Source organism: Notolepis coatsorum (assembly GCF_963971535.1).
Source record: "Notolepis coatsorum genome assembly, chromosome: 5".
Lineage (NCBI taxonomy): Eukaryota > Metazoa > Chordata > Actinopteri > Aulopiformes > Paralepididae > Notolepis > Notolepis coatsorum.
In genome coordinates this window covers 125,876,749-126,012,429 of record NC_140169.1, presented here as the reverse complement: position 1 = coordinate 126,012,429, position 135,681 = coordinate 125,876,749, and the positions used below count along the sequence as shown (strand labels likewise).

The window sequence follows — 135,681 nt, the reverse complement described above, 5'->3', positions numbered from 1 at the left end:
GATGCACCAGGCCGAGTCGGTATCACGACAGAAGAGTCACAACCCCCCCGCCAAGGGGAAATGGAAGATCGCATGTCAATACTGCGACAACGAACACTGGCTGTCACAGTGTGACGCATTCAAGAAACTGACCACCGTCGAAGTAAGTCAGTGGATTAAAGCTAACCGCCGCTGCTTCCGCTGCGCGCGCGGCCACATAAAGAAAATCGATGACCATGAGGCAGAAGGGACGACAGAGTCCTGGTACGTGCCCCACCACAAGGTCACCCACAATGGAAAGAACCGCATTGTGTTCAATTGCAGTTATCAGATTGGACAGCAGAATCTAAATAACCTACTACTGCCCGGCCCGACACTCGGAACCTCCCTCCTCGGCGTCCTGATACGCTTTCATCAGGACAAAGTGGCCATCAGCGGCGACATCAAGGGGATGTTCCTACAAGTTCGACTGATGGAGGAAGACAAGCCTTTACTGAGGTTTCTGTGGAGGGAGAGGCTCGACGACGAACAACCCTCGATATACCAATGGGAGGTACTCCCCTTCGGCACCACCTGCAGCCCGTGCTGCGCCACGTTCGCGTTACAGAAGCACGTGGCCGAAGACCCCGGAGCTGACGATGATGTCCGACACAGCGTTGAACGAAGTTTCTACGTGGACAACTGTCTACAGAGCGTATCAACGTCAGAAGAAGCAGAGAGCATCCTAATGAAGCTACGGGCTTCGTTAGCCAAAGGTGGATTCGACCTCCGACAGTGGGCCAGTAGCGACCCTCAAGTTCTCCAACACCTCCCTCCAGAGACTAAAGCCGCTAGCAGCGAGACCTGGATGGCGCACACCCCAGGCGAAGCGCAAGAGATGACCCTGGGCCTTGTCTGGCACTTCAAGACGGACTCGCTTCACTACCGACACACACCTCTGAGGACGGATCAAGAGACGTCCACGACTAGACTGACCACTCGGCGGAGTGTGTACCGAACACTCGCCAGCCAGTACGACCCCATGGGGTGTATTCTCCCCTACACCACACGGGCGAAGATGCTGGTAAGAGAACTGTGGGCCAAGGAGCAGGGCTGGGACGACCCCATACCCGAGCACCTAGCCACCACATGGAGAGAGTGGGAGGATGAACTTGTCTTACTCCGCGAGGTTGCCATCCTGCGGAGTTACTTCCCCCCTACCGTGTGACTGGAGACGTGTCAGATAGACCTGCACGTCTTCAGCGACGCCTCTGAAGTGGCGTACGGATCAGTGGCCTACCTGAGAGCTCGAGAAGAGGGAGGAGAAGTCCACGTAGCCTTCGTCCTGGCCCGCTCGAGGATAGCTCCCCGCAAGCAGCAGTCGATCCCGCGACTAGAGCTCTGCGCAGCTCTGGTAGGCGCGCAACTCGCCAAAATGGTGCAATGTGAACTCACCATACCGGTGCGTGAGATCATCCTATGGTCAGACTCCATGACCGTGATCACCTGGATCCAGTCCGCCTCCTGTCGGTACAAAGTTTTCGTCGGAGTCCGAGTAACCGAAATCCAAGACCTGGTAGGAGCGGAATGTTGGAGATATGTTGACACCAAGCAGAACCCGGCGGATGTCATCACACGGGGGATGTCCCTAGCCGACCTCACCCATCCTAACTCATACAGTGATGGCCCAGAATTCCTCAAGCTCCTGGAGGAGAAGTGGCCTATCTCCACACCGCGTGAGGCGAACCAAGACGAGTCAGAAATAAAAGGGTCCATGTTCTGCGGGCTGAGTCAAGCCCCGGCTCCAACGGGCCCGGACCTAGACGACTGTCAAACTCAGGAGAGTGCCCAGAAAGGGAAATTTCTATGGCACCACCCGGAGCTCCCCCCCACCACAGACCTCGATGCATCTGCCTACAAGGAAGCGGAACTTCTTGTGCTGCAGAGGGCGCAGAGAGACTCTTTCCCAGAGGAAATGGAGTGTTTGATAAGGGCAAAGCCAGTCCCCTCAGACAGTCGACTCCTCACATTAGCCCCAGAAATCGACGCCCAGGGCCTCATCAGGGTGGGTGGTCGGTTGAGACGGGCCCCGGACTTGGCCGAGGATGTTAAGCATCCCATCGTCCTAAGCAGCCGACACAGGATAACAGATCTGATCATTCAGAAATACGACGAGGTGGTGTGCCACGCAGGGACCGAGTCTTTGCGGAGATCCGACGGCGCTTCTGGATACTCCAAGGGAGAGAAGCTGTACGCCGATTCCAAAGAACTTGCCCGACCTGTCGCAAGTGGAGGGCACAGCCTATTATCCTCGCCTCCGACTCGGCGAGCGGGCCTTCCATTCCACGGGCGTGGACTGCTTCGGCCCATTCAACGTCAAGAGAGAAAGAGGAACAGAGAAGAGGTGGGGCATCGTGTATAAATGCATGACCACCAGCGCTGTTCACATTGAGCTCCTCCAGTCGATGAGTACGGACTCGTTCCTCATGTCATTCCGGAGGTTCCAAGCGAGGAGAGGGACCCCCTCAGTGCTATTGTCAGACCAAGGGACAAATTTCCGAGGAGACACGGAACTGAGAGCGAGCTTCCTGAACATGGGTGAAGAACTCAAGACTCACCTTCCAGTTCAATCCTCCGAATGCCCCCCATTTCGGGGGAACGTGGGAGAGAGAGGTCCGATCAATAAAGACTGCTATGTACACCGTACTTGGAGCCCAGCCAGTGGACGATGAAGTCCTGGCTACGGTCCTCACCGAGATTGAGGGAGTTCTGAACTCCAAGCCCCTCGGCTACGTTTCAAGTGACGTAGCTGACATCGACCCCATCACCCCAAACTACCTCTTGATGGGGCGGCTGGACCCTGCCCTTCCTCAGACTGTGTACAGACAGGAAGAGAGGAACGGACGGAGAATGTGGAGACACAGCCAAGTACTGGCCGACCAGTTTTGGGCCCGCTTCCCCCTACACTACTTACCCTCCCTTCAAGCCCGTCAGAAATGGGTGAAAGACAGGGACAACCTGACCGTGGGGACCGTCGTGATGATCATAGACCAGTCACTACCCCGAGCTACGTGGCCAGCCGGCCGTGTGAGCAGAGTGATCAATGGCTCGGATGGGAAGGTCAGAGCGGCAGAGGTCATCGTACAAGGGCGGACTTATACCAGACCAGTAGCTAAGTTGATAGAGCTTCCTGCGTTCCCTGACGACGACGATAACCCACCGACCTTATAGATTACTTCCAACTTCCCATAGCCCATTATTCAGACTAATTAGGGGGCGGCTGTTCTGAAGGTCCAGATTAAAACATAGTCTGCGTTTATTATTTTGTATAACTTATATATTGTTTATATATATAAGATATATATCTTCACGTCATCTGTTTTACGTGCCAGTATTTATCATTCGCCTTTTGTATATGTTCCATTCTTAACGCCGTAGGCTCCAGCGCGCGCCCCTCTAGACATGTTCAGAACATGCCCAGGCAAGACCAGATAGAGCGTATTGATCTGTGTGGGTGAACAGACTCAGTCCACGGAAAACTAACATAAAGTGTGTTGTGGAGAAGTAACGTTTGGCGCAGTTGTAAACGGACAGAAAGGCAACGTATCGTTATAGAGAGCCGAACGGCTAATTAGATAAAACTATAAGATTGTCGAGCCACTATTGGCACAGTATAGTGACTTGTGTGAGCGAAGTAGCGTTGAGAGACCTTTGAAGACTTTCTGCGGGTTAGCCTTAAGTACAAACGGGGCTAACTAGCTATCACCCTTGCCAACGGGCTTTTGGACTAATAGCTATTAATCCTGCCATCGGGCGCTAGGAATACAAGGACCGGTCCGTACGAGACCCTTTCCTCCCCAGTGACGACCGGATTATCCTAAGAGTGTCTGCAGCCCTCTGGAGTAGGAACTCCAGAGGACCACCGTCTCCATCCACCATCTTGCTTTTCCCTGTGCTGCGTGATTCTTCTCCATTCACTCCACGCTTCAATGGTTGAGTACTAGTAGTTAAAGACTATCGTTACCTCTGACGTTGTTGCACTGACATTCTATTATTAAAGGAGAGCTGTGTTGTATAATATGTATGTTCACTATTACTATTAAAATGCTTGTTCAACTTGTATCCCTGTCCCCGCGCCGTTAATAGAGTGTCCGCCATTTTGTGTACCTGTAATGTCTGGCTAATTTAATATTCTGCATTAGTGGTTTAATCTAACATATCAAATATCAATACAGTCCGGGTTGTGTAGCCCCTTAGCTACAGTGTAGGTTACTTTATTAGGACACGTGCATGACAGTAAGGTTAGTTATGGTTTTATCTTTTATTTTTAATTATTATTATATATTTTTTCAGATAATGGTTGAAGAAGTGCGTCTTTAGTCGACGGCGAAATATTGGACGGGTTTCGGCTGTCCTAACTGGGGTGGGTAGTTCATTCCACCATTCCACCACTACTACTGCTGCTGCTGCTGCTGCTACTACTACTACTACTACTACTACTACTACTACTACTACTACTACTACTACTACTACTACTACTACTACGACTGCTGTATTTATATAGCACCATTCAAAACAGTGTTACAATGTGCTTAACAAACTAAATACAATACTAAGGACAAAACGATGCAATATAATTCCAGACACTTATTAAAACCAGTTATACAAATAAAATAATGTTAAATTAAATAACCAGGAAAATAGGTAGAATAAAGCAAGACATTATATAGAAACCTTACTTGCATGTAGGCTACAGCAGTGGTTTTGAAAGTGGGGTCTGTGAATTAAGTGGAGACAACTATATGTTTGGTGAAAATAATGAGGAAAAGAAACATGCAAATGAGATATTCTTTCATGAGAACATTATCCACGCCTATTGGTCTATGACTGGAAACAGGTCAGTCAATGCAAACTGCATTATAATCTTGAACCAACAAATGTGCAAAATAAAAACGTGTTATCTTTACATCTCCAGATAATTTGGCAAAACAAAACAATGAAATGGTCAATGACTCTCGTCACTTCAAGTGCAATGTTGTTATTCTGCATGTGTGCTCACACATTTTCTGCTTGCAATCTATTTCTTCAGTCATATACAGACACAGGACATTTTTAGGCACATCACTTCAATGGCATACCCTAACAGGGAGCCTGTGCATTACATTTGGACCAGGGACCTTTGGCATATAACAGCATGACTGACCTTGTACTGCTTTCTCTGGTGACCACACTATAATACTGGGTGTGATGGTGACCACGCTGTAATACTGTGATGGTGACCACACTGTAATACTGTGATGGTGACCACGCTGTAATACTGTGATGGTGACCACGCTGTAATACTGTGATGGTGACCACACTGTAATACTGTGATGGTGACCACACTGTAATACTGTGATGGTGACCACGCTGTAATACTGTGATGGTGACCACGCTGTAATACTGTGATGGTGACCACACTGTAATACTGTGATGGTGACCACACTGTAATACTGTGATGGTGACCACACTGTAATACTGTGATGGAGACCACACTGTAATACTGTGATGGTGACCACACTGTAATACTGTGATGGTGACCACACTGTAATACTGTGATGGTGACCACACTGTAATACTGTGATGGAGACCACACTGTAATACTGTGATGGTGACCACACTGTATAATACTGTGATGGTGACCACGCTGTAATACTGTGATGGTGACCATGCTGTAATACTGTGATGGTGACCACGCTGTAATACTGTGATGGTGACCACACTGTAATACTGTGATGGTGACCACGCTGTAATACTGTGATGGTGACCATGCTGTAATACTGTGATGGTGACCACGCTGTAATACTGTGATGGTGATCACGCTGTAATAATGTGATGGTGATCACGCTGTAATACTGTAATAATGACCACACTGTACTGTACTGTGATGAACACTGTCACCTTTACTACATCCTCTCTGTTGCTATACCCATCCTACAAAGCATTCTCTACAAAAATGCATTTTGTCTCACTAACGCTACTAAACAAGTCTGCTTATTAAGAATATTACAGTTGATGCATCACATCATGAACAGGGGTCACGTGTTGGTCGCCCCAACCATGATCTATGTGGTGATGCATGATGCATGATAAACATTGGATGTACACTGTAAATGTATGTATTACACATTTCATGTATTTTATTTTTACTTATTTACTCTATTCATTGTTGAGATTGTAGATTGTAGTTCACACATGACTGTTAGGTCATAGCTGCTAATTAGCCTAGTCCGGGTATACAGCTGTTCCCACTCACCACACTGGGATGCTCCAGTAGTTTCTGCATCATCTTAAGCTGGTCCATATCCTGACACACATTAACACAGTATTGCTGAATGAAGGTTCCCAGTTTGATACTAGCTCCTCCTGACAGTATGTCGAAGTGTACTTGAGCAAGACACTTAACCCCTAACTCCTCCTGACGAGCAGGTTTGCCTCCGCAATCGGTGTGTGAATGTTGCGGCATAAGTTGCATCCATTTACCATTTAAAGAAACCTCTCACAAGACTCTGAGGCCCTACCTCGAAATCTCTGACCAGCACTTGCTGCTTGCTTCCAGGTTGTCCAATACACTCCTGTAATGTGTGTAAGTGTTCCTGACTCTTCCAGGTTGTCCAATACACTCCTGTAATGTGTGTAAGTGTTCCTGGCTCTGAAGGCCTCAGTCAGGGCTTTGTCTGTCTCTGCTATTTCCAGCCTGGGCTGTGACTGATGAAATGGGAAGCAGCAGTAAAGTGATGCTGGGTCACCAGAGTTCAGCAGATAGCCCATTGTGTTCTGTCCTCTTAAAATAGTTTGGGTGTTTTTAGTGTTCAGCAGACCCCAGGAAAAGTAGCTGTTGGATAAAAGTACAGCTAATGGGGATTGAATTCTAATAAACAAATAAAATGAAGCACCAAGCATTAGATACAAATATTTCAACTTTGAGCTGAAGAGTGCTGTGCCATAAATAGGCTTTCAACAGTCACATAACAACAGAAGTAGCCACACCAAGCACCTCAAGCATCTGTTTAGCGCTACAGGGTAAATGCGACTTACTGTAAAACCTACTGTACCTGGTGGACACGGGGCCTCCCCCCTTTTTATCCTCCAAACCCCCCACCCTCAACCCTAACCCCTCATGGTGGTACAGGTAACAGTGGGCCCTGTGCTGAGGGCTTCTCTTGACCCCAGTCTGGGCTGTGGTCCGGGCTCCGTACCGCTCAGCACTAAATCAAATCAAATCAAATGTATTTGTAAAGCCTGAAATCACAAGGTAATGCCCCCATGGGCTGTACAAGTCTTCTCTAAACAAGTCAAGAAGAAACATCACAATAAATCAACCACAAAATCCAAATATGCGACACTCCCAGACATTCCACAATGAAGAAACTCACTAAAAACCTAGCAATAGGAAAAAAAAGCACCACAGGCGATGTGGAGGAGAGAAACCATAGATGGGCCGTTCAAAGGGGGATCCCCCAACTTGGATGTCTGTGATAATAGTGTTGCTATGGATGATCGATGAGTGGAGAATAAAACAGGCGAATAGTTGGTATGTATATACATATACGTGTAATAAAACACATAATATATGTACATGCAATAGCAACTGAGGTACACAAGAAAACGTTTGAAACATTTAAATAGAATAGAGCTAAGAACAACAACAACAAAAGAAAAAGCATAGGGAAACGAGCGCTGGTATGAACATAAGATAAAGGCTAAAATATCAGAGTCATTCCATTTGGATGATTGCGTGTATGTATTCCGCTCTGATCCATTTGAAGTATGGGTTAGAGAAGATCGCACCACCACCACACTAGGAGTGACTCTGCCTCCATTGACCTCAATCTGAGCTATGAGTCATCCCACTAAAAAATCATGTCCTCTTAACCAACCCTAAGCTGGCCTATAGGATCTCATGTTAGCACATATCTTTGATAAAGTGAAGCAGCATGTATGACTCTGAGAACTATAACGATTGCGTATAGTTGTAACCTGTAGTTAATTACACCTACCCTGTGCATCTTATTCTAGAGAGACACAGAGGTTTGATATCTTGAAAGTTGTGTTAAACTAGTCAGAATACATAGGTTGCATCATGTCCATCACCAATCAATTGCAGACTAAGCATGCTGACATATTCTGTTATCTAATTAGCCATGTCCTATGTATGTCTAAACATAAACGTATAGTGTGACGTAGTTTACTAACAATAAATGTTCCTTGACACAGATTCGATTTGATTGATTGTTGATTGATCGCTAGATAGATCGATTTTATTTGATGTGTTAAAACAATATTTAGGTATCTGCTCCATAGGAATCAGAAATAAAAATATACATGTGAATATAAGCAAAAGATACAAAATACAAACAAAGGGTGGATGTCTGTTGAAAGAAATGTACTTGTGGGAAATCAATTTGAGGAGGATAGACCTCAGTTGAAATACCTCAGTTGAAAGGGAGAAGGAAGGATAGAAAATAGCTTCTATTACATGGTGCTTGCAGTCTCCATCCCTCAGCACATGTCAATATCTGTCACACAGAATCAGTAATGGGAAAATATACTGTCATTTCTCATCAAGCACCCAATCATTCACTATGGAGGAGATGTTCCAGCAATGGCCGTGTTCTGTGTGGAGGTAAAATGCGATGGTAAGGGAAAATGTCTCCGTGCATACAATGAACTCCTGTGACTATACGATGGAATGACCTACATAGGTGCCACGAAGTCAACAGGTAAACGTGCTTGGAGAGTAATTGATTACATGTCAGTCAAGTGATTACAGTAATGAAATTACTATATTACTGCATTACTAAAAATAATATGTGGGGAAAGTATGTTTTGTATATAATTGAGCAATTAATGTAAATATATATCGAAATCGCAATATGGCCTAGTATCCAAATCCCAGAAGGCTGCAATATTTTTGGTATTTTAATTCTAATGTAGCAAAAATCACATCATGATCATTTAAATACTTTTTTCCAATTTAAATAAACATCTGTCAAAAACTCAAAATAATTGCAATATGATATTTGTTCCATATTGTTCAGCTCTAGTACTTCATTTAAAATTCACATTTTGTGAATTTCTGAGGTTTATTAATCCAAAAGCAATTGATAATCACAAATCATCTCTAATGGATTACATTTTCAACATAACAGTACAAATACAGCTACATAGTTTATATGCTGTCCACTAGCGCCACTCCCTGGCCAATCTGAGTACTGGGCCATATGTGTCCAATGCTTATTACAGTACATGATTAGGATAAAATATGTGAATGTCTTTCTGCTAGATTTGAAGTGCTGATCAAATGTGTGCTAAAACCCAAATAATGGAGTCATTTAAAAGTCCCATTCATGTCAAGGTCCATCCATTTACCTGTAAGTATATCTCATAGTGACTTATTTTATGCTCTGAAATTAAATATTTGTGTGCACACACATGCATTACTTTAATGCACTTTGACTTTAGATTTCACCTTAAGAGATCAACCACATTTGCTAAATATGTCATATTTCTGGGACCTATATTGCTTTAATGAAAAGTGTATACTGTGTATAACTACCATGTTATACACACCTGAACACCTACAAATTCCATTGCTGTAATTAGCATCATGCAGTCATTGCATAATTACTTCCCAACATTACACTGTTCTAGCAACACTGTATGTTTAGGTGGTACCCAAATAACTTGATGAAATGATTACTCTGGCAATGATTTCCCCCACAATTTCTGTGCTTGTGAGGAACCTTGATGCAATATTTAAAGGAAGTTAAAGGTCGAATCTGTAATGCCGTCAAATTGCCTCTAGGCAAAAGAGTGTGTGTGTGTAAATGGTAAATGGTAAATGGCTGCTTTTTTATATAGTGCTTTTATCCAAAGCGCTTTACAATTTGTTACAAAAATGTTTACCCATTCACTCACACATTCACACACCGACGGCGGAGGCGACCATGCAAGGTGCCAACCTGCTCATCGGGAGCAATTAGGGGTTAAGTGTCTTGCTCAAGGACACATCGACACGCTGCCCGGGAGGAGCGGGAATCAAACTGCTCTACCTCCCGAGCCACCGTCGTGTGTGCATGTGTGTGTGTGCATGTGTGTGTGTTTGTGTGTGTGTGCGTGCGTGCGTGTCTGCCTGTAAACAAGATTACTTGCTAATTTTTTATCCAATTTTTAAAGTCTGTCAAGGACCTGCACAATTGAATGTCTTTTTTAAATGAATAGATTGACGATGCAGATTGAGGTTAAAGTGCGTTTGAAAAATACTTTTTTTTAATTTAATGATGTGTAAATATGAAATTAATGGCAAATGGACTGCATTTATATAGTGCCTTCATCCAAAGCGCTTTACAATTTATGCCTCACATTCACCCATTCACTCACACGTTCACACACTGACAGCGGAGGCAACCATGCAAGATGCCAACCTGGTCATCGGGAGCAGTTAGGGGTTAAGTGTCTTGCTCAAGGACACTTCGACACGCTGCCGGGAGAAGCCAGAACCAAACCGGGAACCTTCTGATTATGAGACGACCACTCTACCTCCTGAGCCACTGACACCCCATTGTTGCTCTACCTGCTGAGCCACTGATGTAAATATAATGGGTTTCTTTGTTGTTGAGCAAGTGAAGTGCACTTATTGCCAAAGCAATACTGCTAATTTACTCATGTGAGACTATGTGAGAATGCTGTTCATCGACTACAGCTCAGCATTCAATACCATAGTCCCCTCCAAACTCATAGCCAAGCTCAGGGACCTGGGCTTGAACTATGACCTCTGCCAGTGGGTCTTGGACTTCCTGACGGGCAGACCCCAGGTGGTGAGAGCAGGCAACTGCACTTCCTCATCCATCACTCTCAACATAGGGGCCCCCCAGGGCTGTGTTCTGAGTCCCCTCCTCTACTCCCTGTTGTACACACATGACTGTGTGGCACAGCGGAACAACAACACAATCATCAAATTTGCTGACGACACAGTAGGGCCTACCTGGAGGAGGTCAAGGTTCTTGCGGGATGGTGTCAAGAGAACAGCCTCTCCCTGAACGTCAGCAAAACAAAGGAGATGATTGTGGACTTTAGGAGGTCGGGGGTCAGGGACTACAGCCCCCTCAGCATTGACGGGGCACCGGTTGAGAGAGTGAACAGTTTTAAGTACCTCGGAGTCCACATATCCGAGGACTTGACATGGACCACACACATTGACAGTGTTGTGAAGAAGGCACGGCAACGCCTCTACTTCCTCAGGTACCTAAGGAAGTTCCAAGTCAGTCAGAAGATCCTTAAGAACTTCTACTCATGCACAATAGAGAGCATCCTGACTGGCAATATCACCTCCTGGTTTGGGAATAGCACCGCACAAGACCGTAGCACGTAGCAGACTACAGAGAGTGGCCCGCTCAGCCGAACGCACAATTGGAGGGGTGCTTCCCACTCTCCAGGGCATTTACAACAAGCGGTGCATGGGCAAGGCTAAGAGAATTATCAAAGACTCGAGCCACCCAAACAACTGCCTTTTTGAACTGCTGCGGTCAGGCAAGCGATACCGGAGTCTCATGGCAAGCACAGAGAGACTCAGAAGAAGCTTCTATCCCCAGGCCATCAGGATGCTCAACGAACAATAACACTATGTAACAACCATCAAATGCACTCACAGCACAGTGAGCACACACATCCACATGCACACACTCACTTTAAACATACAACTCACATGAGGTTCGGACTGAACGGGAGGGCGATGAAGATGATCAAGGCGCTATATCAAGAGCCGACAGCGAGGGTTAAGGTGAATGGCAGCTTGACGGATAGAATCAGATTAGAGAGGGCTACCAGACAGGGATGTTGTCTCTCACCGACGCTCTTCGCCGTTTTCATAGAACCACTGGCACAACTGATCAGGCAGACTGAGGACATCAAGGGAGTAAGGATAAAGGGAACGGAATATAAACTAGGCTTATTTGCAGACGACGTGATAGTATACATGAGGCAACCAGAAAAGAGCTTCCCGGCACTGATGGATCTACTGAAGGAATATGGTCACTACTCAGGATACAAACTAAACGTGACAAAGACACAGACCTTAGCATGGAACTACTCTCCAACGACGGAAATTAGAGAACAGTACGGGATAAGATGGGACATGGACAAGATTAAATACTTAGGGGTGAACATCACGAGAGGGGTGGAGAAACTGTTTGAGGCGAATTATACACAGATAAATCAGAACATCAAGAGAGACCTAGAGAGATGGACAGTAATGCCCTTGGACTTCAATTCAAGAATAGAGGTCATTAAAATGAACATACTATCAAGGTTACTGTACCTATTCCAGTCACTACCGATACAAATACCACAGAATCAATTCAGGGAGTGGGACAGACTGATATCGAGGTTCATATGGGCGGGGAGAAGACCACGGGTCAGATATAAAACACTACAACTACCAAAGGAAGAGGGAGGGATGGCAGTACCCAGCCTACAAGATTATTACTATGCAGCACAACTGAGAGCAGTGACGTGCTGGTGTAACGACAGATATGAGGCAAGATGGAAAGACATTGAAAAAGAAGGGGAGGGATACAAGGTACAAACTCTGGTGGGGGATAGGGAACTATTTAAAGAAAAAGAGGGACTATTAGATCCAATCACCAAATACACCTTGACCATATGGAACAGAGTAGTAAAAACACACAAATTGGAGAAGCAGTCAGGGGTCCTGAGATGGGTAGCACATGACAAGAGATTCAAACCAGGGAGGTTAGACCATGGATTCAGAAGGTGGGAGAGGGGGGGGGCAACAGCAATATGCAAAATGATAGAGAAGGGAGAAATGCAGACACTACAAAAATTAAAGGAGAAATTTGGACTAGAAAACAGGGACCACTTCAGATATCTACAGGTTAGAGACTACTACAACAAAGAAATAAGGGGGGCCAAAGACGAGGAACAGAATGGAATAATAAAGATGATAGTATGGGCATACGAAGGGGGGCAAGGAAGAGTAATATCAGCAATATACCGGGCTATAATGACCAGCAAGGGACACACGACCGATTACATAAGGGAGAAATGGGAGAGAGAGCTAGAGATAGAAATAACAGGGAAGGAATGGGGGAACATATGCGAGGTACAACATTCAACAACAGGATCGAGAATATGGAAAGAATTTGGATGGAAAAACATAATCAGATTCTTTATAACCCCAGAGCTGAAGGGAAAATATGCACCAACACAAAAAGCATGCTGGAGGATGTGTGGGAAGGAGGGGGCAAATCACACGCACATATTCTGGGGATGTCAGAAGCTGAAGGGGTATTGGGAGGAGATAGGGGAAGCAATGATCAGAATATTAGGATACGGGATACCACAAACAGGACTGGTGCTTTACTTAGGAGACCTGACACACGAGGGAATACAAGGGGGGGACAAATATTTAATAAAGATAATGTTGATAGCGGCCAGAAAAGCAATAACGAGACTGTGGTATAAGGAAGACCCACCGACAATAGCAAAATGGGTAGGAATAGTGGAAGAAATACAGGATATGGAAAGGATAACACACATGCTGAGGTTACAGGAAGAGAAATTTGGGGAAAGATGGGGAAAGTGGGAGGATTATAAAAGGAACGAGAACGACATCACAGAGGAAGAACCAAATGCAACACAAGAGAGCGAAGGGTAAAGGAGGAAAGATGTTCAAGCAGGGTCTATGAACCCATGTCACACACCTGTACTTTAGTTAATATTATCTATTTTGTTTTTGGGATATTACAAGTGCTGAATGCTTTTATACCTTATTATTTATGTCTGTTTAACGGTGTGTTATTAAATATTCAGGGATGATGTGGTTTGTGAATGGGTGAAACAAAAGGCAAAGTGAAAGTTAATAAACAAGAGAAGAAAAAAAAGAAAGGACGAAGGAGAAGGGAAGAAAGAAACTCAAGGAGGGTCTCTGGACCCAGATCACACATACAAACCTTAGTCAGCATTTATTGTCTTTGAGTAGGAATTACCTGTTTATGCCTGTTTAAGGGAGATACACAATCAGCCTTTGTATCAAATACCTAGAAAACAACAGTAGGGGAACCAGACAACTAACCATGTGATACCCATGTAAATATTTATGTGCACTGTTTTTTCTTTTTGTTTTTATTGTGATACTAGTCTCTTCATTTTTTATTATTTATTTTTTGTAAGTGCTGTCTGTCTAAATAAATGTTAATAAAAAATTTAAGTTTAAAAAAAAAAAAAAAACATACAACTCACTGCAGCACCCACTTTAACCACTTTAGAACACCTAAGCACACTTTATATTTATTGGTAAAGAATTTGCACTACAACCCATACCTCATTACACCTTACTGTAAATTGTACCTAAATTGTACCTCATCCCACCTCTGCTTTGCACTGTATAGTATATTGTATGGTAACTCAGTTACTTCTACTCTACATTGAGCATTGTATATATATGTATACTGAACATTTTTGTCTACGTACTTGACTTCTATTTTATACTTGCTATACTTATTTTATACTTATCTATTTTTGCCTAGCACAGTCGCTGGAGCGAAACAGAAAGAAGCATTTTGTATAAAAGTATTCTGTACTTCTGTATGACAACTAATAAAGAAACTTGAACTTGAAATTTGTATTCAAATTGCTTACAAAAAACGGTAATGAGTGGTGAGCCTTATTGAGCAATGACGTCATTCCTGAGTTGAAAGTGAGAAGCCTGAGGTTGTGCTGAATATTACATATTGTAATAATGTCCAAACACCATTACATAGCAGCAATGACTTTTATAGTCAGCTCTGTTGGGGTGGTGTGTGGAAGAGTCTGGTTGAGTAGGATGAGAGCTCTGTTGGGGTGGTGTGTGGAAGAGTCTGGTTGAATGGGATGAGAGCTCTGTTGGGGTGGTGTGTGGAAGAGTCTGGTTGAGTAGGATGAGATGCTATGGTTTGTATGCAACCCCAACAGCACGACACAGACAGGTAAATCAGAGTTAGCCAAAACAAAGGGCGTATTTATTTGAACAACAGAATTTGCAACACTGTTCCTTTAAGGACAAAAATTGATGTGAGAAAACAAACAGTGTCCAGTAACTGAGGGAATTAGGAACGTCCCCTTTAAGGGAGGATGTCAATAAGCCAAACGGAATAGCACGGCAGCATCCAGTAACTGTGGGAATCTGGAACGTCCCCTTTAAGGGAGAATGTCAATGAGCCAAATGGAATAAGCAAGGCAGCGTCCAGTAAATGTAGAATCAAACAAATCTTCACAGGATATGGAAAACACCCGAAGGCGAGCGAAGGCACAGAGTCCAGTGCTAAACGTGGAATTGTTCAGAGACAGTCTTATTCAAGACTCCCCAAGAGTACTGCCGACGGGCAATTCGAAAGCAAGGGTCCATGGAAATGAAGAGCGCGTGCACAGCAGGAAACTCCAAGGGACGGCAGGGCAGCAACAACCATCTCACACTGGAGACCACGGGATAACACGACAGCAGATGGTGGAGACAAGACGACCCGACAACAAGTGACCTGCATTCAGCGTATATGAGTCCTCCCGACGAGCTGATTGGAATTCATCTCAGGTGCGTGATGTTGATTGACGCTGAGAAGCATGCAGTACTGGGCCAGCCCTCACAGTACCCCCCCCCCTCCACGGGAGCCACCTGGCGACCTGCCCGGCCTCGGCTTGTCCGGATGGGAACGGTGAAAGTCGGTGATCAGGGCGGGGTCCATGATGAGCTGGCGGGAGACCCAGCTCCGTTCCTCTGGGCCATATCCCTCCCAGTCCACCAGATACTGGAACCCCGTCCTCTGCGTCTGATGTCCATGAGCCGGCGAACCTTCCACTGGGGGTATCCATCCACCATCTCGGGAGGAGGCGGATCTGGGGCAGGAGGCATCAGGGGACTGAGAGAGACAGGGTTTACACGGGACACATGAAACACAGGATGGATCTGCATGGAGGCTGGAAGCCTTAGACTCACCGCCGTGGGGCTGAGCACCTTCCGGATCTCGAAAGGACCGACGAACCGGGGGTTCAGCTTTTTGGCGGTGGATTGAAGTGGGAGATCCTTGGAGGATAGCCATACCCTCTGCCCTGGTTGGTATGCCGGCGCTGGGGTCCGGCGTTGGTTAGCTCCCCGACTGGCGCGCTCCGATGCCCGGAGCAGAGCAGTCCTGGTGATCTCCCAGACGTGACGACACCGGTCGAGATGAATCTGCACGGAGGGAACTGCCACTTCCGACTCCTGTGCTGTGAAGAGAGGGGGTTGGTAGCCCAGAGATACTGACCAGGGAGTTGATGGCGTACTCGACCCAGGGGAGGAACCGGCTCCAGGATGCAGGCTTCTTGTCGGCAACACACCGGAGAGCAGACTCCACGCTCTGGTTCATTCTCTCCGTCTGCCTGTTAGTCTGTGGGTGATAACCAGAGGAAAGGCTAACAGTAGCCCCCAATCCCTTACAAAAAGCCCGCCATACCTGGGAGGTGAACTGGGGCCCCCGGTCCGAGACGACGTCCTGGGGAAACCCATGGAGGCGGAACACGTGGCTCGTCAGGAGGTCCGTCGTCTCGGGAGCTGATGGAAGCTTGGGAAGGGCCACGAGATGGACCCCCTTGCTGAAACGATCCACCACTGTTAGAATGACTGTGTTTCCCTGGGAGGGAGGAAGGCCAGAGACGAAGTCCAACGCCACATGGGACCAAGGGCGGCTCAGAATGGGGAGTGGCTGCAGCAGACCGGCGGGTGCTTGGTGAGAGGCCTTGCTGCGGGCGCAGACCGTGCAGGCCATCACAAACTCCCTGACATCGTTCCTCATGGTGGACCACCAGAACCGACGAGCCAGGAAGGAGAAGGTGCGGTGGACGCCGGGGTGGCAGGCAAACCGGTTGGTGTGGCCCCATTGAAGAACCCGGGACCGGACAGAGTCGGGACGAAGAGGCGACGAAAAGGTACGTTGCTCGGAGCAGGATGGAAACGTAAGGCACGCTTGACCACGGTCAAGTCAAGTCAAGTCAAGAGTTTTATTTGTCACGGCATACAAGTATACAATGAAATGCGGGGGGTCTTGCCCGCAACGATTGTGCATAATACAATAGTAATATAGTAATAACAATAGTAATATATAATAAGAATCCAATAGAATGACATTGTGCAATAAAACAGGTAAACAAAGTAGGGCATATCGGTATATGTACATGAGTTATTTACAGAGCATGGTAGGACATGCTAGGTCCTATGGTAGTGCAATACACTGTTAGCTACGGATGAGGCACTGGGTCTTTATGTACACTGCTATACAATGCTATATTATACAATCTCAAGTTATACTATACTATTCTTAAAGTGACCTTTCCTTTTGTAAAGTGACCATAAGTGTGAGCGTGTGCAGCATGAGTGTGTGTGCTCATGTTAAAGTGGCTGCTAGTGTGTGTGTGTTCATGTGTGCTTGTGTGTGGAGAGTTCAGTGTTCAAGGCTCTGATGGCCTGGGGGAAGAAGCTGAGCCGAAGTCTCTCTGTCCTAGTTGCTGGTGTTTGCAGGCGTTTGCCTGACCGCAGCAGCTTGAACAGGCTGTAGTTGGGGTGGTAAGGGTCTTTCATTATTCTGCAGGCTCTGGATTTGCACCTCTTGTTGTATAGGACTTGCAGGGGTGGTAGTGCAATACCCGTGGTACGCTCGGCTGAGCGCACCACTCTCTGTAGGGCCTTCTTGTCCTGTGCCGTGCTGTTTTCATACCAGGCAGTCATGTTTCCAGTCAAGATGCTCTCTACAGCTCCGGAGTAGAAGGACTGGAGTATCTTCCCAGATACTCTGAACTTCCTTAACTGTCTCAGGTGGTAGAGGCGCTGCTCCGCCTTTTTTACGACTGAGTCTATGTGTGTTGTCCATGTCAGATCCTCTGAGATGTGGACCCCCAGGTACTTGAAGCTGCTCACCCTGTCCACAGTAGCCCCGTTTATCCTCAGTGGTGTGTGTGTCCCCTGCTGTCTCCTCCTAAAATCCACGATCAGCTCCTTGGTTTTACCAATGTTCAGGAGCAGGCTGTTGTCCTGGCACCAGCGTTCCAGTAACTCAACCTCCTCCCGGTAGGCCTTCTCGTCGTTGTCCGAGATCAGCCCCACCACCACTGTGTCGTCTGCAAACTTCACTATGGATTTGGAGCTGAACTTGGCCACACAGTCATGTGTGTATAGTGAGTACAGCAGGGGGCTCAGAACACAGCCCTGGGGGGACCCGATGCTCAGGGTGTTGGAGGTCTGACCCCCCACCCTGACCGCCAGTGGCCTTTCACTCAGAAAGTCCAGTATCCAGGCGCTCAGGGAGAATGGGAGTCGGATCCTCGGTAGTTGGTGTGTAGCCGGGACAGAGAGTCGGCCTTCGTGTTGCGGGACCCAGGGCGAAAGGTCAGCGAGAAGTCAAACCGACTGAGGAAGCTGGCCCACCTTGCCTGCCGGCCATTGAGGCGCTTGGATGCGCGGATGTACGTTAAGTTCTTATGATCAGTCCAAATGGTAAACGGTTCCTCGGCCCCCTCCAGCCAATGACGCCACTCCTCCAAGGCAGCTACCACTGCCAACAGCTCCCGATTTCCTATGTCGTAGTTCCTCTCAGCAGGAAGGAACCGGCGAGAGTAGAAGGTGCATGGATGGACCTTCTGGACCGTCGCTGACCGCTGAGACAGAATAGCCCCTAGTCCAGTATCCGAGGCGTCCACCTCCACGATGAACTGCCTCTAGGGGTCTGGGTGGAGTAAGACCGGGGCAGTGGTGAATCTGTTCTTGAGGGAACGGAACGCAGAGCAGGCCGCTGGAGACCAGTCGAAAGGCAGGGAGGGAGAGGTCAGCTTGGTGAGTGGCTCCGCCACTCGGCTGTAGTTCCGGATGAACCTCGGGTAAAAGTTTGCAAAACCGAGGAAGCTCTGTAGCTCCTTCCGAGAAGAGGGCTCCGGCCACTCTACCACAGCCTGGATCTTGCTAGGGTCGGCTCGGGTCTGGCCGCTCTCCACGATGAAGCCAAGGTAATCAACGGAATCGGAGTGGAAATGGCACTTCTCCGCCTTAACGAAGAGCCGGTTGCGGAGGAGGCGCTCAAGTACTTGGCGGACATGATGGACATTGTAACTGAGGGGTACAATTCCCTGACTGTATTGTTAGATATGATATTTAATACCACTACCTCATGTACTTTAACTTCTGGCCATCCAGTACAAGATATAAGTATGATGAACACTTTCCCACCTGATGAAACGAATCCACACAAATGTACCAAATCGAAGGTTTAATACAGCAAAAGGTGTATACAACGATCACTTAATTACATTTATGATTTGAAATATGAAATATGCACTTTTATGGCAAATGAGTATTCGTAGGTAAATCAACATTGAATGTCCAATCTCTGGTTGCGCAGGGAGTAAGTATACAACCTGGAATATTTAGGAAAACGATAGCGATGGTACTTAAATGATTATAGCTGGATACACTAAGGGGGGGGGGGGGTCCCGCTGGTTGTAAGACAGTAGGAGGGGGGGGTTAGAGAAGCCGCTGGCGGTAGCCCATCTGGCCGACGGTGTCTTGGGAGAATCCAAAGTCTTGGACACGGTGCCCACAGAACCTCGGGCCGCAGACGAATACAGCTGGACCCTCTGTGGACGGTAGCTGCCGGTCCACAACGGAGAGACGTGAGGCGACCTCACTGGTGTAGAGCGCCGCCTCACCTGGAGTCCTCTCCGGGGGGTAGTTCCAACACTCCGCAGTGTTGGCCTTTATCCATGGAATAATCAAAGCACACAAAGCATAATCCAAGCCGTGGAAGGCTCGCCGTCGTCCGGGTAGAGTAATCCAATATACAGGTCCAGTCGCTCTTGGCCCGGAGCTCCTCGGATGCAATCACCACTAGGGGTCTGACCAGCCTGGTTAAGCGTCCAGATAACGTCAGGAACGATGGGGGTACTGATAACTTTAGAACTCTAACCGAACGATGCACCATACATAAATAGACTATTATTAGCTTAATAGAATACGTCCAACTCGACGGTATAGTGCCAAACTATGACTATTCAACTATTAATCTACACGATATCTCAATGCCTATTCTGGGCCAAGTAGGCCTTACTACACCACACGTGCGTCGTGGGGAGGCTTTGCGTCTGTCACTCTGTTGGAGGGTAAAGAACTGGACTAAAAAGAAAGTTCTACTTTACTTGCGCCATATATATATGCGCTATGAACAAATAGTACCATTCGTATTTCGCCCGACATATTCCTGCGCGGAACCGGGGCTTGCCACGACATGTTAGGCGGCACGATTGAACTTGGACCTAGGGGTATGGCAACCTGGCGCCAGGTTCTCGTCCAATGGTAGAATGAAACTATTATGGGCTGTTTAGTAGACTAAAGGGATATTCAATGCATATTGTACAAGGAATATACAGGGGATATCAAACGATATACAAATACAATTAAATATATATATATAAATAAATATACATATTCGGTTTAATCTGATCCTTCACAACAGCCGCCCCCTAATTAGTCCCACCTAATTAGCTAAGCAGAGACAGATTAACCGCACTGTCTACCACTCAAGGTCCGCTGTAAGGGTCAGTCAACTCACAAAGTCATGGGGTCATGGTCATCATCGATAGTATCTGGGAGTCGGGGCAGTTCTATGAGCCTCGCCACGGGACGTGTGTAGGTGCGCCCTTGGACGAGTACTTCAGCTGCTCAGACCTTGCCATCGGCACCGGTGATCACTTTGCTTACGCGGCCAGCCGGCCACATAGCTCTGGGTAGTGACTGGTCAATAATCATGACGACTGTTCCTTCTGTCAAATTGTCTCTCTCTTTTACCCACTTCTGGCGGGTCTGTAGAGACGGTAGGTAGTGAAGTAGGAAGCTGCTCCAAAACTTGTCAGCTAGTACTTGGCTGTACCTCCACATTCTTCGGCCGTTCGCTTCTTCAGGCCGGTACATTGTCTGGGGTAGCGCGGGGTCCAGCCGCCCCATTAGGAGTGTGTTGGGGGTGACTGGGTCGACATCTGCTACATCACTGGAGACGTAACCGAGGGGCTTTGAGTTCAATACTCCCTCGATCTCCGTGAGGACTGTCATTAGGACTTCCTCCGCCACAGTCTGGGCTCCGAGTACGGCGTACAGGGCTGTCTTTATAGAACGTACTTCTCGTTCCCAGGTTCCACCGAAGTGGGGTGCGTTCGGGGGATTAAACTGGAAGTCAATCTGGGCTGGAGCGAGGTGGGTCTTAAGTTCTGGGCCCATAGCTTGGAAGCTCTCTCTCAGCTCTCTTTCTCCGCCTTTGAAGTTGGTCCCGTGATCAGACAACAATGTAGACGGTTTTCCTTTCCGTGAGGTGAATCTCCGGAAGGCCATAAGGAATGAGTCTGTGCTCATGGTCGGAAGGAGCTCGATATGTATCGCTCTGGTGGTCATGCATTTGAATACAATACCCCACCGCTTCTCGGTGCCTCTTCCTCTCTTTATATACAACGGGCCAAAGCAGTCCATGCCTGTGGAGTGGAATGGCTTGTCGCCGATTCGGAGGCGACAGGGGGGTAAGTCAGCCATCCGTGGTATGCTGGGCTGCGCGCGCCACTTACGGCAGTCTAGACAGGTTCGCTGGAAGCGCCGTACTGCTTCTCTCCCTTGCAATATCCAATAACGACGTCTGATCTCCGCGAAGACTCTCTCTGCTCCTGCGTGGTGTACATCCTCGTCGTATTTCTTTATGATCAGCTCTGTGACCTTGTGTCGGCTGTTCAAGACGATCGGGTGCTTAATGTCATCTGGTAGATCGGGGGCTCTCCGCAGGCGACCACCCACTCTGATGAGATTATGGGCGTCACTCTCTGGTGCCAGGTGAATCAGTCTGCTGTCTGATGGGACGGGGTTTCCTCCCTGAAGACAGTCTAGCTCATCGGGGAACGAGTCTCTCTGGGCTCGTTGTAGTAGAAGAAGTTCTGCTTTTTCGTAGTCTGCTGCTGACATGTCAGTGGTGGACTGAATCTCTGGGTGGTGCCGCAGGAATGTTCTTTGCTGCGCACTCTCTAGGGTAATGCAGTCATCTATGTTGGGGTCTGTGGAGGCGATTGTGCTCAGTCCACAGAACATAGGTTTCTTATTCTCAGCCTCCTCGTTACTTGCTTCCCTCGGGGTGGGCATAGGCCAATCTCCTTCCGGGAGCTTGAGGAATGCTGGTCCGTCACTGTAGATGTTGCGACGGGTTAGGTCATCCAGAGACATTCCCCGGGTGATGACGTCAGCTGGGTTGTGTTTGGTGTCCACATACCACCAGCTTGCTTCTTCTGTTAGCTCTTGAATCTCGGTGACTCTGACTCCCACGAAGACTTTGTATCTGCATGAATCAGACTTGATCCATGTGAGTACTGTCGTGGAATCTGACCACAAGATTGTTCTATGCACCGGAATGGTGAGTTCACGTTGGATTAACGTGGCTAGATGCGCTCCTGCGAGGGCTGCGCAGAGCTCTAGACGTGGGATAGATTGTTGCTTACGTGGGGCTATTCTTGAGCGGGCCAGGATGAAAGCAGTGTGTATCTTTCCTCCCATCTCTTGGGCACGCAAGTAGGCCACCGATCCGTAGGCTACTTCGGAGGCGTCGCTGAAGACGTGTAGCTCAATCTCGCATGTCTCTGGCCTCACTGTGGATGGGAAGTAGCTGCGGCGTATATTGACACCTGGGAGTGAGCGGAGTTCCGTCTCCCACTCTCTCCATGTTGAGGCAAGGTGTCGTCCCAGCCCTGGTCCTTGTCCCATAGTGCTCGTACAATCATCTTTGCCCTGGTGGTGTAAGGTAGAATACATCCCAACGGGTCATATTGTCTGGCGAGTGTTCTGTACACACTCCGTCTGGTGGTCGGTATCGCCGCCGACCTTCCCTGCTCTGGAGCCAAGGGTTTGTGTCTATAGTGGAGCGAGTCTGTTTTGAAGCGCCAGACTAGTCCTAGTGTCATTTCTTGGGCTTCTCCTGGGATTGTCGCCATCCAGGTCTCGCTGCTGGCAGCCTTGTCCGCGGAGGAGAGGCTGCGCAATACGTGCGGGTCACTGCTGGCCCACTGCCTGAGATCAAAGCCGCCTTTGATCAGGGAGGCGCGGAGCAGCGCACGGCGTCGCCAGTCGATCTTCTTTACGTGTCTCGCTGTGATTAGCTTCTCAATCTCAGCTCGGTACACACTCTCTTGAGCGGGGTCTTTGGCTAGGCGCCGCTCTGTGTTCAGTAGATAGCGCTCCGTGGCGTCTTTCTTTGCGTGAAAGGTGGGCATTCCCTCTCGCCTCAGGAGTGGAGTTGCGTATCTCATCACTCCGCCGACTGTGACTCTCTTTGTCCCCTGCTCGAGTAGGTTGATGGCGTAAATGTCTTCTTTAGAGCGAATATCTTTCTTTTCGTTCTTAAAGGGCATTGTCTCTAGGGTCCATAGCCTCTCGACATGCTGCAGGAGAGTGGTGTCTTCTTCTGTCGTTCTGGAGTGGAAGCAGCTAGTGGCTGCTGTTCGGTTGAGAGATTTAGCGAGGGGGCCTTGTAGGGTCCACCCTAGGCGGGTCTCGACTGCTGCAGGACAGCCTCGGGGGCCTGTATGGACCCGGTCAATCGGGACTATGAGTTCTGCATGGTCGGAGCCTATCAACAGGGTCGGGGTAGCGCCGTCTATGAGCGGGATAGGTAATTGGCGCAGGTGCACATATTTATCCATCAACTTGGTGACAGGGTAGGTGTACTGCGATAGTCCTATTTCTTGGCTGGTGAAAGCATTTGTGATCTTGTACCGTCGCTCTGGCTGCCCGTTGGCTGCGATGGTGAAGGAGACATTCTCGCCCTTTATCGTCTTTAAATCTCTTCTTATTGTCCGAATCGTCATTTCGTTCTTGCTCCCCCGCAGTCCCAGCTGGGTCGCAGCGGAGGCGAGCAGAAGGGTCTTCTCTGACCCGTCATCAAGGACGGCGTAAGTGTCCATGACTTTATCTTGGTAGCTCAATGTCACACGGACTACCTTTAAGAGCACTTGGGCTCCGCTGCTGCTGGCGGGGTCAATGTACATGACACTTGCCTTGGTGCCGCTCCGTGGTGCAGGTATAGGCCGTCTTCCGTTACTTTCGTGTAGTATATCTAGATGGGCTCCATCGCACCGGCTGCACCTTTTCTTTAGGCGGCATTCGGCTGCCATGTGGGGCCGCGCACATCGATAACAGCGCCGGTTGGACTTTATCCATTGACTCACTTCTTCTGCATTCATCTTTGTGAATAGGTCACATTGTGACAGCCAGTGTTCTTTCTCACAGTAGGGACACGCTATCTTCCACTTCTCTTTTCTCGAGGGGGTGCTGTGACTCTTACTGCTCGGTACTGACTCTGATTGGTGCATGACAGTCACCGATCTTCTTCCATCATTTATTCTCCTGGGTCCCTCTCTGGAGCTTGGCGTGCTCCGCCCGAAGGTGTCCAGTCGTAAGCTGCTGACTTCTCTCGCCAGGAAGTCGGCTAGATCAAGGAGGGATGGCTCGGGGCCGTTGGGATCCCGGTAATCCCTCTGCCGCCTAAAGCGCTCCTGTCTTGCGGGTGGCAGCTTCTCCAAAATCCTCTCGACGTTAGAGTTGGCGTATAGCTCATGCATGCCCTTCTCCCGTTGCACTCCCAGCATCCCTACCAGGGACTGCACTTTGATTGACAGGTCGTCTAGTGAGCGATTGTCTGTGGCTGGGGGTAGGCGGTCAATATGCCTTATCTCCTGGATTACGTAATCCCATATACGTCCATATCTCTGATCCAGCGCTGCAAGGGCCGCTGTGTATGGGGTCGAAGAGGTAGCATAGGCTAGCGCTATATTGTGCGCTCGCGGTACTTTCAGGTGCTTCAGTAATATTGCATACTTGTGGCGTTCATCAGCGACATCCACCATCATTGTCTCTAAGCACATCCGGAGCTCCGTGTACTGTGCTTAGAGACTGTCTCATAGGCGAAGTCTGGGAATGACGGTGTGGCATTGTATGACGCCGTGGATGGCTGATACATCGGCGAGCGTTGGGGGAGAGACCTCCTGGGCGAGTCCCCTCTTGCGCCTCGCTGTGGGCTGGTACTGGCAGGGTACCATGGCCCGCTGGTCCAGGTGCTGTTCCTCGGGGCTGGTCGTGCGTCGTGCTCACCCGTGAATAGAGTCGGGGGTCTGTAGCGCAGCGCCGCGGGGGTATAGCCTGGACTGTATGGGACCTCCTGGTCCGGTGGAGTACTGTGCTGTCGTCGGGCTTGGTTCTCCTCCTCTCCCTCTTCTTCCTCTATCAGATCTTCCAGATCCTGTAATCGTTTATTTAGCTTCTCCGCAGTGTATGCCGCTCCTTCCTTGTAGCTGGGTCTCGCTTGGACCGGTCTGTGAAGGGGGTCTGCGGGGGGTATAGGCTCGGTCTGTTGGTCAAGTTCAGGGTCGCTTGCTCGTTGAGGAGACGCTGCCCTTGACTGTTGTCTTGACGAGTTCCTTGAACCCCTGGCGGAGGGAGAGGGAGTTGTCCTTTTGATCAGCTGCTCTATTAGTTGCGCTTGTAGTCTGTCGCGCTCTGCGTCTCTTTGGGCACCGGCAGCGGCACGCTGGGCGTCGGCCCGGTCTCTTGCCATATTCTCTTCTGTCTGGAAGCGTCTCATCTCCAGGCGGGTGCGCTGTTCTTCGCTCCATTGCTGTGCTTGGAGGTGTTCGCGCTCGCTAAGCATCTGCGCTTGGAGTCGGTCACGTTCGGTAGAGGCTGTCAGGCTGACGAGGAACGCCTGTTGTAGTATCCTCTCCGCTTCGCTGGGGGAAGGCGGTTGTGGAGGTGAGCCGCTCCTGCGTGAGCCGCTCCTGGGGGTACTCGTTGGGGAGTCCTGGAGCTCTAGTTCCTCGGCGCTCTCCTCCTCTTCTTCCGTGCAGAGTTCTCTCTCTGTAGGGTTGTCTTCCTCCCGGGGCTGGTCGGGGACTACTTCTTGGGTAGTGGCGGGGGGTAAAGGCATGTCAATTCCCTCCTGGTCCCCACCGTGAGCTTGGTCAGTTACATTAGGACCTACTAGGGCCTCTGTGGTCGGGGAAACCTGGTCGTTAAGGTCAGACATAATTTTACTTTCTACTTTTACCGCGTTTACCGTTTGTCGAAGGCTAGGTAGTTGACTGACAGTGTAAGCCTCTAAGTACTGAGGTGTCTGTCGTCTGCGCCGCGGGCGTTCTAGGTTAGGAGGATCGTTTCGTGGAGTGTTCATCATAGGCCATTTCGATATTAATAACACTATATTAATATTACACTAGTTACCATCCGGCTCGAAGGACCAATTGTAACTGAGGGGTACAATTCCCTGACTGTATTGTTAGATATGATATTTAATACCACTACCTCATGTACTTTAACTTCTGGCCATCCAGTACAAGATATAAGTATGATGAACACTTTCCCACCTGATGAAACGAATCCACACAAATGTACCAAATCGAAGGTTTAATACAGCAAAAGGTGTATACAACGATCACTTAATTACATTTATGATTTGAAATATGAAATATGCACTTTTATGGCAAATGAGTATTCGTAGGTAAATCAACATTGAATGTCCAATCTCTGGTTGCGCAGGGAGTAAGTATACAACCTGGAATATTTAGGAAAACGATAGCGATGGTACTTAAATGATTATAGCTGGATACACTAAGGGGGGGGGGGGGTCCCGCTGGTTGTAAGACAGTAGGAGGGGGGGGTTAGAGAAGCCGCTGGCGGTATCCCATCTGGCCGACGGTGTCTTGGGAGAATCCAAAGTCTTGGACACGGTGCCCACAGAACCTCGGGCCGCAGACGAATACAGCTGGACCCTCTGTGGACGGTAGCTGCCGGTCCACAACGGAGAGACGTGAGGCGACCTCACTGGTGTAGAGCGCCGTCTCACCTGGAGTCCTCTCCGGGGGGTAGTTCCAACACTCCGCAGTGTTGGCCTTTATCCATGGAATAATCAAAGCACACAAAGCATAATCCAAGCCGTGGAAGGCTCGCCGTCGTCCGGGTAGAGTAATCCAATATACAGGTCCAGTCGCTCTTGGCCCGGAGCTCCTCGGATGCAATCACCACTAGGGGTCTGACCAGCCTGGTTAAGCGTCCAGATAACGTCAGGAACGATGGGGGTACTGATAACTTTAGAACTCTAACCGAACGATGCACCATACATAAATAGACTATTATTAGCTTAATAGAATACATCCAACTCGACGGTATAGTGCCAAACTATGACTATTCAACTATTAATCTACACGATATCTCAATGCCTATTCTGGGCCAAGTAGGCCTTACTACACCACACGTGCGTCGTGGGGAGGCTTTGCGTCTGTCACTCTGTTGGAGGGTAAAGAACTGGACTAAAAAGAAAGTTCTACTTTACTTGCGCCATATATATATGCGCTATGAACAAATAGTACCATTCGTATTTCGCCCGACATATTCCTGCGCGGAACCGGGGCTTGCCACGACATGTTAGGCGGCACGATTGAACTTGGACCTAGGGGTATGGCAACCTGGCGCCAGGTTCTCGTCCAATGGTAGAATGAAACTATTATGGGCTGTTTAGTAGACTAAAGGGATATTCAATGCATATTGTACAAGGAATATACAGGGGATATCAAACGATATACAAATACAATTAAATATATATATATAAATAAATAATATACATATTCGGTTTAATCTGATCCTTCACAACAGACATGCTCCTCGAGAGTCCTGGAGAAGATGAGGATGTCGTCGAGGTAGACCACCACAAATTCATCGAGCATGTCACGAAGGACATCGTTCATGAGCGCCTGGAATACCGCCGGGGCGTTGGTGAGGCCGAACGGCATTACCAGGTACTCGTAATGACCCCGGGGAGTCTTGAAGGCGGTCTTCCACTCGTCACCCTCTCGGATCCGGACCAGATGGTAGGCACTCCAGAGATCCAGTTTAGTGAAGACAGTAGCCTGGGTGAGGGGCTCGAGGGTGGAATTCATGAGAGGAAGAGGATACTTGTTCTAGATAATGATATCGTTAAGTTGGCGATAGTCAATGCAGGGTCGGAGGCCTCCGTCCTTCTTCTTAACAAAAAAGAATCCAGCCGCCACCGGGGAGGACGAGGGCCGAATGAGGCCTGCTGTCAAGGACTCGGAGATGTACTCCTCCGTCGCTGCCTTCTCTGGGATAGTCAGACTGTAAAGGCGGCTGCCGGGAAGGGAGGCCCCAGAGCGGAGGCCGATTGCACACATGTCGTAAGGCCGATGAGGAGGAAGGGCCTGGGCCCGGGATTTGCTGAAAACCTCCCTGAGATCATGGTAGGAGGTATAGAAGAAAGGTCTGGAGGCGGGACACTAGGAGAACTCCGGGATGATGGGCTGGGCGCAGCCTGAAGACACTGGGCATGACAGGAGGGGCTCCACCCCATGATGGTGCCGGAGAACCAGGCGATGTGGAGCTCGTGCTGCGCGAGCCAGGGACGACCCAGAACTACTGGGACTAAAGGAGACTCTGTAATAAAGAACTGGAGTCTCTCCACATGATTACCCGCAGTAATATTGCATACTTGTGGCGTTCATCAGCGACATCCACCATCATTGTCTCTAAGCACATCCGGAGCTCCGTGTACTGTGCTCGACTCTCATAGGCGAAGTCTGGGAATGACGGTGTGGCATTGTATGACGCCGTGGATGGCTGATACATCGGCGAGCGTTGGGGGAGAGACCTCCTGGGCGAGTCCCCTCTTGCGCCTCGCTGTGGGCTGGTACTGGCAGGGTACCATGGCCCGCTGGTCCAGGTGCTGTTCCTCGGGGCTGGTCGTGCGTCGTGCTCACCCGTGAATAGAGTCGGGGGTCTGTAGCGCAGCGCCGCGGGGGTATAGCCTGGACTGTATGGGACCTCCTGGTCCGGTGGAGTACTGTGCTGTCGTCGGGCTTGGTTCTCCTCCTCTCCCTCTTCTTCCTCTATCAGATCTTCCAGATCCTGTAATCGTTTATTTAGCTTCTCCGCAGTGTATGCCGCTCCTTCCTTGTAGCTGGGTCTCGCTTGGACCGGTCTGTGAAGGGGGTCTGCGGGGGGTATAGGCTCGGTCTGTTGGTCAAGTTCAGGGTCGCTTGCTCGTTGAGGAGACGCTGCCCTTGACTGTTGTCTCGACGAGTTCCTTGAACCCCTGGCGGAGGGAGAGGGAGTTGTCCTTTTGATCAGCTGCTCTATTAGTTGCGCTTGTAGTCTGTCGCGCTCTGCGTCTCTTTGGGCACCGGCAGCGGCACGCTGGGCGTCGGCCCGGTCTCTTGCCATATTCTCTTCTGTCTGGAAGCGTCTCATCTCCAGGCGGGTGCGCTGTTCTTCGCTCCGTTGCTGTGCTTGGAGGTGTTCGCGCTCGCTAAGCATCTGCGCTTGGAGTCGGTCGCGTTCGGTAGAGGCTGTCAGGCTGACGAGGAACGCCTGTTGTAGTATCCTCTCCGCTTCGCTGGGGGAAGGCGGTTGTGGAGGTGAGCCGCTCCTGCGTGAGCCGCTCCTGGGGGTACTCGTTGGGGAGTCCTGGAGCTCTAGTTCCTCGGCGCTCTCCTCCTCTTCTTCCGTGCAGAGTTCTCTCTCTGTAGGGTTGTCTTCCTCCCGGGGCTGGTCGGGGACTACTTCTTGGGTAGTGGCGGGGGGTAAAGGCATGTCAATTCCCTCCTGGTCCCCACCGTGAGCTTGGTCAGTTACATTAGGACCTACTAGGGCCTCTGTGGTCGGGGAAACCTGGTCGTTAAGGTCAGACATAATTTTACTTTCTACTTTTACCGCGTTTACCGTTTGTCGAAGGCTAGGTAGTTGACTGACAGTGTAAGCCTCTAAGTACTGAGGTGTCTGTCGTCTGCGCCGCGGGCGTTCTAGGTTAGGAGGATCGTTTCGTGGAGTGTTCATCATAGGCCATTTCGATATTAATAACACTATATTAATATTACACTAGTTACCATCCGGCTCGAAGGACCAATTGTAACTGAGGGGTACAATTCCCTGACTGTATTGTTAGATATGATATTTAATACCACTACCTCATGTACTTTAACTTCTGGCCATCCAGTACAAGATATAAGTATGATGAACACTTTCCCACCTGATGAAACGAATCCACACAAATGTACCAAATCGAAGGTTTAATACAGCAAAAGGTGTATACAACGATCACTTAATTACATTTATGATTTGAAATATGAAATATGCACTTTTATGGCAAATGAGTATTCGTAGGTAAATCAACATTGAATGTCCAATCTCTGGTTGCGCAGGGAGTAAGTATACAACCTGGAATATTTAGGAAAACGATAGCGATGGTACTTAAATGATTATAGCTGGATACACTAAGGGGGGGGGGGGGGGTCCCGCTGGTTGTAAGACAGTAGGAGGGGGGGGTTAGAGAAGCCGCTGGCGGTATCCCATCTGGCCGACGGTGTCTTGGGAGAATCCAAAGTCTTGGACACGGTGCCCACAGAACCTCGGGCCGCAGACGAATACAGCTGGACCCTCTGTGGACGGTAGCTGCCGGTCCACAACGGAGAGACGTGAGGCGACCTCACTGGTGTAGAGCGCCGTCTCACCTGGAGTCCTCTCCGGGGGGTAGTTCCAACACTCCGCAGTGTTGGCCTTTATCCATGGAATAATCAAAGCACACAAAGCATAATCCAAGCCGTGGAAGGCTCGCCGTCGTCCGGGTAGAGTAATCCAATATACAGGTCCAGTCGCTCTTGGCCCGGAGCTCCTCGGATGCAATCACCACTAGGGGTCTGACCAGCCTGGTTAAGCGTCCAGATAACGTCAGGAACGATGGGGGTACTGATAACTTTAGAACTCTAACCGAACGATGCACCATACATAAATAGACTATTATTAGCTTAATAGAATACATCCAACTCGACGGTATAGTGCCAAACTATGACTATTCAACTATTAATCTACACGATATCTCAATGCCTATTCTGGGCCAAGTAGGCCTTACTACACCACACGTGCGTCGTGGGGAGGCTTTGCGTCTGTCACTCTGTTGGAGGGTAAAGAACTGGACTAAAAAGAAAGTTCTACTTTACTTGCGCCATATATATATGCGCTATGAACAAATAGTACCATTCGTATTTCGCCCGACATATTCCTGCGCGGAACCGGGGCTTGCCACGACATGTTAGGCGGCACGATTGAACTTGGACCTAGGGGTATGGCAACCTGGCGCCAGGTTCTCGTCCAATGGTAGAATGAAACTATTATGGGCTGTTTAGTAGACTAAAGGGATATTCAATGCATATTGTACAAGGAATATACAGGGGATATCAAACGATATACAAATACAATTAAATATATATATATAAATAAATAATATACATATTCGGTTTAATCTGATCCTTCACAACAGACATGCTCCTCGAGAGTCCTGGAGAAGATGAGGATGTCGTCGAGGTAGACCACCACAAATTCATCGAGCATGTCACGAAGGACATCGTTCATGAGCGCCTGGAATACCGCCGGGGCGTTGGTGAGGCCGAACGGCATTACCAGGTACTCGTAATGACCCCGGGGAGTCTTGAAGGCGGTCTTCCACTCGTCACCCTCTCGGATCCGGACCAGATGGTAGGCACTCCAGAGATCCAGTTTAGTGAAGACAGTAGCCTGGGTGAGGGGCTCGAGGGTGGAATTCATGAGAGGAAGAGGATACTTGTTCTAGATAATGATATCGTTAAGTTGGCGATAGTCAATGCAGGGTCGGAGGCCTCCGTCCTTCTTCTTAACAAAAAAGAATCCAGCCGCCACCGGGGAGGACGAGGGCCGAATGAGGCCTGCTGTCAAGGACTCGGAGATGTACTCCTCCGTCGCTGCCTTCTCTGGGATAGTCAGACTGTAAAGGCGGCTGCCGGGAAGGGAGGCCCCAGAGCAGAGGCCGATTGCACACATGTCGTAAGGCCGATGAGGAGGAAGGGCCTGGGCCCGGGATTTGCTGAAAACCTCCCTGAGATCATGGTAGGAGGTATAGAAGAAAGGTCTGGAGGCGGGACACTAGGAGAACTCCGGGATGATGGGCTGGGCGCAGCCTGAAGACACTGGGCATGACAGGAGGGGCTCCACCCCATGATGGTGCCGGAGAACCAGGCGATGTGGAGCTCGTGCTGCGCGAGCCAGGGACGACCCAGAACTACTGGGACTAAAGGAGACTCTGTAATAAAGAACTGGAGTCTCTCCACATGATTACCTGCAATGGTGAGGAAGACAGGACAGGTGCGTTGAGTGATGTTGGCCAGGCAGCGCTCGTCCAGCGCGAAGACCTCCAAGTGCTTCTCGAGGGTCTCAAGCGGAATGTTAGCCTGGGTGGCAAACTCAGAATCCAGGAAACTCTTGTCAGCCCCCGAGTCAACGAGTGCACCCACCGTGACTCGCTGGTCCGCCCAGGCCAGGGTAACGCTCGTCAGATGGTTCGGTGGTGCAGGGGTGTGGGAACAAGAAAAATGGCTCACCAGGATCTCCCGGGGTCCCAGCAAGCCTAGTCTTTTGGCCGGGTAGGACAACTGTTGACTCGATGTCCCATAAGGCCGCAGTAGAGGCAAAGGCCGGACCTGAATCAGGCCTCCCGTTCGGCCGGACTAAGGCGTGTGCGTCCCAGCTGCATGGGTTCCTCCCTGGTCACAGGCTGGGAGGTGAAGGACGTACCAGCCGCAGGTGCGGCAGAACGAGCAGCGGCCCAGTCACGAGTGCGGGAGAACTGGGGAACGGTTGGGGGTCCCAGTCGGGCTCGCTCGCACTTTCTCTCCTGGAGGCATCCATCGATGCGGATGGCGAGACTAATTAGGGCCTCGAGCGAATCGGGCTCCTCCTGGGTGGCGAGCTGGTCCCTCACAGCCTCGTTGAAACCCCTCAGGAAAGTGAGACGAAGCGCCCGGTCGTTCCTTTTTTTTTTATCAAAAATTTTTATTTTCCTTTTCTTTCTTTTTTTTCCCAACATGAAACAAAACATATATCACAATACAATAATAATAATACATAAAAAGACTTCCCAAGACAATAACTTAACACCACATGACAAGACAATAACTGATACAGACTGTACAGTGATCATCCTACATGGACACTCGCTCGTTCTCTTCCCCCCCCCCCCCCGCTCACCCAAGGACCTCAACATGAGTCACACTCACAATACATTATTCAGTAAAAAAAATAAAAATAAAAACAAATTCCCAAACTTATATGCGTTCTTTTAACTTTGCCACTGCCGCCAACCAAATTGCGATATTAGATTCCTTAACCCCTACAACACGTGCCGTGGATATCTCCAAATAGATCACATCAAGGTAGGTGAGAAACCATACCTTCGGGCAGAGTTTGTCTGGGTGAAACCAACATGAGGCAATAAATTTGTTTGCGGCTGTGCGGCCGGCCAAAATGAGTCTTTTCACCTGTATAGAGGTCGGTAATTGAGAGATCATTCAATAATAATACAGAAGGAGATACAGGTATGGTTAAAGAGAAAATGTCTGAGAGCTGATATGTAACATTTTCCCAAAAACACACAACAGGAGGGCATTCCCAGTACATATGCATAAATGTACCTGTGGCGCCGTTTGGACACAAGGTACATAAAGAGTCAGGTCTGAGACCCATTGAGGTCTGAGACCCATTAAATAAGTCCTGTGAATAACATTTTGGTGAATCTGTTGGTGATCTGGGTTGTGTGAGGATAACCGAACATTTTCCCAGACTGCATCCCAATCAAAATCTACATCCAACTCCGGGACATCCTTTCTCCAAATCGTATCCAGGGGAAGGTCTTTATACGAGGACATGAGTAAATGGCGATAAAAGTCAGAAACGAAGCCTCTCGATGTCTCTTTGTCATAAAATAATTTGTGAAAGCAGTGATGCACTAGTGGAGCGTCCCATGGCACGCCATGAGCCTTCAGAGCTGCTCTTATTTGTAAATAAAAGAAAAAGGAGGTTCCGGGGAGATCATATCCGTTGGATATATCCTGAAAAGAGCGGAGACCAGAGTTATCGAAGATAACCCCCAATGTGTGTATGCCTTTCTTTTCCCATCTAGGGTATCTAATAGGTTGTTGTCCAATAAGGAGAAGATTGTTATTAAATAGAGGGGAATGCGTGTGCCATTGATGGCGTTTTGTACCCACTTTCTGAGTGTCACGCCAAGTCTGGATCACATGTGTGATAAGAGGGCCAAATCGTAATTTACATTGTTTAATTGATATGTTGGTATACACAATATCCTGAAGTCTATATGGGGACACCAACTTCTCCTCCAATGGTCGCCAAGATACAGCTGCTTGAGCGTCAAACCAAGTGATCAATGGTCTCAGAGAGAAAGCTTGAAAATAATATTTAAAGTCTGGAAATGCTAAGCCCCCATCAAGTTTACTCCTTTGGGCAGTTGATCTCTTCAAGCACGGGCGTTTATTGTTCCAACCGAATTTATATGAGGCAGAGTGCAATTTCTGCCAGTAACCAGCAGGAGGAGGTAACGGGAGCATGGAGCTGATAAAGTTAATTCTGGGTAAAATATTCATTTTAATTATTGACGCACAGGCCTGTAATGATTTTTTTTATTTGGACCATCTGTTAAAGTCATTCGTAATCCTGTCGCCCAAGCTGGAGTAATTATACCTTACCGTCTGGCTAATAGTGGGGAATATTTCAATCCCGAGACATTTAAAGTACTCCACCATAAGTATGTTTGCCGGTAGGATGGTAGCCTTCGCAGGCTCATTAAGTGGAAGAAAAGCAGATTTTGGCCAGTTGATCTTAAAGCCGGACAGGCTGCCAAATTCATCTATCACGCCGAGCAGATGAGGTAGAGAGACGGAGGGATTCTGCATAAACAGGAGTACATCATCTGCGTATAAGCTAATATGGTGATGTGTGCCCTGAATTGAAATAGGAGATATAATTTGGGATTGTCTTATGTATTGAGCTAGAGGTTCGAGGGATAAAGCGAAGAGTCCGGGACTAAGAGGACAACCCTGTCTAGAAGAGCGCGAGAGAGAGAAGAGTGGTGAACAGAACTTTCCTGTTAAGATCATAGCCGAAGGCCCAGTGTATAGAACTTTGATCATATGAATGAAACCCTCACCCAACCCCATCCTTCTGAGAACTGCCCATAAGTAAGACCACTCCAATCTGTCAAATGCCTTCATTGCATCCAAGGACATGACCGCTGTAGGGATTGCAATATCCTTGCTGGCATTAATCACGTGCAGTAACCGTCTGATGTTGTCAGTAACAAGGCGGCCTCTTATGAAGCCGGTCTGATCAGGGTGAACTAGAGATGTCATGTGCTTTTGAAGTCGGGTGGCTAGAACCTTGGCATATAGCTTAAGATCGGCTCCGAGGAGACTTAGTCAAGTCAAGTCAATTGAATGTAAAATCATTGAGAGTAATAAGGGACCGAGTACATCCCAGAATGCGAGATAGAGTTCCGGTGGGATGCCGTCCCATCCGGGAGCCTTGCCCCGTTGCATATCCGCAATCGCCTCTCTAAGTTCAGCTAGCATGATAGGTGCAGCTAACAGTTTAGCACTATCTTCCGAGATATGTGGTAAGTTGATTCGATCAAGGAAATCCTCCAGCTTGGTATGATCAAAGACCACCTCTGACCTGTACAGATTGGAATAGAAAGAGCGAAATGTATCATTAATCTTTTTGGGGTTGGTGATTACCTCCCCCTGCTGGTTCTTAATGGAAGGGATATCCACAAATTGCTCACTGGCACGTATCTTCATAGCTAGAAGGTGACTAGGCCTGGAGTCGTGAAAGTAGTAGTGTTGTCTTGTTCTGTGCATCTGGAATTCAGATTGTTGTCTTAAAATGGAGTTAATCTCCTTTTTTACTACCTTAATTTGAAGCTCCAGTCGACTAGAGTAGTTGTGCTGCAATGAAGAGATCAACGTGGCATGAAGCTTTTCCAGTTCCACCAGCTTGGAGAGACGTCCCTTGCGGAGATTAGATGCAAAGAGAGTAGTGTTATTTCTGATAAAACCCTTAACTGAGTCCCATAAAATTCTGGGATCCTGTACCGAGCCCGTATTAAACTGCAGGAATTCAGTGAGCTTTTCTTTAAATTGCAAGTTAAAATCCCCATTTTTCGGCAGTGTAGAGTTAAAGCGCCACCTAGGGGCACGGATGTTATTTTACTGAGTGAAACCTTAAGTAGGATACCTTTGTGGTCTGAAAGTGCTATGGGTAATAAGTCAACATCAAAGCTATCAAAGAGCCGTGGAGAAGAAAAAACATAATCAATCCTGGAAAAAGTCTTATGTCTCGATGTGAAGAAGGAATAATCTCTCGCGGATGGGTTGAGCGATCGCCACATATCGATTACCCCTGTGTCCTTAGACCAGGCATGTAGGGCCGCGGTAGCTTGCTTCTGATCAGGGGTTTCAGCGTTACTGGACCTATCAATGGATCCCAAACCGCATTAAAATCAGCTCCTACTATTAATGAGTGATCAGGTATTTTCAGCATTGCTGCAGTGAGGACAGCATACAAATTTGCATCATACACATTAGGGGCGTAAGCAGAAATCAGCAGAATTTTCCGGTTGGAACATTCTATCTTAGCAATAGTAATTCAACCTTCTGCATCGGACCACACATCTAACAGTTTAATATTCAATTTTCGCTTTGCTATTATGGCTACCCCTCGGGACCTGGTGTCAAAAAGAAGAATAACTTATGTTATTCTCGGGTATTCCAGATTAAGTATTGATTTTCCTATGTTGGCTTATGTTCTTTTCGGGAACGGTTTTTGTTGATTGTTGAATGTCGATTTTTTTTGTTTGTTTGTTTTATCTTTAACCCATCTTCAAACTTTAACTTTTTTTGTTCTTTTCTGGATCGGTTTTTGTTGATTTTTTATTGATTTTTTTGTTTGTTTGTTGTATTTTGAAAACTTAAACTTTTTTGAATTTGTTTTAGGGGTAGGTTGCTCTATAAGCCTTCGGCTTCAAACCTATCCTTTTCGTTTGTTTATTTGTAAAATCGTTCGAATTTTTTTTTGTTTATGTTTATTTATTTGTATGTGTAAACATTCGAAATAAAATAAAATAATTCATTCATGGTAAAATGTATTTGCCAGTCTTGCATTATCCGCCAATAAAAGGTGTGTTTCACTCAGTAATGCAAGATCCACTTCCTTCCTTTTTAGCCATGTTAGTACACTTGTGCGTTTATGTGGTATATTGAGACCCCCTGTATTCCAGATCAATATGTTCAAACTAGCCATAGTCTAAGAAGGCTGCAGTATGACTGAATGTAATTCGTTTGGAGTAGAGTACCATAGCAGTTATATAACCATTTGTTAAGGTCCTATTGAGATCAGAGCGTGAACGTGAGAACAAACATAAAACAGAGCGATTCAAATTGAAAGAAAAACATAAAACCACACAATCCCCCATTCCCACCCCCCTCCCCCCCTTCAAAATACTTGTCCGGTATCGATCAAACATCAGTTGGTCAAGCCTGACCAAGCCCAGCAACCACAGCAACAATATGTATCTTAACCATACTAATAACTTGTAAGGTATATTGTAACAAATCAGAAAAATAGAACCCATTTCACTCTACTGAGAGGAGAATTCAATACAACGCTATATGTGCCGTTTAAAGTGCCGGCGATAATAACAGGAGTAATAAAAACACAATTCGTCTAATATGAACTATAGCAGACAATATAAGGTCAATGCGCTAAAGAGCGCCGGTCGATCGCATTATACTTGAAAAAAGAAAGTCAGTGTGCAACCGTAGCTAAAGAGTCACAGTAAACACGTGGCAAGGTAGTGTTAGCTAGGAGAGCTGGTTAGCCGGCATGTCTTGAGCATAGCTTAATTAGGCTAAGGCTTGTTAGCCCGATTCACGTAGATAGCTCCGCCAAGAGGGATCCTTCCCTCTCGACCGGCCGATACGTTATCATATAGCTCTTTCGAGTGAAAGTTATGAAGTACAGTCCATCCAAATACAAACTTGAAAAAAGATAGTTTGCATAACAGTCAATGCGAAGTTGGGCGGCTAGGTGGTGTAGTGGGCAAGGCACTCGCCACCAGTGTGGAGACGCTAGGATTCGCGTGTTCGAATCCAGCTCTCCACATTGTTTTCAGTTTAGCTGGTCGTCCGCAGTAATACACATTGGCCGTATTACGGGGAGGGAAAACTGAAGGGTGGGGATCGAACGTTGTGAACAAGCGACTCCTACAAGTCGGTTGGTGCGCCTGCGCAGTAGAATCAGGAAGTGTCGGGGGCAGCGTGAGCCTCCCACGCGTTACTCCTCGACACTGAGAGATCGAGCCGCGCAGGTGAAAAGATGCGACTGCTGTTACCTCAAGTACCGGAGGGGACTTGTGCTATGTATGACTTAGTCCACATTGCAGCCGGCTTGTGGGAGGCAAGAAACAGCGTTCGTGACAGGGGAGGGTTGAATTGGATGATACGAAATTGGGATGGGAGAAAATATAGAAAAATGGGAGAAAAAGTGGATAAAAAAAAAAACAGTCAATGCGAAGTTCAGTAGCGAAGTTCAATGCTCAGACAATAAAAAGACTAGTTCGTCAAAAAGCACAAGTCGTCTGAATTATATTCGAAAATAGTCAATGTACATACCCATTTCTGGAGATATATAGCGTAGATAATACCATGCATGTTACCGTTCTGTTGAATCGAAAGACTGTGTTAGGCGATTGGAACGAAATAGTTAGTTGAAAGAGCCCGATAGCCAGCATAGCTTGCGCTAAGCTAAACAAGGCCCGAAGCCCTGCTACTCCTCGGTGCTCGTCGTCTGCCCCGCCGGGGGCGGCACACCATCCTCGGACTGCTCCGCTTCGGACGCCGTTGTGAATAGGTGGTTGACGGACACAACTGCGCGGACCTCCTTGATTTTCAGAGTCCCAGGGTAAATTAGGAATGCTTCTATGCCCCTCTCACGAGCAATCCCCATGGCTTTTGAGAAGGCCCTGCGGCGCCTGGTGGTATGGTCGCTGAAGTCGGCGGCGAATCTCAGTGTAAAGTTGCCCATTTTCGGGGGGTGTTCTCTTGCTTCTCGTAAGATAGCCTGTCTTGTAGGGAACCGCAGGCAAAAGATAAAAAAGTGCGTGAATGTCCCGCTGTATCTGTGGGGCCATTTCAAAAAATTCTATGTGCCCGCTCAATCTCCGGTGTTTTAATTGATTGATTGATTGAAAAGTTTATTAACAGATTGCAGAATGGGTACAGTACAGTACAGCTCAATACATACAATTGTTAAGGGGATGCAGACCAGAGAAAGACTTTCGTCTTGTTTACATCAGGGTCCCCCATTTTCAATTCATCATAACATATATGACATACATGACATACAGATAGACAGTACTGCTACATCTATACATTTATGACATATCAGATTTGCAAATACAGTACTGTTTGTGATACAAAAGTGTCCAGAAAAGGAGTGTATATACATTTGGCGTAGAAACTGTACATTGGAGGAGGTTGGTTGGGTGGGGTGGGGTTGGGTGGGTTGGGTGAGGGCTGTACATTGGGGGGGGGGGGGGGGGTTGGGTAGGGGACACACACACATTTTACACTGTACATTGGAATATTGACAAAGCCTTACTTGGTCATTTACTGTACAACTAGGTTAGGACATTTGTAGGGGCCAGTTTCGAATTGCAGTCTCACGTAGGTGTTTTTTGAGAGTGTTTTTGAAGGTGGGTAGTGATTCACATTCCTTTACAGCTTTAGGCAGGGCGTTCCACATTGATGTGGCATAATTGCGAAACGTGTTTAGTCCCTTGTTTGAGCCGAATCTGGGTTTTACATGATTTGTGGAGCTCCCTCTGGTGTTGTGATCGTGGTATTCACTGACCTTTGGGAAGTATTTTGACATGTACATGGGTACCTTGGTCGCGTAGTGTATCTTGTAGACCAGGCCCATTGCAAGTTGCTGTACTCTGTCGTCTACTCTAAGCCATCCTAGGTTGTCAAAGTGGGCAGTGGTGAGGTGGGTTCTAGGAGTCAGGTCAAGTAGTAGTCTGACTAGCTTGTTTTGAGATGTTTGTAATTTGTTTTTTAGTGCCTTTGAGGTGCTTTGGTACCATGAGGTGCAAGCATAGTCGTAGTACCCTTGAATGAGTGCTCCTGCTAGAGTCTTCAGGGTATTCTTGTTTACCAGAGAGGAGATCCGGTACAAGAATCGCGTTCGTTGGTTGACTTTTTTTATTCAAACTAGCCATAGTCTAAGAAGGCTGCAGTATGACTGAATGTAATTCGTTTGGAGTAGAGTACCATAGCAGTTATATAACCATTTGTCAAGGTCCTATTGAGATCAGAGCGTGAACGTGAGAACAAACATAAAACAGAGCGATTCAAATTGAAAGAAAAACATAAAACCACACAATCCCCCATTCCCACCCCCCTCCCCCCCTTCAAAATACTTGTCCGGTATCGATCAAACATCAGTTGGTCAAGCCTGACCGAGCCCAGCAACCACAGCAACAATATGTATCTTAACCATACTAATAACTTGTAAGGTATATTGTAACAAATCAGAAAAATAGAACCCATTTCACTCTACTGAGAGGAGAATTCAATACAACGCTATATGTGCCGTTTAAAGTGCCGGCGATAATAACAGGAGTAATAAAAACACAATTAGTCTAATATGAACTATAGCAGACAATATAAGGTCAATGCGTTAAAGAGCGCCGGTCGATCGCATTATACTTGAAAAAAGAAAGTCAGTGTGCAACCGTAGCTAAAGAGTCACAGTAAACACGTGGCGAGGTAGTGTTAGCTAGGAGAGCTGGTTAGCCGGCATGTCTTGAGCATAGCTTAATTAGGCTAAGGCTTGTTAGCCCGATTCACGTAGATAGCTCCGCCAAGAGGGATCCTTCCCTCTCGACCGGCCGATACGTTATCATATAGCTCTTTCGAGTGAAAGTTATGAAGTACAGTCCATCCAAATACAAACTTGAAAAAAGATAGTTTGCATAACAGTCAATGCGAAGTTGGGCGGCTAGGTGGTGTAGTGGGCAAGGCACTCGCCACCAGTGTGGAGACGCTAGGATTCGCGTGTTCGAATCCAGCTCTCCACATTGTTTTCAGTTTAGCTGGTCGTCCGCAGTAATACACATTGGCCGTATTACGGGGAGGGAAAACTGAAGGGTGGGGATCGAACGTTGTGAACAAGCGACTCCTACAAGTCGGTTGGTGCGCCTGCGCAGTAGAATCAGGAAGTGTCGGGGGCAGCGTGAGCCTCCCACGCGTTACTCCTCGACACTGAGAGATCGAGCCGCGCAGGTGAAAAGATGCGACTGCTGTTACCTCAAGTACCGGAGGGGACTTGTGCTATGTATGACTTAGTCCACATTGCAGCCGGCTTGTGGGAGGCAAGAAACAGCGTTCGTGACAGGGGAGGGTTGAATTGGATGATACGAAATTGGGATGGGAGAAAATATAGAAAAATGGGAGAAAAAGTGGATAAAAAAAAAAACAGTCAATGCGAAGTTCAGTAGCGAAGTTCAATGCTCAGACAATAAAAAGACTAGTTCGTCAAAAAGCACAAGTCGTCTGAATTATATTCGAAAATAGTCAATGTACATACCCATTTCTGGAGATATATAGCGTAGATAATACCATGCATGTTACCGTTCTGTTGAATCGAAAGACTGTGTTAGGCGATTGGAACGAAATAGTTAGTTGAAAGAGCCCGATAGCCAGCATAGCTTGCGCTAAGCTAAACAAGGCCCGAAGCCCTGCTACTCCTCGGTGCTCGTCGTCTGCCCCGCCGGGGGCGGCACACCATCCTCGGACTGCTCCGCTTCGGACGCCGTTGTGAATAGGTGGTTGACGGACACAACTGCGCGGACCTCCTTGATTTTCAGAGTCCCAGGGTAAATTAGGAATGCTTCTATGCCCCTCTCACGAGCAATCCCCATGGCTTTTGAGAAGGCCCTGCGGCGCCTGGTGGTATGGTCGCTGAAGTCGGCGGCGAATCTCAGTGTAAAGTTGCCCATTTTCGGGGGGTGTTCTCTTGCTTCTCGTAAGATAGCCTGTCTTGTAGGGAACCGCAGGCAAAAGATAAAAAAGTCCGTGAATGTCCCGCTGTATCTGTGGGGCCATTTCAAAAAATTCTATGTGCCCGCTCAATCTCCGGTGTTTTAATTGATTGATTGATTGAAAAGTTTATTAACAGATTGCAGAATGGGTACAGTACAGTACAGCTCAATACATACAATTGTTAAGGGGATGCAGACCAGAGAAAGACTTTCGTCTTGTTTACATCAGGGTCCCCCATTTTCAATTCATCATAACATATATGACATACATGACATACAGATAGACAGTACTGCTACATCTATACATTTATGACATATCAGATTTGCAAATACAGTACTGTTTGTGATACAAAAGTGTCCAGAAAAGGAGTGTATATACATTTGGCGTAGAAACTGTACATTGGAGGAGGTTGGTTGGGTGGGGTGGGGTTGGGTGGGTTGGGTGAGGGCTGTACATTGGAGGTGGGGGGGGGGGGGGTGGGGAGTTGGGTAGGGGACACACACACATTTTACACTGTACATTGGAATATTGACAAAGCCTTACTTGGTCATTTACTGTACAACTAGGTTAGGACATTTGTAGGGGCCAGTTTCGAATTGCAGTCTCACGTAGGTGTTTTTTGAGAGTGTTTTTGAAGGTGGGTAGTGATTCACATTCCTTTACAGCTTTAGGCAGGGCGTTCCACATTGATGTGGCATAATTGCGAAACGTGTTTAGTCCCTTGTTTGAGCCGAATCTGGGTTTTACATGATTTGTGGAGCTCCCTCTGGTGTTGTGATCGTGGTATTCACTGACCTTTGGGAAGTATTTTGACATGTACATGGGTACCTTGGTCGCATAGTGTATCTTGTAGACCAGGCCCATTGCAAGTTGCTGTACTCTGTCGTCTACTCTAAGCCATCCTAGGTTGTCAAAGTGGGCAGTGGTGAGGTGGGTTCTAGGAGTCAGGTCAAGTAGTAGTCTGACTAGCTTGTTTTGAGATGTTTGTAATTTGTTTTTTAGTGCCTTTGAGGTGCTTTGGTACCATGAGGTGCAAGCATAGTCGTAGTACCCTTGAATGAGTGCTCCTGCTAGAGTCTTCAGGGTATTCTTGTTTACCAGAGAGGAGATCCGGTACAAGAATCGCGTTCGTTGGTTGACTTTTTTTATTACATTGGATGCCATTTTGTCACAGGAAAGATTAGCCTCTAGGATGGAACCCAGGTAGGTAATTTCATCTTTCCTTGTGATGATATTGTCACCCACTGTAACCGAGAAGCCGTCGGTCTTGCTGAGTTTGTTATTTGAACCGAAGAGAATGGACTCTGTTTTGCCCATGTGTAATGATAGTTTGTTGTCGGCGAGCCATATGCAGATTTTGCCTAGTTCCGAGCTGAGGGCTTTTTCAACCTGTAACTTGTTCTTGTCAGAGACCAGCAGGGCTGAGTCGTCCGCAAACAGGAACAAGTTGCAGTCACAAGCTGACGACATGTCATTTGCATAAATTAGGAATAGTAGCGGTCCTAGTATGCTTCCTTGTGGAACACCACAGCTCACTGTGAGGGGGGGGGATAGGGTACCGTTTACTTCCACCATCTGTTCCCTCCCCTCCAGGTAGGATTGTATCCAGCTCACTGATAAACTATCAAAACCAATTGCTTTTAGCTTGTCAATCAGAATGGTGTGATTGACAGTGTCGAAGGCCTTTTGTAGGTCCAGCATGACCATGCCGCAGTATTTGCCCGCGTCCACCTCTTGTTTGATGTGGTCGTTCAAGTAGAGAAGGCATGTGTCAGTGGAGTGGGATGTTCTGAAGCCAGATTGGAATTCGTAGATTAGATTTTTTTCCGCGAGGTACTTTCCGATCTGTTCGTATACTATTTTTTCCATGACTTTCGAGATGGATGTAAGGATAGAAACAGGGCGGTAGTTACCCGGGTCTAATTTGCTGCCCTTTTTGTGCAGGGGTGTTACTCTCGCAATTTTGAAGTCCTTGGGGACGTGTCCCTGTTTTATGGAGAGGTTTATTATGTGTGTGATGACTGGGGTGATGGCTGCTGCTGAGTCTCTGAGGAATTTGGAGGGGATGTTGTCATGGCCAGTGGCCTTGTTTGGTTGGAGGGCGCTCAGTTTTTTGAGTACCTCATCTGTAGTTACTATTTCCAGTTTGAAGTCGTCTTTGTGGACGCCTAGGTTCTTGTAGTATGCTAATGGACGCAAACCATTGAGAAATCATCTTTTCTAGGTATGAAATCGACGCGTCTTCTTCGATGTCCTCTGGCAAGCCATAAACTCTAATATTACACCTCCTGTTCCGGTCCTCCAGTTCTGCAATCTTATTTTCGTAGTAATGGAATTTGCCCTCGACCTCCGACAGTTCAGCGCAGTTGGTTTCAGTCACGATTGCCACCTCTGCCATCCTTTCCTCCACTTGGGTGATCCGCGTGGTCGCGCTAGCTAGCTCCTCCTGGAGCGAATCCAGTCTGCTGGTTAGCAAGAGCATGCTAGCGTCGAGCTCAGCGCGGAATAGAGTTCTGATAAAGTCACCATCCACTTCATTCAATGTCCCCTTCTTATTTGATAATTGATTCGCCATCACTGTGGAGCAATATGAATGTATGTCGTGAAATTAACGTCGTAATTGATATATATGTGGAGTGGTCACTGAGCTCGGAAAAATCACGCCGCCATCCGACCTGATCGTAAACCGGAAGTCACCATGTAGTACCTTGTAATACTATGTAATACCCTGTAGTACCATGTAGTATCCTGTAGTACCATGTAGTACCCTGAAATACTATGTAATACTCTGTAGTAACATGTAGTACCCTTTAGTACCATGTAGTACCCTGTAATACCATGTAGTACCCAGTACCCTGTACCCTGTGCTGTGTACTATCATAGTAGTAGTACTGTCGTACTACTGTATGCTTTATTATAGTCTCACTCGTTCATTTTCTATTTGGTAAGATTTAACCAGAAACACCACAGATGACCAAAGGTTGAATAAAACACTTAACATGCACTGAAAGTGGTGGTGGTGATAATTATGTGTTTTATGTTCAGATGCCTAGTGTGGAGGAATCCATCAAGCCTCATGGCAATCATATGAAAGAAAGCATCAAAGTCTTTACAGCCTTTCTTTCAGTATTAATGACTGACGAATAATTAATCTGCCTAACGACCCTTGACTACTGAAAAGCTGGAATGCAGCTGTCTGAATTGCCTGCATTCAATTACATTCTGTAAACTTGCAAATGACTGTGCAATAGTGCTCATTTATCTTAATTTATTGATCTATTTTACTGCTGGCTCCCTTTTTAACTTTTAACTTGATATTATGGTTTGTCCACCTCATTGCTTTACTCGCTTGACTCTTATTGTGTGTCCATTTTATGTCTGTCTATTTTGTTTTGTGATAAAAAAAAATTAATTTCTTTTATTTTACATTAAACAAGACAACACAAAGACAGTAATAACAAAAATAAACATGACTTCACAGGACATAGTAACAACAATAACAATAACGACAATGGAAATAACCAAAACAATTACCGCAGACACAAAAAATAAATATATATATATATATAAAAAGAAAAACAGGTTTGTCAACTGTAATGATTGACTGAATTTCCCCAAGGTGATCAATAAAGTATCTATCTATCTATCTATCTATCTATCTATCTATCTATCTATCTATCTATCTATCTATCTATCTATCTATCTATCTATCTATCTATCTATCTATCTATCTATCTATCTATCTATCTATCTATCTATCTATCTATCTATCTATCTATCTATCTATCTATCTATCTATCTATCTATCTATCTATCTATCTAAAGTATCTGAATGGATGAATGAATGAATGAATGAATGAATGAATGAATGAATGAATGAATGAATGAATGAATGAATGAATGAATGAATGAAAACTTTATTTAACAGATTGCAGAATGGGTACAATACAGTACGGCTCAATACACACAATTGTTAAGGGGATGCAGACCAGAGAAAGACATTTGTCTTGTTTACATCAGGGTCCCCCATCTATCTATCATGATTACTGATAAAAAAGTGCAAATACTTTATGTTTCACATTCCGAAAGGGGGGGGGGGTTGTTTATACTTAGCGGTAATTCACAGAGATCACACACAGGTCCTCTGGTGAACCTCATGTGGAAAAGGGGTTATGCTGTAATGCAGAATCATATTTCTTCACTGGCATTTGAGATGAGACAAAGGTAAAACTCCACAGGCCACCATCCAAGGTCAATATATTATGCTTTCAGCAGTACCCATGACAACATGCGTATCAGAGCGACAGGGAGAGAAGGGTCATGTTACAACCATCTTCCCTCCACATCACAAAGGGGCTCTGCCCCTCAAGCATGTGCTCCTCCTCTCAAGTTGCACTTAAGAGGCTGCTATATTGTAGGCTAGCAAGCAGGAACTTCGTCCCATGTTGCTGGGCTGCAGCCGGGTGTGTGTCTAAAGCTAGGAATTTTAACCATCCTTTGACCGAATGAAGATGAGTGCAGTGACAGAGAGAACTACACAAATGTGTATTGATGTCTTTATTGAAGCAATAAAACAAGGATTGTGCAATACATTACAAATAATATTGTAAAAAACAATACTTCACATCAATAGAGACCTCACCAAATAACAATGACCCTACAGGGGTTCCAATATTTAAAACCAATACAGGGGACAGATACAAAACAAACGGAGGATTAAGAACCGTTTAGCAGAATTTTTTTTAAGGAGGTCTTAAAGGTAAACCTATGGTATGCCTTGTATCAGCTACATGTCATCAGATGGAAGGGCTCCACGTTTGTGAAGTTCTCTCTGTTGGGAAAAGGACCCTGGCTTTTGTTCAGTGAAAAGTCTGGTTAGGGCCAGTCTAGTAGAACTGGCGTCTCATGCACCTACTGCACATGCTGTGCACTGTAGACTTTAATTTCAGTCAGTAAGACTTATTTAATGAGAGCATGTCTAGGTTTGAGTTGATCATAAATACAAGGTTCACTTTAACACATCAAATATCACGGTCTCTGGTTCGACTCAGGTTTATCTTTTGTCATATTGATAACTTAATAAGGAAAATCAACTTCAGTACTGGTGTTCTATACCGAAACAGAAAATGCTTTACATATACAGTCAGAAAGAAACTTGTTCAACAACTCATACTACCAATACTTGATTATGCTGCTGTAGTCTATCAGACCGCCCCCAAAACAAACCTACTTCCACTTAACGCAATATACAACTGTTTATGCAGATTTGTGCTTGATTGTCCATATTTGACCCACCACTGTACCCTGTATGAAAATCTCAATCTACCATCTCCCACATCAAGAAGACAGCAGCATTGGCTGCAGTTTATTTTCAAATGTATTCATTTTCAGTACCCACAGTATTTGGAACCTTACACTTCCATACATCGACTACGACATTGCTCCCAGGTTTATTTTGAAGTTCCAAATGTGTCACAGTTGGCAAAAAATCATTTAAGTTTAAGGCTCCTGACTGGAACAATCTACCTGTTCATATCCGTTCAATAACATCTTTTCACTTATTTAAAACTGCTCTTTCCTCTCACTTTGAGATTACCTGTTCATGTTTTGACTAATCATGTTTTGACCATTCATCATTATCACAGTTCATTGACGCAATGATAAATAATTATGTGTTATGTGTACTGTTGTAGTTATTGTAGTTGTTACTATTGTGTTTTCTTTGTTTGTTTTGTTTAGTTTTTTGTTTTGTTCGTTTGTCTGATTGATGTTGTCTGAACTGTCTGATCTTGTCGTAAATGTATGATTATTTTGTAATCTAGGACCTCCTTGAAAACGAGATGCATCTCAAGGGGTTATTCCTAATAAAGAATTTCAATATACTTTTGCATCTTTACATTGAGACGAGGAACCACTTGTCAAAACTGAAAAGGTGTATATTGTTTTTTTTTTTACTACAGTCCAATCTATGTCACTGCACTGTAAAACAAATTGTGTTATCTTAACTTACATTTTCAAGTAACATTTTAGCATTGCCTTTTTTTGTTGTTGAATCAAGTAAATATGAGTGATGTAAACATGATATTTAACAGAGGTGGGACCAAGTCATTGTGTTGCACGTCCCAAGTCTTTACACTCAAGTCCTGAGTCAAGTTCCAAGTCGAGACTGGCGATTCCCAAGTCAAGACAGGCAAGTCTCAAGCAAGTCACAAATCTGAAACGTTGGGTTTCAGGTCCTAAACTATTCCTAATGCATTCTTTAAAGACGTAATGCCATTTCAAAAATGTAAAGCCAACAGAGTAATAGTTGGGGGCGACAGTGGCTCAGGAGGTAGAGCGGTCATCTGGTTCCCATTCGAGCTCCTCCCGGTAGCGTGTCGAAGTGTCCTTGAGCAAGACACCTAACCCCTAACTGCTCCTGATGAGCAGGTTGGCACCTTGTATGGTTGCCTCTGCCGTCGGTGTGTGAATGTGTGAGTGAATGGGTGAATGTGAGGCATAAATTGTAAAGCGCTTTGGATAAAAGCACTATATAAATGCAGTCCATTTACCATTTGGTTAGTAGTATATTAAATTGAGATGATTCTGCACTGACACACAACTTCCTTCACTGCTGCACAACTTGATTGGCGGCTGAGAGATTGGTCCAAAGTGGAACTGTAATCAGGGAAATTAAGTAGATTTTCTTGACATTTTTATGGCTTATTTTTTTTAATGTTTTGGGCTTGGGGAGAGTATCAAGTCTTTCAAGTCATGAGGCTCAAGTCCGAGTGAAGTCACAAGTGTTAAAGTCAAGTCGTAAGTGATGAATTTTAATGATTTTTATGATTTTGTTGTGTCGAAGTCTGAAGTCATCAAACTTGTGACTCGAGTCTGACTCAAGTCCAAGTCATGTGACTCGAGTCCAAACCTCTAATTTTTAATATTCACTTTAGTCGATTCAATAAAGAAAAAGCCAATGCAAAAAAAGACGACTTGAAAATTCAAGTTGAGACAACTTGTGATGTTTGACGTGGTGAGTCATCCCTTCACTTCCAGTAATGTAACAGTACTCTACTCGACTCCTCTTTCAGGACCATGTCAAGAGAGCCGGCGGTGACACTCTTTCTGGGGTTTCATTCGCGTCATTGCTCATCCCCAAGTGGAATGCTGGGCTTGCGGTGGGGGAGGTCACCCGATATTGTGTTGGGGACTGTCTTGTTCACACTATTCTGATGGTTTTATGATGACAAATCACTGGTATCTACTTTACACACACTGTGGGGGGCAGGATTTTTTCCAGGTGTGTTGGGATCCTTGTAGACATTATTTACATGCAAGATAAAGGAAAGTGTAAATCTGATCGACCCTGAAGGATTGGAACATGAGGGAATTAGAGGGTTAGTCTAGTTACACAGCACATGGGCTACATTTGTAGACCAAAAAAAAAACACGTATATTTTCATTCCATGCTCCCATCTACAACCACAAAGTTATTTTGAGGTAATTAATTTGTCTCACATTTTCACTCTATTATCTCACAGTGAAAGTGACACATAGGCCAATAGCACATTGTATTATGTGAGAAAAGCTTTGCTCTTTGACAGTTCCATCATGTATTACATTTGCAATACCTGATGGAATTGTATTACGCATGGTGAGATCAGATCAAGTCCTAGGAAGCTCAGTAAAACGGAACAGACTCTGATCCTCTGACTCATCTAATGTGTGTGTTTGCCATAAGTGAAGAAATTATAATGATTTTGTGAATGATTTGTCATTTTAACTGGCAAACTCGGTCACGACACATGCTTGATAATGTGATATCAACTTCCATATCTCCGGGAAGCTATTCTCTTAAGCTGACAGCAGGTGAGGAGAAGCACAAAGAGTGGAGGAATGACACATCCAGGTCTTTAGGGACACACCCTTCTACCCCAGGACGGCCCCCCACTCTGCTCTCCATACCTTGGGGGCATGAATGAATGAATGAATGAATGAATGAATGAATGAATGAATGAATGAATGAATGAATGAATGAATGAATGAATGAATGAACGAATGAATGAATGAATGAATGAATGAATGAATGAATGAATGAATGAATGAATGAATAAATAAATGAATGAAAACTTTATTTAACAGATTGCAGAATGGGTACAATACAGTACGGCTCAATACACACAATTGTTAAGGGGATGCAGACCAGAGAAAGACGTTTGTCTTGTTTACATCAGGGTCCCCCATTTTCAATTCATAGTGAATTGAGGTATATGCCAAAGAACCAGGACGTGTTCACATGTCAACTAGTCAGTCCTGTGGTTGAAATAACACTGTTGTTTTCAAATGGAACACTCCTAATTAGGCTTAAATCTAATATCTGATCATGGTCTAATTGACCTCCAATTACAAAGTCTAGATTTGTTCTTGTCATCTGAAACTACAAAGAACATCCCAAACTCTTAAATGCTGATTACGCTTTTAAGAGATTGCTGACAGAGAGATAAATAAACAGGCATGTTTTTATAATGGCAGATAAGATATCTATCTTTGACCCAGGGAGCATTTTGAGGTCTTCTATTGAAGGTCACCTAACATACTAGTGTAAATAAATAAATAAACAAACAGTAGGCCTACTTTTGGTCTTGGTCAAACTGTATTTAATTGCCAGTTATCTATGTTACCAGACCAGTACCACTGACCTATAAATACAGAAACACACGAATAACCTATCAATAGTGACCTGAGTTGGTTCTTGTAACATTAGTTAATGATGAACTCAGTGAAACCAGCTCTGAAGGGGCTTATTTCCTCAAGTGAACACAGCGGCAGAGAGGCAGTTGCCTTTGCGGTGGTTGGTTGCAGCGGTGGCAGTAGTAAAGTCCCAGAGAATTATAACACACTGAGCCGAGCTGCAGAAGTTTGGATGGTACTGTAGTCCTTCCCTCTGTTACCTTACTGACAGAGTCCATGCAGGAACTATTGACATGCAAATAGGACATAGCGGGCGGCGGCGGTGTGGATGGCCGACGATAGGAGCGCAGCCCGGGCGCAGCTACGCATCTAAAGCAATTTCACTTTCTTCTTGCTTAACACCGGGACTCTCTCGCTTTGGAATTACATCGGAGTAAAAAAAAAACAGACAAAAATCACTGTTCGTCCTTCAGCAGCGGTGGTCGTTTCTATTCTTGCTCTGTTGGTATAGACTTTTCATATCACCGCACCCGTCAACCCGTCGGCTCCCTCAGGCTCCAGGGCGAAGGATTTCAAATTAAAGTTAATCTCACACACTGCAAGATCAGCATGAAGCCCAAGGTTTGTTATTTTTTTTGTATTGTTGATTTGGTGGCATTTTCTTTACTGGACTACTTTATTTTACTGCGTATATACGCTATTAGTGGAGTGTCTAGATAGAATGCTAAGCATGTGGACTTGGAATAGCCTAGCCTACATTCTAATCAGCCTACACGCAGTGCCTCGGTCTTCTTACCATATCATCTTCTTGCCTTGAGTTTCAGTTGGTCGGTGTAACAACAACCATGTTACTTATGTATAGTAGTCTGTGAGCAAGACAGAGAAAGAAGCTTGAATGACCTTTTACTGTCGCAAATAAAGTTATTGTGCAGTAGTGTAGTGCAACGGCCTGGCACCACAGTTATTGCTTTCATGTGTTTGTTATAGTTAAATGCAGTTGGTCGACAGTAGCCTACGCTAAGTGAAAATCCTCTTATCTGTAATTTTTTAAATGCTAACGCAACCGATGCCATACGGTATAAATCAGTTCAGTCTGGTATAGGAGAAATAAGAAAGGACGTTTTTATTAATGTCCATACAGGCTAGGGTTGTGTCTGAACAATATAAATTTACAACATCGATTTAACCACCCTGTTAAATGACATGTGTCTGATGGGTTGTATAGGCTACACTAACTGATGGGTTGTATAGATGGGTTGTATAGGCTACACTAATTGATGGGTTGTATTATAGATGGGTTGTATAGATGGATTGTATAGGTGGGTTGTATAGGCTGACTGCAGTGCTTACCAGAGTTGTAAAGCTCTAATTCATTACAGGATAGATGACTGATTAACTGTTTAAATTGTAACTCAATAATTGCTTTGTTCCAACTCAGTAACACTGATTACTCTCCGTTACTTTTGGAATTAGCCTAACAAATATATAGAATTCCTTGTTAAACTGACACTCCATTATAATGATCACATATATAAATTGAGTAACTTAATCATGATCATGTACAGTGTGAACACTGCCAAATGTTTGTGTCTATAATCTCTTGATGAAAACATGTCCTCATGTTCTGCAGGCTATTTGTCCAGCTGTTACCAATTACAGTTACTTTATCAGATGATGTTTATTCCATTGCATTATCTGTTACTCTGCTGCTTGTCCATGTGTTCATACGGCGCTGGTGGTGATGAATGCATCCATGCAGACTGTGTGTGAACGCCACCCTCACCCATCCATCCGTCTGCCGTGCTCCCTGGGGAGCTGATTAGCGGAGCACAGGGCTGCAGAGGTCAGGGAGCACCAGGTGTATAATGGGCAAATTATGAGCCATAATGGAGTCCATGCAGGGCACTCCGCTCCAAAGGCTCCAGAAATGTGTGCGCTACACGCCGGAGAAGCGATTTTAACATTGATTATTAGATGAATCTGTCAGATGGTGAGACAGTCCCTATTGAGAGCATCCTGACACGTCGGACAGGCGCAAGGAAACACGAGAATGGCTCATACTTAATATGCAGCTGTTTAATGACACGTCAAGTCAAGTCAAGTCAAGAGTTTTAATTGTCACGGCATACAAGTATACAATGAAATGCGGGTGGTCTTGCCCGCGACGATGTGCAATACAGTGGTACAACATATAATAGAATCCAATAAAAATACAGTGGTACAACATATAATAGAATCCAATAAAAAAACAACATTGTGCAATAAACAGGTAACAGGTAACATGGTGTGACATCTCGGTATCTGTACATAGTATTTACAGAGCATATAGGACATGCTAGGTAGCTTTAGTAGTGCAATACACTGTTCCTGTTGTTATACTAATTTAAAGTGGCCTTTCCTCTTGGCCATAAGTGTGCATGTGTGCGGCATGAGTGTGTGCCCGCTCGTGTTAAAGTGGCTGCTAGTGTGTGAGCGTGCACAGCGTGCGTGTCGTGTGTGTGCTTGTGTGTGGATAGTTCAGTTTCTGTGGCACTCAATGTTCATTGTTCAAGGCTCTGATGGCCTGGGGGAAGAAGCTGAGCCTAAGCCTCTCCGTCCTAGTAGCTGGGGTTCGCAGGCGTCTGCCTGACCTCTCTGGAACAGGCTGTTATTGGGGTGGTGGGGGTCTTTCATTATTCAGCAGGCTCTGGATTTGCACCTCTTGTTGTATAGAACCTGCAGGGGAGGTAGCGCAATACCCGTGGTACGCTCGGCTGAGCGCACCACTCTCTGTAGGGCCTTCTTGTCCTGTGCCGTGCTGTTTCCATACCAGGCAGTGATGTTTCCGGTCAAGATGCTCTCTACAGCTCCTGAGTAGAAGGACTGGAGTATCTTCCCCGATACTCTGAACTTCCTTAACTGTCTCAGGTGGTAGAGGCGCTGCTTCGCTTTCTTTACTACTGTATGTCTATGTGTACAGTGTTGACCATGTCAGATCCTCTATATATTATATATATATATATATATATATATATATATATATATATATATATATATATATATATATATATATATATATATATATATATATATATATATATATATATATATATATATATATATATATATATATATATATATAACTTTAGCATCAGATTTATAGGCCCTACTTTTACATTTAAAACCAGATATAATTGGACATATCCACTGGATTAGAGGGGTATTTGTCATGGCCATGCTTTCCAGTGGGCCATTGAAGGCACACCGGTGGCATAAGAAAGGGAGCATTCTTTAGTGTTTGGCCTTGCAGGGGGGCTCTAAAACCTATTTATTGGTACCTTGAAACAATAAGCTCTTGTCATTTTCCACAGCGCCCTGCTCTTTCAGCGAGACAGCATCTGCTATCATTAAGTTTCTTTTTTTAGCGCAGTGGATTGAAGAAGCGGGAAAATACTTATAGTGGTGTTTAGTCTAGCCTGAAGCAGTGTGAAAGGAGAGCGACCAAACAAAGCCGGGGGGGGGGGGGGTATGGTGGGGGGGGGGGGGGGGGGGGTTATGATGGGGGGGTCCCTTCTGCCACTCAGCTGACTCACTCAGTTCGTTAGTGCTCTCCAGCTGGAGACAACCCCCAACACCCCTACTCCTTTCTCCAAATTGTAGGGTTTGAATTAGTGTGTGTATGTGTGTGTGTGTGTGTGTGTGCGTGGGGAGGGGGGGGGGGGTGCATGTGTGTGTGTGTGAGAGAGAGATAAGAGAGTGTGTACTGTCTATGTGGCCCTATAATAGGCCCTCAATTGGCAGAGCATGGCACTATTGGCAGTGTTGGGCGTTTGATTGCCACCGGGGGCCACCCATGCTATGTAGGCTACTCATGGTACGGTAAATCGCTTTGGATAAAAGTGTGACCAAATATTATGTTAATTCCAAAGAGCCTTCATGATATCAGTGCAGTCAGAATTTCTGTCAGCCCACGTGTGTGTTTGTCTGTCTGTGGTCTGTATCTTAGGATAGATGTGTGAGGAAGAACGAGAGAGAGGGAACGTGTGAAGCTGTAGTTTACAAACACAACCGTCACTGCAGCGCGTGTGCTGCTCTGCAATGCGGCCATAGTTGACTGTAACTCGCTGAATAGAAGAGAATAGAATAGAAATCAGTATTTAACTTCTTGAATTCATATTTATTTAGGCTATGCTAATTAAAAACACAAATGTTATGGACATCTAATTTAATTCTCTGCTTATTTATTAATATATTGCTGACACAGTTTTTTTTATTTTGACGTGGCATTGATCCATTGTTCTATTGAAGCCCATTACCACCATCCTCTCGCTAAACAACTTGTACACCACGTTGTTTTTATGGGTGCCCACAAGTAGCTGTTTAATTTGGTCTTCTGCCCATAATGTCTATCAGGGCTTTCACCTCGTCATTCGCCCACGTCTGTCCACGAGACATGTTTACCGTGTGCTTGTTTTGCAGTGAATGCGGCCGCAGTGTTTTTTTTCCCCCTTCTACCCAAGATGCACAGTTTATCAGGTCACTTCCTATATTTGGTCTTGCGTTTGGTCCGATGAAGTGAACCGAGACCTACGTTTTCAGGCGGACCAGAGTTCGCGTGTTTGGTCCGCACCAGAGTTCGACTGAGCATTCACACCACCCCAAAAAAAGCGGACTATCCGAGAAAACGAACTCTGGTCCGATAAGGCTGAGCCCGAACGTTCGAACGTTCGAACGTTCGTTCGTTAAGCTGACATTCGGACTTTAATTAATGGGTTCGAACGTTCGGTGAAAAAAAATAAAGCAGGCGCAACGACGGTGAGGCGATGTGAAGCGGCGCTTCCCCCGAGTCGCTCGGCTCAACCAGTATGGTCTCTGCCGGGCTGTTGCTGGATACTCAACCAGAGCTCTAGTCTCAACCAATGCAATAGAACAATTTTGATTGAATGACAGGCGATTCTGCCAATTACGTCACACCGCTTGCACCCGCCTCTGCTGTTACCACCAATCGGCAAGCGTTTATTATTTTTTTTATTTCCGGCAATGCCGCCATTGGTCTGCTTGCGAGAAGCATTAACGTAGCGTTAGCTCCCCGCCGAGGAAGTAAAAGTCGTAACAAGGTTTCCATAGGTGAACCTGCGGAAGGATCATTAATGAATACCAGCGCGAGCTTCATGGCGGGAGGTGGAAACAACTCTGGCCGAGGCGGCAGGCGTGTTGGGAGCCCGGCGGGACCCCCGCGCCGGTGTCTCTCTGTCTCTCTGCCGTCCCCCGTTCCGAGGTAGACTGTGGAAGGAGCCGAGGCGCGCGCCTCTCTCCTTCCCGTCGACCAAGAGTGAATACCTGTTATTGAACGTGTAACACTTAATGCCACAAAACGAATGCATTTGTTTATCTAGCCCCTTACGTGACTGCGGTGTGCAAGGGCTATTGTTTATCATAAGTAGGAACTTTTATGCAGTACTCAGTAGCTTGTTTATTTTCTTCTGAGTGCTTTGTTTAATTACATGTTTACATGAACAGCCACCACTGTAAACAACATGTTTTTTCACCAATAGATTATGCAATGCCGCCCTCCGTAGGATCTATAATACAAAAAAAATTAAAATTATATAAAAAAAAAAAATTATATAATTTTTTTTTATTAAAAAATTTACAAAAAACGAACGTTCGAACGTTCGTTCGATAAACCCTGGCGAACGTTCGAACCCTAAAAACAGGGTTCGGGCTCAGCCTTATGGTCCGATAGTCCGGACCAAACAGCTGTGGTGTGAAAGCACCCTAAAATAAGAATATGAATATAATAATATAAAAAAAAATAAGAATAAAGAATAAAATACAGTCCGGGATATACATTCTGGTATGTATGTATATATATACATTCTAAAATCTTAAATATAAAATAGACAGAAATATACAGTCAAATGTACAGTAATAAGTGTAAACATTGTAAAGTGTCCAGGAAGATTCTGCCAGACTGTACTGTCACCCTGTGCTCAGTGATGCAGTGAGACACAGTGAGGCATTATAGAGTCTGATGGCTGGCGGAATGAAGGACAAATAATGCACCTGCATGCAAGTGTTCAAGTCAGCCATGGGTGCCGATGAGGTGAGGTGAGGTGAGGTGAGTCACCGCTAGAAAGGACGGTCTAGGGGCCTTTTGTACCCGGCTGCCAGGAACAATAAACTCAAAGCAGATGATTATGATAAACAAAATTGGTCTGAGAGACGTCTGGTGGTTGAGCAACATTTGGGAAGGTTTCTATTCCTGTCGCGCGGCCAGAGCCTCTTAATACTGTTACAGTGAGAGCTGAACCGGTCTTGTGATAAAGTCACCACTGCAGCGATCCATCAGGGATTTTATTTGATTGTGCGATTTAAATTTGACAGAATGAGAGAGTGAACTTTTTGATGAATATAACAGGAAGAAAAGATGAACATGCACAATAAGCACACACACACACACACACGTCTACACACACACACTTTTCTTCCTGTTATATTCATCAAAAAGTTCACTCTCTCATTCTGTCAAATCGCACAATCAAATAAAATCCCTGATGGATCGCTGCAGTGGTGACACACACATGCATGCCTGGGAGAAGTAGCAAATGTGCCACTCTATCAAGTTACTCTGGTAGCTAAAGGTGTGTCACTGTTTTATACCTGGAATCGTAACAGCTAAAACACAGGGAGATTAGGGACGTACCGAATCCGTTGTACTGGTGCTGGTGTTGGATATCAGATAGCAGGCCAGTACCGCAGCCGCAGGCTAATACAGGGTATCAATATCAGAGAATTCCCCCTAATACTTAAATCCAATACCAAGAAGCCGGTGTAACATGTCTGAAATCAAAACGACGGGACTTGCTTTTCTGCATTGACGGCCCTTTAGATCACACTAAAGGAGAAAATAGGGATTCTATTTTTGTAAAATAGGGATTATGTAATTTTTATCCAATGACCACAAACCAGTGGTCAAGAAAGTCTACATTGTCCCAGTAGAAGTAACAGATTGGTACTCAGTATCGATGGCTGATATACTGAAAGGTGCATCCCTAAATAAGATGCCCCAAAAATATTCTTACAGTAGCCTTAATACCTGAACACATTTGTCCTCCCAAAGAAGAAGTGAGGGAATTACACATGTGATGAAGCTTGTGAGCCAGACTTGAGCTGAATGCACTATAGGATAAGATAAATAAACCTTTATTCATCCCTGTAGGGAAATTCAGGCATCATAGCAGCAACAGCAATGGCAGTGAAGAGAGGAGAGGAGAGGAGAGGAGAGGAGAGGAGAGGAGAGGAGAGGAGAGGAGAGGAGAGGAGAGGAGAGGAGAGGAGAGGAGAGGAGAGGAGAGGAGAGGAGAGGAAAGGAAAGGAAAGGAAAGGAAAGGAAAGGAAAGGAAAGGAAAGGAAAGGAAAGGAAAGGAAAGGAAAGGAGAGGTAGGAATAAGGATCCAAACAACCAGGATAAGAATAAAATATGAATACAAAATAAAGATAAAGACCTGATCTGCACTGGATCTCTGGGTTAGTGTACAGGTGAAACATATGTATATTCTATCAATAACATACACTATGCACATACAGCCCACCCTGGTATAATATACAGACTCTGTCCTTAGTCTACCCTGGTATAAATAAACAGATGACTGTACATACGATTGAAAATGTGAATATATGAGTCCATGTGCAAAGTGTCCATGCAGGGTTCAGTAGTTAAAACTAAATCAGTTCTCCAGTTCTCCAGTTCTCCAGCAGTTAAGCAAGTCAGTCCTTGCCTTCGGTTGTGGAGCTTGATGGCTACTGGCACAAAGGACTGACCAAGGCAATTTGTGTTGTGTTGTGTTGAGTGGGGGTGAAGGGGGGGGGGGGGTGTCTATGGTTGAGTGCCTTCTTCATCTTTGCTAGCTCACCATAGAGGGGTCGGCAGATGTTCTCCAGGATAGTGTCCAGCTTCCTTCTCGTTCTCTTCTCCACAACCACCTCCAGATTGTCCAGTACGACTTCCACTACTTTCCTACCAGCTTGTTTAGTTTGTTTGCGTCCCTTGAGTTGATGTTACCCCCCCCACCCCCCTTGCTCTAGCATACCACCACAGTGAAGAAGAGGACACTGGCTACTACAGCCTGGTAAACACTCAGCAGCAGCCTATTGCACACGTTGAAGGACCTGAAGGGGTCCCTGATGTAAACAAGACGAAAGTATTTTTCTGGTCTGCATCCCCTTAACAATTGTTTACTGAGCCGTACTGTATTGTTTGCAATCTGCAATCTGTTAATAAAGTTTTCAATCAATCAATGACTCTTCAGGAAGAAGAGCCTGCTCTGACCCTTCCTGTAGAGGACCTGGGTGTTGTTCTCTCCAGTCCAGGTTATTGTTCATGTGTACTCCCAGGAACTTGTAGGTGTTCACCACCCCTCCCCTTGGAAAGGGCTATCTAGTTATGGATTTGTTTTTAGATGGTGTCCTAAAAATAGGAGGCTTATGATAACCTTCTGCCTTTCAGACAAACAATACGTTGAGAACCACATTAATATGGAGGTCATAGGTCGAGATCTACCTGGTAGTTATGACTCCCACAGGTGGCACAGACCTGTGTTTACTTGGAATTGTAATCTCTTTGTCTGCTGCATTGGGAGTTGTAGGTTAAAGGAATATTTTGGCATTTGAATTTTAAGTTTATCACAATGAAAATGTTCCTTTGTTGTCACGGAAGTTAAGTGAAAAATGGCTTATTAGCATGCATCAATTCCCATTGTTTTCAATAAGGAATGCTAACAATCGCTTACAAGATGTTTCCTGGGTAGTTGGTGGACAACTACAACCTTTTCCCCATAACATCATTTTGGAACTCTGATGTCCTGGACATGGTGGCTATGGCACAGACCACGCTACCTTGTTGAAACATCTGATATGATTTGAGACTAATCTTTAGTTTTGAGGGTATTTTTAATATTACTACAAATGTCTCTGAGCATCAATAAGTGTCCTCTCTAAAAAGTGTTGTATATGTAGCTCCACTGATGTGGTGGTCGAGCTATGGAGCTATGGGCATGACATGGACAGTGTTGGGGAGTAGTTATTACTAGTTAACTACATGTAGTTCAATTACTAGTTTAACTACAAGTAGTTGCGGGTGGTAGTCAAATCTCAGTAGCTTCTTCAGTAGTTAGGTAGTTCGGCTCATGTAATTTAGGTAGTTAATTACAAACTACATATCTTCCTATAATTTAGCATTTTCCTGATTCCGCCTCAACGACTGCTCCCTGTCCTCTCCTTAAAACACAGCCTTGGGTTATGCTTAAGTGAGGCCTTGCCTGCTTTAGTCACTAAATCAAACACACCCACACTTTACTCTGTCAGTTCAGTTGTTAACTGTGTAACGTGTAACTATATGATTCCAGACTCAGATTGTGATAATTATATATACCATGTAGTTTTGGATGTAGTTTAACTACTTATTCATAAGTAGAATAGTTAAGATTCAGAATAGTTAAGAATAGTTAAGATTCAGTTTAACTACTTTTCATTGTGAAGTAGCTAACTTCAAGTCATTTCCCCAACACTGGAAATGAGTGTGTGGGGTCAAAGTATTGTTTTAATCTGGATTGGGCTCTCCCAGCATGAGCTGGTATGGGGAAAGGCAGATGGCTAAGTTTGAGTTAAACCCAGGGTTGGTGGGGCCAATCCCATTCTATGGCCACTCGCCTCACGCATCATCCAATCAGGTCACTGATCATGCATCCCAAACCAGCGGGCGATCACCCCTCCTGCTGAGAAGAAGACCATTACATTATTAGAAGAGGTGGAGGTTTCAGGCTTGTGTTTATCTCTTCTTGTTAAAGGTCTGCCACAATCGGCCAATGATCAGATTAAAAAAATGCTGCTAAAACCTGTTCTGTTTGGGAAAAAAAGCTTGACAAAATAAAAAGAGGAGAGAATGTAAATGCAATGCATAACTGAGTCATGTTGTAGGCTCTATTTCTTCCTGCCTAAGGGTATCAGATTAGTATCGTTCTCGGCAGATACTTAAGTTTGTGGCATCTGTACTGGTATTGGAAATGAAAAAGTGGTAAGGAGGCATCCCTAGTCTTGTATAAGGCCCTGCTGTATGTCTGAAGCTTTATGTAAGAGATGACTCCGGGAGGGGCCACAGCTGGAGCAGAGACGGTTAAGTCCCTGTGTCCTATGCCCCAGAGGTGCCAGGCCAATGTATGACAAGGCGGCTTCCTTTTGTGGGGTTATGTGAGCTTACACAAACAGAAGGAGAGAATGACCCACATAATGGAAGTTCATGGCGCGATGCACTGTCGCTTGGAGCACTCGTTAATTCCAGTGCGTTCATGCCATGTTTCATTGGGTGGAGTTAATGTGTGGAACGTCTCCATCATGCTATATTGCGTTTGTCTCAGGTGGCGGAGGAGGTCACTGAAAACGTGGCCATGTTGGTTGGCTCTGTGCGCGTTGTCTGGGCCGCTGCCCATGTGTGTGGAGATATTTGATGACCTCTTCTGGGGGACTTTCTTTTTTTTCATATCTACACAAGATATTTCAAAGCAAGCTTTGATGTTATTGAAGCCACTAAACATTATTGCATTATCTAAACTTTGTTTTGTGGAATCAGTATGAATGTGTAGCAGGGATATAAATGGCTGTGGCCTGTTATTAACCCATTACCAGTGTGGAAATGGTTTGGAGGGAGCAGGAACATTCATAGACTAGTGCCCTAATCCCTTAAATCTCTAATATCTAGTGAAAGCTATTTTCTTTACGACACTTTTGTTAAAATCCTGGGAATTATTTGGGGTCTGTGAACCGAGAATTCACCCTTTTTACATCTGGAATTCTCACTTACACTTCAGTGGAGCCTTTGGTGTTGGCTGGGCTCCTGAGTGGTGTTTTTTGTTATATGTTGACAGGCATTGGTTGTGGAATTCTTTGCATAGGTTTTTGGATATCAAGTGTTGAACCGTGTTGCAGAGGCTGTGCAGTTGCCCCGGCTCTCACTTATCATGAACGTTGACAGGCGTGACAGCCGCCAAATGACATTGACTGACAACAGTCTTTGAAGTGATCAATCAATGTCCTGGGCTAAATAATTAGGACAGACCCTTTCTGTCTTGTAAACAATGATTACTTTTCTTTGTGACACGCACGCTATTTGGATGAGGATGGAACTGTGTGATGTCTGACAACCTGTCCATGCAACCCCCCCCCCCCCCCCCACACACACACAATATGCGCATGGCTTTTGTCTACAAGATTATGTTGATGGGGGTCTGAAGGGTTCTAATAGCTGTTTGATGGATGTGATACAGGAGTGAGGGAAGTTTTACTAAGGGTTTCTTTCCAGGGTAGCTGAACCTCTTGTCGCCTCATTTAGCAGCTGAGCGACGTGTATAAACATCAGCGGTTTGAAGCAACCTCAACCTGGCTAGTCCAGTCTGGTCAGTCTGCTGTTAACCCCCGTCTAACCCCTGCTGTGTCCCTCAGGGTGGAGGCGGAGGAGGACAACATTATCTCACGGGGAGTGGACAAGCCCTCCCGTTCTCCTCTCGCCCGTGTGGGAACTCTCTGCACCTGGGTCCCTCAAGGCTTTCTATTCCTCACGCTAATCCAAGTTTGAGGAAATAGTGGGAGTGTCTGTCTGTTCAGGTATAAAATATGCAGATGCGTGAACCCTGCGTGCCAGCGTGAGAAATGGATTGTTTTTCCAACCCCTCCGCTTGTTAATAAGTGCTCCCTGGGGGGCCTCCTCTTCTCCGAGCCCATGTGAAAAGCAAAGGTTTGGCATTTCGCGTTTTTGAACCGGAGTCCTGAGTTCCAGAAGGGTTTCACAAAAGGCCTGTTGCCTAGCTGCGCGTGAGGAGGCTCGCTCTGCCAGTCTTTGTGCCGGTCTGTCCGGGCTGAACAGAACTCGTACGGAGAGATTCCACAAGAATGCAGTGGGGAGAGATTCCCCCCACCCCCTCTCTCTTTTTTTTTTATCTCATTCATTTCTCAGCCAGCAGGAGGGAGTCATTCAAATGTTACCATCATCAGCAGCCCTTTCAACTCAAATGAAATGACCTCCTCAGAAGTGTGGGGGGAAAAATAAGTTCTTTTTCCCGTTTCTGGTGAATTCTTTCACGTATAGTAGAATGTGGCATTTGTGCACTGGCTGTGGATTGTGTGGTAAATCCTTTGAATTCTGTTGAGTGTTAAACAAAATAATTTATCTTCTCATTTATAAACCTTTGGTTACTTTTTCAATTAGTTTTGCCTGTTTATAATGGAAATTACCATTCACGCAAACTGTGTATATATTGGCTCCTCACCTTTCTCCTACCAGTGGCTATGTACTACTGACATTTCTCCTTCACGACTTCTTATTAGATTTCCTTTTTAGAGCATACAATAAATAATTTAAGGAACAAATAATAATAATAATAATAATAATAATAATAATAATAATAATAATAATAATAATAATAATAATAATAATAATAATAATAATAATAATAATAATAATAATAATAATAATAATAATAATATCTTAAATGTATATAGTGCCTTTCAGGAGACCCAATATGCTCAACAGGAGGGGGCAGCTAAGGGAGGGGAACAGGGAACAACGTAACAACAAAATAATAATCAAAAGGAAAGAAAGAAAGAAAAAGAAAAAAGGGAAATCAGCGTGAATGAGAGTCTCTGCTACAGAGTCGGGGAGAGATGGCCGGAGTCTGAAAATGTTTCTGAGATGGAAAAAAGCTGATTTAGTTATTGTTTTTATGTGGGAATGAAAGGAGAGGGTGAAGTCCACTAGTCCAGTATGACACCCAGGTTGCGGACTTCTGGGGAAGGGTGGATTAGGCAGCCATCCACTTCAAGGAGGAGATCTCCAACTTTCCGGAGCAGTGACTGCTTGGCCACAACCATGAGCTCAGTCTTCTTGCTATTTAGCTTCAAGCAATTGGATGACATGACTTTTGGTCCTCTGTTAACTTAGATGCTGCTCTGAACTAAATCCCATTGTTGTTTTGGTAAAGCAATTAAACCATCTGATTCTAATGGGTTTAGGGCTTAATGTATTTAATTATGGCATGTTTTGGTACTTAAAGGGTGAAGTGCCGCTTTAAAGCAACCTCCTATTCCTCAGTGGCCATAATCTAAGAATGCTAGCAGAAAGCAGTAGTGCATAATGACCACACAGTAAACACTACAGCTTAGTTGGGTCTAATTTGCTTGTCAGACATATTTGTAGTTTTCTTGGCATGCTCACATGTAGCCTGACCATGGCAGAGTTTGAAAAGACACGTTAAATTATCTCCATGTTTCAATGACCAGTGGCCATTGTTACATCATCACTGACCGCTATGAAAGCCAGAGACAAAAAATGCTCTGAGTTTCGTAAAAGTCAGTCAAAGCTTACCAAAAGCACGAGCAGTGAACTCCAAGCCCACGTAACTGAACTCAAACTAGAAAGAAACAGACTAAGAAATGACGTAAACTCCATGATCAAAACTGCTAAAAAAAATGTCATCAATGACAAAACTGAGGAAAACAAAAACAAACCACGTGAACTTCGGAAATTACTCAATAATCAACTAGGCTGCAGTAAAAAACTTAAAACAGATTCTCAAACATAAACATAAAGACGGACAACACGCTCATCACATACAAGCTGGATGTAGCCAATTACTTAAACACTTTCTTCACAAACATAGCCACAACACTGGTAAACAAACTACCCTCCCACTCAGGGCATTATGGGGTAGAACACATAGTAGCATACTACAAGAACCTAGGGGTCCACAAAGACGACTTCAAACTGGAAATGGTAACAACAGATGAGGTACTCAAAAAACTGAGCGCCCTCCAACCAAACAAGGCCACTGGCCATGACAACATCCCCTCCAAATTCCTCAGAGACTCAGCAGCCGCCATCACCCCAGTCATCACACACATAATTAGTGATGCACGCAGGGGGCGAAATTAAAGCCTGCCGCCCGCCAGGGGCGCTCAGTTTTTACCTTTGGCGCTTGCCACTGAGAGCCCTGCCCGCCGTGTGGCGTGTGGACGTGTAGTTCATAACGATACTCTTATTTTGAAAATCTGTGCGGGTCTCATTTCCGGCCCAAGCGCAGCTAGAGTCATAATATCGATGGCTCCGGCAGTTAGCAGCATTCGGTTCGTATGATATTCTTATTTTGAAAAAAAAGTGGCAACGAGTCATATCCGCCCAGCCGGGCCAGCCCTGCAGCGGGATACTATTGGCTTCTGCTCGTATCAACACAGAGCGGCCCGCAGCTCTAGTGCCACTGCTAACGTTAAGCTCTCAGAATGGTAGCAGCTCGCCCGCAGCATCTAGTGCTAACGTTAAGCTCTCAGAATGGTAGCAGCTCGCCCGCAGCTCTAGTGCTAACGTTAAGCTCTCAGAATGGTAGCAGTCTGCTCTAGTCTAGATCGGACCTCCATGAGCTGCATAATACCTCCGTTCCCTCGTTAGCTAGCTCGCGTTAGCTAGCTCACTTAGATCGATCTGTCCCAGTAAACTAAATTGTCTTAACGTTATCTACCGGGCTAGCAGTAGCTACAGATAGCTCCTGTCTCCTGATATCAATGTCTTATAACATTGATTGAATGCGTATTCTAGCTGAGGGCATGTTGAATGTGATTTGACAAAATAACCGTAACGTTAAAAATAGGGTCCAGCTGCATTGCCGGAGAATCCTTGCATGCTGAATGTAGGGTCTAGCTGAATATAGGGTCTAGCTGCAGGGCCGGAGAATCCTTGCTGGAGCTGGAGGCTACTCAAGTATACACACAGACAGTGGAGCTGTTTGCAGATAGCAAGCATTTTGACTTATTGCGTGGTGGCCATGTCTCGCAGATAATACAACTACAAGTATGATTATATAATATATATTTTATAAAAAAAAAAAATTATATAAAATATATATATATATTTTTTTTAATCAAAAAAATTTTGGCAGGTAAGAAATATGCTTGGCGGGTAGACCCATCTACCCGCCACTGGCCGGTGAGTCAAAAAGTTAATTTCGCTCCCTGGATGCACGATATATCGGCCGCCGATATAATATCGGCCGATATGGCCGTTTTTTTACACATCGGTATCGGTCCGATATCAAGTTATCAAATGTAAGTTAGGGCCGATATTAAAAAAAATATATATATCTTTATTTTTTTTTTATTTTTTTTTTTACATGTTTTGGCCTTAAATAATTTCAAAATATCAGTAATTTCTGAAAATAAGTTACAAAAGTAAAAAAGGATGCGTTTTGGAAAATAGCTCTTTATTTGATTATCATAAAAAAGTGTTTTCTATACAGAGATATCGACATCGGAAAATATCGGTATTGGCCAGAACAGCAATATTAATATCGGTTATCGGTATCGGCCACAATTTTCACATCGGTGCATCACTACACATAATAAACCTCTCCATAAAACAGGGACACGTCCCCAAGGACTTCAAAATTGCGAGAGTAACACCCCTGCACAAAAAGGGCAGTAAATTAGACCTAGGCAACTACCGCCCTGTTTCTATCCTTACCTCCATCTCGAAAGTCATGGAAAAAATAGTATACGAAAAGGTCGAAAAGTACCTTGCGGAAAAAAATCTAATCTACGAATTCCAATCTGACTTCAGAACATCCCACTCCACTGACACATGCCTTCTCTATTTGAACGACCACATCAAACAAGAGGTGGATGCGGGCAAAATTACTGCTGGACCTACAAAAGGCCTTCGACACTGTCAATCACACCATTCTGATTGACAAGCTAAAAGCAATTGGTTTTGATAGTCTATCAGTGAGCTGGATACAATCCTACCTGGAGGGGAGAGAACAGATGGTGGAGGTAAACAGTACCCTATCCCCCCCCTCCCAGTGAGCTGTGGTGTTCCACAAGGAAGCATACTAGGTTCCTAATTTTTGCAAATGACATGTCGTCAGCTTGTGACTGCAACTTGTTCCTGTTTGCGGACGACTCAGCCCTGCTGGTCTCTGACAAGAACAAGTTACAGGTTGAAAAAACCCTCAGCTCGGAACTAGACAAAATCTGCATATGGCTCGCCGATAACAAACTATCATTACACATGGGCAAAACAGAGTCCATTCTCTTCGGTTCAAATAACAAACTCAGCATGACCGACGGCTTCTCAGTTACAGTGGGTGACAATATTGTCACAAGGAAAGATGAAATTACCTACCTGGGTTCCATCCTAGAGGCTAATCTTTCCTGTGACAAAATGGCATCCAATGTAATAAAAAAAGTCAACCAACAAACTCGATTCTTGTACCGGATCTCCTCTCTGGTAAACAAGAATACCCTGAAGACTCTGGCACTCATTCAAGGGTACTACGACTATGCTTGCACCTCATGGTACCAAAGCACCTCAAAGGCACTAAAAACAAAATTACAAACATCTCAAAACAAACTGGTCAGACTACTGCTTGACCTGACTCCTAGAACCCACCTCACCCCTGCCCACTTTGACAACCTAGGATGGCTTAGAGTAGACAACAGAGTACAGCAACTTGCAATGGGCCTGGTCTACATCTACAAGATACACTACACGACCAAGGTACCCATGTACATGTCAAAATACTTCCTAAAGGTCAGTGATTACCACGATCACAACACCAGAGGGAGCTCCACAAATCATGTTAAACCCAGATTCGGCTCAAACAAGGAACTAAACACGTTTCGCAATTATGCCACATCAATGTGGAACGCCCTACCCAAAGCTGTAAAGGAATGTGAATCGCTACTCACTTTCAAAAACACTCTCAAAGAACACCTACGGGAGACTGCAATTCGAAACTGGCCCCTGCAAATGTTCTAACCCAACCCCCTCCAATGTACAGTAAATTACCAAGTATGGCTTTGTCAATATTCCAATGTACAGTGTACAGTCTGTGTACTATCTGTATGTCGTGTGTGTCATATATGTTATGATGAATTGAAAATGGGGGACCCTGATGTAAACAAGACGAAAGTCTTTCTCTGGTCTGCATCCCCTTAACAATTGTATGTATTGAGCTGTACTGTACTGTACCCATTCTGCAATCTGTTAATAAAGTTATCAATCAATCAATCAATCAATCATTAAAAGGTTCACCTCTCAGAATAATAATAATGCAGGACCTCTTTTAGGGGGTCTTTATTCGGCATGCAACGAACTGGACATGCAATTGGAGCGGCACACACACACCGGGATACACACATACACATGCATTGTCCTTTTCTCAGTCGCCGATGCGATTGAGTCTCTGCACTTGACCCATCCTGTCGCCCTTCCCCCCATGGGCAGCCGGGAGCCGAGGGCGTCAACGTGAGCCGCGTCCCGGGGACCATCCAAGTGCTCCTGCCCGTCTTCGTCAAGGACGCCACAGCATCAGCGATCTCTTGTTGTTGTTGTGCATGTTTTTCCATTGGGTTTATCTTATCGGGGGGAAACCCTTGCGAGCACGGGGAGAACATGCAAACTCCACACAGAAAGGCCTGGGAGATACCCCACCTGGTCACCTGGCATCATGGAAACCTGGTCCCCAAGCGGGAATCGAACCCTGGACCTTCTTGCTGTGAGGCGACAGTGTTTTTTTTTTGATCCACTTTTTTCTCCCATTTTCTATATTTCCTCCCATCCCAATTTCGTATCATCCAATTCAACCCTCCCCTGTCACGAACGCTGTTTCTTGCCTCCCACAAGCCGGCTGCAATGCGGTACTTGAGGTAACAGCAGTCGCATCTTTTCACCTGCGCAGCTCGATCTCTCAGTGGCGAGGAGTAACGCGTGGGAGGCTCACGCTGCCCCCGACACTTCCTGATTCTACTGCGCAGGCGCACCAACCGACCTGTAGGAGTCGCTGTCCTCAACGCCCCATCCCCACCCATCAGTTTCCCACCCCCTAATACGGCCAATGTGTATTAGTATGAACGACCAGCTAAACTGAAAGCAATGTGGAGCGCTGGGCTCGAACAGGCGAGCCCAGCGTCTCCAGCATTCGTGGCGAGCGCCTTGCCCACTACGCCACGTGTTAACCACTACACCACCGTGCCAATTCTGTCTCACATGTGCGATAGTATACGTGAAAGGGTCAAATTATTCCAGTCTCCTATTTTGTACCGTACATTACAAAAGGCATGGCTGACGTTATTATTATACACAAAGGCCTAAAATAAATTGCTCTGTGTTATAAACATCACACATGACTTTGCACTATTGAAGATATAATGTAGTCACAGAGCAATTATAAGTCCTACCTCTGTTGAAATGTTACTTTATAGAAAATTTTATTTTCTTTATTTTCAGATCTAATAATGTGCCCCTGTGGCAATGTAAAACTCTTTCTCTCTCTCTCTCCTCCCCATTTTGCACTATATTCCAGAATAGCCATACATTTACATTTAGTCATTAGCTGACGCTTTTACCCAAGCGACAAGTTCTGTACGACAAGTCATCAGGAAGGGCACAACTATATCAGCTGAGTATAACAATGTTCATCAAAGTGTTGAGTGCTACAGTGTAGGTTTAGTATATTAGTGCATGACAGTAAGGTTAGTTAGGGTTAGATATTTTTTTTTCATTTCAGATAATGGCTGAAGAAGTGCGTCTTTAGTCGACGGCGAAAGATTGGACGGGTTTCGGCTGTCCTAACTGGTGGGCAGTTCGTTCCACCATTGTGGGGCAAGGACTGAGAAAAGGCAGGTTCTCCTTGATGACCCTCCCAGAGCTCGGATAGGAGTGGGTCTGAGATGGCCAGAAGATGCGGAGCATAGGGGTCTTGAGGGTGTGTAGTTAGAGACCATTGACCGGAGGTAGGCGGGAGCGATTCCCTTTGCCGCACGGTATGCCAGGTCGAGGGCCTTGCAGCGGATTCGTGCGGCATTAGAGCATGAAGTTATTGTAGATTAGACTCTTGGGATCAGATTGGACATGCCTCTTCCTCTGCTGAACAATGACTGTTCAGAAGAAAATTATGTGTTTTTGGTCTTTCTCACTTCCTCTGCAAAAAGCCCTATGGCCCCTGTGTCATCTCAAGTTACCAGCTGGAATGCGTTGCCCTGTAATGTTCCTATACGAGACAATCTCCACATATGGAATGTGCTAATCTTGATAATGGATTATGATGTTTTCACAGCATTTCACCACCTGCCATACAGACTTCCCCCTTTGTCAGTGGCACCTGTGTGTGATGTGTATAGAGGAGTTGACAGTAAAGAGGGTAATTCACACTCACAGATTTCAGTAATGGTTGACAGAAGATTACAGGAGATCCCGCCACCTTGAAGCGCAGGGAGTGAATCAGGTTCACCGCAGGATTAGAAGCACCTGCATGGATGATTCTAACAGTAGTCAGTGTCACTAGGTACTAGGCAGCCTTGAACCAAGAAACCCTCCTCTCACCAGCACCATGTGACCATGTATGCTAAACACCACAGTCTTATCCATTCTACCACCTGAAGAGGATCCAATTCAGGTGGTGAAGTGGAGGATATTTAATTTAGGAGTGGGTTTACACGCCAAGGTGCTACCATTGCAAGGTTTCAACCTTGTTAAACTCACCCCTCTTTAAACTCCATCCACACTCCTGGAGAGCTGGGCTCAACCATTGTTATCGGAGTTCACGGCACCACTTGTAACGGTGGTCACTAGCAGGGCCGCTAGTCACAGACATTTTGGGGAGCAGGGGCTCAAGGCACTCACCCCAGGGCACTGTTCCCACCCAGGGCTTTTTTTTTTTTTTATCCACTTTTTCTCCCATTTTCTATATTTTCTCCCATCCCAATTTCGTATCATCCAATTCAACCCTCCCCTGCCACGAACGCTGTTCCTTGCCTCCCACAAGCCGGCTGCAATGTGGACTAAGTCATACATAGCACAAGTCCCCTCCGGTACTTGAGGTAACAGCAGTCGCATCTTTTCACCTGCGCAGCTCGATCTCTCAGTGGCGAGGAGTAACGCGTGGGAGGCTCACGCTGCCCCCGACACTTCCTGATTCTACTGCGCAGGCGCACCAACCGACCTGTAGGAGTCGCTGTCCACAACGCCCGATCCCCACCCATCAGTTTCCCACCCCATAATACGCCCAATGTGTATTAGTATGAACGACCAGCTAAACTGAAAGCAATGTGGAGCGCTGGGCTCGAACAGGCGAGCCCAGCGTCTCCGCATTCGTGGCGAGCGCCTTGCCCACTACGCCACGTAGCCGCCCAAGCAGGGCTTTTTAAAGAGGGGAGCAGGTGTGTTTCACTATAGGGGCTGGAGCTCAAAACCACACAGCCCTAACACTCTTTATCTCCTCCATAACGAGGCCACGCTCTACACACACTGCAACTCTGCCCACGAGGCCTTGGAGAGTGGGGTACTTTTTAAATTGATAGTATACAGTGTATTTTCAATCTTTCATGGATATTACTATACATTTCCCTTTTTATATTTGAATGAATTTCAATTGAGAAGAAATAAAGAAAAAATTAAATACAATTTACACCAGCCAAATAAAGGGAACGTTTAGACTCTGAGGGCAAAGGGGCAGGGGGTCAAGCCCCCCCATGGGCCCTATCTGTGCACATGCCTGGTCACCAGGTACTAGCAGGCACTTTGCGCTCAGCACCTGTCCTCCGACAGCCTCCAACCCTACACTCACCAGCACCATGTGACCACGTATCTTAAACACCACAGTCTTGTCCTTTTGACCAGCTGAAGAGGATCCAATTCAGGTTGTGAAGTGGAGGGTATTTAACTTAGGAGTGAGTTTACACCAAGGGGCTATCATTGCAAGGTTACAACCTAGTTACATCTGCTTTAATCTGAGTCTGGCTTTACAGACTTACATTAATCTTGTTAATTGGGGCCAGCTATTGGCTGTGTGAGAGCCTATGAGAAACCTGATTCATGTAAGACTCCACTGGCAGAGGAGCAGGCTAGTCTCTCTACCCACTACTCCCAACTACGATGAAAGCCCTCATGGCTCCACTTTGCTGAGAAGGGAACAGAGACTGGCCTCTGGCTGGTTGCTAATCACCAAAACACCATCTTCGCAGCCCCCACCCCCATCGAGTGCCGTCATTGGCCTATTTCTCCAGACGCGGAGGATCAAGAAAACCACCTCTCTATGACCACAGATCCATGTGAGAAGACGAGGGCTACTCCCTGTAGTGTAAGAACCATGTGTGGAAATAGGGAGGTATGCAGAGGTATATCCCTGGTGAAACAGCGGGTTTGAAGTGTTATCAACAGACCTATGATCTGCGGCTGCTGCGTAAAGCCTTCCTGTTTCAGATGTACTCTCTTCAAAGGCTGATCCAAGACGTTCTGATTGTGTTGATAGGGGGGGTTGCAGACCTCAAACCCTAACCTAACAGTCATGAAAGCATAGCGTGCTCCTCTGAAGCTAAACGCCCCCCTTTGTTCCAGTATGTACTGTAAGCTAATGTAGTTCTGTTCAACCTGCATGTATAGCTAAGAGTTCGGGATTATCTAAGATTTGGTTTGAGGTTTGGCAGATAATAACCACTTGTATCATATTATTTAATTTAATAGCTGTGTACATATATACACTGTGGGTCAGAAGAGGAGGAACCCCTTATTCCCAAATGTTGTACTGACAGCCCAAATAAGATGTAATAGAGCCAGCACAATCATGTCAAGACATGCTCTGCGCGTCTGTTTTGAACAGATCACAAATCATAAACCACTCATTTTGAGCCTTGGAGTTGATGCAAGCCAAAGAGAAAAGGTGATGGGAAGAAAAAGAGGCATGCCAAGATTGAGAACGTTTATGGTTCTATATTTCACTCACAACACCTGTTACCTGGAGATATCGAGTGCTCTGGTACATCTTAATGTCCACACGAGGCCTCCTATGTGAGATTCGGTGGAGAGGGAGAGATAACGCGGTCTGTATTACCTCACTTTCTACGCAAGTGAAGACATTCCTATCTAGACGCAGCACCGTGTCAGATTGGCTCACTGTGATCTCACGATAATGGAACACAAACATGAAAGCTGTCAGACTTGTCGACTTATCACCGGCACACCAGGCTCACTCACACACACCCTCACACACACTTACATGTTCATGGGAAATGCTTTGTCGGGTCACTTGATTTTAAGCATAACTGGGTGGCATTTATGCACAGTACTGTACATCTGTCGTGTGTCGTCTAAATCGCTGACAGGTGAAGGAGGCGTACTCTGCATGAGGGTGTTGGAGCCCTGGTAAAACCATGTATCTTCAAAAGGTTGACTTTGAATGTAGTAAGAGAGACCGGTTTATTTGAATGTAGTGAGAGAGACCGGTTTATTTGAATGTAGTAAGAGAGACTGGTCCTTGAACAAGATACTTAACCCCTAATTTCTCCCAATGAGCAGGTTAGCACCTTGCATGGTTGCCTCCGCCGTCGGTGTGTGAATGTGTGAGTGAATCTGTGAATGTGAGGAACAAAATGGTAAAGCTCAAAGTTTGGATAAAAGCGCTATATAAATGCACCATTTACCATTTACCATTATTTCCCCCTTTGAGGTCAATGCATTGTTGACATTTTACAACAGTTTGACATGGTCCCAGTCACATTTTACAACAGTTTGACATGGTCCCAGTCACATTTTACAACACTTTGACATGGTCCCAGAGTCACATTTTACAACAGTTTGACATGGTCCCAGTCACATTTTACAACACTTTGACATGGTCCCAGAGTCACATTTTACAACAGTTTGACATGGTCCCAGAGTCACATTTTACAACTGTTTGACATGGTCCCAGTCACATTTTACAACAGTTTGACATGGTCCCAGAGTCACATTTTACAACAGTTTGACATGGTCCCAGAGTCACATTTTACACACTTTGACATGGTCCCAGAGTCACATTTTACAACACTTTGACATGGTCCCAGAGTCACATTTTACAACAGTTTGACATGGTCCCAGAGTCACATTTTACAACTGTTTGACATGGTCCCAGAGTCACATTTTACAACAGTTTGACATGGTCCCAGAGTCACATTTTACACACTTTGACATGGTCCCAGAGTCACATTTTACAATTGTTTGACATGGTCCCAGAGTCACATTTTACAACAGTTTGACATGGTCCCAGAGTCACATTTTACACACTTTGACATGGTCCCAGTTACATTTTACAACAGTTTGACATGGTCCCAGAGTCACATTTTACACACTTTGACATGGTCCCAGAGTCACATTTTACAACAGTTTGACATGGTCCCAGAGTCATGTTCATGGGAAATGCTTTGTCGGGTCACTTGATTTTAAGCATAACTGGGTGGCATTTATGCACAGTACTGTACACATCTGTCGTGTGTCGTCTAAATCGCTGACAGGTGAAGGAGGCGTACTCTGCATGAGGGTGTTGGAGCCCTGGTAAAACCATGTATCTTCAAAAGGCTGACTTTGAATGTAGTAAGAGAGACCGGTTTATTTGAATGTAGTGAGAGAGACCGGTTTATTTGAATGTAGTAAGAGAGACTGGTCCTTGAGCAAGATACTTAACCCCTAATTTCTCCCAATGAGCAGGTTAGCACCTTGCATGGTTGCCTCCGCCGTCGGTGTGTGAATGTGTGAGTGAATCTGTGAATGTGAGGAACAAAATGGTAAAGCTCAAAGTTTGGATAAAAGCGCTATATAAATGCACCATTTACCATTTACCATTATTTCCCCCTTTGAGGTCAATGCATTGTTGACATTTTACAACAGTTTGACATGGTCCCAGTCACATTTTACAACAGTTTGACATGGTCCCAGTCACATTTTACAACACTTTGACATGGTCCCAGAGTCACATTTTACAACAGTTTGACATGGTCCCAGTCACATTTTACAACACTTTGACATGGTCCCAGAGTCACATTTTACAACAGTTTGACATGGTCCCAGAGTCACATTTTACACACTTTGACATGGTCCCAGAGTCACATTTTACAACACTTTGACATGGTCCCAGAGTCACATTTTACAACAGTTTGACATGGTCCCAGAGTCACATTTTACAACTGTTTGACATGGTCCCAGAGTCACATTTACAACAGTTTGACATGGTCCCAGAGTCACATTTTACACACTTTGACATGGTCCCAGAGTCACATTTGACAACAGTTTGACATGGTCCCAGAGTCACATTTTACAACAGTTTGACATGGTCCCAGTCACATTTTACAACACTTTGACATGGTCCCAGAGTCACATTTTACAACAGTTTGACATGGTCCCAGAGTCACATTTTACACACTTTGACATGGTCCCAGAGTCACATTTTACAACTGTTTGACATGGTCCCAGTCACATTTTACAACAGTTTGACATGGTCCCAGAGTCACATTTTACAACAGTTTGACATGGTCCCAGAGTCACATTTTACACACTTTGACATGGTCCCAGAGTCACATTTTACAACACTTTGACATGGTCCCAGAGTCACATTTTACAACAGTTTGACATGGTCCCAGAGTCACATTTTACAACTGTTTGACATGGTCCCAGAGTCACATTTTACAACAGTTTGACATGGTCCCAGAGTCACATTTTACACACTTTGACATGGTCCCAGAGTCACATTTTACAATTGTTTGACATGGTCCCAGAGTCACATTTTACAACAGTTTGACATGGTCCCAGAGTCACATTTTACACACTTTGACATGGTCCCAGTCACATTTTACAACAGTTTGACATGGTCCCAGAGTCACATTTTACACACTTTGACATGGTCCCAGAGTCACATTTTACAACACTTTGACATGGTCCCAGAGTCACATTTTACACACTTTGACCTGGTCCCAGAGTCACATTTTACAACACTTTGACATGGTCCCAGAGTCACATTTGACAACACTTTGACATGGGTCGCTTTCACATATAGTTTTGGTGGACTCGTGCGGTTCTGGTGGTGAAGTTGCAACATTGTTGCATTCTTCATTTGGTTCGCCTGTGTTCACATAGCAATCTGTCAGGCGCACCAAACTATCTGAACAATGTCACGCGGTCGGAAAGGGCGCGTCTATTGGACAGTGGAAATGTGTGTGTGGCTGCGAGCCCGTGTGTGCGCGCGCGCGTGTGTGTGTCTGTGTGTGGACTGCGAGCTCTGTCTGACTCCAGATCAGCGGAGGCGAGTTGTTCTATTGAAGCCGATTACCACCATCCTCTCGCTAAACAACTTGTACACCACGTTGTTATATATATATAATAATAACAATATAATAAGCTGCGTTTTTTCTTCCTTCTTCCCAAGATGCACAGTTAGATATATAGATATATAGATAGATAGATAGATAGATAGATAGATAGATAGAGAGATAGATGCAGTGTGCTTGTTTTGCATTGAATGCTGCGAGCAGTGGTAATAATAAGCACTTCCTATATTTGGTTCGTGTTTGGTCCGATGAAGCGAACCGAGACCTACGTTTTCAGGCGGACCAGAGTTCGCCTGTTTGGTCCGGCGGACCGAGTTCGACCGCATTCACACAAACCCGAAAAACCGCCCCTGTGTGAAAGCGACCATGGTCCCAGAGTCACATTTTACAACACTTTGACATGGTCCCAGTCACATTTTACACACTTTGACATGGTCCCAGTCACATTTTACAACAGTTTGACATGGTCCCAGAGTCACATTTTACAACAGTTTGACATGGTCCCAGTCACATTTTACAACAGTTTGACATGGTCCCAGTCACATTTTACAACACTTTGACATGGTCCCAGAGTCACATTTTACACACTTTGACATGGTCCCAGAGTCACATTTTACAACACTTTGACATGGTCCCAGAGTCACATTTTACAACACTTTGACATGGTCCCAGAGTCACATTTTACAACACTTTGACATGGTCCCTCACATTTTACAACAAGACAAATACATTTGGAAATGCGAGGCTCTTGAAAGACACAGATAGCATGAATAATTGGGTGATTTCTGGCGAGCTTGTAGAAACACAGAGACATCTTTGACAGCTCAACATGTTGAGAGGTTGTAAATGATGATGTGATGAGGAGTCAAGATGAGGTGAATACTTGTCCTGGGAACACAGCCCTTCTTTCCTGTCGAGTCACTCAGCCTTAACCCTGCGGTCACACCGACTCTCACTCAGCTAACCACAGGATTGTGTCTCCGACTGTGTTTATGAGGTATTTACATTTCAGTACGTATGGACGACACGCTCTTGCGGTCGGGCGGGCTGTCGATTGATAAAGATCCCCTTCCACACGTGTGTATTTAACACTTTAAAAGTGCTGTGTATTGAATAACAATTTGTTTGGTGTGGTTTTTCCCACAGAAAATGTCCAATAAAATGGTCTGGAAGCATCCCTACATCTTTTCCCTCATTGAGGATGCCAGGATCTATGAACCCCCTTCCCCCCCCACGTCTTCCCCCAAGCCGGTTAAGTTGATATTTTTCCACCAAAATGGTTAACCAAAAATCAAACCGTTTCACATTAGCATAAATGTTAGCAGTTAGCATTTCCTGGATTACAGTGTGGCCAGCAGGACCTTGATAGCTTCACAGGATTAGTTGTGTCACACAGATGTTGAGGAAGTACACAGAAGCCCCCCGTCTCAGTTGAAGGATGTGAAAAGGGGCGCTCTGGTGACAAGTTCTGCACAAATAATAATCTGCATAGTCAAAGTCCTGGATCCAAGTTAACTGTAGAAAAAACACGTTTGAGTGTTGAGTGAACCTTTAACCTTATTCAACATCTGCTAGGCACTTGTCACAAATCCGCAGTGGTGATACAATCCCTATTGAAATCTCCGTCTACACCTCCCCATTCTCTCCTGCTTTCCTGTTTGCCAGGCTACTGTGAACACGCGCTGGCTTGTTATCATTCCATGTGTTTCCTGTTCTTTTCCAGGCAGCCGAGAGGATGACATGAGTGGAGGAATCCTGGGAGTGGACGGAGTTTGCAGTAGTAGCGGTAGCACCACCACCACCACCTCACCTCCTCTCGTGCAGTTTCCGTGCCTGGCACCTGTCTGAGCGGTGGTAGTCATGAGTTAGACGTTTCCAGACAGCCGCCCAGCCTCCCACATCTGGAGCATCGTGTCTGGAGACAGCAGCATCACCTGCCCTGATTCATGAGCCAGCAGGATGCGGCGGCGGTCCTCGCACTCTCCGAGCGCCTCCTCGTAGCCTCGCACAAGGGCCAGGCCGACAATGTGGTGCAGCTCATCAACAAGGGCGCCAAAGTAGCCGTGACCAAGGTGAGTGAAGTCAAACTTATGACCTGTAGTAGCAAAGAAAACTGAGGGAAATAGCTTCCATGTAGGCCCAGAAATATGAGAAAATATGATAATAAGTTGTAGTTGTGCACAAAATCAAACAGGCACTAAGAAGCCTGGAACACAGATAGCTGTGGATATACATGCAGTGACAGCAACCTGTTTCGAACTATAGTGTTCTTCATCAGGCAGCATTGAACTAGTGTTCTTCCTCAGGCAGCATTGAACTAGTGTTCTTCCTCAGGCAGCATTGAACTAGTGTTCTTCATTGAACTAGTGTTCTTCCTCAGGCAGCATTGAACTAGTGTTCTTCATTGAACTAGTGTTCTTCATTGAACTAGTGTTCTTCATTGAACTAGTGTTCTTCCTCAGGCAGCATTGAACTAGTGTTCTTCATTGAACTAGTGTTCTTCATTGAACTCGTGTTCTTCCTCAGGCAGCATTGAACTAGTGTTGTTCATTGAACTAGTGTTCTTCCTCAGGCAGCATTGAACTAGTGTTCTTTCTCAGGCAGCATTGAATGATAATCAGGATGGACCCTAAAAATAAGAATGGAAGGCAGGAAAAAGAAGAATGACTGAGCACAATAAAGAGGAAATTAAATTATATATATCAATTGTCACACTTGTAACGGCTTGTTTCTACTACATAGGAGGTGATATGAACCAGAAAACACCAGAGACTGTTTGTGTGTGTGTGTGTGTGTGTGTGTGTGTGTGTGTGTGTGTGTGTGTGTGTGTGTGTGTGTGTGTGTGTGTGTGTGTGTGTGTGTGTCCCATCTGTATTTCATGCTCCAATTAGACAATCGACAGCACAATGTAAAAAGATTAGAGGGTCCATATTTGAGCACGTTTCAACATTATATCAAGATTAACGACAATGCCGATGTACAGCAAGACTTGTAAGTCATGATGTGTAATATCGACCCGTTTATTAAACCTGGTGTGTATTTGGAGCGGCGTTAAGAGCCGCAGTGAGAAGGGCTCGCCGTGGAACCGACCGTGCGAAATGAACCAAGGCCGCGCGGGACTCTCGCTGACTGAGTGCGTGTGGCCCTCGTGTGAGACGGCTGTGTCCGTTTGTTCCATCTGTCTCACTGTTAGCGCAGCTGTGGCCACCGCTGCACATCTGGGCGAGGTTACACGACACATAAAACCTGGGATTTAATTTACCTCGCGATACAACGCGTCTCGTGCTCTGAAATGACCAAAGACAAGTCAGTATAGGGAGGTCAGTGTTTCCCCTAGGATTTTTTTCAGGGTGGGTGGTAGGCCCCCCAAAACTACTAGTGCTGTCGCGGGGCGCGAGTGTCACGGATACGTGGTGTCAACAGTGTCGTCATAGACACGCACAGTAAGGTGGTTGTTAGTATCGGTGCATTTCTCTACACTGAGCTGAAATGAAACGATTGCACATAAATTTGGTAAATAAATATAAAAAATATTTAGTTACAACACATAAATAAACTTATTTACAATTTTACATACAGTAGTGACAACACACATATGAACTATTTACAATACAGGGACAGTGTTTCCCCACAGGATTTTGTGAGACTGTGGTGGGTGAACCTCAGACCCTCTAGGGGGGTCCTGGGGGCGTCTATTTTTTTACCCAACGGATTTCCAGTTCCGCGTTCGCATTCTGCGATCTGATTGGCCACTGACGTTTCTGGTGCGATCTGATTGGCCACTGACGTTTCTGGTCATGTGACATGTGCGCCCAATCGCGTGACGCCTGTGTCTTTGCCCATTTCCGCCTCGAAAGGCATGCAAACTACCTAACGCCTAGTTTATCACTGGTTAAGCTCTTTCGAAGTTGGTTAAGGTTAGAGTTTGGAATCAGGGCTGGCGTTCTATCGCCCTGCTCTAAGACAAACTCTAACCTTAACCAACTTCGAAAGAGTGCCTAAGCTTAACCGGTGAAAGAAACAGGCGTCACACGATTGGCCGCACATGTCACACGACCAGAAACGTCAGTGGCCAATCAGATCGCAGAACGAGCACGCGGAACTGGAAATCCGTTGGTAAAAGTATTGACGCGTCCTGGGGCATGCTCCCCCGGAGTTTTTTGTTGTTGTTGTTGTTGTATATTTTAAAGTTAAATGCATCAATCTGGTGCACTTTGAGAGCAAAATAAAGATACCAGATCTATGATGAACTTTGTGCTCAAAACACAAAATCGACTTCCCAATCCTCTCCTCGGAGCACCCCAGCCGTTCAATGTATTTGTTCAATTCCACCACCAGCACACCTGATTCAACTTAACTAGCCCTTACTTTATTAGTTGAATCAGGTGTGCTGGTGGTGGAATTTAACAAATACATGGAATGGCTGGGGTGCCTCGAGGAGAGGTTTGAGAACCACGGGACTAGAGCATACATTTGAGCCGTCAAAGAAATGAAGCGGTTACCTGTGTTGAACTGGTTTATTTTTTTGAAAATATAAAAATATACTGGATTACTATTACGACTACTACCACTGCCAATACTACTGATACATCCCTATTGGCAATGTATCAGTCTAGATAATTAATGGGAAACACTGAGGGAGGCGCATACAACACTCATAACTATTTACAACCAGTGTCAGAGCGAGCGCACTCAAGTTGTTCAGAAATTCTGAGGGCTCAGAGTGCACACTGGACGCTCTGACAAAAGAGTCAGTTTATCAGAGTGGAGCAGATTTTCAGAGTGAATTTATTAACTCACCTTAACTAGGGCCCTATGAAATCCGTTTTTATCTTTTCCTGTTTTCGGATATGAATCTTCCTGTTTTCGGATTTCTCTGTTTTTAATTTTCCCGTTTTCGGATTTCTCTGATTTAATATTTTTTCCTTTGGATTTAACAAAAAAAAAACAATACAACTAACTTTAATAATAGTACATCTGCAAACAGTGCCAGTGTAGTTCAATGTTCAGTGCCAGTTAGGTTATGAGGTTTCTTTTTTTCAATTAAGTTCAGTTCAATGCAGTTCAACTGCCAGTGCAGTGCAATAACTAAATAATAATTAAATAGTTAAATAATACAAAATAATAATTTGTTTAAAAGAAATCAAGAAAGAAACTGTAACATGTAATTTATTTCAAAGAGATGTCCTTTAAAGGTTCATGCTTCTCCCCATCTCTGGCTGACATCACCATTGTGATACATGATGGATAGGCCTTTGTGTTTTCCTCAGTGAGGGATTCTCTTTTGCCGGTCAGCAGCGTTTTGTACTTGCTGAAGCTTCTCTCTGTATAATTATTTTTAAATTTAGTTTAAATATCAACATTATCTGGCCATCCTCAGTAAATACTATCAAACTTTCCAAAGACCAGAGTTGGGACGGGCACGCACGCACACACACAGAAAGGGAGAATGGCTTATATGAGCTATCCAGTTCATATATCAACTATCCAGTTAGTTTTTATAGTGTAACGTTACTTGAAGGAGAGAGAGAGAAAGAGACTGAGACTTGTTACGCGCGACGCTAGTCAGTCTCGGAATGGATTTGGTAGCTTTTTTCGGCGTCTCCGTAGACCGTGCCACACCACCATTTTTTATCCACTTTTTCTCCCATTTTCTATATTTTCTCCCATCCCAATTTCGTATCATCCAATTCAACCCTCCCCTGTCACGGACGCTGTTTCTTGCCTCCCACAAGCCGGCTGCAATGTGGACTAAGTCATACATAGCACAAGTCCCCTCCGGTACTTGAGGTAACAGCAGTCGCATCTTTTTACCTGCGCAGCTCGATCTCTCAGTGGCGAGGAGTAACGCGTGGGAGGCTCACGCTGCCCCCGACACTTCCTGATTCTACTGCGCAGGCGCACCAACCGACCTGTAGGAGTCGCTGTCCACAACGCCCGATCCCCACCCATCAGTTTCCCACCCCCTAATACGGCCAATGTGTATTAGTACGGACGACCAGCTAAACTGAAAGCAAATGTGGAGCACTGGGCTCGAACTGACGAGCCCAGTGTCTCCAGCATTTCGTGGCGAGCGCCTTGCCCACTACGCCACGTAGCCGCCCCGCCACACCACCATTTTAAAGTCTTAGTGAAGATTGATTTATATGAAAACCGATTTATGTATAATTTAGCTAGCTCGCCAACGTTACTGTGATTAAAGCAAACTTTAATAAAAAAAAATGTATAAAAAAAAAAAAATCTTTTATACATTTTTTTTTATTATACTTTTTTCAGGGGGTGCGGGGGGTCCCGTTAGCGGGGTGCCAAGGCAATGGTAGGGGAAACACTGGAGGTGTAGTCTGACGTCACTTTAGTTTCCCACGCGGTCCACCCGTATAGGGATTTATCATTGAGAAAATATTATCGGTTATTGTAATAATTCTGCCTCATGAACATTGGCAAGCTTTCCATTTTTGCACAAAATGAGTTCCCTTCTATCACTAACATTATTGTTTAAGCATTTTTTGTTGAAATAAAGTTAGTTATAAGGTTTTTAATCTGTCGTAAAGAAAATAACTACACTTACCAGTGTACGTCGTTCAGTGCTGACACCTAATACAGCCAGGAGTCTACACTGTGGTGACGTCAGTCAGCAGCGCGAAAGTGAAGTGTAGTTCCTCAGTGAACGAAAATGTAAACATTGTTATTTTGATACAATTAATTGTGATTTTTTTCATGTTGAGCTATAGGTTGTGGATGAATACACACAGAAAGGTACACCATGCCAATGTTCATGCTTTATTTTTAGTTTTAAACGAGACGATTTAGAAATGGGTCCACTGGAAATACATTGCCATTTTCAAGGGTGGGAAACACCAATGACGTAACCACTACACCTCCCTATAGCATCTGAGCAAAGTGCAATTCCACAATGCAGGGCCTTTTAAGAGAGGTTATACCCTTTCCTGTTTGGTTCAGCAGTCCCTCGCAGTGTGGTAACACTAGGACAACATATAATCACCACAAGGTTGTTATTGCTTTGTGTGTTGTTGTCTAGGTACAGTATCTGTTTGCTTTCTGTTACCGGAGTCACTTACTCTCTGCCAGATGTGCTTGACTCGAGTCATGTTGTGCTGCATACGAACAGGCCGTCTTTGTAGCGTCCAAAGCAGCCGCTGCACTCAAGATGAACCGGAGGTATCAAGTGAGAATGTAGGTCAAGCCCTCAGATCTCCACACTATTTATCTGTACAGCCCTGCAATGTGATATCAGGAGCTGCCGTTTGATTTGAAACTCACGAACGTAACCTCCCTTGACGTAATAACAGAACATATCTCTGGGCGCCGGACAATAAGGCCTCTGTTTTCATTTTCTAAAACACTATTTAAGCTGCATGATTTGCTGGTTTGGGAAATGTTTGAGGTTTAAGGTTTAGAACGCCAAATTCCCAGCCCCAACACACAGTCACTATAATGTGTGTGCGTGTGTGTGTGTGTGTGTGTGTGTGTGTGTGCGTGTGCGTGTGCGTGTGTGTGTGTGTGTGCGTGTTTCTAAATATCAACAATCAAGTATGCCTGAAATGTTTATTTTATTTAATTTGTCCATTATTTATACAGTTAAACACTATGACACAAATAAACCTTTTTTCAAACAAACTAAATAAACAAATAAAAATAAGAGATACAAACAAGTACTAAACATGACAAAATAAAGGGTTCAGCAAGGAGAGAGAGAGAGAGAGAGAGAGAGAGAGAGAGAGAGAGAGAGAGAGAGAGAATAGACTTGGGTCTGTCCATTTGTATGTGGCATAATATCTAAAACCAGTTTTGACAGTTTTGATGTATCTAAAGCTAAGTAATCCTGTGACCTCACGTGATCGTAGTCATTTGTGACCTAATATGAATGTAGTACGACAATCTAGGCCAGTGCTAACAGTTAAATACTATTACATCTGTCACTGTTTCCCTTTGATGGTTTTTATTACTGGTTGTATTTGGACAGTCTGGCAGGATTCCATCATTATAGGCTTAATCCTGGATTAAGAGGATAGAATTTCAACTGAGAATTCCTATGTCTCTGAATGGGGAGTGAGGGGATTGTTTCTTTTCTTTTTTTAAGTGTCAAGTATTGGAATGTCTTAAGTCTGAAGAAGAGAGAAATAACGAGAGAGAGAGATATCGAGAGCGAGAAGGAGATAAAAGAAGGTGGGTGGGGGATGGGGGAAAGGAAGAAGAGAGACACTGGAGAGGAGAAAGAGAGGGAGGAAGAGTGAGAGGTGGCATACTACACAGTGGAAGGTTCTGAATGGTGGGGTCGCTTGAGGGCGATCCTGCGGCTCAACTCTGCAAAATGAGTAATTGTCTAATCGCATCACTAATCATTTCATCCGCTATACTTTAGTGCACAATAAGAGATATAAGAAATTACGACCGTATTCTGATCGCTCACTCCGCTGTTATCTCCCCGCCTGCATTATAGACACAGCTATGGGATTCTGAGCGAAATCACATCTAATGACAAAATAAATCCTTCATCTGCGGGTTATATATTACCTCTTGTATATAACGATACTATATATAGAGGGAGTCTCCCTCCTGTGAAGTCACATGTTGGAAACTCTGGAGCCGAGAGCGCTAGACTGCTGTTCACCTGTTTGCTGTGGAGACAACAGACCCCCCCCCCCCCCGCCCCCTGCTACTGTTGGCTGGTGTTTTACCTGAGTCTAGCGGGTGGCAGCCCTCCAAGCCGGGCTCTGTGTGTAACACTACCCCGGGAACCACATGAATACCGGGCAGTGCGGAGCCGCACCCACAATGAACGAATGCCCCCCCTCTTATTGAGACTGTACTCTCTGGGTATCATGGGTAAAGTCTTAATAAAATGGGCTGTGTTAATGCTTTTAAATACACACACACACACTCACGCACACACACACACACACACACACACACACACACACACACACACACACACACACACACACACACACACACACATACACACACACACACACACACACACACACACACGCACACACACACACACACACACACGCACACACACACACACACACACACACACACGCACACCTGACCTGTAATCCCGACGCATTAACACAGGTTGGCGACAGCCAGCTGCACGTTCAGTGGCGAGGGGCGGATGTTTGAAGCTCACGCTGACATCCTGGCTTGGCGTTCTTCCTTTATTTGTGTTCATTAACTGGGATGTACTGTTGTTAAGTGTTTACATTAGCTCAACCTAATCATCTCTGGGTTTACGCATTATTTCCTCCTTGTTGCTCGTCTAAGAGGAGGCACATTCCACAAGGGTAGTCACCTTTCCGGTTTGCCTTTCTCACCTCACGCCCACGGTATATGATATGCAGATGATAGTGTGATAGTAAAAATGGAGAACATGCCTGCGCTATAGCCAACATGTTTTTCTTTTAATCGCCATATGATAAACCTCTTTAAAGATAAATGACCCATATATTGTTTGGCCTGCAGTGTACTCAAGTGTTACCATGGGGGCGTGGCGGGCGGGGCTTAGGGTTGTATCCTGTGCCTGGCTGACATGAGCAGCTGTGGTGTTTCCACTGTCTTCTTCTAAATCATAGATTAGATCAGGCGTTTGTCTGTTTACTGTCCTTTCATTATTCATACGGGTTGCGCTCCGTGATGGAAGTATGACACGTGGCACAATGATATCGAACTAGTCTTCATAGCGTGACTCACCGCGACACGACTGTGGTGGTAAATGGCTGCATTTATATAGCTCTTTTATCCAAAGCGCTTTACAATTTGTTCCTCACATTTTACCCAAGGTGCCACATTTTAGCAAGGTGCCACCCTGCTCATCGGGAGCGGTTAGGGGTTAAGTTTCTTGCTCAAGGAAACTTCCGACACGCTGCCCGGGAGGAGCGGGAATCGAACCGGAAACCTCTGGATTACCAGACGACTGCTCTACCTCCTGAGCCACTGTCGCCCCACGGTGGACCTCGCTTTGGTCTCTCTGTCTCTGTGGGGAGCGTGTGTGTTTTTCTTTTGTGTTTTCTTTTTGGTGCAGTCTACCGGTTTCAACTGGTTGAGTGTGTGTTTTATGTCCTCAGTATGGCAGAAGTCCCCTGCACCTGTCCGCCTACAAGGGCCACATCGAGGTCGTCCGTATCCTGCTGAAGGCCGGCTGTGACCTGGACATCCAGGACGATGTAAGAGCCTCCGTCTTTCTGCCCACCAGTTGCAATGCGCTCCTTTCTCCCTTTCATGCATTTCCAGCTTGCACTGCAGTCATGACTGTGATGTGTGCGTGTATGTGCGTGCGTGCGTGCGTGCATGCGTGCGTGCATGTGTGTGTGTGTGGTTCATCGCTTGGCTTCTCTGTGGCAAAGCGTTTAGCATACATAGCTCATGGTTTCTGAGTGTCTGAGAAAATAATTCACTTGTGTCGTTGTTCAAGTCCCTTTAACACTTTCAGGTGTGCAGTCTCACGTGTGTGAGATGGGATTTCGAGATGTGAACATTCTATTGATGATGTTAACAATGGCTATTTGAATTCCAATGTAGAAATGTAAGAAACGCACACACGCCTGAACGGTTTAAATGTTGTATAAGTTGCGGCAGGACGTTTTACTTGAGGAATCTGGAACCTGTGTTTGATTGCAGTGCGGCAATTCCCCAGAGTCTCTGTCTCCCCCAGTCGTATCATAATGTCGTCCAGTGGCCTAGAGTGGGATCATTTTGACTGGCCACTAGTGGGCTCACCTTCTGGGTGCAGGTCCAAGCTTGCCCCAGTCCGCAGCCCGAACCTCTGGCGCTCCCAAATTCTCTCCTTCTGGTCAACGAGCTCCCGAACAGGCTGCAGTCTATCCTCATCGGCTGGGGGGAGCAGACTCAGGCAGGAGGAGGAGGAGGAGGAGGAGGAGGAGGAGGAGGAGGAGGAGGAGGAGGGGAGAGAGAGAAGACAGTGGAGGAGGGCTGGGAGAGAGCCTGGAGGATCAGGGAGAGTGAAGGAGGTTAGAGAAACCTACTGAGCCCCGTCTCACTGCCCCAACTCAGCTCCACTCCTCTGCTACTGTCTGCACGCATAGAACTTGAACTGATAGAGCGGCCATTCCTATTTCAAATCCACACGCTTGAATATGGAATGGCTGCCAATAGAACGTAGTATTGACCATATTAACACGGCGGGCCGTTTTGCTCTTATGTCACGCTCAAGTTGGGATTCCTTTTCACTCTGCTCTGTTCCCAAGGTGGAATCCCAACCTGAGCATGAAGAATCCCAACCTGAGCATGACATAAGAGCAAAATGGCCACGGTGTGGATATGGTCAATTGCCATGTATGTAATGGAAGTGTTGGGGTGGTACATGAGAATCAGAAAGCTGAGGCCTTATTAACTCATTGACTGCCACGCTGTTTTTCCATCTGTACTCCCTGGCGCCAGCGTTTTTGACCATTTTCACGATGTTTGCAGACCCATCGTATATTCTATATTATAGCTATGGAGACAATAGTATGGCTCATTTGAAAGTAGGGCTGGGCGATATGACGATATTATATAAATATCGGGTACAGTTCATTAACGATACACTTTTTAAACGTATCGTGGATATCGTGATGTTTTGCCCTCGTGTTAGAGGCTGCCGCGGCTGAGATGAGACTTACAAACGCAGTGCTAAATGCTTTCCTCTCCCTCTCGCCTCTCCCTCTCGCAGAAAAAAAAAGTCAGTCACACACACACTTGCCCAAATTACGTCATCTACACGCACATACACGCACGCAAGCGCACACACCTAGCCAGAGACAGAGAGGCGGTGGCTCGGTGCTAGGGATGCCCTCTGAAACCCAGGAGTAAGCTCCGACGTTAACGGTACTGCTATCGGTAAGTTAGTCTATGAGCGGATTAGCTACGGAGCTAACAGAGTGTACCATCCATCTGCGACGCAACAGTGGCAGCAACAGTGGACACGGAGTAATGTTAACGTTATGTGGAGTTCATACTACACTACACGTATGAACTCGACATAGCGTTAACGTTACTCCGTTTCCATGAAGTGTTTAATTAGGAGCAATCTGTTGTTGAAAATGTAACGTTAACCGGAAAACCGGAAATGGAATGCGAGGACAGGAAGCCGTCATGAAGTCGGCTTCTGGCCCTTGTAGTCATATATATTGTAGTCTTTTAGTCTTATTAACTAAAAGATTTTAACAAAATAAAAAGCAGCAGCACTATTGGATAACTGAGTCATGTTTGCTATGTATTTCTTTCTTTAGGGGAGTAGGACATTTGTTTCACAGTTTTAGCATGATGTTTTATAGATGGCTAGGTTAAACACAGGTTTTTGTTTTTAAGAGGGGGGGTTTGATTTGATTTGATTGAAGTTTATTTCAAGTATGCAACACAACAAACAAACATCAAGTACAGATATAGCCTTAGGCCGTTCAAATAATAAATGTATACATACATGTAAATAAATAAATAGTTACAATATGTAATCTAATCATCTAAATCTAATCTAATATATAATATAAAAATGCTAAATGCATGAGTCTTTTGTCTTTAATGTTCGCTTGCAAACTCAAATACTGTCTTGGTAAGCCTCATAATGAATTGTTTGGGGAAAAAAGGAAAAACATCGTGATGTGTATCGTGTATCGCCGAAAGGTCAGAAAATATCGTGATATCATATTTAGGCCATATCGCCCAGCCCTATTTGAAAGGCAATATTTATACTCCAACAGGGAACAAACCCTATATTTCTACATACCTTCATTCCTGCGCAATCCCAGGCTAAAAACAGTCCCGTTTCAAAATACTCCAGGCTCGTTTCCTGGAACGCGAGATATTGCGTGTTTTGTGTGGACATGCGCATTTCGTGCTTGTTGCTCGCCTGACACCTATATTATTTCCAGGTCAAAGGTAAACATGACCATACATAGAATGGTTCTATTCACAAAGCCACCATGGGGGGGGGGGGTTCCTCACGGACTTGTTTTCTGACGCTGGAACCATCACAAAGGCATGTTTTATGATGGGGTTCGGTAAAATAGACGTTACGTTACCTTTGTCAGCAGGTCCACCAAAACCCTGTCCACTCTTGATCGTCACCGTTTGTCCTCTTCATAATAATCTCCAATAGTTCGCTCTAGGCGATCACCATTGCCGAATGTTAGTTGGCCTTTGTCTGGAGTGCTCACCAAGTGCTGAGTCCAATGTAGTCTGGTGAAAACACACCTTATCATCCATAAGTGTGATCGTTTTGTCCTCTTCATAATAATCTCCAATAGTTCGCTCGCCATTGCATAGGCAGTTTGCAGGCTAGTGGCTACTAATGTGCCCAGCAGTGAGTGAGCAAACCCCCCCCCCCCACAGTAAACTAGCCCAGTTCAAAAGGTAGGCTATACTGCCACTAGGGGTGGAACGGTTCACAAAATCAACGGTTCGGTTCGTATCACGGTTTTGTGGTCACGGTTTTCGGTTCGGTTCGATATACGTTGTTTTTTATTTAAAAATATTTTACCACTCCAAAAATGTAAACATGCTTCTCATTTATTTAAAAAAATTAAAAAAAGGTTTACAGCGGTTTGCCTTAAGTTATGTTTGGCACACAAAGACCGAACTGACTGAAAAATATAGGCTACATTTGTCAAAGTATTAACTTAGTGCAAACAAACAAAATAATAAAATCTTTCTATTTTTGTGGCCACATTATAGACAAAGGCCATCAACATAAAGTATGCATATGCTCAACCAGCACTAGACTTTCCTTTCTTTAAAATAAACACAAAAAAACAATGTCAACAATGTTTAAATTCCCTGATTGTCAGTTTTTAACACATTCCGGGAAGTGACCACTTCCGTGCCGTCCATTAACCCCATGTAAACGTAGTTGTACTTTGTAGACCTAAACCTATATTTTAGAGTATAGCTATGGGTCTAATAACGTTGTCGAGTCTCATTGAGCTGCTTCTGGTCAACGTGCAAATAACAGATTATTTTTTCATCCGTACATTTCCGTTTTATACAGTTTTGAATATGAACATAGTCCGGCCGCTTCTGAGCAATCCAGGGAAAAGACATGAAAACAGCGCTTTTGTGTAATTCAATAAACACATCGTAATTTTTTGCCTGATTATCGTATCTTCCTGAAATCAACGCTAGATCATCACTATTATCCTTTGTCATGCACGCATGCAATGTGGCTTAGACCGGGAATGTGGCTTTCTTATCAAAAGGAAAAGTGTCACTGTTATTTAAAATAAATAAATAAACAAACAAATTAGAAGGCCATCAATATAAAATGCAGCATAAATCAAACTAACACATAAACTCTGTTCATTCTATTTTTTAAATATGTACATTGTCTGTCTACATTTATTTAGACTAACATTATTTAAATATTGAGTGCAACACAGTAATTATTGTGAAACTGTGGAATTCGGTGAGTTGGAACTGTCTATGGGTTGGGGGGTCCGCATGGACAATTTAGCGTGTGGTACCTTCGGACCATCTCGACTATAACGTTACCGGAGTTGAATCGAGTTGATAACATGCAGTGGAAAAGCGGCAATAGTCCCGGTTAGTAACACAGTTGTATGTTAGCCTTCTTGGATGTTGAATAAACGCCTATCATTGTCTTTCAGACTCCCATTTTCTCCTCTGCTAGCTAGTAGCTACGGTAACATTTCATTGGCTGTATTAGAGCTGGCGGGCTACCATAGTTAAAACGTGTGTTGTGTTGTACAAACTGTGCTAACGTTATGGCAAGATGTGTGTAGGCCTATGTAATGTTAATGGCTATGTTTTTAAAGTCGTAATGAAGATTGATTTATATTGCGCTTGCCATTTCCACAAACTGACTAGCACCTGCTGCTGCCTACAGCAGCCAGTGCGTCACCTCTCCCGCCTCCGTGCCAAATGAAGTATTTTTTATTTGAATTTTTTGAATCCCCTGAAGCGAACAATACACACATGCCCCGAACCGTGGAGGTTGTGCCGAACGGTGTACGGTTAGAATGCGTACCGTTCCACCCCTAACTGCCACCTATCAGGATTCGATCGTCATTGCAATTTGAATTCACTCAGAGGTACCAGGATCACACAACAAGGTCCGGCTGACTGTTTAGTATAATATACTCGTTTTTGGCGTTCAATGAGTTAACTGAAGGAGCGTTCCTGTGACGGCTGAGCTGAACTTCCCAGCTCTCTGAGTGTCCTGTACTAATCCACACGTCTAGAATGATAAGACACTCGTATCATGATTTGAGCCATACGTGAAAAGAATGCTCATTCCCATGATTTTTACAGAAGCCATTTGAGCTGTGCCAAAGGAAGTTACCAGGATACAGCTAGAATGATAAGACCAGGATGGGTCACTGTCATCGTAAAAACCTTTTTGAAAACAGCTTTACCGCTGGGAGACAGATTGCGGAAGTAGGGTTGTCTCCCCAGTGCTGAAGTTTTTTCCGCGAGAGTGTTGCGGGGCTGTGTCCATCATTCTAGTGACCCAGTAGTAGAACTCTCTATTCATTCAAGTTCTATGTTTTCTATGTTATCCATTCAAAATTCTTATCTGGCTTGGAAAAGACAGAATCTCTTCCTCCTCCTCCTCCTCCTCCTCCTCCTCCTCCTCGCCTTCCATCTCACTCTCACACAGAAATAACGTTCTGTTCTTTCTTCTCGTCTTTCTCACTTCAGACCTGGCCTGCTAAACATCCCTCACTGGTAATCTTTTCTTGTCTGCAGGATTCCATTTATGAGCAGTGCATAAATGTGAGCCACGCTGAGTTTGTTTTACCCGTGGCTGCATATTCACTGCATTTGGATAAACACAGAACATAGTGGAGAAAGCTACTTGGATTAAACTGTACCGGCTAAACGGACATTTTTAGTTATTGAGCCTTATTTTCATGTGTACCAGTAACAACCTAAAACATTGGAATATACACTTATAACGTATGACGTATATCATGCCAGTTAGGGTACCTTGTGTATATTGCACCTGTATACTGTTTACTTTACTTTACTTTACTCATAGTATATATTCAGATTTGAATTATATATTGCCCATATTTAGTGTAACGTATAATATAACTGAACACTGCTTCTTTCTCATCTTTTTATATTCAGATCAAATTTGATTGCCTATATTTATGTCTTACTATTACCCTGCCAATACCTGTACCTCCCCTTCCCCCTGCCCCATGCTGCTATGACGCCCGAATTTCAATAAAGGAATATCTTATCTTATCTTATCTCGACTGTTAACAGTGAGGTAAAATTGTTGTTTTGGCCATTTCAGCCATCCCTCACTTGTTGCTGTCATATTGAAAACACTGTCACGTCTGGTTAGCGGTCATTAGCCGTGTCTCATGCACCTGCACCGTGTCGCCTGCAGGGGGAGCAGACAGCGCTGCAGAGGGCCGCTGCGGTGGGAAACAGTGATGTCATCACTGCTCTCATCCAGGAAGGGTGTTCTCTGGACAGGCAGGACAAGGTAAATATCACAGGCATGTGTGGGATTTCAAATCTGGAGAACACACTCTCACACACACACACACACACACACACACACACACACACACACACACACACACACACACACACACACACACACACACACACACACACACTATTTGCTTTGTCTAATTGCAGTGTGTTTGTTTTGTTTAGGTGTGTTCTTTTTATGTGTTATGTCAATGTATGGTGTGAATGTATATTTTTGAGTTGTCACCATGTAAGTTATTGGACCCCAGGAAGGTTAGCTGCTGCTATGCAAAAGCTAATGGGGATCTTAATAAAACAAAACAAGAAGAAACACACACACATAGTCACACATTCACATGTATGCACGCACACACTTTTTTAAAATGCCTGCCACATTGCACATGCAATTATTATTAATAATTATTAATTAATGAATTAAATTATTAAATGTCATACTTACACACGTTACACATACACGCAGTGGTGCAGTGCTGGGCAACCGCGGTCAAACGGCGTTTGGGCTTCGAAGTGCGCGCATCCTATTATTATGCAAAGTCTAGGTGATAAGTGCCTAGACTTTGCATAATAATAGGATACCGTTTGGCCTCCGCCCATATTACGACTGCACCCCTGCATACACATACATCCATTTCCATTAGACTCTAAAGTGAATTACAAGGGACAGAGGGAATGTTAAACCCAGCACAATGTCAGCCAGAATTATAAAACTCTTGACAAGCCGTAGAGAAAACATTATGCTTTTAATCTGCTTAGCCTCATTCCCAGTGGAGTACTGGAGTCGAGTGTGTTTATGCGTGGACTCAACCTGCAACCTTGTCTCATATATAACTAATATATAATATAATAATATACTGGGACTCACTCTGCTAGACCATACCTTTGGACTAAAAGTGAAGCATATCCAACTGACAATAGGTTGTGTGGTAGGGCTGGGCAGGCCCGAACACGGAAATGACTGGGCCCCTGAGAAGTCCAGTGAATGGGATTAACTCATATCATATTAAACATACATTTATTGCTGTCCTCCATGGCAGTGGTTCCCAACCTTTTTCCCCCCAGGGACCCCCAAACATCTCTGATGAAATTCGCGGACCCCCTCCTAATAATTTTAATAACAAACTGCTTATACACAGGCATATGCATCACAATTAGACCCACTATGCTTCTTTGACTTGTGCCTTCAATCAACAAATCTCATCTTGCACCATATGCATTTCAAAATGTTTGGCCAATATTCAAATGCTGTATTCATCCTCTCAAATCAGGCCCTAATGGTGAACGGTTTGCATTTATGGAACAAATCAATGCAACAAATTAAACTAAATATGAGACAGGAAATTCCAATCAGTAGCAGAGAGAATCTGTCCTAGCTGGGTTTAATACCTTTTTTTTGTCATTTTAATAACAAACTGCTTATACACAGGCATATGCATCACAATTAGACCCACTATGCTTCTTTAACTTGTGCCTTCAATCAACAAATCTCATCTTGCACCATATGCATTTCAAAATGTTTGGCCAATATTCAAATCCTGTATTCATCCTCTCAAATCAGTCCCTAATGGTGAACGGTTTGCATTTATGGAACAAATCAATGCAACAAATTAAACTAAATATGAGACAGGAAATTCCAATCAGTAGCAGAGAGAATCTGTCCTAGCTGGGTTTAATACCTTTTTTTTGTCATTTTAATAACAAACTGCTTATACACAGGCATATGCATCATAATTAGACCCACTATGCTTCTTTGACTTGTGCCTTCAATCAACAAATCTAATCTTGCACCATATGTATTTCAAAATTTTGGCCAATATTCAAATCCTGTATTCATCCTCTCAAATCAGGCCCTAATGGTGAACGGTTTGCATTTATGTTGAATGAAGTAAGAATCCACTGCAGTAAAAATATCCTCACCTCGAGTGGTGGTAGTAAGGTTGACTGACATGAGAATGTCCTGCTTCAGATCCTCATTTTCAATATATTGCACATAAACGATGAGCACAGCCTCGTCTGCGACAGTTGTAGTTTCATCAAGTTGTATTGCAAATGGACCCTTTCTAAGCTTTTCTGACAGCTGCTGCTCGCAATCACTTGACATCTTATCAATTCGGTCTTTCACTACATTGTTCGAGAGTGGTACTGATTTTAGTTTATCCGCCACCTGTGGGCCGCACAGTTTCTAAACCATTTTGATGCAGGCTGGTTTGATGAGCTGCTCGCCAATATTGTGCGGTTTCTTTGCTTTTGCAATTAAAAGCGAACACTCAAAGGAGGCTTCGGTAGCCTTCTGTAAATCACTGCCACCCCTGCTCCACGCTACTCTAACATCAACAGGCTTGTTCGCCTTGAGAGACTGTTCTTTCCTCCGAAAAAAGTCCGGATCCTTCCCAACGGTTTCTGGGTGCTTAGACGCCTGATGTCTCTTCAGCTTGCTGGGCTTCAGGCTCGAGTTTGCCAACTTTTCTCCACAAATCACACACTCAGGTCGTTTGTCTGGTCCCTCAGTGAAGCCCATGGTGATGTAATTTTCGCGATTGCTGTAGGTCCTAACTTTTTTTGCAGATGAGCTGCCGTCATCTCCTTTTCGTTTGTCACACATTTTTGCCTCTGGCGGCTGACTGCAGACGAGCCGAGAAAGTTAACTAGCGTGCTAGGCTAGCTACAGAAAGTGATACAGTCAACTGATTCGCGTTTTAGCGGCTACCCGGTAGCCTACTGTTAACGTTCAAAAATCATGTCTAGATGTTTATTTATTTATCTTTATTTTTTATTGTAGTGGAGAGACTATTCATGCTTCTGATGATAAAAAAAAAAAAAAAAAAAAAAACTCAAATCATCTGTGGTCTGGCGGACCCCCTGCGCCCCCTGGCGGACCCCCAGGGGTCCGCGGACCCCAGGTTGGGAATCACTGCTCCATGGGGCCCGTCTAGCAGCTAAAGTCCAGTGAACGGGCCCTCCCCAAACCTGCTTAACTCATATCATAAGTTTCTTGCTGGCCTCCATGGGGCCCGTCTAACAGCTAAAGTCCAGTGAGCGGGCCCTCCCCAAACCTGCTTAACTCATATCATAAGTTTATTGCTGGCCTCCATGGGGCCCCCCGAGCAGCTGGGCCCCAGGGGGCATTCCCCCTTCTCTACCCTTCTGGATGCCATGTTACTTTGTTAGATACTTGCTGCGTGTGGTGATGCAGGTACTAATAAAGATTCTTGCCGGTGAAGGCAGGTGATGGAATAATTTGACCAGATTATTCACGGAGGCGGAAAACAGAGTCTTTGATTAAGGATAGAGTTTACTGACACATTGACATGTTGCAACATGGAGAGACCTAGGTTACAGCAATGGCCCTATAGCCCAGATGTAGAGTGGCAAGCTAACAAAGTATTTATACAGGAGAGTAGACAAAACTAAGTGGCACCTTGACGTACAGACTATGAGTTATAGATAAGATATGCAGACTATGAGAAGGCTATGTGAACAGAAGACTATGTGTAAGTGCGTGTGTGTGTGTGTGTGTGTGTGTGTGTGAGAGGGAGAGAGTGAGAGAAAGTGTGTGTATGTGTGAAAATGGTATGCAGAACAAAGGCTACGTGGATGCGAGTGTGTGTTACAGTATGTGAAATATGTGAAGGCTGTGTGTGTGTGTGTGTGTCTGTGTGTGTGTGTGTGTGTGTGTGTGTGTGTGTGTGTGTGTGTGTGTGTGTGTGTGTGTGTGTGTGTGTGTGTGTCTATGTATTTGTTCAGACTCCAAGGCAATAGTGAACAGACAACTTGTATCCAAAGAGCTTCGTTTATTTCGATACCAGGTAGTCAGACTAGTATCAATATGATTCGGTCGATACTTTGATGGCAGCGATTTTCGATACCCAGCCCACGTGATGAAGGTGATCAGTGTTTTTGATATGTTATCTGTGTGATCACATGTTATGGTCTCTCATCACAGGACGATAACACTGCTCTGCATGAGGTGTCTTGGCACGGCTTCAGCCAGTCTGTCAAACTGTTGGTCAAGGCCGGAGCCAACGTTCATGCCAAAAACAAGGTAATTCTTCCTTGAACGTGTCCTTAATAATAATATTAATAATAATAATACATTTTATTTGTATAGTGTTTTTCAAGGTATTCAAAGACACTTTGCATGAGAATACAAGTACAAAGAGATCATTGTAAAAGCATCATTCAAATTCTAAAATCAGCAATGCCATCTGACACAAAGAAGAAGAACACTAAGGCCCTGTCCACACAAGCATTTTGGATTTAATATAACCGGAGTTTGAAAAAAATAAACTCTGTCCACACAGGTGAACACAGGTGAACAACCGTGTATAACTGCGTACCCACGGCACCAGCAACCGTTACATGTAGTACAATGCCAAAACAGTAGGCGGCGATGTTGTTCAGACATGAAGGCCATTTCAACCAATCAGAAAAGGCTGAACGCTCACTAAACTTCCTGTTTAGAAACACAGCTGGACCCTATTGATCATTTTGCCAACGGAACATATATTTTCAGCAAAGAAAGAAACTGCAATAAACAAACGGATACATTCACTGTGTGTTCTGCCTCTCATTTTGTTGATGAAACAAAACCATCAGCAACACAATTTACCACCAAGAGCGGATAGTTTAGTCTCACAAAAGACCGCCGGTGTTGTTAGCTACATGCTAATGTGAATGGCTATATCCATGTATAGTATATAGCTTAAATGCTATATGGTAACGTTACCGATATGAAATGGATGCAAACGTTATTTAACACATTGCAGAATGGGTACAATACAATACGGCTCAATACAAACAATTGTTAAGGGGATGCAGTCTGGACTGGGTTCCTTATAACAATAACTTGACAACACATGAGTTTAGTTTAGCTGCAGCTACATGTTTTCTCTGAGCGTCAACAGACATCAGTCGATCACAACACTCTTCAACACAGACGATACGTTTTGAACAAAAGTTTGTTACAATCATTTTCATATAACGCTACTTGGGACAGCTCTGCTGTAAACACTGGTGTAGCTGGCTCTGCTCTAATCTCTCTACCCCGCGGTCTGCCGTGAACATGGGAAATAATTGCGACAGCTCTGCTGTAAACACTGGGAATAACCTCGGTTGCTATGCCCACACGCAACTGCAAAACCGCAAAACTTCACCCTGGGCACCGGTTTCAAAGACCGCGGTTGCAGTGTAGCAAATCCCCGGTTGTGTGTGGCCGAACAGTGCAACTGCGCACATACAATCATGGTTATATTAAAACCAGCGCTCGTGTGGATGGGGCCTAAGAGAATACAAGATAAGATCTTATGTAAATAAGAAAATGACCAGGAACAGAACAATGAGAGAGAGAGAGGAGGAAGAGACAGAACAATGTAACAGAGAGAGAGAGAGAGAGAGGAGGAAGAGATAGAACAATGTAACAGAGAGAGAGAGGAGGAAGAGACAACAATGTGACAGTGAGAGAGAGGAGGAAGAGACAACAATGTGACAGAGAGAGAGAGGAGGAAGAAGAGACAACAATGTGACAGAGAGAGAGGAGGAAGAAGAGACAACAATGTGACAGAGAGAGAGAGAGAGAGAGGAGGAAGAGACAACAATGTGACAGAGAGAGAGAGAGAGAGGAGGAAGAGACAGAACAATGTAACAGAGAGAGAGAGGAGGAAGAGACAACAATGTGACAGTGAGAGAGAGGAGGAAGAGACAACAATGTGACAGAGAGAGAGAGAGAGAGAGAGAGGAGGAAGAAGAGACAACAATGTGACAGAGAGAGAGGAGGAAGAAGAGACAACAATGTGACAGAGAGAGAGAGAGAGAGGAAGAAGATACAACAATGTGACAGAGAGAGGAGGAAGAAGAGACAGAACAATGTAACAGGGAGAGAGAGGAGGAAGAGACAACAATGTGACAGAGAGAGAGGAGGAAGAGACAACAATGTGACAGAGAGAGAGAGAGGAGGAAGAGACAACAATGTGACAGAGAGAGAGAGAGGAGGAAGAGACAACAATGTGACAGAGAGAGAGAGAGGAGGAAGAGACAACAATGTGACAGAGAGAGAGAGGAGGAAGAGACAACAATGTGACAGAGAGAGAGAGGAGGAAGAGACAACAATGTGACAGAGAGAGAGAGGAGGAAGAGACAACAATGTGACAGAGAGAGAGGAGGAGGAAGAGACAACAATGTGACAGAGAGAGAGGAGGAAGAAGATACAACAATGTGACAGAGAGAGGAGGAAGAAGAGACAACAATGTGACAGAGAGAGAGAGAGGAGGAAGAGACAACAATGTGACAGAGAGAGAGGAGGAAGAAGAGACAACAATGTGACAGAGAGAGAGAGAGGAGGAAGAAGAGACAACAATGTGACAGAGAGAGAGGAGGAGGAAGAGACAACAATGTGACAGAGAGAGAGGAGGAGGAAGAGACATCAATGTGACAGAGAGAGGAGGAGGAAGAGACAACAATGTGACAAGAGAGAGAGAGAGAGGAGGAAGAGACAACAATGTGACAGAGAGAGGAGGAGGAAGAGACAACAATGTGACAAGAGAGAGAGAGAGAGAGGAGGAAGAGACAACAATGTGACAGAGAGAGGAGGAGGAAGAGACATCAATGTGACAGAGAGAGAGGAAGAGACATCAATGTGAGAGAGAGGAAGAAGAAGAGACAACAATGTGACAAGAGAGAGAGAGAGAGAGGAGGAAGAGACAACAATGTGACGAGAGAGAGGAGGAAGAAGAGACAACAATGTGACAGAGAGAGGAGGAAGAAGAGACAACAATGTGACAGAGAGAGAGAGGAGGAAGAAGAGACAACAATGTGACAGAGAGAGAGAGGAGGAAGAAGAGACAACAATGTGACAGAGAGAGAGGAGGAAGAAGAGACAACAATGTGACAGAGAGAGAGGAGGAAGAGACAACAATGTGACAGAGAGAGAGAGAGGAGGAAGAAGAGACAACAATGTGACAGAGAGAGAGAGGAAGAGACAACAATGTGACAGAGAGAGGAGGAAGAAGAGACAACAATGTGACAGAGAGAGAGGAGGAAGAGACAACAATGTGACAGAGAGAGAGAGAGGAGGAAGAAGAGACAACAATGTGACAGAGAGAGAGGAGGAAGAAGAGACAACAATGTGACAAGAGAGAGAGAGAGGAGGAAGAAGAGACATAACAATGTGACAGAGAGAGAGGAGGAAGAAGAGACATAAAAATGTGACAGAGAGAGAGAGAGAGAGGAGGAAGAAGAGACATAACAATGTGACAGAGAGAGAGGAGGAAGAAGAGACAACAATGTGACAGAGAGAGAGAGAGGAGGAAGAAGAGACAACAATGTGACAGAGAGAGAGGAGGAAGAAGAAGAGACAACAATGTGACAGAGAGAGATAGGAGGAAGAGACAACAATGTGACAGAGAGAGAGAGAGGAGGAAGAAGAGACAACAATGTGACAGAGAGAGAGGAGGAAGAGGAAGAGACAACAATGTGACAGAGAGAGAGAGGAGGAAGAAGAAGAGACAACAATGTGACAGAGAGAGGAACAGAACGATAGGTTATGACTATAACCAAGTTCTGTTAATAGTGGTGACGCTCGGCGTCACTCATGCACTGTCCTCGCACACGTGCACGCGCACTGAATAAAGACAATGTACCTTTATATCCCAATATTTGTCTGACCACACCCCTATCAGCTTACCTTCATAAGCAGGGGTGGGGCCACATACTCGCCTCCTTCCCAAGCTTTCACCACAAGGTGAGATCAAGGGCTGCAGCGGCGTCGGACGCCGAGCGTCACCACTATTAACAGAACTTGGTTATAGTCATAACCTATCGTTCTGTATTCATAGTGGCTCCGCTCGGCGTCACTCATGCACAAGGGAGGCCGAGCGGGAGCCACCGGCCGACAAATACACCCCGCTGAAGGCCCCCCACAACCATCAGAACAGGGAGGACCGAGCCCCCCCGACCCCCCCTAATGGAGGGCACCCCCCCCTATTGGAGGTTTCCCGGGAGGGCGACGGACCCGACCGTGCAAAGAGGCACTCAAGCAACTCAACGCACAGGGTGAGCAGACCGTGGCCTGACCCCACGACTACACACACGCACAACCCGCATGCCACCCGGGAACGAACGGAGGGAACAACCTCGTTACTGCCCCCAGAATCACGGGGTCAAGGGCAAACCCAACCCCGTGGCAAGGCCGTAGCAGCGGAGCGCGAAGGAAGGCCCAGACCCACCAAAGGGACTGGACCCCCTGGAACGGGGGCCCGGAGAAGTCCATGATGCCAGCATCAAGAGCCCACCAGGTGGGCACTTAGTGACCCCGCCCCCCACATCGCCAGCGTATTCGGACAAAGGCCCCTCAGCCGAGCGGGCCCTGTCCCCCCAATAGCACACCGCCTGGCACACTGACCCTGCAGAACAGGCAGTCAGCATGGCCGTAAGCACACAAAAAGGTTAACCAACGGAAGCAGGCAGCGCACCGGGGAAAACCAGGCAACAGGCTGTAACCTGAGCCTGGAGCACTGCGGACGAGACAGGCGCCAAAGGAGTCAGCTGAAAAAGCCGCCCCGGCGGAAGGGGCGTATGCTGGCGTTGTTGCATGACCAAGCCTCCATTTAAAAAAAACCCACCCAGAGGGGTTGAGGCAGAGAAGGCTGACACGATTGGCAGACGTCATGAACGTGCAGGGGCACCCTCAACCGGGTAACCCGGGAGTTGACACTGCTCCAACACACCAGGGAATCAACCACCTTGGTGTTACCCAATGCGGTGGGTGTTCCTATAACCCCTCAAGAAAAAACTCCAAAACACACCTGCGGGTATACACCGGCTATACCGCAGTACAAGTGTTTCAGTTTTCAAAAAAGGGTTAACCCAGGCCTACGGGTCGACGAAACATTACTTCGGACCGGGCCCGGCGATACGGGAAGCACAGGGTCACCAGAGGAGGTCAAAGACCACCCCAACAGGCCCCTCTTCGCCATGCGTGGAGAACCAGCCCCAAGCACACCGTACTTGGTATTCCCAGGCGGTCTCCCAACCAAGTACTAACCAGGACCAACCTGCGTAGCGGCCGAGATCTGACGAGATCGAGCGTGTACAGGTTGGCATGGCCGTAAGCCATTACGACAGTGCAGAGTACAAAATGTACCCAACCAGGGTCTCCATAGCGCTTAACCCTGTGACACCCGGACCGACCTGGCATTTTCCCCCTGAAAAAGCCCAAGTGTACCAGAACAGCAGATCTGCATCCCCGGCGGACAACGGGTTTAACTGATCCGGACCAGCGTGACCAGAACCAGTCCCGTGCCCTAACCACGCCGACATGCCTACTCCAGGAGAAGGGGCAGATATGCGTGTTGATCTTAAACATGAAAAGAAGGCGCCACCCAGACGTTCGGTGCGAACCGCGCCCGGTGGCCCACCCCCAGGGCGTGAGACCCCTCTACATATGTTCAGATCCATTCCGTCATCATCCCCCAGATATGAACGAGAATCCGTCGACAACCAAAACAGGTCGTCGGAAGAGGAAAAACCTCCATCCCAGTTGCTTTATAAAAACGCCGTTTTAACCTCAAGCAACCAAGGCGTGCCAGTCATTCGCCTGATTACAGAACACCCCGAGCTAGCACTATACGTGCGTCGGGACACAACCACATCAATGAACAGGCTATTTAGACCTGTCATTGAATCCCCAAGGCGCCCAGGGGAACGACAAGAGGGGTGTGATGCTTCCTAACTCCAACTCTTCTTAATAGAAAAGAAGGAAGCACCAACAGTATGTATCCCAGTCTACACAGCCGGGGGTACAAATGTTTCACATTTTTACATCCCACCACCCTCCCATAGGGAGGAGACGGAAATCCCCAGAGAGACTTCCCACGCGAGCTGTACAGATTGAAAAGAATATATTGCACCTTGAGCCATGTAAAAGTTTGGTTTTAGGGCTCTCCGGGGAGGAGGCACTGAACCCATACACACTCAATAATCGAATTGAATCGAATACACACACAATAGAGTAGGACTCTTTCTTGAGGTTCCACTCACCTTGACAATCTGAGGAGGAGGCTCTGTACTCTGAGGAGGCTCCCTCACATGGAAGGAGAGTCCCAACTCACAGAAGGCCCGAATAGGAGCTTCGTGAGGAGGAGCCCTGACCACCCCCCGAAACAGATCCATCATATGGACCTGAACAGCACACGGAAGTCCTACCAACAGAGACGCGCACAGTGACGTACTCTATGGTGGAGGAATTTCTGCTGTGCACACGCCCAATATTCCAGGGCGTGGGACCAGGAAACTCCCCCCCCCCCCCCCCCCCCCCCCCCTCACCCTGTAATGTGCCGAACCGCAACGTGACAGGAACCTTGAAGGACAGGTGGGTTTACCCCTGACCAACAGAAAAAAGGGTGAGGAAAGGTTACCAGTTCACCCCTTTACGACCCCACACCCATGATACGATGTAATGACAAAAAGAGTATGACGCAGTCATAGTCAGCCCCATGAAGCGTCTAACAGCTTCACACCTGCTATCTGATTTTTACTAAGGAAAAAACACAGAACAGAGAGGGCCCTCGCAAGAGCCCCGGTACCAGACTTACACATGTGCTTCTGTGGCCAGCCCAACCCAGTTGTAGGTCACACGACACACACAACCCATTATCACCTACAAAAAATGGCAAAAACACTCTACAGAGGAACGCCGTTTTTCATAATGAGAGAATACACAATTCTCGATTAGTATCGGCCACAGGCCTTGCTAAGCACACACGAAAAAGTGACCAAACAATCTTTTCTGTAGGAAAATAAAGTTTCTCAAGCGGTTAGCACAACCCCAACAACTAAGCTAAGGGTTACATCGTATCCCTACCACACAGTGACACAATATAGTGTAACAACATGTCTGAGAGGAGGATGAAGAAGTCCCCAGGGAACCGGGGGGAAACACAACCCTCCTACTTTACCCTTAATACGGCCAGTTAAACAGGTAAACCTGTTAATATGTGAACACACTGTTCATTGTCATTACAGGCTGAGAAAAGAATCATTCTTTACTCATATGTCACTAAGCATAGCTTTATAGGTTAGTTTAACCCCTTAGTTGTGAGTACACGGTACATGAACACACAATGTGTCTCAACACAACAAACCAGATAATTTTCACATCTGTAACAATAACCCGATTTGCATGGAGACCAGTGACAAGACAATTCACACATAACTCGCGTCGTATCCTAAATGTACTGCAGCAACACTCGTTTTGGAAAACATCGTTATTTACAAAACATTTAGAAGGGAAAGCAAGAAGAAGTGTTCAAGGTCTGGTCAGGACCTTGCCTACCGGGAGCGCAGATCAAGCGAATTGCAGTCTCTAACATGGCACCGAAGTAAACACAGCCTCCTGTGTTTGACGACACGGGCAGCTCGCTGCTCCAACCCGCCGCTACGGTGCTCCTTGTTGACGCAGTCCTCGCCGGCCTGGCTCAGGGCAGGTTCGACGAACATCCTCTGTCAAAGATGACGTCATAGTCAAGAGTGTTTAAAACATGTTATAGTCACAGCACGTTCAACAGTGTAGCATTAAGCTAACGGCCGCTCTCGGCCGATAGCAGCAAGTTAACGTTACCTAGCCTAGTGACACAACAGGCTTGGTAAACACAGCGAGCTAGCGCTGCAGCTAACAGCTGACTGGCTAACACAGTAGGCCACAACTAGCACGCAAGCTAATCAGCTATCACCTGAACTTGTACACAATGATATAACAAGCCACACTCAGACATGCCGCCGTTCTGAAACCCTCCTCACTGTTTAAGAGAGAAGTGAAACGAGATGTTAACACAGTTTACAACGGTGATTTTACCAACATCCGACGGAGCCAGCACAAGTCCCATCTGGGCTGTAGCTGACTTGAACACGGATCTTCCGATAACGAACAGCCATGCCCATATTTCCTTGTGAGGGTATACTCTCATTTGTATATGAAAGACGGGGCCTACACGGTGACAGAGAAAAATCCACTCTTCCAGAGAACACAGGGAGCACCAGTGTTACTGGTCGTGGCCCACTAGTTGACTATAATGGGCTTCAGACCAAGGTCCTCCGCCGTCGCCTAAGAGGCTGAGCAAAGGACCCTAATCTGGGGCCGGTTTTCGTAAACATTGTCAGCTAGCCCCCATAGCACTAACAGACAAGTGAAGCTCGCAAGCAAACATTACTCACCAACCTGGAACCCACCGCTTCTCACAACAGCGGCGCGTCCTACAGGCCAGCTGTATCGCTGGAGGGTTTCACCCCAACCAGCCGCAGCAAGGAAGACTGTAGTTGGGAGGCATGTAGCAGCGTGCTCCCAATACGAAAACCGGTGGACGTTTTTAGAATGATCACCATCTTCCAGACACTCCAGTGACGAAGACAATATCGCCGTATTTTCTCGAAAATAGTGAGAGAGAAAATAAAGATATGATGTCAACGTATCTCTTGTTTTCCAACTCTTCTCCTACCATCACATCACGTCAAGTGGGGATCTACCAAGGCACTACCTTGTGGTGAAAGCGAGAAGGAGGCGAGTATGTGGCCCCACCCCTGCTTATGTAGGTAAGCTGATAGGGGTGTGGTCAGACAAATATTGGGATATAAAGGTACATTGTGGTCTTTATTCAGTGCGCGTGCACGTGTGCGAGGACAGTGCATGAGTGACGCCGAGCGGAGCCACTATGAATACAGAACAATGTGAGGAGGAAGAAGCTCAGAGGTTAAAAGCAACCTTGAACAGATGAGTTTTGAGTGAGGCTTTGAAGGTAGGGCATTCCAGAGGGAGGGGGCAGCAATGGAGGAAACAATGGCACCCCAGGTTCAACGGTTTGTCCTGGTAGGATATTGACATCACTGGACCTGAGAGTACGGGGGAGGGGTTATGACGGAGGAGGAGGTTGGAAAGTTTAGAGGGGGTCAGGTTGTGAAGGGCTTCGTCATATATACTACAATAATGACTAATTGTGCTCTATTAAATAACTCCTAAAGATTCTTTATTAGACATTATCGATCTAGATATTATACTAGTTATTCTTAGCAGTCGTTCTAAAATACTACAATGGTTTGTTTTCTTTCATGCGTATATCCAAGCTCATGACGCTGCAGGTCACGTCCAGAGTAGAGCTGATGTGATGGTGCCCCTTCAGGTCACGTCAGATGTAGTATTGTTGAGTTGAGTGAACATTAACGACCCAGAGTAGAGTGGTAAATAGGGGGTAAAAGAAGAAGGAGCCAGAATTCTTTATGATGTCAGATATGCAACTAAAATAATTTTCTGCCTCATTATTGTCTAAATACATCTATCTATCTATCTATCTATCTATCTATCTATCTATCTATCTATCTATCTATCTATCTATCTATCTATCTATCTATCTATCTATCTATCTATCTATCTATCTATCTATCTATCTATCTATCTATCTATCTATCTATCTATCTATCTATCTATCTATCTATCTATCTATCTATCTATCTATCTATCTATCTATCTCTCTCTCTCTCTCTCTCTCTCTCTCTCTCTCTCTCTCTCTCTCTCTCTCTCTCTCTCTCTCTCCCCTTTTCTCTGCAGGCAGGAAACACAGCGCTCCACTTGGCATGTCAGAACGGTCATGCCCAGAGCTCCAAGGTGCTGCTGTTGGGAGGCTCAAGGCCTGATAGTAAGAACCATGTAAGTCCACACACACACACACACACACACACACACACACACACACACACACACACACACACACACACACACACACACACACAAACACACACAGGATTATCTTTGAACTTTGAATACATGTACCCTGCTAGTGATGGATTGTTTTGCCTACTGCCTGTAATGAAGGAACCTGTGGTGGTTATTGCTGTTGTTTCCAGGTAGGTGATACATGTCTGCATGTGGCTGCCCGCTACAACCATGTGGGTATGATCCGCATCCTCCTGGGAGCCTTCTGCTCTGTTTCAGAGAAGAACCAGGTTAGTCTTTAGGCGTGGAGCCAGGTGATTGTTTAAAGGAAAACTCCAACATTTTGGGAAATTAGCTTATTTGCCATCTACCCGCACCGTTAGCCTAGCTTAGCGTCAGTCACTGGAAGTAGGTTCCTCCATTAGCCTAGTTCCCAACGTCTTCCTACTCCTACTGCATGCACAGAGAAGAAAAAGGTATGTATCTTCTTGTCTAACTCCAGGGTAGATGGCAAAAAACTAATTTCCCAAAATGTTGGAGTTTTCCTTTAACATCTCTTCTGATGCTCATCTTTATGTCTTGTAATGGATGTGGCCCTCTTGTTGTGTATGGCAAACGTGAAATTAGAATCTTTAGCATTCCCTTGTATTCATTCATATGAGCATAAGAGTCCTTTCATCTCTCACCACCTCTCTGTCCCCCTCTCTCTATCCCCCTCTCCCTCTGTCCCTCTCTCTCTACCCCTCTCTCTATGTCTCTCTCTCTCTGTCCTTCTCTCTCTCTCTCTCTCTCTCTCTCTCTCTCTCTCTCTCTCTCTCTCTCTCTCTCTCCGTCTCTCATGTTTTCTGATGGCCAGGCTGGAGACACACCGTTACATGTGGCAGCTGCACTGAATCATAAGAAAACAGTGCGTCTGCTGTTGGAGGCAGGAACAGACAGTGGCCTCCGCAACAACGTGAGTGGTGCAGCCCGGGGCCCGTCTCTAACCGTCATCAACTCACACAGGGACGCCTTGTGTTATGTTAATGATTTATGAACAGGTTCTCAAGAGGCTTTTTACAGTACAGACATGAACATGTGAGCTTTTCATTTGCAGAGCCACTCCTATGTTTTCTCTCTTCCACAAATATACTTTCCTAGTTGTGAATAAGGCATTTCACTGCATCCGCATTTACATACATATACATATATCTCAGAAGCCTGTTTTTGATACAAACCTACAATATGTGTTTATTGTGTATGTTTATTGTGTGTGTGTGTGTGTAGGCAGGCCAGACTGCATTGGACCAGGCCAGAGATCATAACAGCCCAGATGTAGCTCTGTTGCTGACTAAAGCCCCCCAGGTGAGGACCTCCCAGCTGGGCCCCTGAGGCCATCAGTGATTATATTATATTATATTTTCATGCATGCTGAGACCTGTATTGTGACACAACAGTAATAGAATATTGATTTATAAACTCCACAAGGATCTAGGTGTTTTTGGCCAACAGCTAAGCTAGTGGTCCGTATCCGCTTCCATTCACTTGTGCTACATTAGGCTAGCTTGCAGCCAGATTTCAACTTTCTACTGAACAGAAATTGGTATCTATCTTATTGTCTGACTCTGGAGAAGAGGGTAAGCGCATTCCCCATAATGTTGGCGTGTTCCTTTAAGTGGAGCGTTGAAGTCGTAGATGTTGGGCTTGGCCCCAAGGTTTCCCAGACCTTTTTGTAATGCTTCAGAGATGTGTGCTCTGTAATCTCAAGGTTTGCTTAGGCTACTAAGGTGTATACCATGTCTGTTATGCCGGTGCAAGGCTGTGTTATGATTTAAGAGTTCCTTGTCAGTGTGGTATTTAACAGGTTTCCCATCTGTCTGATCCTACATGAATCTTTGATGTGTGTGTGTTCAGGTCCAGAGCTTCACGCGTGGCAGGAGTGTGAGGAAGAGGAGAGACAAGCTAAAGGCAGAGGGCAGAGCCCAGTCTGTCCCCAGGGACGAGATGCTTCCCTATAAGGTACAGTGCTAGCCTGACAACAGCTATTACCTTCAATTACATTCCAGTGGTTATGGCCACGTTCATACTACAGGTAAATAATGGTCCAAATCAGATTTTATTTTTCTGATCTGATACGTATCTGATCCCTGACCGTAGTGTGAACTGTCAGATTGGAATTGGAGTTTTGTGCAGAACACTGTCACAGCAACAACAACAACAACAACAACAACAACAACAACTCTCATTCTCAACAGACGAATTAGCAAATAATGCTAGAGATGAACACTTGCACTGCAATTTCACAGATTTCCATGATGGACTGCCTCGCAAATATACGTTTTTGTTGTTGTTCACGTGTGCACACTGATCATGCACGTTATGTTATTTCTTGCAAATGTACGCGTGCGGGGCCTTTCAGGGCAAACATCTGTTCTCACTGATGTCAGATTGCACAGTTCACGTGCAAACGTGAATGTGAAAGGTCGAGGCAAAAAGGTTGGATTAGAGCAAAAAATTCAAAGTGAAGTGAGCATTAAGGCTGTAATGTGGATGTAGATTATGCTTTTTAATGGCACAGCATGGAGCTCAGAGCTGCTGGAGTGTTGCTAATCCAGTCACATGATGCCACCGCAATGGCTTTTAAAAGCTGCTGTGTCTATTTTTAGGAAGATTGTGACAAATCCAAAATATAACAATTTGAAGCAAAGAAAACCACAGTTAGAGAAATGCCTTATGTCTATGTCATATTACCTTATGGTAAATGGGGTGGCAGGGTTCGCACAAAGTCCTTGAAGTGCTTAAAGTGCTTGATTTTTGCAAAAAGAAAGTCAAGGCCTGGAATTCCTTGAAAACAGATTTTTTTTAACAAGGTGCTTAAAAAGTCATTGAAATTCAAATCAACCATTCGCATTGAAAGTTTTGTTCACCCATGATTAAATAGTTCTGAATCAAGAAATATTATTTTTGTATCTAAAGTGTAACTAATTGTCGGAAATTGGTTTTAAGTCATAAATATTGGATCCGATTTTCTTTTCAATAAAAACTGCATTTAAAAGTGAATTGTATCCTTTTAAATGCCCTTTTAAAAAATAGTGCTTAGAAAAGTACTTGAAAGTCCTTGAATTTAATTGTCCAATGTCTGTGGGAACCCTGGAGTGGGAAGGTTGGACTATCACCACAACACAACAGCTTCACGTAGTGTCATGCCATAGGAATCCACTTCTCTTCTTGTGTGTTTAAGTTTAATACTAGATTGTATGTTCTATTAATACGATGTATGTTCTGTCTAAAACATCATATTCCAGCTTTAAAGGTGAACACCACTCAAATTAGATGTTATTTCCATGGCCTGAGACAGTTCTATCAATATTTGTGAACATGAACTTAAGTATAAAGTCTGGAGCTGATCTCAGTCCTGAAACAGAAAATGTACCAGAACTCAGAACATTCCCCTGGCTGCTCAGTGTCACCTATACAATCTTTCCCAATTCATTGTCTATGGAGCAGCTTCAGACTTTATCCTTGATGACATCACAAGTTTGAGTTTTAGCACTCTGGCTTATGGATTTAAGAGTTGCTATTTTTCACATTTTTGTTCTTCAAATAACGTGTATGAATTCAGAAATTGGGCGTAGTCCCCCTGGTCTGTCCCACTCAAGACGACTCCCTGTCTTTCTCCCAGGACAGTGCGTCTGCCGCTGAGGACACTCACAGTAGTGACCTCATTGCCTGTAAACACACTGAGCCGATAGAACCAAGGAGGGGCAAGAACAGGAGACAGAAAGAAAAGGTAAAGCTGTTAAAAACATACAAACATCTTGACTCAAAGTGTTTTGAGTTTATACTGAGGAATCTCATTTAAAAAATCTGCCAATGGGGACTTCCATTTATCAACCAATACAAATGGACCTATCTCAAGCACCGCCCTCTTCTCTTCAAGAAAAGAGGGCGGGGTTTGAGATAGGGCCATTACAGTTTTTCTCAATTGCTTTGGTGCATTTCTCTGATCAGAATTAAAGTTCTTATAACTGTTAGTGCATTTCTCAAAACAATTAGTACAAACTGCTAAACCTAGTTGATAACCTGCAGAAGCGTGTCACTTGCTCAAAATGGATAGTTCATTCCTCAAAAGCAAGTATTCATGTCAATGAAAGTGTCACTGTCATCAAAATGAAAAGTCCTGACACCATTGTTTATGAACAAGATAGTCAAATGGCTTTGCCATGTTTTCGTTATGACAGTTCACTCTGTAAGTGTTTTCCAATGCAAAAAAGTCAGATCTTGGTGACACTACCTGAAAATGCTCAAGACAGCCCTAAACACTATTTACACAGCCATTTGACATCTACAGTTACACATTACTGTACACACTGTACACATTGTAATATTCCCTCCTTGTTGGTCTGGGACATCAATGGTTGCTCTCTGTCCAATGTGATTTCTTCCACGCCTTCTACCTTTTGCCAGATTGAAACGTATAATCAACGTATAATGTGTGCAGCGGTTCCCTGGTACACGCTTTATCCCAGAAGAGAGAGAGAAAAACTATAAACTTTTCCTGTGTAACATAATGCATTTTGGACAACATATTGTACAGTATGAACTGTCATGTAAGTGTACTGCATGGCACTATACAAAGTAACCAGTTTACAGCACTGAACATTAGAGTATGCATAGAACACATAAATGTTTTACTTGTACATACTGGTGGCGGATCTCCTTCACTCTGTCGCTGTTCCGGTCAAATGGCACATTGTACTACAATTGTTTCATGCACATTTAATTTCCCCTGAGCACTCTGTCAATTGTAGCGATTGAAACAGATTCAATATTCCCAAAGATATTGTCATCCTCTATAACAGCGCTTTGTAGCTCTCTCAATCTTATGGCATTGTTTGCAATCACCATTGCACAAATGGCTTCCTCTTGTTGCGGAGTAAAAAGGGGCCCTCTTCCACCTCTGCAAGGTTGTCTTGCAATCCTATGTGGTGCAGAGTAAAATTACAGTAATGTACAGCAAACATGAGATATACTGCTTTACAGTAACCCATATTATTGTAGTGTACAATAACAGTGCTTCCCACTTGTAAAATGCTGCAGTACAGTACCATACTGTAAATATGGCAAATCTTTACTGTAACATTACTTTACACTACAATACAGTAAATCTGTGCTGCAGTAAAGCTGTCTAAATGTAAAATGTAAAAAGTGACAAGTTCTTGTCCCACTGCAAGCTTCATGTATGACACAATGGCAGTAGTGCAGTGCTGAATTACTGTCCAGTATACACACCTGCTCTCCCGATGAAATGTTTGAATACAGTAATTTTATTTACAGTGGTTCTCTCAACATTTGGCTGCACCCTTCGACCAGCCTCAGCCATTGTGAGGCCGTGATTGACAGATTTTGACAACTAGTTCAACATTTTTGTTGAAGCAATGAAATGAGGACTATTAGTTTTATAGGGAATGACTAAGTCATAAGCAGTCATAAGCAGCAGTCATAAGTTTAGTTAATTTTGACTGACATGACATAAGCAAATGATAATGTCATAAAACAGCAGATAATTGTATGAAAGCAATTGATTCATGTCCAAAAGCATTTGCAATTTGTTCGGAGGAATGAGAAACTGCTACTATGATGTGCACAAATTACAAAATGTTGTGGAGGTTGAACTACCAGTTATGAGAACTTTAATTCTGATCAGAGAAATGCACCAAAGCAATTGAGAAAAACTGTAACTTGTTTCAAAAGTTCTTGAAACTAGTGACAGTGATAGAAAGACCATTCCTTGTGTTTCTTTCAAGGTCAAGTTTAGCTTGTTTTCCGAAATTCCTTGAAACAGATGTTCAGTCAGGAACACTCTCTTCATAAACATTGAACTGTTTACAGCAACAAATGGTTAGTTGTATTTGGTGATATAAATTCTGTAGATTCTCTCAGCAGATTTGGCTGGGAATGCAAATACCCCCCCTCTGATGTGTTACCGTCAGTATTGCAAGACATAATAAGCCAGCATAGCATAGAGAGCAGAGAGTGTGTAACTGAATGTTTACAATACAGAGGACATTTACTGTTTGAGCTCATACCGTCTCTAGTCTGCAGTCTCAGGTCCACATCCAATTTACCATGTAAAAAAAAACATATACCTTGTATTGTATAGTTTAGATGATGTTGTGTATCGTGTTTGCAAATCCACTACGGTTGAGGAGCCGGGAAAAACAAGCATCTCACGTTTTTCTGAATGTATCTACATTTAAAAGAGCTGTGACAATAAAATAATCTGAATGTGAAGAATCTGAATCTGTAATTAATGTATCCCGTGTTATTGTTGCAGCCTTCTCTGTCGGACCCCCTTCGCCACAGAGACAACAAGGGAGGTGAGGCTCCTCTCAGGAGGAGAGGGAAGGTACAGGCCTCCCCTCTCCAGCCTCCCGCTCCCCCTCCACACAACTATAAAGCCTATCAGCTCTACACGCTGTACCGTGGGAAGGATGGCAAGGTCATGCAGGTGAGACATACTGGCCCCGTGATCAAGATAAGACCTTTATTATCCCAGAGGGGAAACCGTGGCCATGACTAGAGTGTAGGGGTGTAACGGTACAGAAAATCCACGGTTCGGTACGTACCTCGGTTTTGAAGTCAAGGTTCGGTACGGGTTTTCGGTACAGTGGGGGAAAGTTTGGCTTTCCATGTTCCACTCAGGGGTGATGTAGTGTGCAGTAACTAATTGTACTTGTAGGGCTGTCAACGAATATTCTATATTGAAATTAATAATCGACTTGTAAAAAATAAAAATAAATAATAATAATTATATTAACACTACACAGCCGTTCGGTACGGTACGGTACACACTGAAACGGTTCGGTACGGATACGTGTACCTTTACACCCCTTAAATCAAATGGATGCTAAGTTATTGGACTCATCGCTATTTTTCTGTTTGATGAGATCCATTTATGTTTCTATGTTACTTAGAAATCAGTGTGATACGTTTGCTCTGAAAGTCTTCCTGGAGCATGGGTTGAGTTGCTGTGATGTTGGGGCGACAGTGGCTCGGGAGGTACAGCAGTCGTTTGGTAATCCAGAGGTTCCCGGTTCGATTCCCGCTCCTCCCGGGCAGCATGTCGATGTGTCCTTGAGCAAGACACTTAACCCCTAATTGCTCCCGATGAGCAGGTTGGCACCTTGCATGGTGGCCTCCGCCGTCGGTGTGTGAACGTGTGAGTGAATGGGTAAAATGCGAGGAACAAAATTGTAAAGCGCTTTGGATAAAAGCTGCTATATAAATGCACCATTTAGCATTTGATGTGCCTCCCTGCCAGGCTCCTCTGAACGGCTGCCGCTGTGAGCCTCTCATCAGCAAGCTGGAGAACCAGCTGGAGGCCACGAAGGAGGAGATGAAGACCGAGATCCACACTGTGCAGGACCTGATGAACAGCAAGATGGGCCAGCTGGACCGCAAGAACAAGCACCAGGTAGACACACACACACAAGCACACACACGTGCACACACAAACAAGGTCAAACACCAGGTAGCGCACACACACACACACACACAAACAAACAAGGTCAAACACCAGGTAGCACACATGCACACACAAGAAGAAACATCAGCAGCGGTGGCCTAATGGTTAGAGAAGCGGGTTTGTGACCGGAAGGTCGCCCGTTCGATCCCCGGGACTGGCAGGAAAAATCTGCAGCTGAAGTGCCCTTGAGCAAGGCACTTAACCCCCAACTGCTCCAGTGGAGTTGCTCAGTGGCCAATGGTGTCAGACTGTGGTTGTACTGGGCAGCTCCCAGGTGTGAATGGAACTGTGTGAATGTGAAGCAGGGCGTTCCTGAAAAAAGAGCATCTGTGCTCAGCGGACCTACCCTGGGTAAATAAATGTTAAAAAAATTAAATAAATTAAATTAAAAAAAAAACACACTGACACAAAGAGCAAGAGAAGGTAACCCACACTAATATACACACACACACTACAGTGGCTCAGGATTGTACAGTGGTTGTCTGGTTCGATTCCGGCTTTTCCTGGCAGCGCGACGAAGTGTCCTTGAGCAAGACACTTGCTGAGCAGGATGGCACCTTGCACAAGTAATATTAATTCATCTGTAAAGGATGTGAAACCCCTGTATAGCCTGTTAAGTGCCACATGATACATTATACATTTATATCACAACACAGCATGTACTTTGAAATTGCTGTTTTGCATTAATTCGGTCTCTGACATGTTGAGGTCTACATGACTTGTGGTTATGTCCACGTGTCCAGATCCGGGCTCTTGACAAGATGACCGTGGAGAGAGTCTCGGCTGAGAGGACGGAGTGTCTCCATCGGATAGACCAGCGGGCGGCGCAGGAGCGTCTGGAGGGGGAGAAGAGACAGGTAACACTTTAAAGACGATTCCCTCAGTCTCAGTGTCTCTACAGGAGGCCTGGTTAGCCTGGGTGTCTGTGATTCTGCTCCTGTATTCCTTTAGTCATCTGACAAACGTTTAGAATCGGTTACATACCCATTATGTAATGGAGGTGGTTCCACTCTGGTTTAGGAGTTTAGGTGGGAGACTTGGTTTTATGCTAATTTATGTAAATGTTAGCTATCACTGCTGTGAAGCACTTTGAGCTGTAATTCTTGTATGAAAGGTGCTATACAAATAAAGTTTATTATTATTATTCGGGTTAAAATCTCACCCCTCACAATCTCTCCAATGGCCCATTCAAATGGGTTTCCCACAGGGACGAGTCACCAGGGGGTGATTGTGGTAGAGTAGCCCTGGCTGAGATATAGTAAGCCTAAATAACTCCCCCTGGCCTGGGGGAGGGCAAAACATAATGGATCATGTGACAAATGAACTAACCTTGTTTTTGTCTGGGCTTCAAGCAGGATTCAGTGGTCAACGACCTGAAAAGCTGGTGCATGTCTAAGCTCCAGAACATGGAGGTGCGTTTCTCCCCCCGTGGAGCCAAGCTGCAGCGCTCCTCCTCCCTGACGGAGGGCCTGTGTGAGACGGATGTAGCGGGGCTCACGGTGCCGTCCGATGGGCAGGGAGGCAGCGCCAAGTGCCTGGCAGCGCGGAACACACCCGCCTCGCCCGACGTGGCCCAGGGAGACCCCGGCAGCGCACCAGAGGGCAGCCCGGCCAACCACTACTTTGTAGTTCACATGGACAGCTCTCCAGGTGTGACACAAAGAGACACGGCTCACTGAGGATCAGGGGTTCTCAAACTTTAAATGTTTTTATACCACAACCCCATCCCCGCGGCACACACACATTTACACACGCACACACATTTACACACACTCCTGCGCCGCGATCCCTCTCTCTCTCTCTCTACCAGGGAGAAGCCCCACACCAGCCCCGCGCGCACACACATTTACACACTCCTGCGCACGGTCCCTCTCTCTCTCTCTCTCTCTACCAGGGAGAAGCCCCACACCAGCCCCGTGCGCACACATTTACACACTCCTGCGCGCGGTCCCTCTCTCTCTCTCTACCAGGGCCGGTCAGGTTGTGTGTAAAATGTGTGTTTGTTTCCCCGACAGAAGCTCCTCTCTCTCTCTCTCGCTTGCTCGTTCTCTGCCTCTCTGTCAAAACCTGCTTGAGGAAGTGCAGGTATTTCCACTCGCTCTGCTGTTGTTGAGCGAATGGTTAGTTATGCAGATCAGTGCCTTATTCACGTCAGCAAAACAGGTAATATGGTAATTAGAGACACAGACCCATTGATACTAACCCCCCATTGCTATAAAACAATGCTAAACACTGGAAAAGGCCATTTATAAGACACACCTTTAATGTATCGTGTAATTTCAATGTGGAATTAAGGAATATCAAAATAAAAGCACACGTTGAACTTGAACATACATATTTATTAGAACATTTTATTACAGCACTGTTATCAATACACATTTATAAAACGAGGCATATTTAGCCAAAATATGTTGCCAGAACATAAAAAAAATAATATATATATATAGACTTTTTTTGCCAATGCGCAAACCCGTGACCCGTAGTTTGAGAACCGCTGCTCTAGATTTACCACAAGCCTCATTTACAGTCACACAAGAACTCGTTTTGCACAGATAGGATAAGATATTCCTCTGTTGATCCCCTTGGGGAAATTCAGGCATCATAGCAGTATGGGGGAGGGGAGGTACAGGTATGGGCATGGTAATAGTAGAAGACATACATAGTCTTGATATTATTTTTATTCAGTGTTTTAACAGATACAAACAAAGCAGACAGGACAGACAAAATCAAGACATCACAGCGACAAAAATAAAAAAATATATACCCTTCCCCCTCCCAAAAAAATAAATAAAAAAAAACAAGACAACCAGTCACTCCTTCGTGTCTCTTACCAGTGTTAGACATGGACATATCAAATCAGATATTGAGAATATATATCTATAATAGACATTCAGTCCACATAGTCCAGTTATAGTCTTTGTACAAAATACCAGATCATCAAGAGTCCCTTTAGTTGATGCCTATAGAGCAATGAGCCGAGGAAAGAAACATCACACAACAATCACATAGCAAAAACAAAACACAAACAAATAAAAATAGTGCTCTATAAGTTCACATTGTTTTAGATATCTACAGTGTATGTAGTCGTTTGTTAGTTTTAAGATAGTCAAGAAAAGGTTGCCAAATGTCTTTAAATTTGCTGGGTTGCCCTGCGTTCTCATAGCGTATTCTCTCCGTAGCATATTAATGAGTTCCGTCAACCAGGTTTGGAAAAGTGGTACTGTTTCTTTGTTCCACAGCATTAAAATGCATTTCTTTGCAATTACCATGCCATACTGTATAGTCTGGGCATGGTAATAGTAGAAGACATACATAGTCAATAGAAATTATAGTACAGTAGAAAAGTTAAAATAGGCAGTGTAAACAATATAATTAAATATACGCATCTGAGCGTAGATCCAGGCTTATGTAACGCTCATCATCACTTTTATTAAGTGCTGCCAAAGCAGAACAAATTCAGTGAGATGATTGCATGACGTGTGCAGCCTCTAGCGTGGCTTTCATAATGCATGCTCATAGACTCACAGTGCATATGAATTAGTAGATCCACATAAGGATGATGAATAATCACAAACAATTAACTGTGAGTGGTGTAGTTGTTTTCCTTTAATTGTATGCATTCAATAACTCGCTCTCTGAATATCTCGCAGATGGTGATAAGCATCGCAAGCCAGAAGTCACTCCTCCGTCTCCCCAAGTGGTGCGGCCCAAGGAGCGCTCGCAGGTCTCTACTGACACCCGGAGGAAGCACCTGGAACTGCCGGACACCGATGTCATAGAGCACATTGACAGGAACAGAGGCAACAGGGCCTGCAGCCTCTCCCCGGCTACAGAGCGCCGCTGGGGCAGAGAGAAGGACCGGGACCGGAGCAGGCACCACAAGAGGCACACCCAGGGCAGGACTAAAGCTAGGGGGGCCACGGGGGGGGCTCAGACTCTCGAGGTGTTCGGGGAGAAACAAGAAGGGCCCTCCTTTGCCCAGGAGAAGGACAACATGCACGCCCTGGAGGTGACCCAGTACTTCTTCGAGGCGGTGTCGACGCAGATGGAGCGCTGGTACGAGAGGAAGATCGAGGAGGCTCGCTGGCAGGCCGACCAGAAGGCCCAGGCAGACAGGGCCGCTCTCGTAGAGAGGATCACCTACCTGGAGGATGAGCTGCGGCTGCTGAGGACTAACAGACAGGACGACCGCTGACGGAACCAGGACTAATACCTTTCACGGCTACCTATAGGAGAAGCACCTGGATCTAGTGAATCGTCCACAGCTGTTGAGTTTTCTCATTGATCAGATGTTACTGCTGCTGCTTAATGTCTTAAAGTCCTACTTAAAGGGGACCTACGCCCCACTTTAATAATTCCTACATGTTATTCCTATGGTCTAAGACTAAGGAAAGTATTAGTGGACGCAAAAATGTCTCTCCCAAATCCAAAAACTAGAGTGCTTAAAACTCACATTTGTGATGTCATCTGGTATAAACTCTGAAGCTCCTCCAAAGACAATTGGATGGGGAAAGAGACACTGAGCAGCCAGGAATGTTGTGAATATATGTAACGGATGGTATCGTGAAGCGCAGTCAAGAAGGGCTGGGGTGAGTAGCGGTGCTATGGGTTAAACTCTCTCACATCCTCAAAGACAGATAGACACGTTGCGAAGTAGTGGATTCACCTCTTGGTATAGCGGTCTGTGTTGCTGCCTGCGGTGTGGGAGACCGGGGTTCGACTCCCACTCGGGGCATCGAAGTTTGAGGTGACGTTGTCACAACCGTTACATATATATATGAGTAGAACACTTCCTGTTTCAGAGCTCAGGACACTATAGAATAAAGACAATTTGGGTAGAAAAACAAACATTCCATCTCCCATTCACCGTCTATGGAGCAGCTCCATACTTGATGACATCACAAGTGTCTCTTACTGCTCCGGGGTCCTCGGCTTTGGGAGATATTCACAAATATTGATTGAACTTTCTTTGGCCGTGGGAAATAACATATTGCAATTGTTATCTTGGGTGGCGTTTCTGTTCAAGGCATTTTATCAACAAGAGAAAAACCATATTTTTAGTCAAATCCAATAGCTTTACACTGTAATCGGTCTTTGATATCACACAAGCAATACATTTGCCAAACCACACTGACCTGTACATTGACCTATCTCAAGCTCCGGCCTCTGTTCTTGATCCTCCAATCACAACTGCTGATTCCCTCCCGAAGGAAGCAACAGGTGTGAATGGAGGATCAAGAATAGAGGGCTGGGCTGGTGTACATATTCATGTACATATTATTTTAATCTGGGCAGCTCTTGCCTGGGAACAGTCCCCTGAATGACCCATTTTGATTTTCACTTGTTAACTACTAGGGGGGTAATGATTTTCAGATTTTATATGAATTTTGAGGTCATGATTTGATTGGTTAAAAATGTATACTATTCATACTTTTCCAGTGCGTCTTCTTCACTCTCCAATCTGTTTCTCAGTCTCTTTGATTGTGTGTGTGCATGGTGTACCCCCCACCCCCCTCACTCTATGCTGATAGGGACGCAGGCAGATGCCTAGTTTAGACAACAGACAGGCGGGGGGGGGGGGGGGGTTGTCAATTCTGTATTGAGATCATTACACCCCTATTAATAACCACACAACTAACAAACAAATATGGGGAAAATAAATAAAATAACTACGGCTTCATAGGTCTGGAATCCAGGCGAGCTCTAATGCACTGTGCTTTTTTAACCAGTAGATGTTAAGCTAGATATTTAAAGTGAGTCTGTTGTGCCATTTACAGTAGGGTAGGTTACCTACCATAGGTCATCACATGAAAGGGCATTATTATAACGCTAGTGTGTGCATGGAAACACACAGACACACTGTACCTTTATTTTCTAAATATGAATATGCATTATGGAATATTGTTTCTTTTTGTATATTTTGCTATGAGCTACCAAGAATGAACACATAATCCATTATGTAAACACTTAACATATGTATATAGAGCACAATCGCTCAACCATAATGTACAAAACATCTGTACAATTTGCTTATCATGTTTGTTCTGCATGATGGATTTAATCGTTTTACTGTATAAGGGGAAGAATACTCATCACGGCCAAATGGACACTTTTAAAGCCTCTGTCCAAGATCTTATTTTGCTTTTGCGTAGAGATAGCTGTTTACAACATTCAGTTCCTGCCATACCTAATTGTGGGTAAATTTTGCTCGATTGTTTACAAAACATCCACAAATCAAACCATTTATTTACTGTTTCAAAGTACATTTAAAACTGATGTGACATTTCAATGTTTTGCTTAAAACCTGCTTTAATTTAGATGGAAACACGGCTAACGTTAAATTTTTTTTTAATAAAGTCTGGTCACTCCAATGAAATAAACATACTAAATAAAGCCATTAGTGGCCAAAAATGAGTGCCACACAGAGTAGTATACTCTTGATTACAGATTGGGCCTTTAACTGCGTAACTGTTTTGTAACTGTTGGCACCGCTAGACTTTTATCGTGGTCCTCATTTTGTTCCAATTGTGAAAATACAATCCTAACACCTTCTCCAAATGTGGGAAGAAAATATTTTTGCCAAGATTTTCTGCATGAAGAAAAGGCATTGATGTGTGCTGCAGTATTACTATGTACTGTACTCTTGATGTAGTGGTTGTCTGTTCTCTTCACGCTGGAGGTTAGTTGTATATTGATGACTTTGTTGATATGAATACCTACTCTGTGTAATGTCAGACAACATGAGAAGATGTATTTTGTAAAAAGAGAAAAAAAGACTTCTGTGTTTCATATTCATCATTTCACATACATACAAACTGAAGTCCATGGCAAGTGGCCTAAGTCATCTCCACAAACAATGTTGAAATTGACCTCTCTCAAACCCTGACCTCTCTTCTTGATCCTCCAATCACAACTGCCGCTTCCTGTTTGTCCGAGGGAAGTGGCAGTTGTGATTGAAGGATCAAGAAAGAGGGTGGGGTTTGAGATAGGTCAATTGCATTCCATCCATAATACAGAACAGTTCTCCACCGTTACGTCAGCCTGAGTCCTGCAAGCTTCACTGCACAATTCAACATTGTCGGTTTTGTTGGATCCTAAACTGTGACCATTGGAGACAAATCAGCTGAACTACATTGTGGACAGGATTGAAGCGAACAGGTCCTTGCTACGGTAGGCCACACAAAAAGCAGTGCACTCTCCTTCTCTAAGAAGCGTTTATAGCACCCCCTCCTGGAAACAAATGAAGTTCCCACTTCCACACAGTAAAGTGGGTGTATCATCATTTACTACTAATAATAATAACTTACATTTATACAGTGCTTTTCTAGGACTCAAAGGTCGCTTCACACTAAGGCGCGGTGGCTTCACACTAAGGGGCGGTGGCTTCACACTAAGGGGCAGTGGCTTCACACTAAGGGGCGTTGGCTTCACACTAAGGTGCAGTGGCTTCACACTAAGGGGCGGTGGCTTCACACTAAGGGGCGGTGGCTTCACACTAAGGTGCAGTGGCTTCACACTAAGGGGCGGTGGCTTCACACTAAGGGACGGTGGCTTCACACTAAGGGCCGGTGGCTTCACACTAAGGGGCGATGGCTTCACACTAAGGGGCGATGGCTTCACACTAAGGGGCGGTGGCTTCACACTAAGGGGCGGTGGCTTCACACTAAGGGGCGGGACAGTGGCTTCACACTAAGGGGCAGTGGCTTCACACTAAGGGGCGGTGGCTTCACACTAAGGGGCGGTGGCTTCACACTAAGGGGCGGTGGCTTCACACTAAGGGGCGGTGGCTTCACACTAAGGGGCGGTGGATTCACACTAAGGGGCGGTGGCTTCACACTAAGGGGCGGGACAGTGGCTTCACACTAAGGGGCGGGACAGTGGCTTCACACTAAGGGGCGGGACAGTGGCTTCACACTAAGGGGCGGGACAGTGGCTTCACACTAAGGGGCGGGACAGTGGCTTCACACTAAGGGGCGGGACAGTGGCTTCACACTAAGGTGCGGTGGCTAGGGCTGGGCGATATGGAAAAAAATCATATCGCGATAACGATATGATAATGTTATCATATTTCTCGATATCGATAATTATCGAATTGTTATAAGTATAAAATTTTTTTTTTTTTTTTTTTACAACAGATGTATGTTTATTTTGCAGCAATTCTTTGTCATTGCCGCCATCTTTAGTGTTACATCCCCTCACACTCCAGTTCTCAGGCTGCAGCTGGTTTAAAAGCTAAAGTAAACTGGCTTCTCTGCTGGCTGTGGCTCCAGGGGAGTTGAACAGTTCTGGCTCTGCTAGTTTATTTTCGATCTTTTGGCACTTTTTTGGTGGACAAACCACCGCACATGTGCACTGTGACTTGTGACTGGAGTCTAGTTCTGCTAGCACACATAGCCTACTGTGTACAGACGGTTTCAAACTATTTTAAATTAGAAAGCAAACAAAATAAATGGACAAGAGAAAAATAAATCTCAATTTGGTCAGTATTGTCATTTGGACAAGCAAAGCCATTACTTTAAGTTGCAGGCAAGAAAGACAAGTCTGTCGAGTCTCTGGTTTTAAAACTGCCCTGTTGCAGGTCAAAAAAAATATATATATATATATATATATATATATATATATATATATATATATAAAAAAAACGATTTTTCGATTTTTTTTTATTTCGATATTCGATATAGATTATTAAAATATATCGCGATATTTATCGTTATCGTTATATCGCCCAGCCCTAGCGGTGGCTTCACACTAAGGAGCGATGGCTTCACACTAAGGGGCGGTGGCTTCACACTAAGGGACGGTGGCTTCACACTAAGGGACGATGGCTTCACACTAAGGGGCGATGGCTTCACACTAAGGGGCGGTGGCTTCACACTAAGGGGCGGTGGCTTCACACTAAGGGGCGATGGCTTCACACTAAGGGACAGTGGCTTCACACTAAGGGGCGGTGGCTTCACACTAAGGGGCGGTGGCTTCACACTAAGGGGCGGTGGCTTCACACTAAGGGGCGGTGGCTTCACACTAAGGAGCAGTGGCTTCACACTAAGGGGCGGTGGCTTCACACTAAGGGGCGGTGGCTTCACACTAAGGTGCGGTGGCTTCACACTAAGGTGCGGTGGCTTCACACTAAGGGGCGGTGGCTTCACACTAAGGAGCGGTGGCTTCACTAAGGGGCTGGGCGGTGGCTTCACACTAAGGGGCGGTGGCTTCACACTAAGGGGCGGTGGCTTCACACTAAGGTGCAGTGGCTTCACACTAAGGGGCGGTGGCTTCACACTAAGGTGCGGTGGCTTCACACTAAGGGGCGGTGGCTTCACACTAAGGGGCGGTGGCTTCACACTAAGGGGCGGTGGCTTCACACTAAGGGGCGGTGGCTTCACACTAAGGGGCGGTGGCTTCACACTAAGGGGCGGTGGCTTCACTCTAAGGCGCGGTGGCTTCACACTAAGGGGCGGTGGCTTCACACTAAGGAGCGGTGGCTTCACACTAAGGGGCGGTGGCTTCACTCTAAGGCGCGGTGGCTTCACACTAAGGGACGATGGCTTCACACTAAGGTGCGGTGGCTTCACACTAAGGGGCGGTGGCTTCACACTAAGGGGCGGTGGCTTCACACTAAGGGGCGGGACGCTTCACTAAGGGGCGGTGGCTTCACACTAAGGAGCGATGGCTTCACACTAAGGGACGGTGGCTTCACACTAAGGGGCGGGACGCTTCACTAAGGGGCGGTGGCTTCACACTAAGGAGCGATGGCTTCACACTAAGGGGCGGTGGCTTCACAATAAGGGACGGTGGCTTCACACTAAGGGGCGGGACGCTTCACCAAGGGGCGGTGGCTTCACACTAAGGGGCGGTGGTAGTGAGCCGGAAACAACAGACAAGCGTAACACAAACACACCAGCATTGATGGATGGAGGGGGCATTAAAGCGTTCCGTCTTGAGACCGTCAATTTGATTATATTTATATAACATTTTGATTAATATTTATAAAAAAATATATATATATATAAATATAAAGTTTGCCAATAGGGATGGATCAGTAGTATTGACAGTGGTAGTAGTCGTAATAGTAATCCAGTCTGTTTTTTTATTTTCTAAAAAATAAACTAGTTCAACACAGGTAACCACTTTTGCTTAATTTCTTTGATGGTTCAAATGTATGCTCTAGTGTCTAGTCGATTTTGTGTTTTGAGCACAAAGTTCATCATAGATCTAGCCTCTTAATTTTGCTCTCAAAGTGCACCAGATTGATGCATTTAACTTTGTAAAAAAAAAAGAGGGGCAGAGGTTCACCCACCACCAGTCTCACTAAATCCTGTGGGAAACACTGGGGATTCACATTTTATTACGTCTGTGGGTAGGGCGTTCCACATTGTTGTGGCATAATTGCGAAACGTGTTTAGTCCCTTGTTTGTATGATAATAACAAGCCTTTTAGTTCATGGTTCCAAGTAATGGGAAAAGGGTGCTAGCTCGCCATCAATCAGAAGCTAGCCACAAGACTTGCATTCACGCTCTCCAGCACACAGCCTCCCTGCCTGGCACAACAACCACAACAGTAGGGTCTATAGTCACAGTCAGGAGTGGACAGTAGCTCTACAAGTAGGCTCCTACCCTTTCACTGCCACACTACCAAACGGTTAACCCTTTCACTGCGACAATACACAGAAGGTTAACCCTTTCACTGCCACACAACAGCAGGTTAACCCTGCCACACTACAGAAGGTTAACCCTTTACTATCACACTACCGACGGTTAACTGTCAGCAGTGTGATAGTAAAGGGTTAACCTTCTGTAGTGTGGCAGTGAAAGGGTTAAAACGGTAACGCTATTTAAAAAAAAAAAAACAGTGGAGGTTAAAATAAGAATATGACTTGGCCTGAAAAAAAGTTCAGTCAGGAGATTTTTTTTTGCTTTAATCCCTGGGCTAAGGGGGCGGTGGAGAAGAGATGGGTCTTGAGGCTGGATTGGAAAACTATGAGAGACTGAGTCTCTATTGTCTTGTGGGAGGGAGTTCCAGAGCCTGGGAGCTGTCCTAGAGAAGGCTCTGTCCTCAAAAACTGCCACGGTTGAACTTGGGGGTGGAGAGACGCCAGGCTGAGGTAGATCTGAGGGACGAGAGGGTTGGTAGGGGGAGAGGAGGTCTGTGAGATATGGGGAAGGATCTAGTTGGTGAAGGGCTTTGTAGGTGAGGACCAGGATTTTGTAGTTGATGTGGTGGGAGACAGGATGCCAGTGGAGGTCTTTTAGGACTGGGGTGATGTGGTGCCAGGATTTGGTGTGAGTTAGAAGTTGGACGGATGCATTCTGAACCAATTGGAGTCTATTGATGGAGCTGTTCTAACTCTTGGCCAATGCGAGAGATTTCTGTAGGTCCTCCAGGTGGTTTTTGGCTTGTGTGATCATCATACGGACAGCGTCCTGCAGTCAAGGAGAATACGTGGAAGTAGTGGACAGAACAGGACAAAATTCACAACAGCACGACTGATGAAAATATGATAATGATGTATGAATTTACCTGGTTTGTGGCATTCTTGTTCCTTTTGAACTCGTCTCTTGCCCAATCCCTGAGGTATTTCCTGTCTGTATCATCTGGGACCAGCCGAATGGCCCTCAACATGTTCCTGTAAATACCCAAGACCTTGTGCCTTTGTAGAAACTGAAGAAAAGATAATAAGATGTAACGTTATAAGAGTTATACATGCCACAGTCTAAGCAGGGGGTCCAGAGTTCAATGTTGACCCACTATGTTTTTCAGCAAATCGAGAGGCAGGTGAGTTTTAAGTCTCATAACACTAGTCAGCCCAGAGCCTGTCCAGACCAAAAACAGCCTTGGCCCCCTCACCGTTTCACTATGAATTGAAAATGGGGGACCCTGATGTAAACAAGACGAAAGTCTTTCTCTAGTCTGCATCCCCTTAACAATTGTGTGTATTGAGCCGTACTGTATTGTAGCCATTCTGCAATATGTTAAATAAAGTTTTCATTCATTCATTCATCTCAGGTTACAAAACTAAACTTCTACTAGAATGGCAAACATGCTCTCCTGTGGGGTTATTACAGAATTATACTAAGTGTAAAATCATATCTTTGAGTTAGGTTATTATAGAAGCATTTGATTCGCCTATCAGAGGTATATCTGGACACCGGTCAGCTATAATAATCATTTAATGTTATACATTTCATTTTAAATTACGTACACCGACGTGGCAGATCATCTCTGATTGGTTATAACAGCTGTGCACATCAATTCCCTGTCGTTTTATGATATGCATGAGACGCCGAGTGTGTCTTTGTCGGACAAGCTCAAAGATCATACAGCCTTTGCATTTGCTGCCAACATTACGCGACATAATATCCACTGATGCTAATCTACATCTGACAAGTTGTTCATCCATAGATGGCTATTATAGCCGACGCCTTATTTTACCTGTTTCAACGTAAGTGCTGCTGGGGGCAACCTTGAACTAGCCATCGTGTTGAAACGTTGCAGCGGATGTTGTGACGGTAGCTCTCTACACGCGTCAATGTTCTACAAAACATTTCCAGTGTCTGCCGCCCTCTCGTGGACTGGAGGAGAACAAGCATAACCAGCAGATATCATTCCGCACCAGCACAATCATAACAAAAACATAATTGAAACGGTTTATTATCATGATTCATGATCATTATTTGTCATCGTGGTGGTATGAAGAAACAGCTTCTTAAATATAACTTCTGTTTGCTTGCATGTATGTCCACATTACAAAACACATTCACATTGGTGAATAACATTTCATAAACATCCGCCTACTCCTAACAGACACAGTGATGAGTTCCTAGTAGTTGTCTTCTGCAGATGTATGTAGAATATTTAGTATGGTTGTAGAATGAACATAACATGTCTCTTACGACCACAAACTTTATTTTATTGGAACATGCATTCAATTCTAAAAATCTTGACTTGTACATAGAGCTACAGTATGTTTGACTTGGTCTGTAACCGTTCATCCCAACAGTTGATTTTTGGTGTGAAATGAGAATGCGATCAATTTCCTCTCTAAGGCAAGTTTTTTTTAGTTACTCTGAATGTCAATCAAGACCATATCAACATGCTTATGTTTTTATCATATTATGAAGAAAGTGATTGATTGATTGATTGATTGATTGATTGATTGATTGAAAACTTTATTAACAGATTGCAGAATGGGTACAGTACAGCTCAATATATACAATTGCTAAGGGGATGCAGACCAGAGAAAGACTTTCGTCTTGTTTACATCAGGGTCCCCCATTTTCAATTCATCATAACATATATGACACACACGACATACAGATAGACAGTACTGCTACATCTATACATTTATGACATACCAGATTTGCAAATACAGTACTGTTTGTGATACAAAAAGAGTCCAGAAAAGAGAGTATATACATTTGACGTAGAAACTGTACATTGGAGGAGGTTGGGTGGGTGGGGTGGGGTTGGGTGGGTGGGTGGGGGCTGTACATTGGAGGTGGTTGGGTGGGTGGGGTGGGGGTGGGGGGTTGGGTAGGGGGTGGGTGGGGGACACTGTACACTGTACATTGGAATATTGACAAAGCCATACTTGGTAATTTACTGTACATTGGAGGGGGTTGGGTTAGGCCATTTGCAGGGGCCAGTTTCGAATTGCAGTCTCCCGTAGGTGTTCTTTGAGAGGGTTTTTGAAAGTGGGTAGTGATTCACATTCCTTTACAGTTTTGGGTAGGGCGTTCCACATTGATGTGGCATAATTGCGAAACGTGTTTAGTCACTTGTTTGAGCCGAATCTGAGTTTAACATGATTTGTGGAGCTCCCTCTGGTGTTGTGATCGTGGTATTCACTGACCTTTGGGAAGTATTTTGACATGTACAATTGTACATGGGTACCTTGGTCGTGACGTGTAGTGTATCTTGTAGACCAGGCCCATTGCAAGTTGCTGTACTCTGTCGTCTACTCTAAGCCATCCTAGGTTGTCAAAGTGGGCAGGGGTGAGGTGGGTTCTAGGAGTCAGGTCAAGCAGTAGTCTGACCAGTTTGTTTTGAGATGTTTGTAATTTTGTTTTAGTGCCTTTGAGGTGCTTTGGTACCATGAGGTGCAAGCATAGTCGTAGTACCCTTCTGCCAGAGTCTTCAGGGTATTCTTGTTTACCAGAGAGGAGATCCGGTACAAGAATCGAGTTTGTTGGTTGACTTTTTTTATTACATTGGATGCCATTTTGTCACAGGAAAGATTAGCCTCTAGGATGGAACCCAGGTAGGTAATTTCATCTTTCCTTGTGACAATATTGTCACCCACTGTAACTGAGAAGCCGTCGGTCTTGCTGAGTTTGTTATTTGAACCAAAGAGAATGGACTCTGTTTTGCCCATGTGTAATGATAGTTTGTTATCAGCGAGCCATATGCAGATTTTGCCTAGTTCCGAGCTGAGGGTTTTTTCAACCTGTAACTTGTTCTTGTCAGAGACCAGCAGGGCTGAGTCGTCCGCAAACAGGAACAAGTTGCAGCCACAAGCTGACGACATGTCATTTGCATAAATTAGGAACAGTAGCGGTCCTAGTATGCTTCCTTGTAGAACACCACAGCTTACTGTGAGGGGGGGGGGGATAGGGTACCGTTTACCTCCACCATCTGTTCCCTCCCCTCAAGGTAGGATTGCATCCAGCTCACTGATAGACTATCAAAACCAATTGCTTTTAGCTTGTCAATAAGAATGGAGTGATTGACAGTGTTGAAGGCCTTTTGTAGGTCCAGCATGACCATGCCGCAGTATTTGCCCGCGTCCACCTCTTGTTTGATGTGGTCGTTCAAATAGAGAAGGCATGTGTCAGTGGAGTGGGATGTTCTGAAGCCAGATTGGAATTCGTAGATTAGATTTTTTTCCACTAGGTACTTTTCGACCTGTTTGTAGAATTTTTTTTCCATGACTTTCGAGATGGAGGTGAGAATAGAAACAGGGCAGTAGTTGCCTAGGTCTAATTTGCTGCCCTTTTTGTGCAGAGGGGTCACCCTCGCAATTTTGAAGTCCTTGGGGACGTGTCCCTGTTTTATTGAGAGGTTTATTATGTGTGTGATGACTGGGGTGATGGCGGCTGCTGAGTCTCTGAGGAATTTGGAGGGGATGTTGTCATGGCCAGTGGCCTTGTTAGGTTGGAGGGCGCTCAGTTTTTTGAGTACCTTATCTGTTGTTACCATTTCCAGCTTGAAGTCGTCCTTGCGGACCCCTAGGTTTTTGTAGTAAGCTACTTTAGTAAGCTACTTTACTTCCGGCCCATCGGGATTCGTCCCGAACGTCCCGATGGCCAGTCCGGGCCGCGTCTATTCGAAACCCAAACGGTTCATGCTTCCGCGTTTGCCTTTTGCGATTTCAAAATGAGATTAGATTCAAATGTATTGTCATTATACAGCACAATACATACATATACATACACACCATCCAACCAGAGTGGATAAATTAATTAAACATAAAAAAAAAAAATGTAACCAAGAGTGATTTGAACTTGTGACCATAGGATCCATAGGTAGCAGACGAACGAGGTGAGCTACGTCTGATGTTTAAACTGAGTGACTAATCCATGATTTACACTTGTACCTTATTGCGTTTGTCCCTAATCGCTAGTATTGGCATTAATAAATCAGATGTCATGCTAATATGTCATGTTCTACAGTATGACTTACTACTGTGATATCCATTTCAAAGTGTCCACGCATTCAGATGTCATGCTAATATGTTCTACAGTAGGGCGTACTACTGTGATACCCATTTCAAAGTGTCCACGCATTATTTCTATGCTCATACCGCGGGGGCAAAACTAGCGTAGGTCAGTGGCCAATCAGAGCGCAAAAGGCGAACGCGGAAGCATGAACCGTTTGGGTTTCGAATAGACGCGTCCAGGCCTGGCGTTATCAGGAGACAAAAACACATTGCATTATGGCAACGATGTAAGTAACACAGAGTTACTTGGATTAGTAACTGTAATAATTACTATTTTGGAAACTGTAAAGCCTTACTTTACTGAGAAAGTAATACAATTACTGGAAAACACTGAACAGGGTGATGAAGAATAATACATGTTGTGAGTTTAGGCTTGAGACATTCTGACAAGTGACTCAGTGACTCCAGTGAGACACTGATTTCATACAAATGTTATAGACATTTTGGTGTCTTTGGAAGTAAAACTTGTTACTTTCACTAGGATTTTTGGGAGGGGTATAGCGGGCTATTTAAATTGTTTCCTTTTATATAAAAGGTCTATAGATGTCAAATCAATCATCAAAACATGTTAGCCAGAGAATGGTCACATAATTGAGGATCAGGACCCAACTAAGGGACCTCTAACCCCTTCATAAATGTATAACTGCTACTAGTATACCATCTATGTACTATGCTACTATGCCTATACCTACTATGCTAATATGTCTATAATAATATGCACTCAAGAGTGTAGCACGCGTTGCTGTTCCCATAGGGACCAAGGGATGTACCCCCGGGTGAGTATGGTTGTGTATGGTTGTGTGGGTGTATGTGTGTGCGTCAACTCCCCCCCCCCCCTTTTCTCTATCCCCCTCTACCTTTCTCCTCTCTTCTAATGTTTTATCTTCTCAAATCAGGTATGTATATACTTGACAGAACATGGCAGTAACGGGCAGGAACATCCGTTTCGTCTCATGGAATGTCAAAGGGATGAATAGTTCTATCAAGGCTAATAAGGTACTTAACCATCTACGACACCTCAAGGGTGACCTTTGTTTTTTACAGGAGACACACATCTGCACCTCAGATATCCCCCGCATTAAGAGAGCATGGATGGGACACGTTTTTCATTCTAAATTCTCAGCAAAAGCCAGGGGAGCTGCAATCATTATACATAGGGATGTACCCTTCGAGCCTGCCACCATTCTAACTGATCTTGACGGACGATATGTTATAGTGTCGGGCAGGCTGCAAAACATTCCAGTGGTTTTGGCCTCAATATATGCGCCAAATTGGGACAATGATAAATTTGTGTCTAACTTATTTTCCTCGATACCTAACCTTAATGATCATCACATAATTATCGGAGGAGACTTTAACCAGGTCCAAAACATAGAATTGGATAGGTCCTCGGATAGACGAACTACCATCTCCAAAGCAGCAAACATCCTGAAATTTCATATGGAACAACTTGGCCTTATAGACCCTTGGAGAGCAAGATTTCCTACCGATAAACTTTTCTCCTTCTTCTCCCATGTCCACCACACGTATTCGAGGATAGACTTCTTTTTGCTAGATGAAAAACTACTACATAATGTAGTCGCTACTAAGTACCATAGTATAGTCATTTCCAATCATGCCCCGACATCCATTGAAATTAACTTCCCCCAGGGTAGAACACCCTCTAAATTTTGGAGATTCAATTCCCACTTACTATCTGAGCCTGAACGGATTTTATCCATGCACAAATAAAAGTCTTCTTTGAGATAAACGACACACCTGAAGTTGGCAGTGACATGCTCTGGGAGGCCTTTAAGGCATATCTCCGCGGACAGGCCATCTCCTTTACCTCTCATTTTGGGAAGCAGGAACAATCCAAATTAACGGATATATCAGATGAGATTAAACGATTGGACATCCAGTATTCATCTAAACCAACTCCTGCGCTATACAAGAAACGACTCCAGCTCCAATCACAATATGACTTGCTCTCAACTAGTAAGATCGAGAGACTACTCTTGCACACCAAGCAACGTTTTTTCGAACAGGGGGATAAGGCCGGAAAATTACTTGCGTACCAAGCACGAGTTTTTGAGTGCCTCTAGACTGATTCCCAGGATAAAATCCCAATTAGGTGTCACTACAACAGACCCTATGGAAATTTCTGAAATTTTCTCTGACTATTATTCCAAACTTTACACGTCGGAATCTTCACAGCAGGACTGGGATCGCCCAAACCCCCTCAAGTCTCTCAAGTACCCTCAGGCGAATAAAGCGGAAGCTGAAGAGTTAGGCACGCCTATAACCATCTCTGAAGTGACTGAGGCAATCAAATCTTTACAAAGTGGTAAATCACCCGGGCCAGATGGCTATACTACAGAATTTTATAAAACGTACTCCGTGTTGGTTGCTCCTTTCCTACTGAGAGTATATAACGACTCCCTTCTAAAGGGCCAAATGCCACCGACGCTATCAGAGGCGTCATTATCCCTACTGCCAGTGGTGCAGTCCTAATATGGGAACTGGTAACACGCCACGCCACGTGCACGCGCGGGTACGTGCATGCGCACAGAACTGATTTATACACACACGCACGCACACACACACGCACACACACACAAGCGCATATACGCAAGTGCAATCTTTCTATCATACAAGCTCTTCTTGCTCTCTATTTGTGTGAATGTGCGCGTGGAAAGCTGGCGCGCAGCACAGACGCTTGATTCAATATCATAAGCAGGTAGACCCCCATCACGAATTCCGAGCCACATTAGTATTCACCTCCACTGCCTGTGTCACACAGAATGAAGGGGGAGATGCATTCAGATAGCCAACACCCAGACACTTAGTCTACCTGCGCTTTTTGTTATGTAAAACGGTGGCCGGGTACTAGTCACAACGAATGGATACAGCGCATTTTTGTGCGCGTGTACACGCGAGTACACATCCGTGCGCGATCGCGCGTACTTCTGCCTCAGTGATCTGGTAACACGGCGTGTAACCGGGTGTGACCGCGACTGCACCACTGCCTACTGCTCAAAAAAGGTAAAGACCCTCTCCTTTGTAGCAGTTACAGACCAATCTCCCTCCTTAATGTGGATTGTAAAATATTGGCTAAGGTCCTTTTATGCCGTCTTCAGAAGGTGGTCCCGTTCCTGATAGACCCGGATCAGACGGGTTTCATCATGGACAGTCAATCCTTCTTTAACACCAGGAGGCTGCTAAATATCCTTTTCACAACCACGACTGGCGCGCCAGAAATGGTACTCTCCCTAGATGCTGAGAAAGCGTTTGACAGAGTGGAATGGAGGTACCTGTTCCATACTCTTGAGAAATTCGGTTTGGGACCGGGTTTTATTTCATGGATAAGACTCCTATACTCGTCCCCGGTGGCCTCGATCAATGTGAATGGTACCAAGTCGGGCCAGTTTGCGCTCTATCGCGTTACTCGTCAAGGATGCCCGCTTTCTCCCTTGCTCTACGCGCTCGCCGCAGAACCCTTAGCCATTTGGCTTCGCAGTGAGGTTAGATTTGAGGGGATTGAGAGGTTCGGCCTGGTTCATAAACTATCATTGTATGCCGACGATCTCCTACTTTATGTCTCCAATCCGTCATCGTCCATCCCTGTTATCCTTGATATTCTAGAACAACATAGGCAGCTCTCTGGATACAAACTCAATCTCCAGAAAAGTGAATATTTACCGGTTAATGCGTCTGCGGAACGGCTTCCTCAATCGCTTTTCCCCTTTAAAAGGGCCACGGAAGGATTCACATATCTAGGGATTTTTATGGCCAAATCACAGACGGAACTCTTCGCAAAGAATTTCCGTCCTCTGCTGGAGCGCTTTAAGCTAGATCTGACGAGATGGTCCTCTCTCCCCCTCTCGCTTCTGGGAAGGGTTAACCTGATAAAGATGGTGGTCTTACCCCGATTTCTATACGCTTTTCAGCATATACCAATATTTATTAATAAAGCCTTTTTCACTTCGATTGATCAACTCATAGGTTCATTCCTGTGGGGTAACAAAAGAGCACGTATTAAGAGGACGATTATGCAACTTCCCAAATCGGAAGGTGGTCTGGCTTTGCCTAATCTTCGCTATTACTACTGGGCATGTAATATAAACAAACTCCTTTTTTGGAGGACCAGGAGGGAGGAAGAAGACCAACCCCAATGGGTTCGGATGGAAGTCTCCTCTTCGAAGTACTCACTCTGGTCTGTGGCAACATCCCAATTACCCATTTCGGTCCCTATTAAACAGGTGGCTCAGAACCAAATTGTGACGGAAACTTTGAAAATCTGGAGTCAGTTTAGGAAACAATTTGGCCTGCACGCTCCGTCAGGGCTAGCTCCAATCTCTCGTAATCACCGATTCTTGCCATCCTGCTCTGATCCTGTATTCAGAAGCTGGGCAAACAAAGGTTTGCTAACCATTAATGACCTCTACTCCGGAGGTGTGTTCTCGTCGTTTGCAGAATTGTCGAAAAAAATTTGTCTCCCAAATTCCCACCTTTTCCGTTTTTTTCAGATCAGACATTTTGTTCAGAACCAATTCCCACAATTCCCTGGCCGTACTCCAGACTCTAGGACTGACCCTCTCCTATCGCTCGGTACCGGGCGGAAAGGGCTCGTCTCAATTTTATATGATAAAATATTTTGGATGAACCCAACTTGCTTAGACTCCCTGAAAGCCAAATGGGACGAGGATCTGGGAATTGTCATTACAGATGAACAATGGGATCATATACTAGACCTGGTACACACTTCCTCTATATGTGCAAGACACAGTTTTCTGCAGTGGAGGATACTGCATAGAGTTCACTACACCAATGCGAGGTTAGCAAAGATATATCTGGATCGAACGGATGCGTGTAATAGATGTAAACAATCTCCAGCCGATTATATGCACATGTTCTGGACGTGCCCCAAACTCACAGAGTTTTGGACTACAATATTCGATACACTGAGCAGGGTCCTGGGAGTGGCGTTAGACCCAGATCCACTCACTGCCTTTTTCGGAATCCCGAATACCCCTACGATAATATCTAGGGCTGCAAAACGAGTTGTGGCGTTTACTACCCTCCTCGCTAGGAGACTTATTCTCTTTAAGTGGATACACCCTTCCCCACCTACTCACAACAGATGGATACATGAGATACTACATTGCGTTAAGCTTGAGCTAATCAGATTCTCCCTAAAGGGCTCCCTTGAAACATTCCAAGTGACCTGGCAACCATTTCTGCAACACATCGATACCTTGACTATCAACGAAGAGACTTAGAAAGGATAGAGCTTTACACCTCTAACTACACTTCCTTAATTTTTATTGTTATTTTATTCCTATTTTCTAATCTCCCCCCCCCCCCCCCCCCCCCCCCTCACTGTCCTGGTATGAATGGGTGTGAATGAGACCCCCGGGGGCTGGGTGGGTAACTGGGGGAGGGAGAGGGGAACGGGAGACGCAGCTGCGGAAGGTTAGACTACTCAAGAATTACCACATAATATGGGCAGGGGTAGGGAAAGGAGTGAAATAACCTCATTGATGAAGTTCTTCCACAGCCACAGCCGTGCTGGAGAGTTTTCTTTTTGTGTTTTTTAGTTCTTTCTTTGCTTCTTTGTATCTAAATATTTGTGCATAATACAGATAGGTCTGATTGATACTATTGAAACTATACTGTTTTTTGTTTTTCTTTCCCAGTAGCAACTATGCTGTATGTTTGGATGTTTTGCAGATGTGTCTTCAAAACCTCGATGTGGGGGGGCTGGGGTGGGTATGAAGGAGGGGAAGGGGAAATGAAAGGGGAAGAAAAGATGAAAAGATGGAGAATGTATAATACTGACGAATGTAAATGTACATACTACTTTTCCTGTAATAAAGAAATTAAACAAAAAAAGAGTGTAGCACGCAAGTTCGGTACTGCTAGACAAACAATACCCCTTATTTGCAGAGGTGTACCCCTCCTGCTGACTTGTACACAATTTGTAAGTCGCTTTGGATAAAAGCATCACCTTCTTTTTTTTCAATTACTAAAATGTCACTGCATTCCTTCTCAAAAACAATTGGAGGAAAAAACTATTTTGCTCTGCTGTGACCTCCGTTTGAAGCATAATGAGGCCTTTTCATGAAGGAAATCTGACAAAATGGGGGCTTCTTCACTTTAAACAGTATGCTAGGACCCCTTTCAATTAGAATCATACTCATATGGGCACATATTCCAATAGAAATGAGTGAGATGATTAAATTAATCTACACGCGAGCCTGAGGCGCTCGAGAACTTTATGCTACAATCTGAGCCAACCTCCCCTTCCCAATGCTATAATTTAAAGGTATATTTCAATTTAGTTGAACATGTCAAGTTACAGCAGTCTTACCTCTATACCTACCTCGTTTTTGAGGAGGGCCAGCCACT

The 135,681-nt window shown here is 45.2% G+C and overlaps 2 protein-coding genes across 3 annotated transcripts; one reads left to right on the top strand and one right to left on the bottom strand.

Moving 5' to 3' along the window:
- Positions 1-51,068: 51,068 nt before the first annotated feature.
- On the top strand, positions 51,069-121,130 carry ankrd6b (ankyrin repeat domain 6b). 2 transcript variants are annotated; one of them, XM_084313814.1, is made up of 16 exons: positions 51,069-51,366; positions 77,618-77,966; positions 85,986-86,084; positions 92,273-92,371; positions 96,323-96,421; positions 105,968-106,066; positions 106,264-106,362; positions 106,929-107,027; positions 107,339-107,416; positions 107,966-108,070; positions 109,734-109,841; positions 112,389-112,562; positions 113,376-113,528; positions 114,323-114,436; positions 114,935-115,229; positions 117,230-121,130. In XM_084313814.1, the coding sequence occupies exons 2-16, from the start codon at positions 77,841-77,843 to the stop codon at positions 117,772-117,774; spliced, it is 2,292 nt and encodes a 763-aa protein (XP_084169940.1). In that variant the 5' UTR covers positions 51,069-51,366; positions 77,618-77,840; the 3' UTR covers positions 117,775-121,130. The 2 variants fall into 2 exon arrangements, with proteins under 2 accessions (XP_084169940.1, XP_084169939.1); XM_084313813.1 differs by having other exon boundaries at positions 114,932-115,229.
- A 3,269-nt stretch (positions 121,131-124,399) lies between these two features.
- Positions 124,400-126,060, bottom strand: lyrm2 (LYR motif containing 2). The gene is made up of 3 exons (XM_084314009.1): positions 126,006-126,060; positions 125,094-125,234; positions 124,400-124,996 (listed from the first exon to the last, which is right to left on the bottom strand). The coding sequence occupies exons 1-3, from the start codon at positions 126,048-126,050 to the stop codon at positions 124,916-124,918; spliced, it is 267 nt and encodes an 88-aa protein (XP_084170135.1). The 5' UTR covers positions 126,051-126,060; the 3' UTR covers positions 124,400-124,915.
- Between the last annotated feature and the right edge of the window lie 9,621 nt (positions 126,061-135,681).

Bases quoted from the DNA above. Each gene is read 5' to 3' on its own strand.
- ankrd6b (XM_084313813.1), top strand. From the start codon at position 77,841: ATGAGCCAGCAGGATGCGGCGGCGGTCCTCGCACTCTCCGAGCGCCTC. The intron at 107,417-107,965 runs GTGAGGACCTCC...GTGTGTGTTCAG, and splicing joins TGCTGACTAAAGCCCCCCAG to GTCCAGAGCTTCACGCGTGG. The intron at 113,529-114,322 runs GTAGACACACAC...CCACGTGTCCAG, and splicing joins ACCGCAAGAACAAGCACCAG to ATCCGGGCTCTTGACAAGAT.
- lyrm2 (XM_084314009.1), bottom strand. From the start codon at position 126,050: ATGGCTAGTTCAAGGTTGCCCCCAGCAGCACTTACGTTGAAACAG. The intron at 125,235-126,005 runs GTAAAATAAGGC...TCTTTTCTTCAG, and splicing joins CAGCACTTACGTTGAAACAG to TTTCTACAAAGGCACAAGGT. The intron at 124,997-125,093 runs GTAAATTCATAC...CCTTGACTGCAG, and splicing joins ACAAGAATGCCACAAACCAG to GACGCTGTCCGTATGATGAT.